At 40.2% G+C, this 144,179-nt stretch overlaps 3 protein-coding genes across 4 annotated transcripts; 2 read left to right on the plus strand and 1 right to left on the minus strand.

Moving 5' to 3' along the window:
* The first annotated feature begins 22,106 nt into the window (after nucleotides 1-22,106).
* PPP2R5A (protein phosphatase 2 regulatory subunit B'alpha) lies at nucleotides 22,107-64,208 on the plus strand. Its single transcript, XM_039697692.1, has 13 exons — nucleotides 22,107-22,340; nucleotides 39,402-39,598; nucleotides 44,858-44,959; nucleotides 49,799-49,891; nucleotides 51,788-51,918; nucleotides 52,126-52,185; nucleotides 53,359-53,467; nucleotides 55,835-55,888; nucleotides 58,956-59,006; nucleotides 59,699-59,818; nucleotides 59,906-60,033; nucleotides 62,184-62,285; nucleotides 62,994-64,208. The coding sequence occupies exons 1-13, from the start codon at nucleotides 22,190-22,192 to the stop codon at nucleotides 63,124-63,126; spliced, it is 1,431 nt and encodes a 476-aa protein (XP_039553626.1). The 5' UTR covers nucleotides 22,107-22,189; the 3' UTR covers nucleotides 63,127-64,208.
* A 1,969-nt stretch (nucleotides 64,209-66,177) lies between these two features.
* PACC1 (proton activated chloride channel 1) lies at nucleotides 66,178-84,630 on the minus strand. 2 transcript variants are annotated; one of them, XM_039697695.1, is made up of 7 exons: nucleotides 84,607-84,630; nucleotides 82,025-82,121; nucleotides 78,002-78,156; nucleotides 77,028-77,170; nucleotides 71,511-71,655; nucleotides 67,523-67,627; nucleotides 66,178-66,876 (listed from the first exon to the last, which is right to left on the minus strand). In XM_039697695.1, the coding sequence occupies exons 1-7, from the start codon at nucleotides 84,613-84,615 to the stop codon at nucleotides 66,715-66,717; spliced, it is 816 nt and encodes a 271-aa protein (XP_039553629.1). In that variant the 5' UTR covers nucleotides 84,616-84,630; the 3' UTR covers nucleotides 66,178-66,714. The 2 variants fall into 2 exon arrangements, with proteins under 2 accessions (XP_039553629.1, XP_039553627.1); XM_039697693.1 differs by lacking the exon at nucleotides 84,607-84,630 and adding an exon at nucleotides 80,199-80,408 and having other exon boundaries at nucleotides 82,025-82,195.
* Nucleotides 84,631-87,875: 3,245 nt separating this feature from the next.
* NENF (neudesin neurotrophic factor) lies at nucleotides 87,876-92,721 on the plus strand. Its single transcript, XM_039698000.1, has 4 exons — nucleotides 87,876-88,158; nucleotides 89,360-89,420; nucleotides 90,362-90,465; nucleotides 91,032-92,721. The coding sequence occupies exons 1-4, from the start codon at nucleotides 87,982-87,984 to the stop codon at nucleotides 91,206-91,208; spliced, it is 519 nt and encodes a 172-aa protein (XP_039553934.1). The 5' UTR covers nucleotides 87,876-87,981; the 3' UTR covers nucleotides 91,209-92,721.
* The last annotated feature ends 51,458 nt before the right edge of the window (nucleotides 92,722-144,179 follow it).

Consider the following 144,179-nt stretch of genomic DNA (forward strand, 5'->3'; position numbering starts at 1 on the left):
TTTTTTCCCCACTTTTATTTAGGAAGAAATAAATCACAGAAATCAATGTATCACAGTGGGGCCATCTAACCCTTGGGAGACAGGAGGGCAGTTTTGGGGCACTTTTGTGGACATCTTCTGGCACCTCTGAGCCCCACAAACATAGCAGGTGGCAAGGCTCGGGGTCCACCCAGGCACAGGAGCACTGGAAAGCCTTGGGCTATGGCTTTGTAATTGGAGATCCCTGTATTACTGTCTGCATCTCTTCTAAATCTCCTTACAGACTAATTACTTGGGAGATCCCTCTAAACACTGCAGGAAAGTACCTCATCCTAGGCATTAATATGGCTGCCAGCCCTGTACATGCAGCTGTTTTGTAACCAAAGGAGTGAAGACTGCAATTAGTTGCTCATCTTTCAAGCCTTTATTTTGAAGAAGGTAACACTCCCAGTTACAACCAAAATGATTAAGACACCAGAAACTGCAGAGCTGATGAGTAAATAATAACCATATGACTCATTTCCTAACTCCTGCCTGGAAACTGAAATTAGCAAGTCACAGAGCAAAAGGCCTCATCTCTGAGGGGTTTTATCTTGTTTTTTTATTGTACATAAAAAACAAAAGTCTGCAGTGCCTGGGCCTTGTGACAGTGTCTTGCCAAGACAGTTTATAGAGGAACCTGCACTTTGTTATATTAAAGGCCATGCCTTACAGTGCTTAAAACACACCTTAGAGCACAGCAGATGGCCAGGGGTCTGCAATGCGCCTTCCTGAGCTGTTGGCACCTTGGGTCTCTCTGCTCTTGGGCTCTTCTTACTGTCACCTGTCTTCTTGCAGGTCACCTGCAGTTTGGTTTGGGCTGTAATTTGTGGAAACAGCCAGATGGATCAGGATGGACCTTAAACCCAAATTTCATTGCTGCAAGAAAGCTGAGCTTTAAAGGATAATTAGAATCTGAATTAGAAGAAACCACCAAGTCAAAGAACCCTGCTCATGTTCATCAGTGAAGGTAGCTGGTTTCTGCCAGTGATGACACCAGCCTGCTTTTCTTTGCAAACATGTCAGTTCACAAATGGGCCTTAAGGATTTAGGAACTAAATCAAATTCACTTTGCAAATCTTGTATATCCCTTAAGATGCAAAAACCCCCAATTTTGAGGGTGAGAAGTATGTAAGTGCTATATACAGTTCACGTTCATCTCTGAGCAGGAAAAAATGTGTTAGAATATTTAACCTAATCTGGCATTCTAGAGGGAAGCCTTACCTTGCCTGTACCCACAGAAATTTGTTACAAGAGTAAATACATTGTACAGAAATTATTCACCTCACCTTGAAAACTTGCAGTCTGCATTTGGGAGGTTTAGAGATAAAATGTTGAAGCAGGTAAGAAAACTACTTCATCTGAATGCAATTTGAATGTCCAACAGAATGTCATTGTAGTCCCAAGTCACCCAAATAAATGACTGCTCAGAGATGAGACTCAGAGAACATTATACAGAGTTTCAAATTAGGGAATATAAAAAATGGAGAGGGCCTACATTATTCATAAAGGCTTGCCCAGTGAAAGACCCAAAGGACCTGAGCTTTCAGAAACTTCAGCCAGTGATGATCCTCTTGCAAAGCCACTGGACCCCATAAATCACTCAGCTGCAGTGGACTTCAACACACCCAGCAGAGAAGCCCAGATAAAAAGAGTAAATATTTAAGAATACAAAAAAAATCAATAACAGACCTGAGCAGCAGAAGATTACTTCCAAATCTATGAATCAGTTCCTTTATTCTTATGTTCACATAGTGCTCACTTGTTCTCAAAAGTTTATGAAAAAATAACATCCTTTTAAATTTGAGGACAACAAACTGTACCAGAACCATAACCAAAATATATGGTTTACCTACAATTTCACAAATTATCAAGTGTTTTATTTTGAGTTAATACAATTATTAACAAGGGTTTTTCAAACATTTTAGATACTCTGGCAATTCAAAACAGGCACAATATGTACTCGTCTCCATTTGCAGCAGAAACTAAGACATGTCAGGGTCCTGTTGGCCTCTCTGATTGTGCTCTGGAGCTGCTCACCTGCTCCTCCAGCCTCACAAATGGGCTAAGGTTTCCCCAGGAGTCCCAGCACAAGCAGAAATGGGAGGCCTCCCATCCTTATGCCCTCACCCCAGCTTCTGAACTGAGACCTGCTTTTCATCTTTCAACATTTTCCCAAACTGGCCATCCCCCAGTGGTCCTTCCACAGACAGTATTCCAAATCCATTACTTAGCTGGCCTTCAACCATTTTCCAATTATCACCTCTCAAATGTAGGAAGGAGGTTAGCAGTAAGAAAACCATGATTTTTATCTCAAATATGACATTGGCCAAACAACCCAGACCACATCTCTCCCTGACATATTGTCTTTTTCTTTGCTTTCATCTGACCATGACTCTAGCAGGCCTGTCATACAGTTGTGTGCCCATTTGTCCTACTTGTATTGCTTCTTTCCTAGAAATCTGGTGAAATTCCTGGTTTGCACTAGCATGACTGTGCATACATAGCCTGCACAGTGCAAGCAAATTAGTCTTTCATCCAAGGTGACACACTTACCCTCCTCTCTCTCTTCTTACTGCATCTTTCAGAGGTGGAAACTTCAGCTCAGTTTCACTCCAAAAGGTAGTTCAGTGTCTTAAACATCAATGCCTCATCATCCTCATACTGAGAGTTTTCAAGAATGCAACAGCAGGACATCTGTCCACTGCATCTCCAGTGACTGTAGAGGGACCATAGATCCCAAATTCAGGCACCTTTTGTGCCCAAGATTAGTTTATATGAATCCATCTGGAATATGTAAGTTATTCACAGCAAGACATCTGTCCACTGCATCTCCAGCGACTGTAGAGGGAGTATAGATCCCAAATTGTGCCCAAGATTAGTTTATATGAATCCATCTGGAATATGTAAGTTATTTAATAGTTACTGTATTTCTGTGGGCTTATCCAGCACCTAGGGGAATGGGTCTGCAGCTGTTCTGGAATACAGATAAAAATAACAGTGTGCAGAAGTTGCATGGCTCCTGAAGAAGTGCAGAGTCTCAAGGCCTTGTAGGAAAACTGCCCTGGGCAAGGGGTTCTTGGCAGACTCAGGAGGGCTCTGGATCTCAGAGCCTCACCATCAGATGCAGGTTTCATGGAAAACAAACATACCAGGTCTTTAAAAGGGGTGGCTTTGGATGCTAAATTTTCCTACCTGAGCAAACAAGTGAACGCTTGATAAGAGCACTTGTTCTCTATACCCCATTACCAATAGTGAGAGGATGTCAATATTCAACATGATGGAGTCTTTTCACCACTATGGATAGGGGCACTACCTTTGTCTATATTTCTGGGCCCTGGAGTCACATCTGCTTTATTTTCTGAACAGTTATTGTATAGTAACACAGCCAGCACAGCCCAAGGATTTTGTTTTGTTTGTTTAAAACCTGCTTGCAGCCATGAGGTGTTGAAATTCACACTTCTTTTCAGCTGCTGAAGCAACACTCTCAGATGACATATCACAGAAGTGAGGCCAGCTCATTATCAGAGAGAGATATATCATTAAACAAAACAAATGACAAAGAAAAATGGGCCACTGTAAGAGCAAATAAAAACAGTGCAAGGCGGTAGCACAAGCAAACAAAAAAACCAAGAAAAAATGTACAAGAGCTCACACCATTCTTTCAAGCCACAAAAATACTCAAATAAGTGCAGCAGTATTCAGTGGAAACTACACAACAGAACTATAGTCCAGCTACTTTATTCTTCTCTTACAAAAATGGATCTAATATTAAACATTGCAGCTCCTTGTTAGAACATGAGGAACTAATGCTGGCTGCACACCATGAATCACAGTGAGTATCTATCTGCAATTAAATTTACTGGACTTTGAACAAACTGACCTAATAGCTAAAAATACAGTCTAGTTCCTATTTCTAAAATCCCATTTCTGCCTATCCTAACAGTTCACAGACAGTGATGATTTGTTGTGAAGGTACCAGTCCCTTCTCTTTCCAAAAGAGATGTGATGCAAGCTCTGACTCATTGGCACAGACAGATACTCAAGCAGACAGCTCTCTGAGCTATCAGTTCTTGACTTCTGCATTGCCTGGACATGATGACAGGAATCTAGAAGTTAATTACCTTGCAATTTTCCTTCCTTAAAAGTATTTTGTAAGACTGGCTTCTGTCTCCTGCTGTAAGACTGGGGGAACGCTACCACTGCCTGTGTTTGGTCCTGAATGGCAGTGGCAGTAGCAAGCACTGAAAGATGTTATCTTCTTGCTGCCCACAGAGATAAAGCAAGAGAAAATAAAAAGGTGGATTTTAACATCAGAATTACCACATATATCATGGCTTCTCTAAAAGACACAAAGGTTCCCACACTGGAAGTCTGATTTAACAGAAATATCATCCAAAGATAAACTGATAAGTGGCTGTATCTAGTTTTGTATATTAGGCAGCTGTCTAATACCATGCAGCCAAGCTTGTTAGATTGAGGGATTTCCTGCAACACCTGTAGATGAACCCCTTACAATATGAAATTGAGGGTTTTGTCATGCATAAAACCAAATTCAAGCATCCACATCCACAAGTCAAGCATCGAAAATTGTAATGATTCTCACATAGTCATGTCACTGTATCATTTAGAAACTTCACCAAATACTGCTAATCTTGCAACACATTTGGCAATTCAGATAGTGGCAATAAAGCAATACTTTACTCCATAAAGTAGGGATACCCCCACTATCCAGCATATGTATCTTCCTAAATCAGTTGCATTTCTTTAAAATAACCAGCAGGTCTGACTTAAGAGCACACACTCCTTGAAAGTGAAACAAGTTTTCTCAGAGGAGTGCTGTCTCATAACTTGTGCAGAAGCTATAATTCCATTTAGCTGGCAACTTCATCTTAGCAAGGAATAAGTACAATTACATTTTCAAAATTTTTTGTCCATGAAAACAAAAAATCCTTATGAGCTCATTAAAAACAAATCATGCTAGACAAGACTTCTGTAAAACTCATGGTGGTGGTAGAATTATGTTCATTATAAGTGGAACACTTTACCTGATAAAGTGTCATAGGAATTTGTAACAAGTGAAAGAGTTGTAGAGGCAAATTTGAAAAACCAATTTGTTCACTGACAGACTAAATTAACTATTACAGAAAAGTAAGATTTGTAAGCTTATTTCCCAAACAATACTACATTTCCCCCCCTACATCATGCATTGTTTTTGTCTCATTTTCCCTGTTCTCAGACCAGGAGCAGCACTATAGCAAAACAAATTGTGACCACCATTGGTAAAGTCCTTTCATTTTGATAATCATGTGCCTCTCCTGTCTTGGAGTAGGGGGTCATTGTGCTCCACAGAGGGGGTGACCCAAACTGGGACTAATCTGAGAGTCAGGATATTATCAGTGCTGGTGGTCACGATCTCTTGGGAACACAACTAGGATTAACCACAGACTAATGACCACTCCCGGCCCCCAGGGAGGAGTTTGGGGACTAGACAAGGAGGTTTTCAGGAGCAGCAAAGCTAGATCTGCCTCATATGTGACCCTGGAGCTGCCATGGGGACAGACACAGTGCAAGCTGAGGGACAGCCCCAGTGGTGCTCCCTGGCACAAGGCCAGCCATGGTGGCCTGCTCCTGCCAGGGGCTGAAAGGGGCGGTGGTGCCCAGCCGTGGCCCAGGATGCCACTGCCCAAGGTCTCCCTGGCTGCCACCTGCAGTCCCACCTGGACTGACATGCTAATGTGCAAAATGCAGGCCATGCTATTGCAAACAGCAAAACCTGCTGGCAGCTCCATCTTTTCCAGAAGTGGGACTTACACAATCACACTGCCTGTTGTCCTGTCTGTCAGATGAACCCCCACAACAAATCCTGAGTCTGTTGGCCAGGTTTAACCACACAAGGGCAGGACTTTATCTTTCAGGGGTCTGAAAGATAAAAGCAACTTCTGAATGCCACGCAAATCTGCCCGTGGGCTGTGGTGGGGACACCACAGCAGCTGCTCCGGCACGAGAGGATCTCTGTGAGAGCTCTCCAGCCCTGGGGTTTGTGTCTGGTCAAAGTGCAGCAGACCCCAGAGCCAGCCCTGGCACCGCCTGTGTCCTGCCCTCAGGAGCCCTGGGGCACCAGGGAGGTCACAGGGAGTCACCTCGCTCCCCACAGTAATCTGTGCTCACTGAGGTGCTGCAGGACCTCAGGCACCTACCACAGGAAAGCAGGCCCCTGCTGCACAGCTTGTTGGTCCCTTCTTTGTATTAATCTACAGAAGAAAAATCGCAGCTAAAAGCGTTGTCAAGAAGCCAATATTTTAATGTCTGCTAGTTCCAAGTGCATCACACTGAAATAGCATGGAAACATAACACTATTCTAATATAACTTCGGATGCTCACATAATCTGGACATTACCATTCTGAGACACATTTTAAAAATAGAATTCCACTGCTTTATTATTATTTGGAATTTTACATTGAACTAGACCTTTAGGGCTGTAACTCACGTGAAGCAATAGTGAAAACTAAAGAACTTCAACAGTTTTCCAGTGTTTCCTCTTGTGCAGGTGAACATGCATCTTTGGAAACCAATAATACCTAACACTAAAGGGAAGGCAGTAAGGGAAATCTGATAAGCACACTAGCACCAGTTTGCAGTCACTTGACAACAACATTTTCTAACTTTGAAAGCATCATAAAAAATGTGTATTTCCTTACCTTCTCTATGCCCACCAGTATTTTCTGGAGGGAGCTACCCTAATCTCCTGGAAAGCATCACACCTTATGGTACCAGCCACAGCAGGATGTGCTCTGTGCCCTTGGGAAAGCCCAGGACCACCAACTGGACTGGCTGAGGAGGAAGGGAAACAGGAAACTTCTCATTTTGGACAGCAACCATGAGAATAACATGCTGCTTTTTCTAACCATTTCCTACCTAGAATTGGTAATTTATGATTTACTTTTCATAGAAGAAGAAATTGGACCAGTACTACTTTGTTCAATTCTGTTTACTTATAAGGGAGGGAAAACATCCTTTGTCCTTGAAAGCAGAAGGAATCAAGCAGCAGAAGAGACAGGCTTTGCTTACAAATCAAATCCACTTTTTAGCTAGCAATCTGGCCAAAGGTTATCTTTTAAAACATTTTTAACACTGCCAGATTATTGATGCTTCTGTGGCTGCAGTGATCCCTTTCTCACTGTCCTGTCTCAGTTTCTGCTTTTTCTGCCCCCCCCCCCCTGCCCCGAACAATAAATATTTGTCTTGGTTTGAAAAGACAGGTGTCTGCTAAGGAAGGCAGGAGCCTCCCCTGAAATGGAAAAATGTAAACCTCGTCCCTCCGAATTGCTATAATTTTGAAATTAAGGGGATTCTCAGGCAAAGGTATGGGAGCAAGAATAACAGTTCTTTATTAGGGAAGGAAATAAAAATAAAATAAACAATGCAGTAATACAAAACAACACTGACAGAGTCAGAATCCAACTTGACACTCTGTTGGTCAGGGTGTTGGGAGCATTCCAACTGAAATGGTGGCTGCAGTCCTCCTGCAGTAGCAGGTGTGGTTCTGCTGGAGCAGGGATCTTGTAGAAGAGAGTAGTCTTCCTCTGAAGATCCAGTGGAGAAGACAGCTGCTCCTCTGGGAATCCAGTGGAAAAAGGCTGACTGTGGTCTTCCAGATCTCTGATTATGTCCAGTTAGGAATGCTTGGTTCCTCCCTCTGGGTGGAGCATCTCACAATGGGATGCTGGAATTTCACCAGCCATGCAGTGACACTCAATGGCCCATTAACAGAAGATATCTCCCCGGAGGGAGGATGGGTTGTGGAAGAGATAAAGAAAACTGCTCAATTAACAGAAGATAACTGCCCCATCAGATAGGAATAGAATACACACCCCATTTCCAGCCTAAGACAAACTTTAAATTGAACTCGGGAAAACTTTTTTACCTGCATATGCTTGCATATTGGAAAGTAGCTCCTACTGTTTTGGTTACCTGGTCCATAAAAGACCCCTTTTCTTACCAGTTTATTAACATTTACCTAAATATATTAAAGTTATTTACTCCTCAAAATGCCTAATTAATGTTCAGATGTAGCCAAATGGTAGCAGCATGCAATTTTGATTAAAGACACCCAGAATGACTTGGCCTATGAAAGTACTACAGAGAATTTCAACTCTGGAGTGCAGAGCTAAAAGCAATAGTAAATCACACAGCACCACAGTTCCTACAGTAACAGAGTGTTTGCAGTTAAATGAGTTCAGTCATCAGTGAAAGCAGCAAATGTAAAAAAACTAAATATAGCTTGGAGGCAGAAAAAAAAATAAACTTCTTAAGAAAAGACTGAAGAAATTGCCAGATCCTCAACTAAAGTCAATCAGTATATCTTTGGTGAAGGTGATGAACTTCCTTAATGTAATAGAGCTAAAACAGATGTCCAAAGCAAGTACTAGAAATTAGGATGGTCACAAAAGTACCAGACAGGGGGGAAAACATCAATTAATGAAAACCATTTTCACTTTGCATTATCTAACAAAAAAAAAAAAAGCTTTAAATAATGTACTTATTATTAATCAGATTAATAGAACATTCCAATATTCTGCTTATTAAGGAAATTACCCCACTCTCACAAGACTGCTGACAGTCTCTTCTCGTGATCTGCGCAGACTTCCAAGCTTCTTCAGACCTGTAATAATAATCCTGAAAAGCATAAAGTGGCTGGGCTGTGGCAACCACTTCTAAAGTGTGAGAAACAAAGAGGGAAGCATCCCTTCCCAAAGGGAGAGCAGCTGGACAAAGAGAAGCAAAGCACATACAGGTTTTGTGGCGGGATAAGGATTTTTTATTAATCCCTTGGTATAGCTCCAGCTTCGTAGGTGTTTTTTCCATGGTATTGTTTAGCAATAGGTCAGATTTCCTGCAGAGTATCCACAAGCTTCCTACATCTCACCTTGTCTCCTCAAAATCAGAGTTCCTTTCCTTGTCATTGTAGTGTCTCATGGTTAAATGTCCTTTTCTCCTGCTTCAAAAAATTGTCTTTCTTTCCAATTCAAAACCTTTGAAGGACTCATAAGTCTTCCCCTATTTTCCCCTCTGTGAGACCCTCTGGAACTGGTATTGTTTTAATTCCTGTTCCTTCTTCCTATTTAAGGACTTTCCATTTTATCTGGTACAGACATTAAAGTTAATGGCTCTCCATCACTCTGACAAATATGTGGTGCAGCCCCAGCAGCAAACAGCCTGTTCCATATTAAAAACACCACACTTAGAACAACATTGTCCAAAATTCTTCAGATGTGTAGAACATGCAGGCCACCCCATATGTCTGGGATCAAATAGAGTTTAAATGTCATTTAAAAGAGATATTTTATGGTTTTTTTCCTAAGACAGGGAGCAGGACTGAGCCTACTTTCACCTCACAAACAGCAGCTGACCAGCCAAGACAATTAACACAGATATTTAAGTAAGACTTGGGTAACAATGATTTAACACTGGACCACAGGAAAGACATTTCTATCTCAAAAGGCAAAGAACTCATATATACCCTGAAATCACTGTGGTAAAAATTGTGGAAGACAAAAAATAGTTTTCTATCTAGGACATATATTCAGGGATATGAACCACAGAAATCAAATATATACAGTTAGTGTACCAATTTGTCTGCAGTACTTTGGATATGTGGTGGATATCAATAAAAGTTATCAATAAGAGATCCCATCTTCTATCTGTTAGAGTGATGGAGAGAAAAGACAGTTGACTGTGCCTGTACTGAATAAAACTGGAAGGCCTTTTTAACTATAGACATTATAGAAATCAGTTTAGAACTGATCCTCTTAAAACAGCACTGAGCTTTGCTTACACATCAGCTCATACTTTTGCTGCCTACCATGGCTTTACTTTCCAGCAACCCACTTCAGTAAAATTTTTAAAGGAAAACTTAATGGGTTTAAAAAAAAATAAGAAAAATGGAAATTTAAGTTTTTAGTTATAAAATCTGACCTTTGGGCTCATTTGAGGAGTTTTCCCTTAATGATGTGAACCAGTACATTTTATGTCAATGTAAGTTTGATGACTTTGGTGGTTCTGTGGTCTCCAAAAACTAGAGTAGAGAATAATCAGGCCACCAGTTTTTAAAGGAAAGGAAAAATGCAAGGGAAATCTCAGATATCCCTGTAGGAGAACATGCATATAATTTAATAATCTAGAAAGGAACTAGCAGGTGCTCAGTTATACTATAACTATTCTGCTTCACTACAGAGAATCCTGAGGTCTATTAAGACAGAAAATAGTTTGAATTTTTTCTTTTCATATAAGTTGCCAAAGAGGCAGATCAAGTAGCATATGCAGTCATTGTGATCTCTTCTGACCAGTGCTGGCTAATTAAGGCTGTAGCTAATTTATTTTTAAAAGATGGCTTGAGTTAGAATGTGAAAACTCTTGTTAGGTAATACAAACAAGAGCTGAGAATGAAACAGCACTTGTACTTCTCATCTTAGTGGAGGCTGTAGGTGTCACTGACTGCAGTCCATTTCACAGTAACAATTTTTACTCAAGGAAAACAACATCTATTTAAAGTGTGAAATAACCTGCTGGTAAACTCCAGTGTTTGAAAAGGGCCACTAAAAAGTAGAAGGCTGGAACAATAAGTGGTGGGCTTAAATGGAAAACTTTAAAGAAAGGCTTTTTTGTCTGTAAATAATTTTTTCCAATACAGCAATTTTGTTTCATTTGAAGAAATATCAAATAGCTATGTTGAATATTCTCCCCAACACCTTGAACTAAATGTGTCTCCTAAGACATCAACAGGGCAAGAAGATTTGCCATTCCTTCTTTGCATTTTCCCAAAGGATAAGGCGGGACTGGTAGAACTTGTATATGTAAATTTATATATAAATATACAAATGTGTGCATATGTATGGGGCAGCTGGTGCAGCATGGCTGCTCCCTGGTGTGATGTGGCTCAAGCCAAAATAATACTAAAGATCTGTTCATTGTTTACACCATCAGAACTCTGAATTATGTATTGCCCTGTACGCTCCTTCCCCAGGAAAGGTGAAATTTTGAAGAAATCCAATCAGATGTGATGGTAGTAAGACCAGCCTGAAGGAATCCCATCCCTGTCCACCTGCTCCACCTCTCCAGGGGAAAAGTGGGTTGTAACTTCTGAAGCCAGCTTTGTACTGAAGCCAGGGTGCCTTCAAATGACATGGTGTTCTGGTTTGAAAGCAAAACCAATGAGAGACTCCAAGTCAGAAATACAATTTGTTAGGAAAAGAGGGAAAAAAAAAAGTCAGCAAAATGCATGCAATAATAAAAAAGAAAAACCGCTGACAGAGTCAGAATACAAGCTGACACCCTGCTAGTTAGGGTGGTGGTAGCAGTCCAGGTAAAATGGTCTTGTTGAAGTGGTGATCCCATAGAAAAGATCTGGTAACTCTCATCCTCTGGAAACCAGTGGGTAAAGGCAGCTTGCTCTGTCCCAAAGCCCAGATTATATCCAGGTGGGGGTGCTTAGCTCCTCCCCCCTGAGTGGAGCATCTCACAATGGGCTGATATCATTCTGGGGGGTCCTTGATTGCCCAATAAACAGAAATGGCTCCCGAGGGAGTTATCTCTGAGCCATTTGGCAAGGCATTGACAGGCCCATTAACAGGAGATAAGGAAAAAAAAAACAACGTCCCTCCTGGTTTCGACAGCTCTTGAGGATGGGAACAGAATATATTTTAATATTGTAACCTAGGACACATGGTAAACACCACAGACTTTAGAGCATATATTAAACGGCATTCAGTACAAAAATTCTATCTTTTCATAGTTTACACAACTGGGAAAAGATAAGTACGTATACAGCAAAATTTCAAGTTGAAGCATATTACACTACAGTGATCAACTCATTGTATACTATTAAGAAAACATATATATATAAAAGATATGGTCGGCTCAACTTCTAAGAAAGCTCAAATCTATTTAATATTCCAGATATTTAGCTACCTGTTTGCATTCTCAAAGCTCCTTCTTCAAAGCGAAAATATAGCACTATAGCACCCCTGCAATGTTCAACTTTCTCTTTCTTAAATAGCAAAGGGATACTGCTATTTAGATTGCAGGAACAAATGTTCAAGAAGAACATTTGCCTGTTTAAATCTTCCCTTTCTGAAAACATCGCTTGTTTATTTATTTACTTATAATTTGTGAAAACACACTTGATAATTGGTTTAGTAAAAACAACAATAAAAGGAACAAATTAGAGTTATGAACTGAAATTACTGCCACAGTACAAAAAGGCTTATATTCAGAGGCTTAAAACATACTATGTTGTTAACTGGTAAACCAGGATGGAATTCAGCTCTTCCAAAAATGGCAAGGTCATATACTGTCTGATCACATTCATACTACATGCAGTTTTATTTCACTCAAAATCTTTGTCTTTTTAGTTAGTGTTGATCTAAGACGTTAGAAATGATTGCAGTCTAGAGAAACAAGGGAGGGAGGGGAATCAGTTGTTTAACATGTCTGACTTCTGGAGATAATTCAAATGGAAAAAAAATCCAGGTCATTGGCCTTTTTAAATAGACCCCCGGCAATATTTACTCCTCCATAAATAGCACAGTCACATGAAATAAAACTGTGCTCAGTAAAGCCTGCAAAACAAAAGAACAATTTACAGACTGAAAGGCAAACTGTGGCTCATGTGCTCGCTGTGGAGGATTAAGTGAGCTTGCTGCACGGTGTGTGCTTAGTGATTGTGGTGTCAGTTCCGCTGCACGGAGAGCAAGTCAGGTCACCAAAGGTGCTCCATCCTTCAGCAGAAGCCGGGAAAAGCTGGAATCCTGCTCCAGACGGTGACTTGTGAGGGAAAGCTTCTGCTGTAACGTCACGTTTCAGTGGGGCAGAAAGGAGCTCCACTGCCTTTACCCTCGTGACTCAGAGCACATCTACATAAGGAAAGATCACGGGCATTACTGCGCTGCTTTAACTCAGCCGCCGCGGCTCTGGTGCTGCAGGAAGGGCAGCGTATTTCCACAAGGTAGACAAGTCCTAACATGGAGGCACAGCCTTCTGAAATACCAGTAAGACCATTTAGTGCATCTGCTTGCAAAAATAGATATTTTTGGATGTTACAGACAAAAGGACAAATGAGTAAATTACTATAAACATTATTTATATTTCTCTAAAGCTCATGTCAATCTCTTCTGTGTGCATAGCCACACTTATGATTCTATTTCAAGTCTTATTTTAAATTTTTTTTCCCAAAGATCTAGCTCTGGAAATAATGTTATTACATAAAAGCCACAGCTGTTTCTTTTAAGTCTCTTGCAGCTCTGAAAACACTGGAAAACGTGAAACAACTGCACACAAAAACTTTGTAACCCATACAACAAATCAGTAGTATCCACAAGGGCATGTGACTTCATTTCATTCATTAACAAGGGAGTGGAAGGATTGATTTTAATTAAATCAATATTTAGGACTCTTCCTGACTAGTATCACTCATTCTGGTTTTGCAAAATGAGGTTAAACAATGCTGCTGAAAAGGTATTTTTGCAACCTGAGCCTGGTTTGAGGGCCGATTTGCGGGTGATGGGTGCCAGCCCAGTCTCCAGTGGGCTGTGGAGAGCTGGCTGCTCGACAGACTTGGCTCTGTTTCCAGTTACCAAATCACAGCAGAGACACATGAAAATATAAAAATACTTTTCTGTTATTATTCTCCTCAGAGAATAGAACTACAAGGGAATAGAATTACAATTCTAGACGCAGAGTACTTTAGAACACTTTCTGTAAAGAATACTTTACAGAAAGTCTTTTACACCATCAAAGTGCTTGGAAACCCTGGTACAGCAAAGCCTTTCTACCTTGGATTTAGGGAGAGATTTTCCCTATCCTCTTCATTTCTCTCCACTACAGTCTACATATATATCTGGTTTGCAACTCTTGGCCATGTTTTGTACTTTTCTGGCTGCCACATTCATTAAGTTTCCAAGCAGCTGATTCTTAGCATGCAGTAATTCTTGTTAGCCTGCTAAGAAGCTGACAGAATAAACCCTGCTGTTTGTTTAATTCCCTTCACTGAGCAGTAGGAATTACTTCTGAAAGAACTCAGGCTTCCAGGTGTTCTTTTTTGCATGCAAGTATTTCATACCAGGAGTAGTTCCCTCTTATTTCCTAAATGCTGCGTTGAACAATCTTTAAAGCTGAAGATTGTACTCATGGGCATTTATGAGGTGTCACTATAGGACACGAGACAACACGATGCAGACGCTGCTGCTCTCAAGGCAGGAAAAAAAGGGAAGTTTATTTTCTGACTCCAACATTTATAGATTTCCAATGGTGACAGTGGATTGTAGGGTAAATGTGCCACCTCTCCAAATGACACTGGACAAACTAACAGTTTATCAAGTTTCTCCTCCTCCACAAAAGTATGCAAAACAATAAGTTGTTTACAGAAAGTGTATGAGAAAGTTTGCTACAAGAATGCAAACATCAGAGAACTTAGAAAATCATAAAAAATCAAAAGAACAAGGAGGGTCTGATTTGCCACAGACAAAAGCATGTAGGAAGTGGCAGTGGAAAGGCTACAGTGTTTTTTTGAGGCTGGCAGTGGCAGCTGGTTGGTGGGGCTTGGTGTCACTTTTGCATTCCAATAAATACAGGTACCATTTGTTACATTTAAAATACTATGAAACCACTCCTCTTGCTGAAGATCTTTCCCATTTTATATATATAAAATGCAAATAAATCTTCAGCACAGAGAACAGATTAATTAATACACATATGCTCATGTTCTGTAGATTCTTGCAAAGGAAATATCATTATGGCAAAGATGCTAACTGACTTTGAATGCTTAGTTGTAAACCTATATCCCTAAGGGATGCTTTGCATCTTACTGAGCCAGAAAGATTGCTGGTGAATTCTCAGACAGCACTGCTTACACTCAAAATGACAGTTCAAGACACAGGCAGAATTAAGGAGTTAAACCGGAATACATTTTCATTGGACTATCAGTTACAATAAGCAGTGTATTTTTGCTTGTGCATACAAAATTCTTAAAATACATTTTTTATTTGCATCACAATCACACTGGATTGTCTGACAGAACACTCAATTCACAGGGTTTTAAAATCACAACAGGAATGAGAGCTAGTTTTAACAATCCATTGCCTGCATATACCCATACACATAGTTTTGCCTTTTTGTGTCTTAGGTTACAAGATGTAGCTGGGGGTATGTGTTCTGTTCCCATCTGTTAGAGGTGGGGCAGTTATCTCCTGTTAATTAGGCAGTTTTCTTTATCTCTTCCACAACCCATTCTCCTTCTGGGGAGATATCTTCTCTTAATGGGCCATTGAGTCTCACTGATAAATTACATCATCCCATTGTGAGAAGCTCCGCCCAGAGGGAGGAGCCAAGCATTCCTACTGGGATATAATCTGAGACTTGGAGCACCTCAGTCAGACTTTTTCCACTGGATTCCCAGAGGAGCAGCCTTTTTTCTACAGGATTCCCAGAGGAAGACCAGATCCATCTGCACTACCCCTGGACCTTCAGAGGAAACCTACACCCTTCTACAGGATCCCTGCTTCAACAGAACCATACCTGTCACTCCAGGAGGACTGCAGCCACCAGTTAATAGGACTGCTACCAACACCCTGACCAACAGCGTGCCAGGTTGGATTCTGACTCTGGAAGGAACAGAAGATGGAGACCAGAGAGGGCAAATCCCCGCGGCAGAACCTCGTGGAAGAGGACGTTTTGAGAGGCTCCACAGCACAAGAATCTAACAGAGAGAAAAAGGCCCAGAGATCCCACACAAGGAATGGCTGCAGATCATGGGGATCTGAGGAGGAACAACCCATTCCAGGCTGCAGAGGTGGCCAGACATGTGTCCAGGACTTGGAGCTGGGGGTCCATGAGCAGCTTCACAATGAGAAGTCCCACAACTGCTCGAAATGTGGGAAGAGCTTCAGCAAGAGATCTTCCCTGATCTGCCACTGGAGAATCCACACTGGGGAACGGCCCTACACATGTGAGGAGTGCAGGATGAGCTTCAGCCAGATCTCCCACCTAACTGTCCACCTGAGGAGTCACGCCGGGGAACGGCCCTACACGTGTGAGGAGTGTCAGAAGAGATTTGGAAGGCTTGCCCACCTGACTGTCCACCTGAGGAGCCACACCGGGGAGAGGCCTTACGAGTGTGATGAATGCAGGAAGAGGTTTCAGAGTAGGGCCAATCTCCTCCTGCACCAGCGGATTCACAGAGAGGAGAGGCCCTTCCGCTGCCCTGACTGCGGGAAGGGCTTCAAGCAGAACTCCCACCTCATCACCCACCAGCGCATCCACACTGCGGAGAGGCCCTACGAGTGTCCCGAGTGTGGGAGAAAGTTCAGACACACCTCAACCTTGACCAGACACCAACGGAGGCAGCACTAAGGGAAGCCCTGCGAGTGCCCTGAGTGCGGGAAGGTCTTAGTGCGCTGCTCCAGTGTGCTGGCTTTGCATTGGACCACATTCACAGAAGTGACTTTCTAAGAGAAGCTGCTACTAGTTTCCTCCATGTCTGACAAAAAACTAATCAGTAATTAGCTTTGAGAATTGACAATTGTTAAATCACTGAGGAAAGCTGGACATACCTCTATGAATAGCTGCCAAGGGGCTGTCCTGGCACTGCAGGGGACTCTGGGCCCCCCTAAATTCTAACACAGCCCCCAGCATGGCCTGAAATCCGTCACTGAGAGTGCATTGCTGCCCGGCAGGGATTGCATAATCATCTGCAAGCCCCGGGTGAGATAACTCTTTCAGTGCACAGATGAGACCCACAGACATCAATCCTCTCTCGAGTGAGAGACAAGTGAGTACATGTAGAGGAGTGAGGACATGTAGAGGAACAGCATGAAGACACCAAGGTCAGTCAAGAAAGAGTCAAGTCCTAGATGGGACGGAAGAGGAGATGCCTTGATCTTGGGGCTGAAATACTCTCATAAAACTATGGAGAAGAATGTAACTGATATATCAGACTCTTTTTCCCTGTAACACATTGAAAAGTATGGGGGATGAGGGCAAATGCATTTATGCTCAAGTAAGCAGATGTTGAAGAAGCTGTGATCGCATGAGAAGTTTGAACAGAGAGAGAAGAGTGATAAGACCCTTTGCCCCCAGAGAAAGAAGACCTCTGTTCCCAGAGATGAAGATCTCAGAGATAAATAAAGAGAACCTTTGCTCTCAAACAGGTCATCCTTAAAAGAGTACCCTGTAAGTTGACATGGCCCATAAACACAGCTGTGGGAAAAGCTGTGAAAAAAGGGAGAGACTTCATAACTGAAGATTTTGGGGCAGCTGCAGTTTGTGGAAATTAAAAGCCATGAGAGAACTGTTTTCTTGTGGAGAAGTCTCTATAAATTGACAAGAGGGACTCCTCTTCCTAAGTGAAGAAAGACTGTTCTAGAAGTGATAAACTGACTGAACTGTTTCTGTGCATTGTTAGTGGGAAACAAAATGTTGTACGGGAAGGAGAAGTGTTCTAAAAGGTTTTATGATTATTATTATTCTTTCTTTTAGTTACTGTTAATAAAGTTTTCTTTATACCCTTTTAAAGTTCTAAGCCTGCTTTACTTTCCTCCTAATGCTATCTCACAGCAGGGAATGAGGGTACATAGGCATTTGACCAACACTAAAAACACCACAGACTGTAACGATGTACTCATAGGTATACTTATACTTAAGGAAGTTAAACTCAGGACCCTTACAAAAAGATCTTGCCAACTAACCTTTGAATTCCAATCCCTGAATTTCAAATTCTGCTCTGGGAGGAAGGTGACAGATGACCCTGAGATAACTAATGCTGGGATTCAAGGATTTATTAAGCAGTAGACTTGGGAACACTTATGCTAGACTTCTACTACCTAACACAGACTACAGAACATGTAAACATACAATTTATCTTGAACTAGGTGAATATCTCACTGGGTTTTACTGGGGCATTAGTTCAGGAAGTATTTAAATCTAGGACTAAGCCCCTCTCATTTACAGACAGGCTGAGCTGGAGTTGTTGAGCTTGGAAAAAAGAAGATTCCAGGGAGATATTAGAGCACTTCCTATATCTAAAGGGGGTCTACAAGAGAGCTGGAGAGGGACTTACTAGAAGGGACGGGACAAGGGGGACTTAATAGTGACAGGACTAGGGACAATGGCTTTAAACTGAAAAAGCATAGATTTAGATCACATATTAGGAAGAATTTCACCACTGTGAGGGTGGTGAGGCACTGGAACAGGTTGCCCAGAGAAGCTATAGATGCCTCATCAAGGCAGGGTTGGATGGGGCTTTGGGCAAACTGGTCTAGTGAAAGGTGTCCCTTCCCATGGCAACGGGTTTGGAAAAGATGATCTTTAAGGTCCCTTCCAACCCAGGACATTCTATGATTCTTTGAAATACCCTGAAAAACTGCTGGGGTTGTGCAGTAGCAAACATAAGCACAGCTGCAGTCAACAGGGCTTTTCATTTTGAGAGGAGAAATAACATTTTCTCCACAAACTTTCTTGGCTGAGAGTTCACCCACTTAGGGCATCCTCTTTACTAAAATATTCCTCCCACAGTCTCTGAGAAGAGCTAGATTTCTGGCAGCTTGGCCTCCAAGCATTCGTATAGATGAATGGGAAAGCAGAGCTGTAGTAAACTCCTCATCTGCTGGCAGCCAGGCAACTCCCTGCAGCAAAAATCTGGTAGCAACCTGGTACTTGAAGCACCAGGTTTGCAAGCAAACCTGGCCAGGATTCTGCAAGTTAATGATGCGTCATGTTCTTGTTCACCTTTCCAAAGGTTTCTCTTCTGGGTAAAAAGATGACAGGAAAGTGCAGGAAATAATCCTCTGTGGCTAAATGAAAAGAACTGTAAATGCAACTTTCAGTAAAATCTGCTCCAGAATGTTGCTTCTCCATTCTGAATAATGATCATGAATGACAATGAGCCTTCTTCCAAGCTAGAGATAGGCAAGAGGTTTTGCAGAATCAAGGCCTCAGTGTATATGGAGGGCCCTGTTTAGGAGTGAGAATAACTTGGCATAAAATTACTATTCACAACATTCTCTGTGGACACTGTGGACTTTGATGAATTGAATCTGGAGCCAGCAGCTTGTAACCTGGCATGGTCCTGTGTGTCTTTGAATACACTCAGAAAACCAGGGGCTCCAGAAGCTGACTCAGAGCAGGTCCAACAGCTGTGTAGGAAGCAGAAAGCAGGGAAGGGCAATCTCCAGCCCTCTCAAACAGAGTTATTTCAGACTGCCACTCACAGCTCTTGCTTTCATTTTTTATCTCCAAATACCCCAGTCCAGCAGGCCTGTATGTTCCAACAATTTCATACATTGATGTAATTCCACTGACTTTAAGTGTAACTTAAAGCAAACATTACCATTTCAGTTTGGGAAACCATAACTGGTCACCAGAGATGCTGCTCATTCTTTTTTTAAACAGAAGAATTATAGTAAAAAGGCAAATGAAAACTCAGTGGCTAAAAGCACACCTCATTTATTTGAAAGAATAAATGTTTTGTTTTGTGTAGCTTACTCCAATTTCACCATTTTTTCTTTTACAAATGATACATTAAGATGCAGTCTGAAAATATCTTTCAGTTTATTCAATATGAAAATCCCATCATTGCAAGGAGGTCTTGGTGTCATGAATTTCAACTGCCAACAGATTTTTTACAGCACATTTTCAAAAGCACTTCTAAGCCTAAGAAACCTTGGGGAAAACATCTTAAACCTCAGAAAAAAAAATTACATTAACTAGAACTTGCATAAAGCTTCCTTAACAAACTCTGAAATACTGATGAACTTCTAAGGTTTTACCCTGGGAACTGGCAGCAAGGCTTGAGTTGCCAATAAACAGTACCCAGGACATGCTGGGCAGTGTCAGTTTCTAAAAATGGGTGCAGAAGAAAATGACAGCTGTTGGAGGGCAGGCAGGAACAGAGGAACACACCGACACAGGGGCTGGGCCCCAGTGATCTCTCAATAAGAGCTGTGAGCCTTGAAGTGAAGTGAGAATCAGGTGAGGAATTCAAAGATTTCCTTTACTGCAATCAATACAGGAACTGGCAGTTTAAAGGACAAGTGCCTAAAGACTGCTATGTTGTCTGTAAAATGGATTTTGTAATGTAAAGAATTTAAATGAAAAGTCTACAACACCTACAAGAATGATAAAAGTATATTACACTAGTACCCTATAATTTCTAGATATGTTCTACTGAGAATTGAATCTAAAGTGTACAGAAAAGGATTCTCTGAGCTCAGCTCAGCAGGTAGGGTTGATAGAATATTCTGAGCCAGAAAAGACCCACAAGGATCATTGAGTCCAACTCTTAGGTGAATGGTCCATACTCCCTCTCTCTACCAAAAGCAAAAAAGATGAGAAGTGCACAAGCCAGAGACTGTGTTGACAGAGGAAAGGAAGATGAAGAGACAGAAGGCAACAGAGAGAGCAGTTTCTACCGAACAGGCTTCCACACTCTTAGTCTTTTATATTCACATAAAGCTATACTCATTTGTCTTTTGATTTATGATTTATTCACACAAAGATTAAATTCCAACTCATGTCACAAAGGCATTTTACAAACATTTATGGCGATCTTACTGTATTTATGCCCTAGCACAGCTACTGAAACTTGAGTGTGTGCTTAAAATACTACAAACACTTACTTGCTGAATTGAAAAGTAAAAAGAAATGTGCTGACGTGCTTGGAAGTTAGTTCGCATCCCACGTGTTCTCAGTTCCGAACGGGGAGGGGGGAACTGGATATGGGAATGGGACAGCGCTCCAGCGCAGCCCCGCAGCGCACACACACCCGTGGCTTTCGCGGCTGTCACCATCTCCCCCTTCGGGCCCGGCTGCAGCCCGAGCCCCGCGCCGAGCGGCGGGAGCGGCTGCTCCGTGCGCATCCCGGGAAGGCAGCACGTGCTCGCCCCAGGGAGCGCCGCGCCTCCAGCCCGGCACGGAAAACACCGCGGCCGCGCCGAGCGCCACACAGCCGAGTCCGGCGGAGCCGAAAAGCAGACACAAAAAGCTGAGGCGTGGGGAGGGTGGGAGGAAAAACAAAAAAGTCGGGAGCAGTGGGGAGACGGCACGGAGATGCGCTTGGGAGCGCACCGCGCGCTGCCGCGGCTCCCGGTCAAACACGCTCTCGGCGGTGTGCCTGTGAGCGGCACCCCCAGGCGCACTCCGGAGGGCGCGGAACCCGCCGTGCCCGCCGCGCCGCTTCCCTCCCCGCCCCTTCCCCTTCCCTTTCCCCTTCCCCGCGCCGGGAAACCCCGCCCGCCCCGCCTCCGGTTGGAGGAGCCGGCTGTCAATCATCCGGTCCCCGGCGCGCGGCCCAACTCCCGCGTTCTCCCCAGGCCGCCGCGGGCGGAGCGGGGGGCGTCCCGCTCTCCTCTCCGTCCATTGGTCGCTCGGGGCCGTCAATCACCTGTCGCCGCCAACGGCGGCCGCTGCCACCGCCCCCGCCCCTCCCCCCTCGCTGCGCTCAACTCCGCTCGCTCCGCCAAGTTGCGCGGCCGCTGCCCGGCGGCTCCGGGGTTCTGGCGGCGCCACGCGCGGCGGCCCCCGGCGGAGCGCGACCCGGCGGGATGACGGCAGAGGCGCGGGGAGCGCCCGGCGGCAGCTGAAGGCGGACAAGGCGCGCGTGGAAGCGAGCGGCTGAAGCCTAGGGGCGACTCCGGCCGATGACAGCGGGCTCGACTGAAGGGGACGCGGAGCGAACGAAGCGGGAGCGGGGCAGCGGCGCCGCCGAGCCCGTCCCGCGGCGGGTCGCGCCGCGCCTGCCCTGAGGACAGCGGGACGCCGGGAGGGAAAGTTTGGCGCTCGCCCGCCCCCGCCCCGCCGGGCAAAGTTGTCTTTGCGTTTGTTTGTTTGTTTTCCCTGTCCTCCTCCTCCTCCCCCCTTCCGCTGCCCCGCCGGCTCCGCGCGGGGAGGAAACGGCGAGGGAAGCAGGAACTGAGGAGCGACCCGGGAGCCTCCCCAGCGCCCGGCAGAGCCCGCTCCGCTCCTCTCCCCGTCGGTGCGCTGTGTGAGGGCAGCCAGGACTTCGTTTTTGGTGGTGTTTTTCGTTGTTTTTTTTTTTTTTTAAGCCCCTTTGTTTTTTGCCCGCCCGCTTCTCCCTCCGGTGCAATATATGCTCGTGGAGAGCCGCCCCGCCGCCCAGCCATGTCGGCGGCCATCTCTGCCGCGGAGAAGGTGGATGGCTTCACACGGAAATCGGTGCGCAAGGCGCAGAGGCAGAAGCGCTCGCAGGGCTCCTCGCAGTTCCGCAGCCAGGGCAGCCCGGTGGAGCTCTCGCCGCTGCCCCAGCTCAAAGGTACGAGCCTGCCCTCCCGCCCTCCCCTCCGGCTGCAGGTGCCGCTGCCCACACCGCCTGCCCTGGCTCGGCCCCTGCCCCGCGCCCTCTGCCCTTTAGCCGTGTCCTCCCCTGCCCTCGGTGCTTTCCAGGTAGGGACCCGCGGCAGGAATTCCTCCTCTGCTCGCACAAACCAGCGCCGCTGTCCCGGGCGCTGACTCCACTAACTCGCCGCCCCCCTTTTCTGGCTGGCTCGCATGTGTTTTAAGGTCCTACTGAGGAGAATGTGGACGCTGAGTTGGGTTCAGGAGCGCGGGCAGCTGAGCGCTGGAAGCTGGGGGCGGGCGGTGGCTCCTCCCACGGGGGTTTGCGGAGAGGAGCTGTGCCCGTGGCGTGGCGTCCCGAGTTACCGGAGGGAGCTCGGCCTCGGCCGCTCCGCGCTCTCGCTCCGCTCCCGGACGGTGCTGGAACGGCGCTTTGCTGCTCTCCAGGAGCTGCCTCGGAGACTTCCTCCCGCACAGTGCTGTGTGGAGACACTCTCAAGTGAATGGAAACTCTGGATGCTGGCATTGCTGAAACAGAAAACAGGCAGGGAAGGTTTTATCCCCCAAATTTAGCTGCAGCTAAATTTGAGAAGGCTCAGTTCATCAGGTCACAGAAATGAAGTTCATTGCAGCCTTCTGCATCGTTGAACATCAGAATACATTTCTGTATATTTTTAAAACTATGAATAGGATATGTTGGGGAGGGAATACAAAACTTTTTATTAAAGCATTTGTCAGGGACTTGAAAAATAAGGGAGAGCGATTACCTTAACGTGACCTAGCATGTTAATTTTGCTTCCACTGGCTTTATCGTCTTAAGGCTTTTGTAGCTGCATCATATGATGGTGGAAAAAAAAATCTGATTTGCAGCAAATATCCAAAATCTGAATAAGATATAGCAAACTTAAAAATATTCCTAGGTACTAAGTTGTTTTTGGTTTTTGTTTTCAGTTTGATTTTTATGGCATTTACAATCATGTCTCTAGTGTTTCAAGGCTGTCACGTTTTCCTGCTCTTTGAGTGACACATGTACGTGAATCATAAATCTGGCTCTTAGCAGAAATGTTACTGACTAGAAATAAGCTTAGGCAGGGGAGTAACAAGGGCAGGGTTGTTTGTTTGTTTTTGACATGTTTGTTGCAGTAGTTTTTGGTGTTAGTTTTAACAACAGCAGGGGTTTGGGCTTTCCTTCCTCTATGAAAGTTGGCTCCTGTCTTGGTCCACTACTTTGATATGAGGGATTGATAACCTGGATAATTTGTTTGAAATCAAGATTCAGTTTCGGCTGTTTCCACGCTCTTCAGTCAATACATTTTCATCAGAGCTGAGTTTGAGAAACCACACTTGAGAGTTTGTAAAGGCCCTTGGTAAATACTGCACATAGGTGGCAGACTTCAGAAAGTTTGAGTCCTGGTCCAGCAAACAGTTAAACATACGTGTGTTATGCAGGGAGCAATTCCAGCTTAAATCAGCAAAATGTCCAAGTTTACATTCTTTGCTGAGCTGGGACTTTAATATTAAATTTTTAACTCTGCATTATTAAGTCTCGTAGTTTTGTGAGTGGTTTTACAGCTTTTTACTTGTAACACAGAGAAATTTTGTATGGCATCAGCAGCTCAGATGTTTGGAAATTTGAAGCCATAAACCAGCAGAGGAATTTCTACAGTTATGCAGGGTTTTATAGTAGTTTGAATTGTCTTATTGCCTTAAGTTCTTAAAGGAAAATCCCTTCAGTCTTTATGCTTATGATTCAGATGTGAAGTCTTGCCTTGGAGACCTACTTCAGAACAGAAATTGTGGACAAAATATACTTTTATGAGCTGTAGTGTCCCAAATAGCCAGTTTGCAGAAAGTCAAGCAGCACTCCTTTTGCTTGTTTTTGTGCCTTATGTTTGCGATGTTAGATTTGTCCTGAACGTACCTGTGGGCATGGGATGGTTTCTTTTCATAGTGCTCCCTCTTTCCCTTTTCCTCTTAAATCTTCCTTGCCCCTGAAACCAAAAAAGGCTCTAGAAAGAGTTTGCTCTCTCTACGAATGGATTGTTTAATACAACTATTTGTTCTAATCACATGTGTCTTGGGAAGATACATATTTGCTTTATTCTTGAAAGTTGATATGGAATTCAGCAATAGTTTTGATGCTGCCAGTGTAGTGTCATCTGCAGAATCATGAGCCAGAATTCCCATGGATGGGCTGGAAAAGGAAAATACAGTAATTTTAGTGATGCCTATGGGTGCTCAACATACGCTTAGTAATTAGAACAAGTTTTTACTTTTACAGACCTCTTCAAATAAATGTTAAACTTGAGGTATATTAAACTGTATTGGGAGAAAATTGAACATTTTTAGATGAAAAAGCAGTTTGGTACTATGCTGCTGTGAAATACTTCATCTTGTTTATAGGTATTGTGTTGTTTCATCACTTCTAAGCGATAATATTCTAAAATAAGTATAAACAGTATTTTAAAACTCCCCAGTAGGTTTGCCAGACTGGCCTAAAACACTTGCATCTATTTTACTGGAGGGAGACATGTTCTAGAAGAAAAATAGAAATTACCCATCACTTTAGAAAGTACCTTCTTCAGTAGAGTGTTGTGGGATTTTTCCTTTTATGTAGGGACTGCTTTGTTTGCCACTGGAATGGCCAACTCAGATGGTGAGACACACTTTCAGAGTTGTACTGTTTCAAAGCCTTTACACAGATAATCTTAAAAATATATATTTCTGTAGTTAGTTGTACTGCTGCTCTGAATTACCAAAATTCTGTGCTTTGGCTGTTTATTTCTTCTCTCAGTGATGCATCGCATCTCTTACTAGCAAGTAACAGTCCCCAGTAGCAGGAACTCTTCCTCTTCCCTTCAGAGGTGTTTTTGGGGGAGTGAGGTGGAGAGGAGGGATGGTAAGGTTGTGTGTTGTGGTTAACATTCAGCTCATCCTTGGGTGTGATGATTATCTGTCTTGTGTAAGTGAAAGCTCAGCAAAACCTGACTGATGGCAGGATACTCAAAATAATTTAGTAATTTGTTCTTCAGTTAATTTAGGAGATTTCCTAAAGCATTGTTATTCAGGACAGTGTCCATCTTACTGTATAATTTAACAACTGAATAAGAAATACTGAGGACACACTGATTATATTTAAAAGAAAAAAAGATTGTTTAATCACCCCCCAATCTTACTTTCATTTTGTTACCTAAAGTTTGCACAATAAAAGGATTTTGAAGAATCTTCAGTCAAAGTAATGTGCTGGATTACAGCAGGACTTTGTAATTTCATGGACAATTCTGAGAGTGTTGCTTTGAAAGAAATCTAGCAAAGGGAGTGTTATTTTTGTTGTCTTAAGAAGTGCTAATTTTGTCCCAACAGGAGATTGTTTTAAGAGACTGCAATAGAACATGGCAGTTACTTTCATTTTTGGAAAAGAGATGCAACTTGACCTTGGAACCTGATCTGACTCTCTCCAGGAGTTGTATGCATGCTTGTCTCTGTCACTTTTGGTTGAAGCAGCATGTAGAAATACAGGTGGAAGGTGGTAAATAGGAAACACAACTTGTTGCTTTTATTTAGTACAGTTAATACGGCCCGTCAGGTTGTAAAGCAGATAGATTTTTTTTTTTTCTTCTACGTACCAAACATGTCAACTGCAGCTGGTAAGAATAAACATTTCCTGATGCCTCTTACCCTCACAAGAGAAGAATTGGAAAGTGTTCCAGAAACCTTTCAGCCATGGATTAGCAATAGTTCGAGCGATCTCTGTGGGGCTGAGAGTTACAGAGGTGGAGTGTTCTGGAATGAGAAGACATTAAGATCATCTCCCAGTGTGTAGTGTCAGCATTCAAATGCAAGGTGTAAAATAGATGTTAACTCTGGTTATTTTCTTTACTTAAACCCTCGAGAGAGAGCTTGGCTGTTGCTGTCTTCAAACTAAGCTTTTGTGGGAATGTTGCAGAGAGGCCTGGTAACCTTGCTGATAGGTAAAATTTTAATGTTGTTAAATCTGAGGATCAGTTCAAGCCTCACACTTTGAATGCTTTTGAGTCACATAGCGTGTGCTTCAGAGTGACATAAAAAAGTGGAATTAAAAACAGCTGAGAGGAATTTTCTTGTCATATTAAGTTGTCTTTGCTCCCCAAGGGAAAATGTGCTTCAAAAGTTTTAGAATGCTTTACTTTTACTACAGCCTTAATAAATATTTATAAGTGAAAGGACAGTTTTCTCTCTCAGATTTTCACTTGTGTTTTTGTGTCCCTCATGATTCATTGTTATTTCCTCTTCTATAGTCCCCCATCCTCCACCTTTTGTATTCAACATCCCTTGCAACTGTAATCATCTTAGATGAGTTTTCCTTAAAAGTGAGAATCTTTAATTCAGATGAAGAATGAGGATGTCTGTGAGGAATTTATGTTTACTTCTTACTATAATCTCAGCAGGACATACTGTGAAGTAGTCAAAACTTCCTTTTTAGTGAAGTTAGTCTTGAGAAATAAACAAGTTATAACAGATGAAAAGCTGTAGTAGTTCCATGAAAAACGAGCTGTTTGAATTTTTTTCTATATTAAGGAACTGTTCCTAGTTTATGGAGTGGAACATTTTGGTTTTTATTCTTAACAAATTGACCTTTTTATCCATAGACTTGAATTTTTGGTCTTAGAATATACTTCCATCAAAAGCAACTCCTAAATATAGAGCCTATTGACTGTCTTCACATGAACTTTTCTATTTCAATCTTTCACATCTTCCGTGTGCCAACTTAGTATCAGATTTCTTTTTCCATATTCATTGCTTTCTGGTTTAGTCAGATAGTAGTTTTGCAGGTGCTGAATTTAATGTTAGTTGCTGTAGGAAATACAGATGGAATTAGTTATTGCTGCAGGCTATCTGATCAAAAGGTTACTTCAGTCTATAGATTTGAAGGTTTTTTAACATCTGTCTGTCTTAAAATCATTCAGTGCTTTTGAAAAGGTGTCATACCAACAGTTCTGGAGAGATTAATATTCTTTTAAAGCACAGAGGGGATATGTGTTGTGTTCTGAGGAAAAAAAGACACTTCCATTGTGAAGGCTGTAAAATTTAGCTTTTGTACCCTTGCTGTCCTGACTCTTGTTTTAATCTAGCAGGTTAAGATTATGGCTTTTAGCAGCCCGTGGATTTATAGGGTTGGAGCAGCAGCCCAATGGGATTAATAGGTAGTAAATAACACCTGTTTTAGAAGACTCCCTTGACAAAATGCTCTGCTAGAAACTGGATGGTGACAGCTTCTTTTTAAAGTCTGCATCATTGATTCCATCAGATAACTGCTGAAGTAGTTTCTCTCAAGTTTTGCTGAATTTGTGGCCAGTGAATAATGTTTCCTACAAGATGCCTATTTCATAGTTTGTTTCTGAGTTGAAAGCAGAGTTCATCATAGTTAAGGTTGCCTTCAGTTTTCTTCCACAAGACCTTATTCTCAGCTGCTCACAACGTTGCTGAACTGTTTGGACTGAAGTTTTCCACGCCAAGTATGTGCCAAGTATGGACAGTTTTATTTGCAACTCTTCCTCAGGCTAATTTTCTTAGTTTCAGCAAGACCAATTCAAACTACTTTGAACACTAGAGGAAAGATAAATTGTATGGTGTCAATATTAAAAAGAAAACAAACCATGAATTGTGTTGAGGTTTAATGTTTGCTATACTTCAGAGCTTAGCATGTGGTTCTTCATGCAGATGAATCTTATGTGGTCCAAATTCTCTTTTGGTCCAATTGTAGCTGTTGTAGCTCAGTAGCAGGACTGATGAGTTGGTATTTACCAAGTTGGTACATAGAGCTCCTTCAGGATCTGCTGTGCTGCTCCCACCTGCCATGCTCTGAGAGGCTGCTCTGTGTGGCTTTCTTTGGGCTTCTTGTCTGCAGTACTGCTAGGACAGCAGTAGGCAAAATTAGACAGCAAAACCTGTCATTTTCTACAAGCAAGAGCCCAGGAGTACATTACAGGTGGAGACATGGTGTGGAACTGCTGAGGTGATGGAAAAGCATAAGTAGGAAGAGAGGGCAGACACCATCTCCTCTCCAGTGGCTGCAGGGAGCTCAGTGTTTGGAATCTCATCACTCCTGTTGGCTGTGAAGCTTTCTGGAACTATTTCTTAATATGTTCTCTTTTAATTTCTTTGTAAATTTTCATTGCAGCCATGGATTTTGAACTTCTTGTGATCTTCCTGAAACTTCACAGGCTTGGGGTTTTTGTTCTGCGCATCAGAAATTGATTGCAGATTAGCTGGCTCATCAAATGAGAGGTTTTTATCTTGAGAATTTAAAATTCAGGAGTGCATAACTGTACCTTTGGAGGTAGGACGTGAAGCTGGGAAAAGCTGGTGAAATATAAGTGCAGGATACTAGGCCCTCAGTACTTTAAGGGCATGGAGGCTATGGGAACAAACAGTCTGATCAGAACTCAGCAGACCTATACCCTACTAAAGAATAGCATGTACTGCTGCAATGGATATGGTGGAAAAAAAGGGCTATAGATTAAAAAATAAAAATGGTGCTGTTGCACTGCCTTTACTATTGGGAAAAGATTAGTCTCATTCTCATATGAAGTTTCTTATCTTTTCCATTGTTTACCTTGATCTTGGCAAGCAAAGCTTTGGTGAAATTGGTGGGTTTTGTCAGCTTTGTTGATATGATAGGATTCAGAAGAGAAATACAAATTTTGCTGAGGAGTTGGAATGTCGAGGTGAGAGTAACAGCAAAAATTATATTTGTGCGTTGTCTATTCAAGAACAATGCTGCAAAAGGGAGATGTTTTATTTCTAGTAAATAATTTCTTTTAAACACTAAGAATTTAAAAGATTATAAAGTTACTCCCTACAATAGGAGAAAAGCTTTCCACATGCTATACAAGTTTCAAATGACTGATTAGGAGTTTTTATCTGAGACCATCACACGCTTGGAGAGTTGACAAGCTGTGGGTGACAGACAATGAAAGTGGCACTGTGGATTTTCTCAGAAATTAAAGAGGAGGTGGGTTGAGCAAGTTCAGAGGAGGACAGTATAGCATGGGGCAGTAAGGCCGATCTGAAAATGATCATGAATAAAAAGTCACAGCAATGTCTCTAAATATGAAGGGGGAAACAGCTTCATTTCTACTATAGCTGTATTAAAGGATTAGCAGAGTGCACCACTGCATAAACAAGTGAGCTTTTAGAAGTGATTTAATAGGTTTATTTCTGTAGATGCTTGGTCCTTCAAAATACAGAGACACAGTTATTATATTTTATTAATTTCATCCCAAGTGAAATTGTATGGGAGAGTATGTGGCAGAAACCTTTTTTAAAAAGCTTCCAATTTAGTGTAATTGTGTAAAACTTTTGACAAATTCTGTGCTTGAAATATGACATACATATAAGATTGAAGTCTTGTTAAGCAGCAGAATTTTGGTTCCCTGTCTATGTAAAAGCAACAAATAGAGCTGAGCTTAGGTCTTGAATTATGTATGGGAAACAAACGTGTGCATTTCACATAGTTGGATTCTTTAGGAAAGCAGTTCTTGTTTTGAGAAGAAGAATGAAGATGTATCACCACCCTCTTGAGAGGCATGGGCTTGGTCCCACAGTAAAGTCAGGAAGGACAGGGTTTGGTAATACATATTTGTTCATTTTCCCTTAAGAGGAGGAAGCAGGATCAAAATAAACCAAATACATCAAAATTATGTAAATTTGGTTTAAAAATAGCCAAGAGATTTTGCCAAATGGGAGAAGACTTGAAGTGCAGGTTCCCTCATTACTGAACATTTCATATTTAGAGTTCTTGGTAGAAAGAGTGTAACTGTTTGAGTATGCTTGAAATTGATGAAAAAATTATCTCAACCTTTTCTTTATGAGGCTAAATGCCTACTTCACTTAAGTTTAGCAAAGAGATCCCATGAATGTTTGCTGTTTGTCTGCTCAGGATGATCTGTTCTTGTTCAGGTTGATGGGAATTGGGTCACTGAATACAGCACTACCAGGATTTCACCTGTGTTCCCTGTCCAACTTCATCATAGTTCTTGCTACTGCAACAGAATTATAAAGTGTCTCCTCATTGATCCGAGAAGACTTTGAAAAGTAAGAAGCACTTGTTTAGCCAATTTGTGAACTATGTATTTATCCGAGGAGTTAATCCAGTACTTGTAACTTCCACACAGATTTATACAGGAATTCAAAGGAAGAGGTGAGTTTTCCTTGTGTTTTGGAAAGTTAGATTGGCTGTTTCCTCTGACATGCATTTAATATTAAATTACTCCTCTGTGCATCTCCTTCACATTTAAAAGCTAAGTGCTAAATTAATTACAAAATAAGTTTCTGTACTTCTGTTAAATTGTTTTATAGCTACCCTTTGTTTCAATAAAGGGTATTTTTATATTTCACTTAGCACTAATATTGCCTTATGAAAATTAGTGTTTCTTCAGTTTCTGGAAAATAAGCAAACTTGATTTGTGTTGACTTGCATGTTCTTGTGTGGTATCAAACTGGAGCAACTTCATCTTACTCAAAAATAATTTTATACTTAGATATGGTGAGGAAATGATGGGGAAGTTAATAGGTTTTTAATCTGTTAATAGTATGGAACACAGATCCACTTATGGCATACTTCGTAATTACCACTCATTAATTATAAACTACCGTAATGTCAGTCAGACAGGAATTTTGCAGTTGACCTAAAGTAAAGGGACCTTAACTTGTAAATAGAGTTGCTGTCCCTTCAGACTTACAAGGTACAAATAAATTCGTTTTGTTCAGGGAAAGTGTTTGTGTCCCTGTGAATTGAAAATGTTATTAATGCAGTCCTAGATAATGGGTATTAAGCTGAAATTTTTACTGAGCCTGTGTGGCACCTGCCTTTGTCACCTGCTTCTCGGCTCTCTGTGTGCCCTGGTAAAATTTGTGCAGAGCACTACAGCTGTTGGGGGGCAAAACAGGGAGCAGAGCTGCTCAGATTATTCTTTTAATTCTTAGCAGGGTAGATATGACACTCTCACACCCTCATCCTTGTCACACCCTCAAGGGCTTTATTGCATATTCAAAACTACATGTGAAAATCCAGTATTTTTTGAACCATTACACTTTGATAGAAGCACTTGCCATTACAGAAACACTATTTATTTGTGGAAAAGTGTAAATAAGGTCATATTTTGGGAACGTGGAGGATCATACCAGTTGTCCCTTCTGATGTTTTTGATTTGACACTCTCAGAAGCTTGGTCTGTAGTGTCCTTCCATTTCTGTAGTCCTTTGGGTTTTGTTGGTGGTTAATTTTCGTGGCACAAGAGTGAATTACCTGGAGTAACAAGTTCTTGTGCAGCATCTCTGGGTACTTTCACCTTGTGGCTCATTCAGTGTAACCTAACTTAGACTTTAAAGAAATTACCTGTTTACATACACAGGGCTTTACCTTGGTATTTATTTGCCCTCTTGTTAGGAAGACTTGAAAGCATCTCTATTTTACTATTACAAAATCCTTTGTTGCATTTCAATATTTAAAAAGCTATTTAGGAGCTGTCTTTTCTGTTTGGGAAAGCAGTTTGAATTCTTGGGCCTGTGTATCAATTTTTGTGTAATTTTAAGTTAAAGGTGCCATCTATCCCATATGCACATCTTCTGAGAAACAATTTCCCATTCAAAAAACTAATTATTCTCTTTTCCTGACTGAATGACCTGGCTATGTATATGGATTCCACAGTAAGATTTATCACCCTTAAATTTAGAAGTCTCTTCCTTAAAGCGGCAGGTTCCTGTTTTAAATTATTTTTTAGAGGCTCTGGGTATATTCAAAAAAGGCTTACCCTGCCATATGATCAGTCACTAAAACTGCTTTATGGGTTTCAAATGATGACAGCAAATACATTAGCAGTATGTGCCAAAACCATAAATGAATGCTTTGAAGAGCATTATAGTTGACTTATAGGTGGGAGCGAGCTTGTTTCAAGTACAAGAGCAGTGGGGGGTTAATTGTTTTTTGAAAATATAACACTGCACCTGTGTAAGAAGTGAAACTTCTTTGCCTTTGCTAATAAATAGTTTTAGTCTGAACTTCTTGTGGTTAGCCATGTGCAAATTCCTCAACAACTCAGTACTTTCAAAAGCAACACTGATTCAACTGTGTCAGTCCACTGGACAATTTTTTCCCTTGCTTTTCCATGTTGTTGTTCCATGGAACTTAATTTCAGCTAGACTCTGAACTGCTGGCATATCTCTTGAGGTAACCTTTCTATTGTTAAACTTGTACATTTTGTTAAGGGTGACTTCAGGGCGTTTTTTGTTCCTGTTCCAGTGATTGGTATGCTTGGTGAGTTTTTATTTGTTTAAAGAATCAACAGGGCTTTAATTCTTCTTTTTTTAGAAAGTGTGGTAAAAATAAAGTGAATTGTGGCAGGCCCAGTTACTAGACTCTAACTTTAAGGACCAAGAGGAATTTGTATTACTTGTTGCATCTTAACTGCTTGCTGTCTTCTGTAATTAAACAGTAAGAAATAGGGCTATTAATACAAAAGCATTTCAGTGGTGTGTTTTAGTACTTTCTTACTCTCTGAAGTCTCTTGGTTGACTCAAATCTTAATTAAAATCAAGGGATTTAATATGGTAGTAGCTGGAGACTCTTAACTGTATGAGGCTATAAGAAAGCCTGGAAGATAGAAGGTAGAATCAATCTAGATAAGACACTTGCAGTTCATTATCATTGCAAGAAGCCGTGTCACAGAATTGGTGACAGATGTTGTTAGATCAGCATGGGCTTTTCAGATTTTCTGGACTGATTTGTTGAGGTCAACTGCTGGCCACGTGGAGCAGCAGATGAGACTGAACAAACAATATCTTACTGGGTGGGAGACAGCTTTCCAGGAGTACTTTTTACTAAATGACTTAAAAATTATCTGTAGCCTACTCTTGTAACTAACTCTCTAAATCACAGTGCCATAGGTGAATAAAAGGAATTGTTGATTGTTATTCTCATCTAGTTTTACTTCTAATATATGATTGTCTTTTTTTTTTGTCTTCCCTGGCATGTATCACAGAATTAATTTTAAATTCAGACTATTCCAATAAGCAAAATTTCTGGTTTTCTTACTATTTCAAAAGAGACTGGAGATTTATCTTGTGGAGGGTGCCACTGTGTGCAAATCTTGCCTGATGACCATCTGCAGAGTAGTTAACTTAAAAATGGAAATACAGGAGAAGCTCAGCTTGTGATCTTGATTGCCCCTTTGCGGTCCTGATTTCTGAAATGGAAAGGTTAAATGGTAGTGTGAGCACCTGGATCCTAGACAGGATTGACCAACTTCGTAATTCTGTGCCAAGTCCTTTCTGCGTTTGTTTTGTGTGGATTTTTTGGTTTGGTTTGGTTTTTGTTTATCTCCTATAGGTAGTATAAATTTCCCTTTAATAATTATTGAAAATGCATTTTTATTTCATTGTCTTCCAAATCTTTCTCTAGTGAACAAACTTACTATTGAACAAGGAGCTGGTGAACTTTTAGGATACATTGTTTTTCTGAGTCCCTTATCTGTCCTGGCAAGTCAGAGTTCTGTTTACTGACAACATGGAGAAAAATTCACTCAGCCCCTTCTGGAGTCCTAGCAACAGCTGTAGATTTTGGGGTAACAGGTAATTTGAAAACACTTCTTTGAAATCTTGATTGGAGGGGGCAAAGGGAAAACCTACAACTACTAGTCTACTAAAAAATAGTGCTTATTCTTTAGGGTGACCAAGATTTTTTAATGTGGAAAACCTGAAAATACTGCTGAAAAGTTCCTTGGACGCCTATGGTGCTGCACAGAGCTCGTCTGAGTAGCACCACCAGTTTCGGTGGGGCTGTTGAGCTGCCAAAAGCTGGAATTGTGGGAACTTCTCTTATGGGTGTAGGGAGTTACTGGGGAATGCTATACACTACCAGCCAAGTATACTTGGCTTGGGCAGCCAAGTATACAGGGGCTGCATTTTTTCTTTAAAAAGGAGGTTAAAGTGATTTAAAACAAAACAAAATCCCCAAAATAACTAAATCTCACAACAAACGCAAAATCCAAAATGTATTAGTCTCAAAAGTCTCTAACTTAACTGAAAAATCTTACCTCTGCATTATCTCATGCCTCAGTACTTGGGGTGATATGGTTCCAGAGATGGTAAACTAACTTAGCAGCTCGCTGCAGAGAGCTGCTGCTCCCGTGTCTAATCCTGTGCCAGAGCTGATGCACATCAGGCTCCTCCAGAAGCCATTTAACCTCACTAATATGACCACGTTATTGAGTTAAAGCAGCTGAGGAAGAGCCTGACAAGTTCCAGAGCCAGTGCTGATGGATGGATGTGACTGGAACAGAGAAGAAGAGAGGAGTAAATGGGAAAGGGGATAGCAGGGGGAGAGACCTCTCTCAATCTCTATCAGCCAATGACTTTGCTGCCTGTCAGGTTGCAGATGGAGGTTTCTGAGAATCTGGAAACACTCTGTGCCCTGTTGTAACATCAACTGCACCAAAACTGCAGTTGATGCAAAACCAAATCTCGTAACATTGTTTTGCCATGCCTGTAACGTCAGCACTGACACTCAGATGCTAGGAGAGGTCACAACAATCATATACACATGAGCTCTCTGGGCCAAAACCAAATATTAAATTTATGTCCAATGGAACTCCCCATGCTTGGTTTATGTAAGTGGGGCAGAGTTTATCACTCTACCTCCTTTTCAGACTGACGATGTCCCTGAAAGGAGCAGGCTGTACGAAAACATTGATTCCTTTACATTAAAAGCCCCAAAACCAAGCCTAGAGATTCGGTGTCTCATAGTCCACATGCTCCTCTCTCCATGTCAGTGTTAAGGCTTCACCCTGCTCCAGCAGATCCCTCCACCACTGAGCTGAATACAGTACAGTAAGTGTAACCAGGCAGCAGAGACTAAATCCTAAACTTTGCACTGTGGAATGCAGCATAATTGCGACATGATCCTCTTCATGCATTCAGTTTGTCAAGGAATTATGTAGAATTGTCACCAAGTTCTAAGAAGATAGGTGTTACTTTATTCTGTAATATCATTATCCTCTAAGTGCCTGAAAGGGCTATGTAGTGAACTGCTTTAAGAGGCTGTCAGACAGAGGCTTCTTGGTTGTTTCTCTGGCTTCTGCATCTTCCTGGGGTAGCTGTTTCTGGAAAAAGTGGAAATATTTAGTTAAGTGAGACTTAATATTTAGTGAGACTTAAAAAAAAAAAAAGGAAAATGTTTTAGGGGGTTTATTTTGTATTGACAGGAAAACTATGAATTTTGAACTTGCCGTTTGTGTTGTTGAGAGAGTTTTTGTGGATTTAGAGTCTGGTTTCTGCTGATGAATCAAGGATTATGTTAGGTTCTCTGGGTTTGTACTCAAGGTCTTGGATAAACAATTGTGTTGAGAAAGGAAAATTATCTATCTTTTTCTTCCAGGAGGAATGCTTGTAAACGTAAGAGATAAGTATATTGTAGGAAGACATTGTTGTAGTGTGTTTTTGTCTCCATTTATGTACCATTGAGGTAGCTCTTGTGAATTCTTTTTCTTTCCATATTTTGCTTGGGCCTGTCCTAGAAAGATTAGGCTCTTAATTCAATATTCCATGCTTAGATTTGCATTGATGACCTTATGAGTCTGAAAGCATTCGATTTAGAGATGAATCTGTACAGTCACGCCATTTCAGCATTTTAAAACTTCTGCTCAGGAAGAACTTCCAAGTCAAATTGCTTGTTACTTTTTGTCCTTTATTATCGTGCCTGCTGTCTGTTATGAGTGGGGGTTTGTAAGCAGTACAAATAGTCTGTGGAGAATTTAAGTATTATGAAGTGCAACAATCAAATTAAGTATTTTAATCAGGTACAAGCTGTCTACTATCTATCATGGAAATGACCAGAGGCAAGTCATGATTAAAGTGGATCATAATTTGCAATAATTCTTTTGGTGCTGGGTATTAAATTTTTGTCTTCAGGATTTCCTGTCATTATGCTTGATTCAGGGTTGTTTCATTGAGGCATCCACTGTCTATTTGGAACTTAATTGATCTTCTGTGGTCTTTATGGTATTTAGGGTGTTTGAAGAATAACAATTATCTTGAACTCCACATGTATGATGTAAATCTTCATAGAATATTAGATTGAAGCTGGTTTAAAAATCATGCTGTGGATTGTTCAACTACTAAAGCTAAAAGCTCCAGTATTTTTGCAGTTATGGTGGCACAGTTTGTTTTATGCCTACAACTAGAATAAACTGTTGTGTTATGATTTTGTTGTGTATAAAGTTGTCTAGCTTTCACTGTGCTGGCATAAAGGCAAGGCTTTAAAAAGTTAAGAGCCCTATATGACAAACAAATTTTCCTCTATCACTTGGTAGTTCCCATGGTACCTTTCATAACATTCCTGAGACAAATGTGCAATGTGTCAAGCAGGGATTGAGCATGTGAAGACAGATTGTGCAGATAGAATAGAACTGGCTTTCTTGTCACTTTTTTTTTGCCGTGGTTGCACATAATTTTCCTCTCTTGCAGATGACTAGAGATGATAACTTGATAAAGTAATTGTTTCCCCTTGCAAGTCCAAAAAAAGGATGTATGCTTAGAAGAAGATATTTCCTTTGGTTTTACTTTAAATGTTTTAATAGTAACAAAATAGATTAATGGGCAGGTTTTTCATTTGAGGAAACATGTTCAGTTGGGAGAGATCAGGTTGCTAATGAAATGGACTGCTGATGCATGGCAGGGGAAAGATTCTCTTTTACTCTGATGTCTAACCAGAAGTGGCTAATGCAGGACTTTGTTTGGTATCCTAGGGAAGGTAATAAATGATTTAATTATTTTGTATGAATTCCCATTTCTGGCTTTTAACCTGAGGTCCTTAGTCTGTTTGAGCCATGGTTAGAAGTATTCCCGTGCCATCTGCTGGTTTTTGAAACTTCTAAGTAAATTTTGCTTAGTGATACTTCATTTTTAATTAAAAAAAAATTATCATCAGCTAACTGTATTGTATTATCTGTGCCTCACTTGTGGACCTTGTAACTCAAACTATAGTTGAGTTTGTAGTGAGGGAAAATAAGAGTAGGCTTGGTTCCTCTGTTAGTCTGGCTGTCAGCTTGGGGCTAGCAACAAAAAAAGCTGCCCTCCCTGTGTCGGTTCCTTAAATTCAGCTTTTTTGGATTTTATCCTCAGCATGTCACTGTTATTGCTTTGTTGCTATGATACAATACTTACTCATGCCATCCGGTGTAGAATATTAGAAGATCTGAGCTGAAATGTTACGTAACTTATAAATGTTTTTACAGCTGATGTTCATTATTTTGCAGAGTGTAACAATTGGTGTCTTTGTAGTTATCTGAGTGAAATAAGCATCTTGCAAGGTTTTTTCTTCAAAAGAAAAACGGTTCAAAAGGCAGAATTGACATGCAGAAGCGTGAATCGTTCTTCACGAGGGAGTAGCAATTGCTGGCTCGCTCAAAAGCTCCCTGAAGCTGTTGTGCTCAGCTAATGGATGGTACCTGTCAGGCGGGGAAAGGCAGCACAGGGCAGTGTCCTGGTGCCCGAGTTTGCAGGGCACCATGGGTTACACCGGAGGTGTGTCAGTCCATTTCAGCAATTACTTTTTGCTCATGGAAATGAAGCAAGTCTATCAGTAAACTGCTGAATATTCAACCTGCTGTTGGCTGTTGTTGTTCCAGCCACTAAATGAAAGGTGCTTTGGTAGAAACTTGAGAAACAGGCATTATCAGAGTGAACTGATAATTATATTTATACTTTATTTATACTGTTAAAGGTATAAACTTAATGAAGTTTGTTGAATTAGAATAATTATAAATCATTAAAGAGAAGCATGAGATTTTTCCTGATTTGTTCAGGTTTGAAAGTGTGACTTAAGATTTTCAGTACCCAGTTGCATTTTCTTGTCTTGATAATTTTTTTTGGTGATGGAACAGCAGTGTTCATAGCAATACTGCAGTGAATGAATGGTGATAAGGGATGTAGTCAGGCTGTAACCAGTCTTGAAAATTCTTCAGGGGAGAGCATTCTTTATGTGGAGATAAAATTGGGAGTGCTATTTTTTTACCAGAGTGAGTGAAATACCAACTGGCTGATAGATGAGGTGATGCTGTATAGGTCCAGTGGCTTTGAACCCCTATAAACAGTTGAAAACAAGAACAAAAGACACATTAAACCAAATTTTCAGTTAAAACCATGACTTTTAATGATTGTTCCAAAGCTGCATGATCATAACAGTTATGACATACTAAGGTTGTATTAAATTTTTGAAGAGTGTAGTTAGTGCTTGATAATCCGTCTCTTTTACAGTAAATGTGAAATGCTAATGGAGGAATTCTGCTTATCAGATTACAGAGGTACTGAATGCTAAAATGAAAATGCTAAGTCACAGCCAAACACGTTGTCTTAATATGCCAGAAAATCTGGAAAACCCTTATATGACTAAGATTGTCATAAATTATTTAGACCAAGGCATTAAAATTCAGGATTAATCCTTTTGAAATATTGGAATTCTTTCTTCAGAGAAACGTTGATCACATGATGCCAAAAGTATGTGAAGCATTTTGCACTGGGGTAAAAAGACAAGGTTCCTTCAAAGCAGATTTTACAGCTTTTAAGCAGGTTACATAATAAAGGATTAGGGAACAGAATGAGACAAATCGGATGAATGAAAGGTTAGTTTGATGCACTGCTTCTGGATATGACTTTTGGTGATGGAGAGCTGAGACTTGTTAATATTTATGTATTCAAAATAAAGTTAATTCAGTAGCCTGTTGCTGGTAAATAAATTTACTGCCATGTCTTGGTCTGTTATTTCTTTCATGTACCAAAAGTTGGGGATGGTGGATGTTTCATTCTGACATACAGATACTTTTGTTTTGGCAAAATTGCTTAATAATTTGTTATTAGCTTGCTGACTATGAAGCACAACTCTTCCCCACTGAAAAAAAAAACCAAGTCATAGCTTGCAAATTCTTGTCAACAAAATAGATTTAGAAATCCTGTATTTGCTTCTACAGACTTAAGTGTTTGGGTTTTTTTGTTTTCTTTTATAGATGCCACCTTCAATGAACAGCAGGATCTTTTTTGTCAGAAGTTGCAACAGTGTTGTGTGCTCTTTGACTTCATGGACTCTGTTTCAGACCTGAAAAGCAAAGAAATCAAGAGAGCAACACTGAATGAACTGGTTGAATATGTTTCAACAAATCGTGGAGTTATTGTTGAATCAGCTTATGCTGACATAGTGAAAATGGTAAGTAGAATGCTCTTGTTGTAGTTTGTATTTTAATAAAGTATCTTAATCAGTTTATGACTCTAATGCCATTTAATTCAGAATTGTGGTTGGTTATACTGCTTATCCAATATAATATAATTTGTTAATGATAACTTGGCTCAGACAGGCTTGTAAAAACAAACAACTTGCAAGTTTTAATTATTAGCTGAAGCATGATGCATTCAGATTAATTAAAGTGAAAGAACTAGTATACTGCAGCTACTTGCACTCTGGGTAAGCTTTAAAGTTGTTCTCTTTCAGAAAATGGCAAAATTTCAGTGCTACTTGTCTTTATTTACCAGTGGCAATGGAGAGTTTGGCTAAAGTTTTCTGGTAGTGATTGCTGCAGGTGCTGGTGACGGCAGAAAGGTTTATCAGTATATGAAAGCAACTCTACTTTGTAAATACTTTTTATGGCTGTTTGTTATTATTTTGGCCTTGGAGAGCTGTACTAGAGCAGCCTAAGTGGTTTGCTGGAGTTATAAACCATAGGATGACTTGTCCCATGAAATTGCTGCTAATGGCTTGTTGAATAATGAACAAAATATTTGTGGTTACCTGCTGACTTTCCCAGGTGTTTATGTGCCTTTTCAAATGCTACTTAAGTAATGTTTTTGATCTGCCTATACTACATGTACAGGGAATGCAACTGAAAGACACTTGAGAATAATCTAATTTTTTTTTCCCTAGAAATGCAAAATGTAAAAACAATGGCTTTAGTGCCCATGTATTTACATTAATGGTTCTCTAAACTTTGGTGAAGTTTACATAGATAAAATGCTGACTTTAAAAGAGCTCTCAGGAGCATAAGCAGAACAGTTCAAATATACAGCCAGCAACTTGTGTAGTTCTCTATACAGTGCAAGCTACTTTTTTCTTAAAGTTCATTTTGTTGTTGGCCTGGGGTTTTTTTTTCTGGGCAGCTGATAGGGAAGATCAGATCTTTAATGTAAATAAGTGTGGAAATGTTGCCATTATACTGAAGGGCTAAGGTTATGGGAACCCTTTTAATAATTTGAGCTGTTTCAGCAGATGCTTATTAAGTTTTACAGAAAAATCTAGGACACTGGGGGGTTTTGTATAGTCTCATTTTTTAAAGGACCTGGTTTTCTGTCCTAAATGTTTTCTTCATAAGAAAATAAAAGATAAAGTATGTTCACATCTTCTTAGGCTTCTTTTTTTTTCTTGCTGCTGGTGGCAGCAAGCCTGAATCCTTGCAGTATTTTCTCATTCTGTGTGCCCTCTGTAGCCCCTTGTTAGAAGAAAGAATATACTAACTAGCCCATAGTACTTGTTGAAGGGAGGTTTTCTTTTATATTTGGGTTGTTTTCTTTTCTTGGAGATAAGGTGGTATTGAGCTGTTCTTTTGAGGTTTTTTTGTTGTGCAAATGATTGGATTCTGTGGATGCTTGTTTTTTCCTTCCATAACAAATTTCCATCTCCTTTTTTCCCCTAAAATGACAGAAAGAGAAGAAGCTCAGTGAGAGCTTTAAATGCTCAGTGAGAGCTTTTTGAGAGCTTGAGACAAAAGATCCCTCCAAGCTTGAATAGTATTTCTAATCTCCTTGGCAACTGGCAGCAGAAAAGGCCTTTGCTGTGAATTAGGACGAAGTACCAGCTTTCAGAAAAAAAATCTGCATGGGTCTGTCTCTCCCTCCACATAACACCTGTGTCAGGCTTGAGGCCTTTCTTGGTAGCAAAACTTGTATGAGATTGAACAGTTACTGTTTCACTTCTGTTTTATTGGGGTTTTAAGTTTTAGGCTGTTCGGTGTTCTTACGTTAGAAGAAAAAAAGTTTTACTGCAGAGTTTGAAGTGTGTTTTGGGGATGAAAAAGTAGAAATGGCCTTAATGAAATCCAGCTATAATCTGGCTGGTAGTAAAGGACAGACTAAAAGGCAGACTAAAAAATTGCCTGAAAAAAAGCCAGAGTGGCAGCAGAGGCAGACCAAAACAATTTCTTTCGGAATCTCCTTGTCTTTCCCAAGGCCTGGGACAACTTCTCTGCAGCTCACAGGGGAATCAGCCTCAGGTTTCAAACAGGTTTCCTTTCAGTCGCCTGAGCTGTGGGGAGGCAAAGTCAACAACGCCTTAAAGAAAGAAGGAAGGGAAATAAAATGTTCTTTCTGACCAGTGCATGGGCAAGTTCTGTGCAGGTGAGGAGGTGTCTGGCATTCTTTCCTTCACTGGTCTGTTGGCAGGATAGCTCCTGAGCCAAGTATCACACAGGCTCCTGTGGTTGTCTCTGCTCTGCTTGGACCCTGAAACAACCAGTGTCATTTCAAGCCATTGAGGATAAAACAACATCATAAAAAAAGTCTTTGTTTAAATTGTTGTACAGGACACACTCACACTGTAGGTTATCTTTTTGGTGCCCTGGGCAACCTGATTTTCCTTCAGCTGAGGAGGAGTTTTGCTTACAAATAGTTTTGAAGTTGTAGCACAGCAGTGCACCTCTGTTCTGGGTGCTGAAACAACCAGTGTCATTTCAAGCCACTGAGGATAAAACAACATCGTAAAAACAAGTCTTTGTTTAAATTGTTGTGCAGGACACACTCACACTGTAGGTTATCTTTTTGGTGCCCTGGGCAACCTGATTTTCCTTCAGCTGAGGAGGAGTTTTGCTTACAAATAGTTTTGAAGTTGTAGCACAGCAGTGCACCTCTGTTCTGGGTCACCCTAAACTAGTGTCTTCTCTGTTTGGAAATTCTCAGTTAAAAGTACTCTGAGGCTAAAAGGAAATTGGGGTTTGCATTGTGAATATTTTAATTTTTAAAACTTCCTGGGAAATTAGAAAGTTCTACCTTGTATCAGTTTTGGGAACATGACAGAAACGTCTCTTCAGTATATACATAACTCTTCATCTCCTTGTGCCCATCAACCTTGCCTTGTTCCCCAGCAGCATATAAAATCTAATATAATGAGATTGTCCTAACAGGCTATATGAGTTGTGAATTCAGAATTTAAAAGAAATCAGCTATCCTCAATCTGCACTGAAAAAAAACCACTCAGAAATTGGAATTGAACCTAGTATCTTTCAAATGTTTAGATCAAATGTACAGACAATAAGCTACTTTTTTATTTTTTTGTTTTAATAAAATATATATAAAATATAACTGGCACATTTTCTGATGTCATTTTTGTGAAATTATGAGATTTAATTTAGAAAGCTGATGCTGGATTTCTCTGGAAATCTATCCAGCTTTAAAAACCTTTTATGATTTGTGTTTCTGAAATCACGGTTTTGGGATAAGACACTTTTTCTTAGGAAATAAAAATGTTTTAAATAATAAGAGAGGATATAGAGAAGAATTTGCTAAAGTATTGCAAGCATAATAAAGTAAATTAACTGTTTTATGGGGGGGAAGACATGCTAGTATCTAAAAAAGGTGCAAGGTTTATTTGAAGTTTCATGTATTCTTGAGAGCTAAATAATGCTAGTGGAAGTACGGAGTACTCTGAAAATCATACAATTGGTTTTCCAAAGCCCTGGCTGAGAGGGTTGCTAATGTATCTGCTAACACAAGTGTATTTAGTAGCTCTGTTTTGGACATGAAAATTACTCACTACTCTGAGGTTCTGTATAAAGGCTGACTGGCTCAGTTCAGCAAGATCCATCTAGAAAGAAAAAGAAGTGTTTTTAGGAGAAGTTACAAGAGCACTTGCAAGCAGTGGTAGAACATTCTCTGTAGGAGACTGATTTATGTGCTGGAGGGCTTTACTGAATACCTGGTAAGATTAAACAAAGCAAATAAGAGAGCCAGGACTGTAATGCTGGTTTTTGAGCTTGATTAAAATTAATGTTCTATTTCCCCTATGTGACTCCTATTTCCCCTTCCTCTCCTCCCCCAGTCTTTTGTTCTTGAGCTTTGGAATCCCAAGTCCCTTGTATTTACAGCATTAAAGGACAACTGTTTTTGTGGGGATGTTTGTTTGTTTGGGTGATTTTATTTGGTTTGGGTTTTTGTTTTGGTTTTTTTGTTGTTTTTCCTGTGCATTAAGCTCAGAGACAGCTGAGCCCATCCCCACAGAGCTTCGTTGCCCTTCCAGTCCAGGACAGCAGCGCTGTGTCCCAACAGGAGACAGTGACACGACACAGAGCAAAGGGCATAGGAGGAAATGGAAAGTCAGTTTATGCAATAGCTGTGTATCTTGTTTAATGAGGCAGCTGATCATTATGTGCAGAGCCAGCTGGGTGACTTCAGGATCTTTCTAAAGTCCTTTTGCTAGATTCTCCAAACACCTTGGAGGCTCCTTGGAATATGTGCAGGAGGACTTTCTGCAAACTGACAGTTTCTTTTGTGCTTAGTAGGCTTGGGTGATAAGCAGCTACTTGAAACAGATTTGATCAAAAAGTCTAAAAGAGTTAACAAAGGTGACTGGAAAAGTCAGGTTAAACTTGTTCCTGAAAGAACAGTAGAAAATGCAGAAATTATGTGAGCTGCATGTTCTCTTTTGTTTGTGTTAGAGATTTAAAGTATGTGCTATCTGGTGCAAGATGACATTTTTCCTTTGACATCCGAATGGTTTTCTGTCCATACTTCGGTATACTTCAGAAATCCTTGAAGAAACCTTTTTAAACTTGTCCCTTTGAAATTTATTTGATGTGACTATATCATATTAAATGTAACCTAGAGTAACTTTAAGAAAAAGTAGTTACTATGTGAAATGGAAAAGCTAGAATGGTTATGTGTATCTAACTTTCCAAACTCTTGAAACATTTTGAAATATTCAAAGGTGAAAAATGTAAACAGAAATATCTTGGAATCAAGTAAAGAACTGTAGAAATAAGGTACATTTTTGGGATTGTCTGCCTTACATGACAGACATGCTCTCTTATGTGGAGAGAGTGCTCTTTAAATCATAATTGATTAGTTTTGTTTTATTTGTGGTCTTATATAAAAACAGCTCTTGGTGTCATGTAGTTAAAAACTATTTTTGATCGGGAAGCTGATTTTTTTTTTTTAACTTCCGTAGTTTCAGGGAGGATTCTGGAATAGGACCGTGTCTAGCTCCAAGCTTGTAAAGCAGTTGAGACAAAAGTTACTTTCTTATTTTTATGGACATCTTACAGACTTCTGTCTGTTTGTATTTTGCAGTTTTGAAAAAATGAGGTTTCTTATGTTACTTTTTTTGCATGGTTTTGTTTCATTTGATTTCAGGATAAATGCAGTACCTTAATGAGTGTGATCTGTGAAAGCATAGACAGTGATACAAGTAATTTGTTTTTGCTTGCAGATTAGTTCTAATATTTTCAGAACACTTCCACCTAGTGATAACCCAGATTTTGATCCAGAAGAAGATGAGCCAACTCTTGAAGCCTCATGGCCCCACATACAGGTATGTGATTCCTTGACTTCTAAGCCTTCTTGTAAGGCAAGAAATGTGGATATTTCAGTCATTTTGTGCCTTTGTTAAGAACAAGAAAATTGCTTTTATAATACAATTGAGTTTTTATACTTGAGAGGGGGAAAAAAAGTGGTGCTTTTTTAAGCATGTATAAATATGGCTGAATGTAACTCTTCTAAGTGGCTTAAATACTATTTTTTAAACAGAGGGATTGCACTGTTAAATTGTGGTGGATGTAGGTCTTAAAACTGTGGATATTTTAGGTAATTATGTTCTTCACCTATGAGATTTGTTTTCTGCAGTTGAGCAACTTTTTAGTGTTGCTTCAATAAAATATAAGTTAATATTAACAGTTCTGTTTTCTCGTGGCAATAACAAAAAATGGAGTAATAGCCTTTATTTGTCCTTTGAGCAAATAGAAATCCCCTCCTCCTTCCCCACCCTCTTCCCTCCCTCCATGCCAAAACTTGACAATATCAGTGTTGTTTGGTAACAGTTGCATGGTTATTCCATTGTTGCACTTCTGTGGCCATCTTGTGATTTTTGTAGTGCTGCTGTATCCATCGCGTGATTGACTTGAAATGCTGCTGAATTTTATTTTATTTTCAGTTAACTCTTAGAAGCTGTAAATGTCCAAGCACATATCTTGGGTAGTTCATTGCTGAATTTATGTAAGAAATGTCTGTTGAAGAAAGTGGAGTAGCAACTCCTAGCAGTGGGTAGATGAAGCTGCTGCACATCTGCATACCATTTGCTCTCTCCTCTCAAGAGCTAAAATGCTGCTCTGCCCCTATAATATTACAGTTCTAATGTATCCACAAATGCTCTTATTTAAAAACTCTTATTTAAAAACTGCACTTCTAATACTGACTCTAAAAGGTACCTATTCAGCATAGTATTTCAGACTTAAGCAAACAAGAATTAAGTTATCACAAAAAAACCTCTGCAGATTAAAGGCTGTGATAATTATTTTCTTATATATGGCCAGTTCTAATTAATGGGAGAAATGGCTATAACTGAACTAGAGAAGAGGCTTGTCTTTGTTGAGTGGGAGGGTGCAAGAGCTAAGCAAATGCCTCTTGTAGTCAGCAGCAGCACCATCTGACTTCTAAATACCTGTGTCTCAAAAGTAAAATTTGTAAATGTTACCTCAGTTCACTTTAGGTCATAATTAAACTCTAGTCCTGTTCATAGAAAAAGGCCTGTGGATTTTGTGATCAGTTCACTTGTGCCTTAGGCTTGCCTGAGAGGAAGTGAAAGAGGTTTGTAGTCTGTGGTATTATTTGAAATTGTATTTTCAGGTTTCTTCCTTGCTGTTTCCTAAGGGAGTTTTTGCCAGGCTGTCTGGTCACTGGTTGTGGATTTCCCTCTCCCATGTCTGTTGTTCATCCTGTCCTTGGAATAGATGACTCCTTGCAGCACAGTGGAAACAGTTTGTGTTTCCCACTCTGTCCGTTTACAGCTGATGTGCTACTGGACCATAGAAGACTAAGTTGGATAATTTGCTCATTGCCCTTCAGGAGCACAAAGCTGCTGGAAATGTCAGATTTTGTGTGTGGAACAAAATCTGTACGCAGCCATTCTCCTCCCCAGCAAAATACACTGTTATTTCTGGCATAGTCTAAAGGACTGCTTAAGGAGGGAAGGTGTGGATGTTTTGGTGGCTGTGATTTGTGACAGATCAGTTCCAAATTCTATCCTGATCTGGCAGTCAGGTAGGCAGTTTTCTGGGAGAGGAAAGAAATGAAATCTGTTCCTCTACTCTTCTCTGCTTGAATGCTTAGTAAGTTACTGGTGTATGTAGCCACAACAAAAGACTCCAGACCTTCAGTAAAACAAATGGCACTAGAAAGATGTTGCTTTAAAGCAGTGCTCAAGATGATTTTTAACAGCCACAGTAGGTTGAACAGGTTGGCATTTAAAGCCATTGTACATTTTGAAGCTTAGGGAGTTGCAGACTTGGTGGAATTGCAAGACTCCTGCAAGACTGAATCACTAAAGCATTAGGAGTTGTATTTCATTGCTTTTTGACCCAAGCAGACCAGTTTTGAGAACAAAAAATAATAAATGCAACATCTTTCCCTGATTTAGTATTTCCAAAAGTGATGTTTCTGTTAGACTCAAAAAAGCTGAGCATGCCTGTCTCTTTAGGTAGGATCTGTTCTGGTGCCCCTGGTTTGGTTGTTGTTGTTCTGCTTTTAAGTTTGCAAACACTAGCATACAGGAGAAATGGGAGTTTGGATTATCCAGAAATGGCCACTGCAACTTGATTCCTGAAATGCCCTGGATAAAGAGGTTTTCACGTGTCTCCCAAGGCTCACAAGGATTTCCAAAGTTATTTGATACCATACCCAGTCGATATCCTGAATTTAATCTTGGACAGCTTGTTACAAGATGTTGCAGCATTGTGCTTTTCACTTAGTTCATCTGTTTGATGTCTATTGCAGTCACTATATCTATTTATGGAAAAAAGCTAATTTAGTGTTCACTCTTAGAAAGTGTCCTGTCCTGTGACAATTCTGGTGGCTTTCTCTGTATCCTTTCAGGTTTTAATAAATTTCCTCAAGCACATGTAGGTCTGTGCATCTCTGTCCGTGCTGTCAGTATCTTCCTGGAATATCCTAGGATTTCATCTGTCACTTCCATAGCTTCATTGTGAGGATGGATCTGAATCATCCTGTGGTTAACCCTTTCTCAGTTAAGGGCTTGCAAAGGCTTTGCAAAGCTTTTTCTTGAAACTCCAACTGTGACTTCGCAATCTTTGAGTTTAATCCTGTGTTTATTCTTCCAGAGCTTCAGAGTCAACTTACCCTTTCTTGTGGGTAACATGACATATTTTATTTTCTATTTTCCCAGCTGATGGTAGCTTCTAATATTGTGGCAGTTACCACACATGGCTGTTCTTTGTTGTTGTCACTGACAGAAATATTTAGTATAGGAATTTATTACAGAAATCTTGAATTAAGTTCCAAATTAATCCCTATGAAGCTGTGCTATATAACCTCCCTCTGGCCGTATGTTGCCCATTTCTATTCAGATTTACCTAGTTGCTAATTTGAAAAAGATCAGGAGAATCTGAATGTTCTGGGTTGGGGTTGGAAGAGACCTTTGAAAATCACCTTAGTCCAAGGCTCCTGCCATGAGGAGAGACACCTTACTCAAGGTGAGGTTGCTCAAGGCACATGCTCAGGTTGGTGTCACCTGCAAACATGCTGAGGGTACTCTCAGTTCCACTGGCTGTGTCACTGGTGGAGGTATTGAACAGCCATGGTTGTGCACTTTGTAAGGCAGAGGCTGGAGTATGGTAGCATTTAAAATTCTGCTCTTGGGTTGTCTGTTATGGTGCCAAGAGGATAGTGCCAGTGACAGGACAAGGAGAAGTGGCCATATGCTGAAACACATGAGGAACTTGACCCTGAGGGTGGCAGAGCACTGGTTCAGGCTGCCCAGGAAAGTCATGGAGTCTGTTTCTCTGGAGACATTCAAACCCTACCTGTTCCTCTGTCACATGCTCTAGGTGACCCTGCCTTGGCAGGGGGTTGGACTAGGTGATTTCCAGAGATCCCTCCCAACCCTAAAAATCCTGTTATTCTACCTAAACTGCTGATGTGAAAAGCTGTTCTTACAGTCTGTCACAGGGCGACAAAGTGAAGGGTATCATGAGTTTTTGAGCCTCTGCTTTGCAGATACAGAACACCCTCCTTGAGGCTATTCATAAGTAACTGTCAGCTCAAATGTTCTACATAAAAGTACTTACTGTCATGCATTTTTCTGAAGTGAGGTTCCTAATTATAATTACGAATTACTCAGGTGTTGGCTCTCAGTTTAGTTAAGTGCTCAGAGTGGTAATAGTTGAAATTCATGCCTTTGAGTATGAGCACAGCTCTGCATGGGTTTTATTTAGAAGCCCAGTCAGTGATGGCATTATGTACCTAAATTGCATTGTAGTGTTATTACTAATCAGCTGTTTAATTATGTGGAGTTATGAAATAGGCATTGAGAACATGAACAGCTCTGAATGTAATCTAAACATAAGACATCCTTCCTCTCAGTTCTGTTCTAGTGAAGTGGTGCCTTCTGTGTTCTTTATTAATCTGCCATTGTTTCACAAGTGCAATGTTTTGTCTTGGACTTCTGATGAACCCCAAAATATGGGACTTGTGCTCTGGCCTCTTCATGCCACTCTCTGCTGGCCCAGGCCTTTGGTAGCTCTACCTTTTGTCAGGATTTTTATCTCTGGGCTTTGTGGGATTGTAGCAAATAGGAGCTTGAACTAGGAAGAAATAATATGCTACAAGCCATAATGGATATTATAACTGAGTTTCCATTGTATTTAAGCCTAATTTTAATCTGAACTCTTTCAGTTTCCGTGAATTCATTCAGCTGTTTTAATACAACTTTTCATTTTCGAGTTTGTGGTCAAAACTTAATTTCAGCTACACTTAGTAGATGTTTCTTCAGCTCTTTAAGGAATTAGATAATGTTAAAGCACTTAATTTAACTCTCAGTGCTGCTCAATGTTTGGTAACCTATTTCTGCGTAATATGTTCTTAACATGGCAGGAATGTAACATTTAGGACTTGTTTTTTGTCCACTAGTGGTATTTTCAGGAGATTATTTATTAAGTTTTGACTGTTCTGGGTACTTGCTGTAATTATTTCAGTGAATTCCAGCTGGAACTGTGGTAAAGCAGTGATGTGTTAGGCTTTGATTCCTTTTGTACTTTCTGAGCATGTAAATAGTCCCACTGCCTTTGATGGTGGTGACAAGGCTGAGATCTGTGTTATGGTGTACTTACTAACTTCAGAATTTTCATTTCCTTGTTTGTAGTTGGTGTATGAGTTTTTCCTGAGGTTTTTGGAGAGCCCAGATTTTCAGCCCAGCATTGCGAAGCGATACATTGACCAGAGATTTGTGCAGCAGGTAAGAGGGGAGTGTTAAAGTTGCAAGTGGGATTTAAAGATCACCTCTCAAGCTTAATTTATCAGATGGACTCTTAAAGCTTTCCTGCTGACACAGGGTAAATTTCAGTTGTTGCAGCAGTGGTTTGGTGCCAAACACTAAATAAACAGCGCATCGTACCACAGGGGCTATATGTATTTAGTAACTTCAGGAACACTTTGTTTTCACATATCAACCTCAGTGCTTTGCAATGCAGGATATTTGGAATTTGTAAAGTTCAGTTTTTCATGATTTGTAACTTAATTCCAGCCAAATCAACAAAGTGGTAATTATATTTTTTTAGTCCTATGTTTGTTTTTTAATTTTTTTTTACAATGGAAAAACTTACAGCAAACTTTTTTCTCGTAAAAAGTTTATGTACTTATTGTACATTAAATGTGTTACAACACCTCCTTACTTGTGCCTAGATAGTGTAATTCTCTTTACTATTGTGTATTACCCACGGAAGGAAAATCGAGTAAGAAATTATTTGGGAAAGTCATGCTTTACCATGCAAAGCAACTATGAACAAGAAAATGAAGTGAGATTTCATATTAGATATAACTTCTCAGGGAATTACAGTGTAGAAGTGCAATAACAATTTTTGGTTTAAGGTGAATTCAGTGGGGATTTTTTCACTGTGTTGAAATGTTTGTTTGCCAAATTTTGTTTGTCAAAATACTTGTTTGCTCAGTATCTGAAGAGTGAGTGCTGGCAGGCCATCACAATACAGCAAAGAAAAGTAAAACCACAAGGTGGATGCTTTCTCTCCCTACTGTCATTTAATTTCCACTTAATTGGTTCTGCTGTTCTTGTATGTGTTTCCTTCTCAGTTTTATTCAACTTGCACATAAAATTTAAGCCTGAGGCTGCTGGTGAGCTATTGGCTATGGGTGTCCACTTTACAAATTGACCTGTGGTCCTTGAGAGCAGCATTGCAGAGTTTGTTCCTGACATTTCACTTGATCTTTGTCTAGAGTACAAGATAGAGACAATGCAACCAGCAGCTAGCTATATATGGGAAAAAACGTGGAGTAGTGACCCTGAGAAATTCCTGCTAAATATAAAATTGAAATGAGCCTGAACCAAGTTCCTGAACAGCTGTTTCCAGTCCCTTGTGCTGCTTGGTACAGACATACCTAAGCTCAGACCTGAGCAGGAGACTGGTGACTGCTTGAGCTGTTAATGACTTGCTCAAGGCAGCTAACATTTCTGAATATGCTGTTGCTCGGCCATGCAGAGTTAAAAAAACAACAAAAACTATGGTCTGTAATGTGATTGGAGTATTAATTTTTGTGTCTCTGAGTGAGCATGGTCTTTTCTGTATCCTTGGAAGTCTTTCTACTTAGTCTGCATTAATAGGGAATTGGTTAGTAATTACATATCTTTTGCTTATTCTGTGACCCCCTCCTTAACTGTAAAATTTCTTGTGTAGGAATGCTTTTGCTTGGCCATCAAGACACAAGTTTTGAGATAAGCAGTAAAGGATTTTATTGCAAAATTGTAAATACAGGATATGGATTTGATTCATTCTGATTTCTTAAGTAACAATTGTAAACCACTTGGCTACAGTTTGATAATCTCATGTTTGCAACTGCATTTTTATTTTGATGGTATAATAGTTCCTGGAATGACTTCAGTGTCTGTTGTACACAGGAAAAGAATGAAGCTCTTGACTTCATTAGAAAAAAATCAACATTATTAAAAATGTAATTTTTAACGTCTACTATTGACATCTAAACAAAATGTACAGTTAAACTGATTCTATTTTTTTTCCTAATGTAAACTTCCAAATTAAAGGTAAAATTCAAATCGGGTAGTAACAAAACAAAACCTTAAGTCTTTCAAAAGTAATACATTTCAATTTAATTTTTAAAGTTGTTGGAGCTCTTTGACAGTGAAGACCCACGAGAACGTGATTTCCTAAAGACAGTTCTTCATAGAATTTATGGAAAATTCCTTGGTTTAAGAGCATTCATCAGGAAACAGATAAACAACATTTTCCTCAGGTATGCTCTCCGTGTGTGTGTGACTAGGTTGAGGAATATTTTATTTTGCCTTCACAGTCTGGGTCTGCAGTGGTTTGTTCTTGAAGTAAAAGACCTGTGTTTGGTCTGTGATCTTGCTTTCAAATATTTGAAGCTTAGTAAAAGTTATTTCTTTGGAATCTGTGAGCCTCTGTGGCAAATTTTGATGGTTGTCTTTTTTGGTAACAGGTTTATATATGAAACAGAACACTTCAATGGTGTTGCTGAACTTCTTGAGATATTAGGAAGGTAAGTTTGATCTGACACAGAAAAAATGTAAAACTATACTGTGAATGTTTGCTTCAGCTTTTCTGCTTTGGGAATGGAGGGGGAAGAGAATTATTACAGTAATGAGTGATGAAGTGCAGTCACTGATAATCTAATACTGTCTGGGTTACCACATGAATATCAAATTAGGACACAGAATAAATTATTCTTTTTTCAGTGCAAGTTTTAAAGATGACAGGCAAAAAATGTTTCTCAAGGGTTCTTGTTTGTCAGACCTATCTACTCCTGCTTATCTTGTACCTGATAGATGACTTGTTCTTTGATTCAGAAAATGAATGTTAACTTTTGCCCTTGTGCTGAATTGTTTCAATCTTCAGCAGGCTGGTTTTCCTTCAGTTCTATTCAGGAAAGCCTTGTAAGTGCTAGGGGTTTTTAGTTACTTTTTTTTTGGTTGTTATTTCACTATGAAGTTTTTCTCTGGTATTTTTTTAAAGCCTTTCCAAAACTGTCACGCATTTCACAGTAGGAAATTGTATTATTGGTCTGACTGAAAATACAAATATGGTGAAGCTGTTGTGGAACAAATTTTCATGAAAAATCAAGTAATAGGGATCCCATTATTTTCTCAGATTTGCCTAAAATGTAAGGGGCAAAAGAAACTAACCTTTTCTTGAAGGATTTCTGTCTTGTCTATAGCTCATCAGCTCTTAAATATAAGAGGACTGAATCAATGACACAACTTTTCAACTTCGTTTTTGAAGGGAAAGGTTGTTCAGCAATCTCAAAACAAGTGTTTGAAGTGCACTGTTAAAATTGTATAAACTTTTTTTCTCTGTAAGTTGCTAGTGATGGTGGGCAAAATGGATCAGCTTCCTGATACATCTAAGCTTTACAATTAGACAACAGGACTTACTGTAGATGATTTTATTTAATGGAGGTCATGATAAAAATACTTCAGCTCATCTAAAGGGTATTATTTAGCTTCTAGGGTGGTTCTCTGGTATTCCTTACTAGTCTAAACTCTCATTTTAAAGGTTGTGCACATGTAGAGCTTCAAAATAATGTATGGCTTCAAAATAATCGGGTTTAAAAACTGAATCAGAAATGGAGTTTCAGTTGAACTTACAGAAATTCTTGACTTGCTAGGAAAAATTTTTTTTAATAAAAATAAATCCTGCTTATTCATGTTTGCAGTATTATCAATGGTTTTGCACTGCCACTGAAAGCAGAACACAAACAGTTCCTTATGAAAGTTCTGATTCCCATGCATACTGCAAAGGGATTAGCTTTGTTTCATGCACAGGTAAGCTTTTGCCTATTTTTAAGAGTGGTGGGGTTTTTGTATTTACATTTGAAACTAATGAAATTTAAAGCACTATGTTATAATATCAATATTCCAAAATGTTTGCAAATTCAGTCACTTTTAGAAAAACTCTTCCAGATCTTATAGCTAAATGTCAATTTTGAGATAATATTTGGCATATATTACAAGTGAAAGAATGTACCAGTGAATCAAAGACATATCAACTGAAGTTGGAAGCTTTTTTGCTTGTAGTCTGGTCACACTTTAAACTTCATTTAATCCCAAGGCCTTGTGCTGTTGTCATTTCCTTTATGTGATTTAAATGCTGTGTGTAAAGGAACCTCGGGTATGGCCTGGTATTTATTTCAGAAGTGGTTGCTTTTCTTCCTAAAGCTGCACCAGTGATGGGGTGGGAGGGAGAATGTTGTTGCCATTTATAAATAGCAGAAATGCACAGTAGCTCTCTGGATCAGCCAGGAATTGTGTAGATCCATGACATGCTGTCAGAATGCTGCAGTTCTTCAGCTGATTTTGATTCTTATACTTGCCACAGACATTCAGCATTTTGTTTGAGGAATAATCTGTGTCCTTTCCAGACATATGGCACTACAAGTATTGAATATGGTTGATGAAAAATTGGAAGTAATTCTGCTCTGGCTAATTAAAACTTGCTTTGTAACTTAGCTCACTAATGCAGCTCCATACAGACTGCAGATACAAGAAAATGGGTTTCTAATGAAAGTGAAATTGTTGTGACTGTATAGTCTACAAACAGGATCAAGTGAAGGGCTCACTTAATTCCTAATTCTCAAATGAAGTTTTAAATTAAGCAAATCACTTGTTGTGGTTTATTGCCTTGCTGCTCCATGAAATGAGTCAGTGAAATGAAAGGGCCCAGTCGCCTCCCAAAGGTGTTCTCACTGGCAGGTCAGTACAACAAGCTGCCCTTTTATTCTGGGATACATTTAATCCAGTTCATGGCTACTGAAAGGACCCTATTAATTCAGCTGTACCTGAAAGTCACATTTTTCTTTCTGACCAAGCCACTCTTCTGTCCCTTCATAAAACACTGGTGCCAGGTGCACACACAGCACTGTGTGCTTCATTTTATCCCAAAGGCCTAAGCCAGTGCTAAATCTGCTTTGCAATCCCAAGTGGCCTGGCTGCTTTGTTGCTGAGTAAAATACAATCTACCCTTCAAAGTTAAAGCCTTAAAGATGAACTAAGCTTGATTCTTTGTGTCTTTGAACAGTAAAGCATTACTGTACTGAATATACACATATGATGGGATTTGTGAGATTAATGTGTGACATTTATTTTTTTTTGAATCAATATAAATGCATCAGTAGCCTAAGAGCAAAAGAAATAATTAGACTTGTTGCAATTACAGCATTGTAATTATCTGCTTAGGCATAAAAGATTAAAAAAAAAGAAAGGTGATGCTTAAATTCAAGCATCCTGAGTATTGAAATGTAATACATATTACATAATTTTTGTCTTTGCTTTATATTGTGAAATTCTGTGACTTATTTTAAAATGAGTCTTAATGGAATCTAAGAGATTTAACTAGTTCAGTAATAGTATTACTGTATGGTTTCTGCATGGGATGGTTGTTTACTTACTCAATGATGTGCTCAGTAACTAAACTCTCAGTAATTATATAACATTAAATATCCTTGGCCTGAGCAGGCCCTACACAAAAACCAGGAGAGGCTGGGAGAGCAGTGCTGGTGACCTAGTTCCATTCTGCTTCCCTACTCCTTCCACCTTTCCACAGGCACTTGTTGGCCGTGGCTGCACTGGGACAGGATACTCAGCTGGGCAGCAGCTGCCTCATCTCTTGTGGCCTTGGAAAACGTTCAAATTCTTTCACTTGTAATCTTGCCACTGAATGTTGTGTGCTGTAGATGTCACCTGAGCAGTGTGCAATGTGTGCTCAGTCAAACCTGTGTTACAACCTGGTTTTTACTGGAAGTATGGCCTTTTTTACCCCAGTATACATGTTTGAAAGTGATCGCTTTGTATTGTTAATACTGGAGTTGATGTTCAGAAAAATCTGTCTGGATATGGGATCTGAGTTAGGGAGATATCTGCCAAGCTTAAAAATAATTTTCTAGGTTGAGAAGAAAAGGTGATTTTTTGTATGCAGGAAGGTTTTTTTAAGATAGAGCAGGCCTATATACCTTGCTGCTTTAATTGCTGTTTTGTTTAGTTTGGACTAATACGGAATGGCTGTGTAGGGGTGTCTTGGGTTGGGTTCCCCCCCATGACCTGAAGTGCTTCCATTAGAAGTTGTGATATTTAGTAGTGCTGCAATGTCCAAACACTGTCTGCATAAACTAAATAACCATATGACTTACATTCCAGCTTGCCTATTGTGTTGTACAGTTCCTGGAAAAAGATACAACTTTAACAGAGCCTGTAAGTGTTTTTCAGTTGGATGTCTTTCTATTTTTAATTTCAATTAAATACTGCAGTGTAACCTGTTGAATTGTGCAGCAGTGCTGTGTTACCCTGATTAAAGATGGAGAGGTAGGATTTTTTCGGGGGGTAGAAATGAAATTAGAATAGTTAAGAAAATTGAGTTTGAAAGGACACTTATCTCTTAACTTGTGGCCAAGATAGAGCACAAATTTAACTATAAGTTTGAACTTCTGGTTTCAACCAAACTACCTCAAATGAGAATGCATGTCATGACTGTATTCTCTCCTCATAAAAACTAAAATTTCAATGGTTTTAGTACAGATTGCTTGTGCTTAGCCATTGCATGAAGTTGAAATATTTTAGGGAATAAACAATCCTGAAATAAAAGTTGAAAAGAATAACAACACTTCATTTAGACAGGAACAACTCTGAAATTCCAAATGTGGTGTTTGTCTGTCCTTTTCAGTTCCTGGGCTGCCTCTTGGCAGTCCAAACGCAGGTGCTTCAGGCATGTGTGGCTTTTGCCAGACTGGGTCTCCCATGATACATATTGACAGCTCAGCTAAAAGGGTTTGTGCACAGGCTTTGGCAGGGCCCATGAAGAACAGAGGCTCAGGGCAGTGCAGCAGCTCGTCAGGACACAGAGTGATGTCAGGCCAGCTATAAAAGACTCTGGGTTTAGTTGGACAATCAGGAATATCTCCATTAGGGCTATGTTGGTGTTTAAATACTTTACCCCTTTTGTGACTGAAAAATGAAGAGCTTATGCAAGACCTACATTTTCTTCTATTAAAAAAAAAAATATGAACAGCTTTGGGAAAATAACATTGATCTTCACTGAGTGCCCTTGGAGGTCGCTTGTTTTCTGCACAGCCATTTCAGCTGACCAGTTATTTTGTAGCTGGTGGAGTGTGTCTATGGATTTGTCCTGTGTGCTTGAAGCATCTTTCCCCCTGTGCTGCAGTGTTCTGGCCACACTGGTCAAACAGCTTATTTTGTGAGATAGGGTAAGGAAAAAGGAATTGTGTAACCCATATTCCTTAAGCCAAGTGAGGAAACAGCCCAGGCATTTTGACAGTTAAAGCTGAGATGTGAGCAGAACATGTGTAGTGTTGCATAAAAACCTGCAAGATTGAATGAAGTGACAGCGTGACAAGGTCAGAACTTCCTGACACGAATTTACAGGAGTGTGGTGCAGGATCCAAGCCCAAACTGCTGAGAACAAGGCAGGGCTTTAGAGCAGTGCCACAGTGCAGTTCTGAGGCTCATCTGGACTGTGGTCTGTACAGTTGGGTTGCTTCTTAATCAGTTAAAGTGAGTTCAGGCTGGAGAAGACACAAGAACTCACTGCAGAGTCACTACCTGTGTTTGCTTTGGTTGTTTCTGTAGTGTGTAGTAAAAGTTGTTTTATAAAGGAAATAAAGTTTAATAAGACAAGTAGTGAAGCTTTAAGAAACTTTCTGAAATGCTTGAAAAGTAAATGTTAAAATTTGGGTCAACTGATGAGATAGCATTGGAAATTTTTCTTGGCTTTAGGTCAAGTAATATTTTAAGAACTCCATCAGAAGGCTGTCTTCACACATACCTTACTGTTATTTTTCTGGCAGGGATTGTCACTCAGGGTCAATTTGGAGGACATTCAGCCCGAGCTCTTGTAGCTATGGTAGTCTGCCTCAGGTCAGTCCTGATGTTTGCAGAGCTGACAAGAGGAGTTTGTTACCTAACCCTGCTGAGTGCAATGGCCTTTACATGGAAGAAATCAGGCTAAATGTGCAGTCCTTGTACATGAGTTGTTTTCCAGCAGGTGCCTACAGTTGTAGCCCACTTCATGAGAATCCTGTAGCTCAGGGAAGAATATTAATTTGTGTAGTAAAAGCAGCAATCCATGAACATAAATGTGCAGGTGTCAGCTTTTTAATATAAAGGCACAGTCATGCTGGAAACTGATACTCCATCAAGGAGGAGCAGGGAATAGGTATCTTGTTGAGGTGTGCACTGTTATACTCAGAACATGTTATTTCTTTATCAAGTTGAGAATATGGGTCTCTTCTCTAGCAATGTATATTTAAAAATTCTTGCAGTAATTTGTGCTAGGAAGTGCACTTCAGTCTGACTTTTTTCTCTGGAAAGACACTTTTGATAGTACATGTAGTTGTTAATAAAGCAGCCAGCTGGAAAGCTGAAGGAAAAAAATCAACATGACAAAAAGCAAATGTGGAAGGTGTTAAAATAATTGAGTAAGTTTTCCCTTTGGATATGATCAGTTAGGTGCTGTTGTATCATAAAAAGTAGAGGTCCTTCAGAATGAAAGTTTATAACACTCTGAGAATGTTTCTGCTTCTGGAGCATAGTTGCAGGGGTTTTTTTGTCGTTTTTTTAAAGCCAGAATTCATTTTGTAATTTAGATGCCATGTGAGATGTTTATTTCTAGGAAAAATGCCTCCAGCCTTTGTTTGCTGTATTCCTTCCATTCCTCTTGGGGGCTGTACTTTCCAATTAATTTTCCCAAAGGTTTTGTTTTTCCAGTCTTGTGTAAGCTAGTTTCAAATGCAGATCTTAGAACACATTTTCTCTGTAAGTTCACATCTTTCTTACTTGAGTTTCCAGTCTAACATGTCAAATTGTAGCAGAGAAAAGGAAGAGTTGGAGGCCATGGCTCCTGTGCAGGGCCCCGTCAGCATTTATTGTTTCCTCTCAGGCTTCAAACCTTTGATGCCAAGGCAGGTGCTCCCTAAAGTATGGATGAGTAGAAGACAAAAAATATTCTGTGAAATTTAGCTACAGGGGGGTTAACTTCACTTTGTGATGCTTTGATGTGATCAGCATCCTGTCAATTCATGTGAGTACTGGAATGGGGGCAGAGTGTGAAGGGATAATCACAGGCACACAAAGCAATAGGGGTCTGAGTTATTCTGATAACTTAAACAAGACAAACATTTAAATATGACTGTTTATTCAGTTTTCATTGAACCTCTGCATAAGGAAAAGCAAACCAGTACTTTTTTTATATCAAGTATTTAGTAGAAACTTGTCCTGCTTTAACTTGTTTGTATTTTTCATACAGGTAATCAGAGGACTGCTCAAATTTTGGCCAAAAACATGCAGTCAGAAAGAGGTTGGTTTTGTGTCTCATTTCTGGTGTCTGCTGTGATGTAAAATCTCGTGGGGCAGATTCACAAACCTTCTCTCTGCTGTGCTCTTCAAGAGATCTTGCAGAAAACTTGCAGTTCTTGAAGCTTCTTGAGGCACTCACCTTTGTCATGTGATGCAGTCTGGTTTCTTCTGTGTAGTTAAAAATGAGTTTGAAAACCAGGAGTTTGATTTATCCCACCAGATTCCATCCCAAATAACTCTTTAAAAGTGGGCCCCTTAACACTGTGGTCTCTTTTTCTGCAAGTGGTGATAAATTTTTCTGTGCCAGCTACACAGAGTTCTGCTGGTTGCAATTTTATATGGGAATTAATTACTTACCACTTCAAAAGCTACTCTGATAATCTCTGCAACCATTCTTGAAATAAGATGCCCTATTTTTTTTTAACTGCAAAACCCCATTTTCTGGAGAAGCAGTTTGATGAAGTATTCAGTATTTACACAAAAGTCCAAGAGGAGAGCTGTAACCTGTTAGCTGAGGGTGATGATTGACTTCTTTTAGGCTGCAAAAGCCCTGTGTATGTCTAAATGCCTTGTAATGACAAACAGTGTTCTTTGCAGGATTCATGACTAATGTAGTAGCTGTATTTTGTTTACTTCTGTTTACAGAGGTGATATGAAGCACTCTCATCCTTTTTTTCCTTTCTAAACAAACAGGTAATGTTTTTAGGTGAAATTGAAGAAATCTTAGATGTTATAGAACCAACACAATTCAAAAAAATAGAAGAGCCTTTATTTAAGCAAATATCCAAGAGTGTGTCAAGTTCACATTTTCAGGTAAATAAAATAAGTATAAAAAAAACCCAAGCAAACCTTGTGGTAACTTATTTTATGGATGTTATAAACCTTAACTTTGTGTTTCAGGTTGCAGAAAGAGCTTTGTACTTCTGGAATAATGAATACATTCTTAGCCTGATTGAGGAGAACATTGATAAAATTCTGCCAATTATGTTTGGCAGTTTGTACAAGATCTCCAAAGAACACTGGAATCCGTATGTAATGCTTCACTTTATCTGTAGTACCATAAATAAACTGTCCACTGTTTCAGGCTTGGATTGGGAGCTTATAAATGTAACTTCATTTTTGCTTAAATCAGATGAAATCCATGACATTCTGGGTGTTAAATCAAGTGTCGCTTTCAGCTGTGTTGTCCTTTCACTGTTCTGCACTGTTGTGATGGAGACCTGAAATCTGTTGAAAAAGTGTGAGGAAATTGGATGATGATCTTTGTATTGTAATCACATCTGATGCTTTGTGTTAGTTCAAAATGCAAATTAGTGCTACTTAGGCCAAAACCATTTCTAAGGGTTGCTTCTGTTTATGCTTTGCTGTCCTTTAATACTTCAGATGAATACAGCTGTCTGTGCCTTCATAAGTGTTTATTGCTGATCAGTGAGATAAGAAGAGGAAAAGATCCTATCAGAGAACAGAAACCCTTATAAAGGATGGTAGGACTGAGAAATGAGTGACTACTTCACTTTCTATTTAGTGCCACAAGTGAAATACTGGTATTCCTGTGTTTGAAAAAAGCAGTAATGGTATTTAAATACTGAAAAGCAAAGCTTGCTGGTGCCGGCACCCTGAATTAAATTGCAAGTTAGTATGCAGAATATAAAGCTTGTACAGGCAAAAGCCAGGGTGAGCAGGAGCCTCCCACAGCCCTGCAGTAAAACAGATGTCCTGTTTTCAGCCTTTGGAGGCTTTGCAATTATTTTGGCTTTATCTAGATGATGTGTCTGAATATGAACTTCGGGGAATAGTCCTTGGACCAGCAATGTATTTGGGACCTCAACAAATTTGGAGGATGTCCCTCTTTCCTCTGTGCAGGCAGAAGTTGCTCTTTATGAAGGAAGTAAAAGACACAGGATAATTGCCTACTTGAGGACAAGGAAGTTTGGGGAAGAAAGTCTAATCCTTTGATTCTAATCTGTTTTGGAGGGCAGCAAAACATGCTTTTATCCATCTGGTTGTCTGATATGGACTCAACTTCTTGCTCAAAATCCAACTTTTCCTCTCTGAAAACTGAAACCTTAAATAAGCTTTTGACCTCAAACCACATGAAAGCCAGTGTATGAAAAAAAATCAAATTAAAAAATAAAGGATGCTGTGCATTTTGAATGGAATGAGCACAAGGTTCTCATGAACAACTGGGAGATTTCTTAGTGTAAAAAAAATCAAATTAAAAAATAAATGTATAAGCAGGCAAAGGATGCTGTGCATTTTGAATGGAATGAGCACAAGGTTCTCATGAACAACTGGGAGATTTCTTAGTGCCATGATGGACACAGTGCACTGAAAAGGCAAACCTGGTTCTTTGGTTATTTCCTTAGGGGTTTTTTTGACTCCTTTTTCAAGGTCACAGCCTTGCAGTCAGTGGGGAACTGCTAGTGAGGGAGAAGACAGTCTACCTGCTTTTTGCTTAGTGATTAAGCTTAATGATAGGCATTTTATTGGGTTTTTATTTCTTTGTATAAAGATGAGTAGGTTTAAAGGAGAGAACACAATGTTTAAGATGGTTTGTTGGAATATGAATACTTTCACATAAAGAAGGGTAGTGCAGGAATACAGGCAACCACGTAACACACAGCCAGCATTGCTCAAACTGGTGAGTTTCTTAAGGAAACTGAGGTACCCAAATCCATTATCTGATGTTCTTGATTCTAGTTCCTTAGCAAGACTCCTGCTGCCCAGAAACACTGCTAGGAGAGCTTTGCTGTGCTAAACCACACTAAGCCTGTGGTTTGTCTGCTGCCTTCTTGAAGCTATAAGCCAGAGTTTTATTTTTCTAGACTCTCATGTTTCATTGCTCAAATATTACAGAGTTGTTGTTAAAACTTGGTTTATTAAAGGTTCACATAATTGAATGGCTTTAAAGTAGAGCCACAGCATGAATAATTATATCCTCTGCAATTACAGAAGTCAGGAATTTAATCTTAAATAGCCATTTCAAAAAATGTTTAACTATACTATTATTTCCTCTGTAAATTAATAAAATGGAGAGGATTTTGTTTCAGAAACTCCCTGACCTTACAGTAGTATCTTGAATAAGAAGCTTGGAATCCAAAAAAGAAATAAAATGCTTGTTTTCTGAAGTTAATTTTGTCACGTAGTAAATCTTACGGCTGTGCTCCTTCTGTTTCAGAACCATTGTGGCACTGGTGTACAATGTGCTGAAAACCCTGATGGAGATGAATGGCAAGCTCTTTGATGAACTCACAAGCTCATACAAAGCAGAAAGGCAAAGGTACTGAGCCTTTTCCCAAGTTCCCACTGAGGAATATGTCCAAGCTGTGATTTTGGCTGGTGCTTTGCTGTTGTGGGGCTCTGTAGTGGAGCTCTTGGGGCTGGGTGTCCCGTGAGTGAGGCAGTGCCATGAGAGAGCTGAGCCCAGAGAGGGACAGGAGGGCCTCAGCTCCCCTCCTGCCTGGGCAGGGGATGTGCTCCCTCCTGGGTGGTGACATGGGTCTCAGCTGCTGCTGCTGTGCTGCCTCAGGTGTCTGAAGAGAATGGAGCTGGAGAACTCTTCACAGCTCAGCAGAACCAGTGCTTACCCTACTAAGCAGCACTGCTGGAGTCAGGGCACAGGGGACCCTTGGCCAGCTGAGACCGCTGCCAAGCCTCCTTGTGGCAGCTGTGTTCTTCCCTCTCAAAGATTCTCAGTCCCTTAATTTGTGTACATGTGATAAAAGCTTCCTTAAAACAGCAGCCAGCTGTGCAAAGCCACCCTACAGCAACTGTCTGCATTTGCTGGAGCAAAGGTACAGTTTCACCACTCACCATTACTTGTTTGTTATGCTCTCTTTTTAATTGAGGAAACTGTAATTGTCTCTAAAAATAGCTTTGGAGAAAAACTTTGAAGTGGAATTAGCAGATGCAAGTCACAGTTAAGTTACTGTGTCTCCAAACAGTGCTTAAAACACATCTGAAATTGATCTTTCACTCTTTTCTTTAGAGAGAAAAAGAAAGAATTGGAACGTGAAGAGTTGTGGAGAAGGTTGGAGGAGTTAAAGCTTAAGAAGGCGATGGCAGAAAAGCAGAACACCACTCACAACGTGCTCAATGCACACAATACAAGTGCCAAATAAAAGAAATGACCACCTCTTCTCGGCAGACATTCTTTTTTTGTACCCTTTTGAAATATATAAGGATTTGCAAAAGAAACCTCATCAGTATAATAGAAACAGCCAAATTTTTTCTCTGGCAAGTGTAAAGATTTGAATTTAAATACAGCAGTTAAGTGATGTCATTACCACAACATATTGTAAATTTGTCTAATTATTGATATACTGTCACTTCCAATGTTTCATAGAACTGAGTTATCATCCTTAATGAGTGAAATAATTACGGGAGTGGTGAGAATTATGACTTGAATTTTTGATTGTGTTGCACATAGGTGGTATAGTTTGCTACGTACACATTTTTCCTTGTTTTATATGTGCTTTTCACATTGCTGCATACTTTGGTTAAGATGATAGAAAAGGCTTCTAGTTGTGCTGTATTTTCTCAAATAAAACCAAGGTACGTTACCAGGAACTTGAGATATTCAGTATATGCCCCTGACAGCATTGAAAGGAGCTCGGATACAGAGCTGTCCTAGAATTCCCGATTGGATTCAGATTTAGATTTATACAATGCTCACATTAGGAAGGAGGCAGGGTAGGGAGAGAATCAGAGGCCAGGGCCTCTACCCCATTCCTGCTGCCTCTTGGGTCCTGGGCTAGTTAGGGATTTCCTCCTGCTACAGCTGAGGATGGAGCTTCCTCAGGAGAGCCCATCAATGATGCTCCTCATCAGCCCAAGGACCCTCCAGAGTGGTGCAGTGTCCAAGAGACCCATCTTGGATGTTTCTGCACTAGTTTTAGCATCTCATGGACTGAAGAATGAGACCAAAATTGGTATTGCTATTATTTTTTTCAGTAAGGTGGGAAGAATGTCAAGAAATTATTCCTTGTTTTCTTTAAAGAAAATGCAGTCTGTTTTCTAAAGGTGGAAAGTTGACAATAGAAGTCTTGTCTGTTTACTTGATCAAGTATTTTTTTCACATCTTTTATCAGAGTACCATTCCAATCTCCTAAATTGCAGTTGTGTGGAAAAATTTTGTAATGAAAGATCTTTGGGGAATTGAGCAGCATTCAATAAAGTCTTTATGTTTGTATTTAGTGCTGTACCTCACATCTTTGTGTTTCTGAAGATCAGTGGAATTAGAAGGGCTGTTGCAAACAACTTTTTAGCTGTCCAGTGTGGCTTTCCACTGAGTGGCAAAAGTGGGGAAGTCCCTGCCACGCTGTTTGAGTCAACTGTATTACACTTAATTTGTTGCTTTATTTTTGTGTCTAAGTAGTTGTTTCACAGAGGGTATGGGACCTAGCACTGCCTGAAGGGAAAGGACAGTCACACAAGCACAGCTCACCTTGGTATAGTGCTTTAGTGCCTTGTTGCCCTTAAAAAATAAAGTTCCCAGTGTGCGACAAACTTTGTTCATCTGTCCTAGAGCCTAAATGAAAATAACTTACACAAATGGGGAATCAAGCACCTTGCAGGAGTTCAAGGAGTAAATCACTGCCATTTGTAATTGTTTACGAGTTTCTCCCAAAGTTACAAATAGGGACATCAGCCTTCCAAATTGTGCAACACTTGCTGTCAGGATCGCTCCTATAAATAGGTATGCAAAAGAAAGGTTTCTTGGCTGGGATCACTGGTCTGCTCTTGTAACATTTCCTTATAAAACAAAACATCTTGACAGCTGAGATGTAGTGACTGAAGTGGACTGCTGTGGGAGTTTATTGAGGGGAAAAAATAGTACATACTGCAAAAAGGAGTTTTATCCTTTATTTAACTATGCTTTCTACTCCTCCCACAGTTGCAGCTACTTTGTCTTCCAGCTTACCTTCTCTGACCTTATTAGCAAATAAAAAGAAAAAATGCAGTAGGAGCAATCAGAATCTGTTACAATTGTTTTTGGGTTTTTTTGTGGGTTTTTTTTTGGGTGTTTTTTTTTTGTGTTTGTTTGTTTTTTTGTTTGTTTGGTTTTGTTTTGTTTTTTTTGTTTTTTTTTTTTTTTTGTAAAATCCAAGAAATAGCTGCTGTAATATCATTTGTTGAAGAAACAATTGGGTGTTCCTTTGGCAGTGGGGCATCAAGAAAGCTCAGTTGTCATAGCATAGGCTGTTAGGTAGCAAAGTCATTGGGAGTTTTCTTGATGTGGAAGGGTTCAGTGTGGGGGATTTTATCCATCCCCCACCTGGTTTCTGTCCTGTTCCCCACCACCCAAAGATGGAGTAGCCTTCTTTGCTTCAACCATGCAGTGTTTGCCCTTTGCTGGTTTTGTTCAGCTTAATCTGAATCCCTTGCTGTGCACTAGGCTGAGCAGCTCAGGAGCCATCCTTGTGAGATACTGGAGACAAGGTGGGGACTGGACACCACCTTTCTCCCATACAAACATCTTTGGCCCCTGAGTAAACATTTTCCCCCAAACAGCCAGTGCTGCTATTTTATTTTATCTTAATGCAATGACTTGTTGCTCCCCCATTTGAGGCTGTATGGTCAATGCAGTACCTTAACTTGCTCTGGAAGCCAGCTGAAAGCCTTTTGTCCCAAAAGGCTTCCTCAGATGCCAAAAACAAGGAAGGACAGTGAGGAGGTATTTTTGATACCCTTACTCCTCTGAGTACTCTGCTGGAAGAGGAAGGAAGAAGCAAACTCTGGGCTGGCATCCTTGCAGCAAAGCCTTCAGAGCAAACACACAGTGGTGCCCTGCTCCCTGTAGACTCCACACGTCCAAGTCAGGCCTCTCAACTAACAAGGGACTTATAAGGAAGAAAAAGACACCAGCACCCCAGCACAGTTGGTGAGCAGGCATTCCCCATAGAACAGAATCACAGTTCCATGCCCTGCTGATGAAAGACTATTTTTCACTTCCTTAGGAAAGACTGCCAGAAAGAGGGATAAACAACAGCCTGAGACAGACTTTGAGATCAGCCACCAGCTCAGCCCCCACGCTGTCCTGTTGCTTGAGTTTCCTTTGAGCTGGACTGAGCTGTGATTTACACCTTATCCTCATGCCACAGCACTCCTGCCTCCTGTAAAGCTCCTTCCCAAACTCAGAGCAACTAGTTTCAATGAAGGCACACCATAGATTACTTGAAGTATTTTTTTTAATATTAAAGTCATTGTACTTTGATTTAAAGATGACATGTAATAGAATTCCAGTGTATTTTTTTAAAAATATACTTTGGAGAAGAGAGGCCAGGGTGTTTTCAGAGCACTTTACCTTCCACTAAGCACCATCAAGGCAGTGACTGTGCTATGGGAGCAGCTCACAGCTGATGCAGAAACTAAAGAATCTGTTGGAGAAACATTCAAATACTGTCCATTTTTTCACAATTTACTACAGTTAGGACTTTCTGAACATTAGTGAGTTCCCACTTTTCCCTGTGGTTCCCCCATACACAGAGTAAACTTGTTAAACTTGGACTAGAAAAGCACGAGTTTGTTAGACCTGTCCTAGAGTTAGCTCCTTCTGCACTTCCAAGGCCAGTTCACTAGGCTGTTCCTCCAGCCAGCATCTCTCTGGAAGAAAACATACCTGGTTTTCAGCTTTAATTGCTGATTGCAGTTTATTCCAGTTATTTTCTATCCCTCCTGCTATGAACAGTTAAAAGGCAGTCTTAGTCTCAGCTTATGTGGTTTGTTACTTGACGAGTCCTCTTCAGATGCCTTCTTCGGATTTTGATCATCCACTTAACACTTAACTTAGCAAAGTCTGCTGCCTTAAACAGGGCCAGAAAGATACCACAAAGAAGAGCAATCATGTTCCAGGGATTTGCTGTGATAATCTGAAAGAGATGACAAATATTAGTCCCATCATCTGATTCCACATAGGTAGAGAGGAGTGAGAGCTGTGGGAATAGGACTGGGCTCTAAAGGCCAAGGAGATGCCTGGGCTGGGACAGCAGGAGTGCAAAGGACCAACTCCTGTCCCACACTGTCTGCATTCACACTCTGGTTTTGGGCAAGAAAACACCAACACTCTAGATTTTGCTGCTGATTTTATTCTAATGAATTTATTATAATAATGGATAAAAACATACACTAGGCTATTTTTATTATTCTTATTTCAGCCTAGGTTTCTTGTCAATTTAAAAAAAGAAGTCATTAAATCAAATTATCCAGCAGACTTATTAAAGCAAAAATTTTAGCCCTGCCCTGAAGCTACCCTTTGCTAGAACAGAGGGACAGGTGCTTTTCTTAGCTTCATGGTACCTCCAGCTGCAAGCAGAATGCTGAGTGTCACCAGCCCAAGGAACCTCCACACAGAATGCACTACTGGACATAAGGAAGAGCCTACACTGAAATTCCAGAGGTATCCTCTCTTCTCTGCATTTCTTCTTGCAGTGAGGTGACAGGCAAGTGTACACACACACCCAGCACGAGCACGCACAGTCAGACAGTGATTCAAGAGGGGACAGGCGGGTTACTCACGTCCTGAACAGTCTGTATGAAAGGATCTTTCCATTCAAACACCACAAAGAACAGCTGGTCACTCCTTGGTTTAGTTCTCTGGTCAATGTAGTTAACCACACTGGTCTGGGGAAAGGGAGAGAAAAGTGCAGGTTACTTTCTTCAGTGGTACAATGAGTCTTTTGTGCAACAGAAGAGGCCTGTAAGAAGGTGAAAACACCAGACTATTTAGGGACTTCCACTGCAGCCTTTCTCTACCTAGAGCAATGGGCTGCCAAAGCACAGCAAGGGCAGTTTCCTCCCTCTGTCTCACGTTCATATTATTTCCCTATTTCTCACTCAGAATCACACTACAATACCATTTATATATTGCCTCTCAAGAGGGGACAATTTATTTCCAAAATTCATTTATTTACAGCAATACAACATTTGGAAAGTTCTCATGAATGAATGTTAAATTTATTTGCCAGAGAACAACATAATGGTGGCAGGAAGATTCCTTCTTTTTGAAAAATGGATTGTAGAATAAACTAGAACAATCCAGCAAGTGCAGAATGAACATGGAAGGAAGGAAGCCCAGGAATTAACAACCAAACCCATACTTCCCAGTACTGCCCATTAACTAGGTCACCACTTGAAACTAATGCTGCCCAGCAGAGAGCTGTAACACAATTCCAACAGGGAACTGGGCTAGGATACCAGACTGTGTTACAGCCACAGGAAGCCAGAGTCTCAAGAACCACAACCAGGGAAATATGAAGACATCACACCCAGGAAAACACTTGTATTGTACCACCTGCCCCCTTAGGATACCAGACTGTGTTACAGCCACATGAAGCCAGTCTCAAGAACCACAACCAGGGAAATATGAAGACATCACACCCAGGAAAACACTTGTATTGTACCACCTGCCCCCAGCCTAGGGGGGAACTACACAGGGTTTGTACACAGGCAGTAACCAACACAGCTGGAACTGCCCCTGCTCCTAGGACACAACACAAACTGCCCAAGAGCCACACAGGGACCTCAGGGAAGCACAGTGGTGGAAGGACATCTCCCTTCTCCAATCCTCAAAGGAGTGTTTACATCCTGGTGTGTGCAGAGGGGAGTAGTGCTGCTCGTCCTGTTTAATTCTGTACTGGGAGCAATGAATCCAGCAGCACTGTGACTTTGCATCAGGGGTGTGACACAAAGATGGGAGAGATGATGGAAGAGCATGCCTTTTCTATGTTTTGTGAGCCCAGTTTTCCAGGCACAGTTGGAAGTCTCTAAGCAGACCACTCTCTTCATCTCCTTACAGCCCTCCCCATGGCATGAGGGATGACCTGCCACAAAAGCCTGCAATCTGCCATGGTGCCACAAAAGCCTTCAATCTGCCATGGTGCAGTCTCTTTACAAGTATCTCAGGGTTTCTTTCAGTCTTCTGCACAGCCCCAGCCCTGAAGAGATTTTAAGCTACAGGCAAGACAAAGCAGGAGACAGAACACTGGTCATGGCTACTCAGAGCACATGGAGCTTCCCCAGCTTGTGGTTTCTGGTCAAACACCTTTGCTGCAGACTTGCCTGTGAGGAGTTTTGAATGGATCAGATAGGACCTGTGAGCTGCTTTAGATGATACAATTTATTTTCCTTATCTTCTACACTGCTGCAGACTTGCCTGTGAGGATTTGTGAGGAGTTTTGAATGGATCAGAGATAGGACCTGTGAGCTGCTTTAGATGATGCAATTTATTTTCCTTATCTTCTACACAGGCAGGAAGGGTGAGTTCACCTCACATCTTTACCCCATTGTTCAGAAGGTCACAAGACCTCTTGTTACAAGACCTTTATTAACCAATAAAACACTGCCAACAAGGATTGTTTTCCGCCCAATCCCTAAATATTTTGTCTTATGGACTCATACTACAGTGTAAGCTTTCCTAGCCAATCATGTTATGACATACAAACCTACAGTACTGTACCCTAAAACTCTAAACATTCCTCTACTTAGCTTAACATGTCTCTGCTCTAAACTATAAATCCACATTCTTGCTTCTAGCATTTGAGTTTGGAAGCCTTTTCCAAGGTCTCTGATCAAATCCAGTGTTTAATTCTAAGCTTTGGCTTACAGGCCCAAAGTTTTGAGAATTCCCTGTATTTTGGATTCCAACACTTGCCCCACACTTGCACAGCTAATTTCCATATTGCAGAGTACCAGTGCCCCAACCACACTCATCCAAGAAAACTGCACACCAGGAAACAAACAATACACAAGGGCAAAACAAAGGCAATGGGAAAGGAAGAAAATACAAATGAATGACTGCTGGGCTGGTTAGCAGAGTGAGTGACTGTTCTGTTTGACCTAGTATTTGTATCCATCTTTCCAGTATGCCAACTCCCAGGTTTGGATTTGAAAGGCTAATGGACTTCCTGGTGCAATTTGAGCAGATGTTGTACTGTCAAACAAAGCAAGTACAAATTATGTCTGAGCTGTTTCAATTTCTGCTGTATTATTAATAGGGATCTGATTCCTGGTTCCTAGGTTTTATTAAAAGCAAACAAACAAACCCACAAAACAAACAGAAAACCCAAACCAGTAACAGTGCTCAGATGATCAGTCCATAACTGCTGAACTAAATAGATGTTTATGGTCACAAAAAGCTCTTTTTTTCCTGAATTTGAGCCAGCCTTTTGTTTCCACTTTGAGACACATTAGACTTGGGCACACAAAGGAAGACTTTCAAAACTCCTATACTTGGTAAGCACCAAATGGCAAATGATACAGAGCTGTAGGTGATGAAGGACAGACAGACAGCTCCTGTCAGTGCTTACATGGCAGCAGCAGACTGATGCATTCTTTCCTCTCCTCCAGACCAAGGTATTAACGTGGGACTTGCATGACTCTGGAATTTGCCTCCTGTCCTTCTCTAGTGGAGTAGGAGTGTAATCCCCTCACAGTCACAGCTCTAGGCTTCCCTTAAGGCTGTGCCATGTAACACCTAAGAGTTAGAACTAAGGACAGAACTGAAGATTCTGCCTCATTTTGCTCTCCCCAGAACACTCTTTCCAAGAGTACCAAGGACCAAGAGAAAGTATAATCTCTGAAAGAGACACCCTCTGGAAAGGACAGCTCTTAAAATTTTCGTTTTCCATTTTGCTCTCCCCAGAACACTATTTCCAAGAGTACCAAGAGGACCAAGAGAAAGTATAATCTCTGAAAGAGACACCCTCTGGAAAGGACAGCTCTTAAAATTTTCGTTTCTCACCACTGGTGAGATGCTTCCTTTCCAACCAACACTGGAAGCAAAACAAAACATAATTATTTTCCCATGCATTAATGTGAACAGAACAGGAATGCAAGTCAGGCTCATTTCCTCTCTAGATAAGCTTGCATCTTCCACCTGCATATTTTCTGGTTTTAAGTGATGCAATAAGTTACTCCATGTTTCTAAGGACATTCAACACGAAAAATTCCAAACCCAAACAAAAAGACAGACATAAGAATGCTACAAAGGATACAAGGCTTACATTTACCTCTTCATCTCAACACCTAAAATTCCAAACCCAAACAAAAAGACATAAGAATGCTACAAAGGATACAAGGCTTACATTTACCTCTTCATCCTAACATCAGTGGCAACCTAAACAATACCTCTTTCCAACAGTAGCTGTTATTTAGACAATTCCTTCGGCAACTGCTCTCCACCTTGAACTGTAGGTAGCTGTGCTAATATTTCTATGTCAGTCTCTTGGGACCCTTACCTCAGACTACAGCTGCCATAACCCAAGTGAGGCCTGCATTTCTGGCCTCCCTCTTAGGAGATGTTTACCTGAGCTCTGTCGTGAGGCCACAACAGCTGAGCACATCAAGACATTTACACTTTTACAGAATCCTGCCTTCTTGAGAAGTGAGAGCAACTAGAGCCAAAACTGCTCACTGCAAAGTGGCATCATGGATGCAATGAAACAAAAACCAAACTCCCAAAACATTATGAGTACTACTTTTTTTTTTTACTTTTTTTTTTCTTTACCTCTTGTTTGAATTCAACAGTCTCACTACCATCTTCTTCTTTTGTTTTGACCAAGGACATCTTGACCCAAGTTCGGAAGCCTCCAGAAAACTTCCAGCTGGAGTATGAGCTTTCACAGTCCTTCATGAATTTTGCTTTTTCTGGACTAAAGGAAAAAAAAAAGCATTACTTTATTGACCAAACCAAGCACTGTAGTCAGGAGAAGGTCAGAACTAGGCTCTTCAAGCTATGTTCACAATTCCTTTTATTCTCCATCTGCTGAACTCAACTGAAAACATTGTGTGTAGTGATGCTTTCATTAATGGCAGCACTTCACTGGTGCATCCTTGACTGCAGAGGACTCACCTGGTGCCCTACAACCCTGGAGCTCTGCCTGCCAGTAGGGATTGCTCTGCCCCACAGGGAGTTTAGCTCTGCTCACCAGCCACCTCTGGGACAGAAAGGAGCAGAGCCAGGACCTCAGGAAACAACTCATCACCATGTTAGGAAGCAAGAGACAGCAGGAAGGGCCAAGAGGAAGGACAGGACACTTCACCTCATCTCTGGTTGCCAAATAAACCAGTTACAATGCATACATGCTTAAAATGCCTCGAAATTGACATTCAGTATAATCCTATTCTTTTGGAAGCACTGTAGCTTTGGTGTGAGGCTCCCACCTGCAATAACTGTTATCCCAATGTGCAATCACAGCTATCTGTGATTGCACAGCCCCCAGAACAGCAGGACTGCTTTGTGTGTTTTGCTTGGGGTTTTGCTTTTTAATACTGCAACTGTAAATCTTTAAGGCTTGCAACACTCCTCATGCTGCAAGTAGTAAAGGGGTAGCTTTAAGGCATTTCTGGTCTCCCTTTCTTCCCTACCAGCTGCACAGGACATAGTGAATTAACCATGCTATTTACTTGGAGCTTTTCAGTACTGTGATTTTAGCCATTTTCATGTCATCCCTGTGGAATAAGCCCAGCCCTGCAGCTGCTTCTCCAGTAAGGTTTCATTTGAGAAGAAGGGGTAAACCACTCTGAGAAGTCAGGAATCATTACTTTTACTAAGACAGATTTCAGGTTGTAGAGCTATGCCAGGGTACGCTGGTCCTTAAAAAAAGGGAGAGGGCTTTGATCCAGACTAAATCCATCTGCACAGGAGAAAGGAAAGAGTGTTCTTTGCTTGTGTGGCAGAGGGTGTGCATAACCAGGTCTTTTAGGAGATGAAGGTGCTTTCCTTCATATTTTCCTTCATCTTTCCTTTTGTCTTCCAGGAGAAAAATGCGAAGAAGCAAAGGAGAAAAGCAGAGGTGAAGAAGCAAGCTCTTGTTCCAGAACAGGCCAGTCAGGAAGATTTGTCCAGCACTGACCAGATTTGCACTTTTCCTGTCTTTTTTTCTTAGTTTTCAAACTCAGGGCCTCTTTTCTTTCTACAAACCAAGGTGCCTTGTCTACCAGGACCAAAGGGACTGCACTGATTAAATATCAAATTGATGGCTACTCTGTACCACAGCACCTGCTCAGTCTTAATAGATGAATCACACGTGTCCATGGGAGGGCAAAACCCAGCAAAGCCATTCTCTCAAGTCAGGGCTTCAGGCAATGGACTCAGAATTCCACTGTGCACATGCATAGAAAAGTGAAGGGGTTTCTGGAAAAAAAAACTAACACGCTTTGCTAGCTATCAAAGCAGATGCTGTTCTCAGGATGTCCTAGGAAGTTAGGAATATCTTTATTTTGACACAAGGTGCTTGTTTAGTGACCCCAACAGGCTGGCACCTCTCTGCCTCCCACAGGAAAGACGTGGGCAGAGCCCAAGGACAAAGCCCATGGCCTGCCAGCCCCTCACCAGAGCAAACCAGCGACACGGGAACACCTAATCCAGCAACTGCTTCCCCTCCTGGGATGTGGGCAGAGCAGCAGCTGAGGGGACAGCACAGGGGAGCCCTGGAGTGCTTTGCCACTCAAGAGGAACATACATAAGTAGCATCTGCCAGCCAGTCATATGCCTAATGGCTGGCTAAATACAGCGACCTAGAAAAGCTTTCCAAGCCAACATGGAAAAATGAGGCAGGAAGTTATGAGACAGAGCTGAGCGTTACAGCCACAACTTCCATGGTAGGCAGACAGCAGCAGTTTGCTTTGCCTTCGACAGTAATTGCAGGCTGGAAAAAGAAGGATTAATAATATCTTAGGAGAAACTGTGGAGAAGTGATCTGAGAGGCATCTCCATAATCCAGACCACTGCCCCCACAGAGTGAGGGGAAAAAAAGGGGGTGGACAGGAGCAGCACAGCAGAGAGGCACAAGCTTTGTACAAATTATAGCAGAGGGCAAATAACACAGCTTTAAAACCACACAAAACCAAGTGAACACAAGACAGGAAAGGGATTTTAAGCTGAAAAACAGTTCTCCAGGGAGTTTCTTTTAATTCCCTCTTCCCACTGAAGACAGACAACCCACACAGGCTACACCTCTTTTTTTTGTTGCTGTTTGGGGTTTTTTTTCTCTTTTATCTCTGGGAGTCACTAACCTATTTCTGGATTGGGCTGTAGCGCTGCAGTGGATCCCTTACCACCAGTGTCTATGGACCACCCCACGAGAGCCAGAGAACTTCAGGACATCCCACCAGCAGATTCCAATGCAACAGCAAGAGCCAAACCCACTGATGGCTCAAGACCAATCTGTGTTTATTGCTTTTGTGTTTCCCCAGAGCAGGAAACTCAAACAGCCAAGGCTGGTGCTGGTACCAAAAGCCTCAATCCTTCTATGCTGTATTTCTCTGCATGCAGCAATCCAGAGCAGAGACATGAACATGGGGCTCTGTTTAGACCCTGAAATAATCTCTGATCTGTTCATACTGGTATCCATCATTTCACAGCACCCTAAGTTATTTCTCCCCAGAGCAGGAAACTCTCAAACAGCCAAGGCTGGTGTTGGTACCAAAAGCCTCAATCCTTCTATGCTGTATTTCTCTGCATGCAGCAATCCAGAGCAGAGACATGAACATGGGCTCTGTTTAGACCCTGAAATAATCTCTGATCTGTTCATACTGGTATCCATCATTTCACAGCACCCTAAGTTATTTGACATGTTACACTAACAATAGTTTTGTCAGGAATACATTCAGGATTTTCTTCTAAACCTCATGTATTATTGTAATGAGAGTTCAGGAGAGGAACTTGCATTTTTAGCCACACATTTTGGGTAATTTGCAAGGGTTTCATTATTTCACTCCCTCCAATTAATATGGTACAGACAGCAGCTGCCACTACCTTAGAAAAAAGAAAAAGAAAAACAAGCCAGCAGCATCTCCCTCCAGCTCAGAGGCCAACAACAGCACACAGTGCAGCAGTGTTCTGTGGAGACCAGAACAAAACCAGTGAGCAGTGCCAGTTTCATGGAGTCTGATCCAATTTTAACAGAAGGGCTGCAGAGAATAAAGCCCTTGACAGAAACAACTGGAACTTGCTCGGGTCCTCAGCACTTACTACACCACAAAAAATCTCTTAAAGCTACAAGTCTTTAGATGCCATTTTTTTCTTGCTTGTGCACCTCTGATAACGCTGTACATGAACTGCTGGGCACAGTGTTATTCTGGGCTCTCATAACCAGTGAGACACTTTGTCAGGAAAAGCAGTTAACAGAGGCCAGTAATGGAAGTTTTCAGAGGCTGTATGGAAGGACACAGTTTCTACAGATATCTTAAGCCAGACTTCCCTTCAGCTAAATTTAGCATCTGCTGATGAACAAGAAATCATTTCTATTTTCTCTTCTGCTGGAAGCTGGACAGAATGAGTGCTCTCCACATACACAGTGCAGGTTCACATGCACTTTTCATAGTCAGGAGAAATGTAAACTCCCAACCTGCCCTGAGCCCAGCCAGTTCATGCCAGGACAGCAAACACAGCACTGAGCAAGACAAGCCACACCATTTGTGTCAAGTTTGGGAGGATGCTGCAGAAAAGACACCACTGGCCTCTTGCCCACAGCTGCTTCTTTTCCTGTATTCCATCTAGACATGCAGATCATTTACCACTAAGGCCATCTTTCCCTTGCCAATGCTACCATGCACCTGGGTTAGTTCAAAACCAGTTTTAACTCCTATTCCTACTAGCTGCCCCAAGCAAGCACAAAGGATGCATCCCCAAACAAACATCCCCATTTCCCATGTGGCTTCCAAGGCCTGAGGATGCACAGACTGAGCTGCTCATCCTGCCCCCAGCCAGCTGCACCAGGGCAGTGCAGTGGTCTCAGGCAGTGCTGGTGCCTGGCAGTACAGAAAGAGCTGTGCACTTTGCTGCAAGGGGTCCCACTGTAAGCTGTTCTAACATTTGTAACTTGTAAGCATTTCTAGCATTTCTAACCAGAGCACAAGCCAGGAAAAAAACAACATAAGGAACAAGCAGCACCTTCTACACCACTACTCTTAACTGGTGTTCTCTCACCCCAAAATATCAATGCCTAAAACACCCAGAACATTAGCATTTTATGAGGTGTTTCAGTACTGTTACAGAAAACAGTGAAAGACTTAGGATGTCTTCACTGAAGCAGAAATGCCTTACAAAAGGAAAATCCAACTAACTGGTCTTTGGCCACCCAGAGATATCATGCCTGAACACTTCTAGTCTTTGATCCATCTGAAAAGCATCAGTATGACCACGTCAAAGCCTCTGAGAAGGCCTTGCTACAATAAAATCTGTTTTCTTCCCTCCCTCACCTAATTTTGTTCTGCATAGGTCCTCTATCCCCTGTCCCTTTTTCACCGAGCATCCATTATCAAATTAAGGATTTCTATCAGGTGTCACTATCACTAATATTTCTTGATTAACTTTTAATCTGGATCTCAGAGAGAAGAACGGAACTTGAATTCAAATTAAAGAAAAATTAAACCGCTAAACATTAAATTTATTCGCAAAAGGTGGAAAAAAGAGCAGGTCTTTCAAGAAAGTTCAAGACAGGATTAATTCCATTCTTGTTTAAAATTAGAAGGTTGATTAGCTACTCCAATGATACCAATGCCAAACCAATACAAAAATACTATTTTGAAAACCCCATATATGAATTTACGTAATTCTGTAGAATCTTAAATAAAGCCAGCAATACAAAGAAACAGAGTTAATCTTTCAGTGAAATCACAACAAAGCAATCTAGGGATCTGACCTTTACAGCAATTGCTTTTAAAACTCCCAAAAGGTACAGAAATATTTGTGCTCTTGGTGCACTTCCTGACACACTACCCAGGACAGCACACTTCCTGATCACCCACAGCAGGAGTCAGCAGGAAGCCAGCACAAACTCCAAGCTTTTAGGAAGTGCAGCAACAAACGGTTTAAGAACAGTTTTTGTCACTGAAAAAGCCCTCAATACATTCTTTAAAGGTCAGATTAGTAAACAATGACATGGAAGAGCATCAACAGACATGAAAGAGCATCAACACACTCCAAACATTTGCCTGATTTTTACTGAAAAAGCCTTGCTTCCACAAGTATTGTGACAGCAATTCAATGCAGCCACAGGCTCATCCTCCCTTTACATACCTGCTGACGAACTCTTGGAAAGAAGAAAACAGCAGGTAGTCAATGGCACTAAAATCTTGGTCTGTTTCATTTAAATGGAACTGCAAAAACACCAGCTCCCTTTTCTTCACATCACGAGGGCCTTGAACAACCAAAGCATACTTCTGTAAGCAAACAGAGATGGTGAGAGGAGCAAAGGAATCCTCATTTCCTGTTCATTAATTTGCCATCTGGCACTAATACTCTAGAAATCTAACACACACACAGAGTTTCTTGGCTGCTACTAAATACACATCTATTAAAATAGCTAACAAGAATGCCACTTCAGTCCTTCCTTTTAGTTTAAAAAGGAGGTCTTTACATCAGTGTTTAAATATTAATATTTAAGTATTAAATATGGTAATTTGTGGGTTTTTGACATTTGTTTATCAAGAGCCAAGATTCCCTGCACTTCTAAGGGCAATTTGAGACAGACTATTACTCCTCAGTGTACCTATCTTGCTGGCTCAAAGCATTTGTAATGAAGCACTTGGTGCCCATTTAAGATTCTTCCAAGTGTGACAAACATGGTATATAATTCCCAGCAGGAATTCATGTATGAATTCCCAGCAAACATAAAAAAAGAGATTAGCTATTCTCCTGTAATGGATACTGATGCTGCCTTCAATCAAAGCTAGGTTTACCACATCAAGGAAAATGCTTCCCAGTTCATTTAGGAGAAGAATGAAGTGAGAGCTTCACTGTGAAAAATGACTTATTTTATCCCATTAAGGGTTTTGTGCTGCACACACCCACAGGAGAGCTGATCTTCCATAACACATATATACACTGACTGGGGTCTTTTACATTTCTGAAAACAAAATGACAGATGGCTTACAAAAAATCCAAAAGCAAGGAATTTTTAAACAGCATGTAGTACACAAATTTACTTTCCAACAAGATTATGACCAGAAACCCCACACTGAACAAGCTTTGTTGTATGATATTGTTATTACCATAGTTTGATTAGTAAAAGGATCTGTGTAGTTGATCCTCTGAGTGGTGCATTCAATGTCTCCTGGCTGACCTGGATTTATCAGAGGTGGAATGTGATCGTAGTAATGATGTTTGCAGCTAAGCAGCCGAGCCTTGCCTGGGTAAAAGGCAATACCTGTTTGGGGAGAAAAAACATTGGAGAGCGCTCATTTCCTTCCTGAGGACATAGATTTTCATTCTGGAATTTAATCCCACAGAATACTGAGCTATCTTTAAGATGCCACAAAACAATCAAATTAAACCATGCACTTCCACATTTTTCTGGAGCAGGACAAAAACACCAACTGCACCAGGACCAAACCCCCACAATGCACTGAAAAAAAATCAGGGCTCATATTCTGTTACAACAGTTCAAGGTTCATAAAAGCTACTGAGTTTCCCAGAAGCCAGCAGCTAATCCATCAATCTCAGATGAACCTGTAAAATATGTCAGGGAGCATAAAATGGGACATGTAGTGCTTTAGTTTTCAGATATTAGCATTTAACACATCAAGTGTTAATTGGAAATAATGCACATACCATACATGACAGATCAAAGATCACTGGCTGAGCAAATAGAAGTGAAAAGATGCTCTTCAGAATACAGCATCTTCTGTCAACTGAATGTGACATCATCATAAAAATCAAAGCCATCAAACATGCACTAACTGCTACCATCCCTTATTATTTACAGCACTGAGTAGGGCAGACAACTACTTCACCTGGATGGAAAGCCACATATGCCATAAACCTCCTGTTTCAGCCCAACAGCACGTTCAAGCAACCTCAGCTATCTCAGCTTTGGAAAGCTAGCAAAATACAAGAGCCAAACCTCAAAATCCTTTTACATCACCTATGCCATATTTATTACTGGAAACAAGTTTGCTGGAAGATAACCTAGTCCAACTTGAAAAAAAAAGTATGATTTATTAGGTATCATTAACTCACAACAGAGATAACCTGGCCACCAAAATGTGAGATGTCAAAGCACTCAGCATGTATGAAATGCTTTATTCCTTTCTTCAGAGCTCCATGCTTGCAACTTGCCATCTCATAATTTTAATAGAGCAACAAAATAAAGGACTACATTGATTTAGGTTCTCTGATCTGCAGGGATTTCCAATAATACTTTTGGATTTATATGTATGCTGCTCTGCCTATTTCAAATCTGCTTTTTTTCTTTCTGCTGGATGAAAAGCTCACATGGGAAAAAAAAAAAAAGGAAAAATAAAAAAGGGGGGAAAAGCTTGAGTTTGCTTACTCTCAAAGTCAGATTCATATGGTCCAAACATAAGGCACTACTTCCAGAGCTGGGCTAAGTGGCCATAGAGAAAAACAACTACAGTAATATGGCAACAACTCAAAACACCTTTCAGCCACAACTGCTGAAGTGGGTATTTGGAAAATGTGGTGACACTTCTAATAGAAGTATTATTGTTAAACTGGAAACTCTCTGATGACTGACTGAGCTGCATTTGCTACCATGGCTCGACTTATGAATGGTTACTGGACAATTAAAAAAATAATAACAACAGAACTCACTATTCAAAAATGCCCCTGTGGAGCAACTCCTCCTGCAAACTGCAAAGAGCTTCTGCTGCCATGCTGCATTTTTGTGCCAACATTGTTCCCTGCAGCCACATCATATTTTCATTGCCTACTGACGTAATGCCATGCTGTAAACAAGGCAGGGTGGAAGTAGAAAGTGGCATTGTGGTTATTTTGTGGTTGGTTTGAGAAATTCACCCTCTTTACTGTGAATGGCATCTCATTGCCCAGCGCAGCACTGAGCTCCTGATACACATCCTATGTGTTACTCTGTTTGAATGATACAGTTTGGGGAATGTTTCCAAAAGGAATTAACTTTCTCCTCTAAAAGAGGATTTATTTTAGAGTCTGAAAACTCTTCTTATCTATGAAATGTTGCATAATTCTCCACAGCTTCTGCCATTCATTTTATTGGCATGAAGGCTCCCAAAAATCTCCCATACAATGTTAACATTTCTGTGCAAAGCCAATACAACTTTTTAATCTAAAGTGAGGAAATTAAAGACTGGGGTTAAGTATTATATGCACTCTGTTCACTCTGGGCTCTGAACAATGAACACCAAAAATTTAAAACAATCCAAGAAAAACATGAACAAGAATTTAACCCAGTTTACTTGTTACCACTCTTACCAGGTGCATCATACAAGGACACTTCCTTATAAGTGACAGACATCACTGGGTGCTTGAGCTTCTCCCTGAAGTCACTGATGGTTTGGTAGACAAGGAATACAGCTACAGCCATGAGCAGCAGATAAATAAACAGGAGTATTACTGAAAAAACATTCTTTAGGCAGGTCTTGCTGAAACGCAAAGAAGGGGTAGTGGCACCCAGCTCACCATCTGGAACCAAACAGAACATGGATTGGGACTTAAACATACAGATATTTTTGCTGAATTTTCATTTAAAGACCAATCATGTGAGAGGAAAGTAAGCCTCAAACTCAGCTTGATTTTAAAAACCACAGCTAATTCTAGTTTTGATGATCAGCCAGGCAGATATTCCTTCTCAAGTACAAGGTGCAATCAACCTAAGATTGTGCCTCCTTTTCGCATGCCAGAATTTGGCTGTGAACTTCTGCTTAAGGCCACTGCAGGCAGGAAACAAGGCTTGTATTCAAGGACAACTGAGAAACAAAGTTTGAAGTTCACAAGAAAGTCTGTTGACAGTTAATCTTTACTTCTGGGGAAAAAAACCCAACTCATTTCTGCCCTTTTCCAGTCTGAAGTGATTCTTACACATGCAGCATAGACCTCAGTGGAGTGATTTAATATTCTAATGCTCATGGCCAACTGTATGCACTGCATCTCTACCATGGCAGAAGTCACTTGATATTTGTTACCCTCTAGTTCACAATTCCTTGTGCATGTTAAAAACTTTCATAGAAGGGTTCTTTCAATTACAGCTAGAAAGAGACTGACACAACTCTCCCAGAATCTCCTTTCCTTCAAATCTTGTTCTCTTTAGATCTTCACAGTAGTCTCACCCACACACAGACACTGCTTTACCCACACCCCTTGCATTTGCCTTTTCTTCTGGCAATACTTCGAAGGAAAAGGTTCCTGTACTCTTGAGTTACACATCACGTTTTGTCATGAGTGATGTGTAACAGACATACAGCTGTGTGTGACAGATATACAGCTGAACACACAAAATTTTATGTTAAAACTCAACATAAGAAAGGAGATAAGCAGCCATGCTTCCTGCTGACTGTTCTGTGTGGTGTCATTTAGTGAGTCAGGCCCTCTCAGGCCATGCCACACACTGCTCTCCAACTCTACAGTTTGGTGTTTGTGCCTTCCCACAGCAAACAGGAGCCTTTTAGTGAACCCTACTGCACACGTAACCACCCACAAATGTCCATGGGCAAGTTACATACCAGGAGATGGTAGCCAAGGCAATTAGGACATTAATATGCATAAAATTGCACGGCTGAAACAAATATGTCTTGAAAGGCCATGCTCCTTTCAGGCTGGCTAACCTCCATGCCCACCCCTGAGCTGCAATAAACCCATTCAACACTGCTCCATGCCCTCCAAAAGCAGCCTGAACAAGGATCCAGTCTAACTAAGAATCTCTTTCAAAGCATCTATGCAATATTGCATCTTGCTCATGTAAATCTAGCACAGTCTGCCTGCAACCCACTGCCACTCAGGTGAGACACAACATCAAGGAAGATGACATCCTAAGCTATCCCAGAGTCAGAAGTGCTGAACCTGTTTTGATGGAGCACAGCTCCTGACAAAGAAGACATTCTCCTATTTGTCCTTGGAAAACCCACTTGGCTTTCCATCAGTACTGATTCACAAAAAATAAATTAATTAAATTAGTAGAGAAATTAGTGTTTTGTTTACTTTCAGAAGTGCAATAAAATAGCAAAACCAAAACAACCAAAGCCACGCACTGCAGTAGCTAACAGGCCCTAAAAATCAGTACATTTGGGGTCAATAGTTCTCACCTGGTAAAATAACAGAGCTGGAATCTTCATGAACTTCCATATCTTCTTCTCTCTCCTCTGCTGGATTTTCAGATACTCGCTCCACATCTTCACTCAGCTGTGTAGTTAAAACAGTGGTTCAATTTCCAAACATGTTCTCAGCTTGCAATTGTTGGAATTTCTATGGTACAAATAAAAGAGGCTCCAACTAACCTAATACACAAAAACACACCCCCAGTCCAAGAGCACCCAACATCTGTTCCATTTGTTCACAAGACAAAAGCCACAGCTCTGTAGACTTAAAACCACATATTAAGTGACTTGCATGCATATTTAACCTACTTCTACCCTGCTGCTTCAATAATAATATCACCTTTCCACTCAAGTTCAAAGTAATTATTTCCCCAGCAGCTCCAACACACTTTAACCCCGCAATTAGGACAGCACTCTCTGACAAGCAGGAACTTCATTCTGTCACTGAAGAATATATTTTTAGGCATAAAGAAACCACAGCACATAGCAGCAAACAGAGCATGAGCACTTCTTAATAAAGAGGTACAAAAAGCATGAGATGCATTTTGACAGGTGTTAATGCAAGGCACTGAAATACAGTCTCAGCCAGAGGTGGCTGGGTCATTATGAGACAACAGTCAAGCATCTCTACATTTCTGGTCCTTATTTGATCTCACTGTGCAGATTATTATATATTAGTCGTTATGCAATTAATTAGTCTTCCAGTGTTTCTGAAACACCAACAGAGACCAGATGTTTTCTTGTTTTGCTATTCAGAGCTCTAGGTTTAAACTGCCAGGCCACTTCTGTCAGAGTCAGAAGCTTGTCACAGCAGATACGCATCACACGACATTGTGAAGCACTACAGATTCAATACATTATAAATAGCAAGTATCTCTTGTATGTTTTCCAAGCTTTCTTTCACGGTGGGAACTGACACAGAGATTGCAACAACACAATCCAAGGCATGAGCTTGCAGCACAACACATTAGCCTTGTTCCTGTTTGAAGGAAAACAGGGGCACAGCTAATGCTGCAGCTGCACTGAATGCTGTTAGACACTACACCCCTAACTTACACAACAGAAATGTGAATGTATCCATAAGGGAGTGCTTTTATTTCACCAATTCAGTACTGAAATCATTATTATGCTATTACCAGATCATCATTAGCACCTATTAGGAAAGAGTCCACTCACTTTATGTGTTCAAAGTCTGACGTAAAGTCTCCTTCACCTCCTGCTGTATTTCTGTATTCATCATGCAAAGCAAGATGAAAGCAGTTACCCAGCTGTTTTTAAATGCTTAGTACATAAATAAAGCATGATTTCCCATAGCATGAGGCAGGAAGTGAAGAGGTAACTCGTAGCTTAAAAACTCAGCTCACATGCAAGACTCTTACTGGGGTCCAACTGAAGATACTTTTTTCAATTATCACCACAAAAGAAGAGAAAATTAAAACTCTGCTCCTTTTTGTAGAAACATGCTGGTTCTGTGTATCTGACCCAAAAGACACTACTCTGAAGCAAGAAAAGTACTCACTGAACCTCTAGTACTAGTTACACTAAATCAGCTAAGAAACCAGTTCAAATCACACTCGTGCAAATTGCTGATACCAGAGCTGGTCCAATAAATGTAATGTAAGTTACAAAGTCACTGCAGTTCCTCAGCTGACTCCTACACCTCTCTGATTCCCCAGCTACAGGCACCTCATTGACTGAGGTTATTGGGAGGGTAAGTGAATTCTATACACTACTCTGAACCAAGAAAAGTACTCACTGAACCTCTTGTACTAGTTACACTTAAATCATCTAAGAACCCAGTTCAAATCACACTCGTGCAAATGGCTGATACCAGAGCTGGTCCAACAAATGCAATGTAAGTTACAAAGTCACTGCAGTTCCTCAGCTGACTCCTACACCTCTCTGATTCCCCAGCTACAGGCACCTCATTGACTGAGGTTATTGGGAGGGTAAGTGAATTCTATTCCTGATGACAAGGAGATCTCAACATAAGTTTAAAAAAGAACAAAATAAGCATTATTTCCTACCCTCTCAAGAGGACCTACAGCAATTTTTTTCAACAAGTGGAAGAAAAATCATCTTAGAGGTAATTCACAATCTAAATTATTCTGTAGTAAGCTCAAAAAACAAAACCTTTCAGCACTCCTCAGAAACAAACCAAAAAATCCCAAACAATATGCAACTATGTTTTCTTATCTCTGTTCACAATGTTTCACAAGCTTTTCACAGATAAAGCCAGAGAAGGACAGCCAGGCAAGAGTGGGACTACTGACATTGCTTCAGATGCAGTAAGCAGGTTGATGTGTAAGACCCACTCCCTAAAAACAGCTATATTTTACTGCAGATCCTGAGCACCTGAACTGAGGCCACCAAGATCCCAGCGCTGTGCATGGCTCAGCCACTGTGTTCTGAGCAGCACACAGACCTACAAACCCAACACCTCACACACACACACCCCCTCCTACAGCCTCCCAGGGACTGGGAAGCCAGCACAGCATTACTGCAGGACAGCTGATTCCACTTCACACTTGCCACCCGCCCTGGATTCAGGGATTCTGCCAACAGCAAACCTGGAGCATGCCAGCCAGGTTCACCCTCACAGGCCAGCCCTTCCCATGTGGTGTTTTTGATGAAGGGATGAAGTGTGGTGCCAATCAGAAGGAACACGGATTGCAGGGTGGCTGAATTTGCAGCAGGATGCAGAGACAGCACAGGATGTCAAGGGCAGGAAGGGCATGAAGCAGAACTTCACTCAGCATTCCTCTGGGCTCAGCACATACAACTGAGGGAGAAACAACCGCAGGAACCTGCCCATGTCCCAGCAGCTCTTTCTCAGTCCTGTACACAGAAAAGCACTAGACAAAAAGAAGCTCAGAAAAGGCAATTACAGACATTTGAGCATTCCTGCCAGGGGCAGAAGCAACAAAGACTGCTGCAGGTGCTGGAGAAGGAACGCACACACGTGTGCTGCACTTACACACACACGCTATCTTGACTCCTGCCACAGTCTGGGATGAACCCAAAGATATGGGGAGCAGTGTCAGTGGTGGCCGACACTTAAGGTGAAAACATGACATGCATCACCCATGTCCATACTTCAGGCATCAATGCAGATTCATTAACTCTCACAAGTACCTTCCCTAGGTACAAGCACACAAGTCAACTCCATATTGATAGTCACAGGCTAAAACCTTCCTACTGGATAAAACTCCCTTAAATAAAAGGAGAACTTGTTCATACAGGCCTTTTGCTGATCCGCTGATTCATCACCTTCCAATGCCTTCTAGCCTGGCAAGAAAACCAGAAGCTAACACTAAACAGACTGTACCACACTAAATTAGAATGTATTAAGACTGAACCTCAAACTACCCGTCACATGTAGAGGAAGGAAGATATCTGCATTCATTCTGCCTGCAAGATACAAACAAAAGCGCTCTGCTGTGACTCTCTACCGCTGCTGAACTTGGCACAAATCGCTTGTGTGTCTACCAGGAGAGATAGGAACGAGCAAGGAAGCCGGGCTGCTGAGCCTGTACATTGATATGCAAACCAGGCGCTGCCGCGGGCTTTTGGCAGCGTGATAAAGCGTCCTTCACTTTCGGACGCGGCAGCTCTGCTACCCAAGTCGCTTCTCACACCCGACAGACCATCCCCTTGTCACCGAACCCCTGCTACAGCGTCCAGCCGTACCCACCTCACACCCCTGAAACCGCGGCTGCCCGCGGTTTTACCCCGTTCAAAGGTAAAACGCGGAGCCGTGCGCGCCCGGCGCTGTCTGCAGGCTGCGGCTGCGGCCGCACGCCCCGGCCGAGCTCCCCGCGACACGCCGCCGTCCCGCGGCCCGGCCCTTCCCGTCCCCGGGCGGTGCCCGCCCCTTGCCGGGGCTGCCGGGAGGCGTAGTCCGGGCACGGCGCCGCTCGGCACACGGCTCAGGGCTCGGGCAGGGCTGCGGGAACATCGCTCCTCCTGAGACTGCCGACGGGAACATGAGACTCTTCTGCTTCGCAGCTCAAACTCCGCTAACACAAGCAGGAGCCAGACTTGGAAAACCGGCTCCCCCCAAGCTGCACAAAATACTACCTTTTATTATTATTTTTTAATTTTCATTTTCTTTTGCTCAAGGCTGTTGTCAGAACACCAGAACACCAGGCGAGCTTGACCAGCAGACAGAATTCCTGCAGGACTCCTGGGGTGACCCACCCACACTGTGCCCGCAGCAATGGGGCGCTGCAGGAAAATAAAATCAAAACCACGTGGCCACAAATACCTACACAGCTATTTTTTTTTTATTCCCCAGCGTGGAAGTAATTGTTAATGTTGCATCATCAAGAAAAAGCATGTGCAACTTTTTTTGTATTGAGATGTGTGAAAAATGTGTATTATACGATTGGCTCTTTGCAAATATTAAAATGAATACTATATGTGTTATGTTGGAAAGTTAAGCTGTATTAATCTCTTTTAAGTGGTGTGGTAAATATAGTTTTTAGGCTATAGCATAATATTAAAATAGACACTGTGTGATGTAAGATATTTTTTGTAACTAGCTCAAGGAATGGATAAGATAATCAAGAAATTCTTCACATAGAGATAACAGCAACAAGACACCAACATCCCAAGAGAATTATTGCCTCCTTATCGGGAAGAACCAGACTTCTTCCAGACTCCTGGGAGCCAAAGGAATTGATTTATAAAATGAGGGGGGGAAGCACAAGTTAAGCAGAAGACACCCTTTGTTTGAAAAGAATGTTTGAATCATGTATGAGATATGTGAATATGCAACAGGCTATTGCTTTTAAGGGTTAATGCTTTGTTAGTGAGCCATGCTTTTTGGGGCTTAGTGCCCAAGGTCCGTAATTCTTTGTTTTTTACTGTCCTTTATTGTCCTAACTCTGATTGTCCAAATTCTTATTGCTCTAACTTTTATTACTAATTTTATAACTATTTTGTTACTATTAAACTTTTAACATTTTAAAATAAGTGATTGGCATTTTTCACAAGATGCAACACTGTTAGGGAGTCCCTGCTGAGATGATCGATCATTTCTCTCTGCCTAAGGCCCATGCCTAGTAAGTTAACAACCAAGATCTGAAGTCCTTTGACAATAACAATCCTATTATACATTTGAACTACAGCACTGTATTCAGGAAGAGTGGATGCTGCAGGATCAAACATTCAGGCTTTAAATCCTTCAGATCCTCACCTGTCAGCGCTGCAGCGATGGATGTGATATATGTATCTGAACTGCAAAAAATTTCTAATTTTCTTAATTCTACATAGAATTGTAAACACCAAGCTTATTCTTCTGCCAGTCCTGAATGTTCCTCCGTGCAGTATTTATAGCATAGGGAAAAGCAATCTGAAAATTTCCTATTTACTCAGTCTGCTCCTAGTCTAAAAATGTCTGGGTTTTTAAGTCACAAAGATGAAGCCTGCACTGTGTGCACTGGTTTTGTGAACAAACATTGAAAGCAGCTAGCAGAGAAACTTCAAGAGGGGAAGAAGGAGGAAAACTCAGAAATCTTTTTTTATTAGGTGTCTGTTCTAGTGCTGCCAAGTCCATCTGTAAACCACGTCCTTAGATGCCACATCCATGTTTCTTTTAAATACCTCCAGCCATAGCTGCCCGGGGCAGCCTGTTGCAGTGCCTGACAACCCTTTCTGTGGAGAAGTTTTCCCTAACATCCAATCTAAACCTGAGGCTGTTTCCCTTTGTCCTACCGACTGTTACCCCCGAGCAGCGGCAGATCCGCACTCGGCTGCAGCCTCCCTTCAGGCGGTCGTGCAGCGCCACAAGCTCCCCCCAAGCTTCCTTTTCCCCAGCCGAAGCCCTCCCGTGCCCCTCAGGGCAGGGCTGTTGTGCGGCTCTCCCCACGGCGCTCCTGTAACTCGGTCCCACCCCGCTCGCTGCCCGGGCCGCAGGCCGGGGGCGGTGCGCGCTGCGCGGCATGGCGGGCGCTGCGGCCCGCGGCCCGCTGCCGCTGCCCTGCCTGTTCCTGCCCTGCCTGCTGCTCCTGCTGCTGCCGGCCGCCGGCGCCGAGCCCGAGCTGCGCTTCAGGCCGCCGGCCGAGGCCCCCGTGCGGCTCTTCACCGAGCCCGAGCTGGCCAGATACGACGGGCGCCAGGTAGGGCCGGGCCGCCGCTCTGCGCCGAGGCTGGGCCGGGCCCGCACAGCCCCGGCGCTGCCGCCTTCCCTGGCGCTCCGAGCCCCGAGCCAAGCTCGGGTTTCTCGTGCTCTGCTGCTGTGCCGCCCCGCCATCCCCCCGCCCTGGCTCTGGGCATCTCGTGCTTCTCGGGCAGCAGTTCGCGAGGGGTTTGCGGGCAGCCGTGTGCTGCAGGCTCTGCCGCGGTCCGGCTGGCGGCTGCCGGGCCCATGCCGCACACACCGTTAGATAAGTGGGTGCTGTGTGCCCGTTTTACTCTCCCTGCTCGGCAAGGTGCTCCTGCAGAGAATTTCAGATTACCCCGAGATGGAGCCAAAGTTAATTTTCTCCCGGTAATTCATTAAACCACGTACTTAGACTTTAAAAAAAATTAAAAAAAACACCAACAAAACAACCAACCAACCAACCAACCAACCAAACAACAACAACAAAAAAAACAAAACAAAAAAACCCAACAACAACCACAAAATCCCACCAAGATTATCAAAATAACAAGACAGTTTTAACTTAGGAGTGTTTAGCTTGCTGTGATTCAGAAGCCTCAGCAGAACGCCAGACTCAAAATGATATGGTCCTGTGTTGATACACATCTGCTTCTCTTTGGAAACACTTGCTGTCTGACCTTCTCAGGGTCTTCTCCAAATACTTTGAAGAGACTAACCAATGTCTGACTAAAATCACATCTTAGGTATAAAACACAAAGCAGAAGCACTGGCTTATTAAGTAAAACAGATGTCAGCAGATCAGATTTACGTGTGTTTATGTATTTATCTTTGTTTCTTAATCAAATAATGCTGTTTGCCACACACCCTTTTATTTTGGGCAATATCCATCTGCATTAGGAATAGAAAGATGCAGTTGATAATCTTCAAGCAGACTAGTGTGCAGACAAGAGGTGACTTGCAAAAGGGACATGTCTTCTGTGGTTGTGCTGTTTAGATTAAAAAGATTCTCATTGCTTATGGCTGAACCCTCAAAGAATATTAGGGGCAATTTAAAGCACAAGCAAGAAATGTCAAGAGAAGGAAAGTGTATGGTGGTATAACAAGGTAAACATGCAACAAAGAATTTGTGTCCTAAGAGCTTGTGGATTTCACAGTAAAACGAACTGCTTTTTGCCTGTGCTTAAGTGCTGAAGATGTATTGATGGCTTTCCCTCCAGGAAGGACAGCCCATCTACTTGGCGGTGAAGGGAGTAGTGTTTGATGTCACCTCTGGAAAAGGTTAGTGTGCTTCTCCTCTGCCGTCTACTTTGCTTTCATGATATTATTCAGACATTGGTTTTAAATATTCCCAGTGTATTGGAAGCTTGCAGTTCAATTGCAACATAAAGATACACTTTTTCCTCTTCTAAAAATCTTGATTTTCCTCCTGTGACAGCTCCCCCTACTAAGGTTTTGTCTAGAACTTAGACTGGTCTGAGATCACAACATGTAGACAGACAAGCCAGCACTGTCCAGCTAGCTTGGGCACTGCTAATGAAAACTGGAAGAACTTCCCAGATCCCTGAGTCCGTGCCAGATGTGGGGTCAAGCCACATGGCAGCTACAGCATTTTACTGCCCTGGGTATATGAGCTGAGCAGATCAAACCTGATGTGGACATACCCACTGTATCAGCGCTGCTGCAGCTGCATCTTTTCCTTCTGTGCTGCTGTTCACACCCCGTGCTGGCTTTGCCTTCCCTGAGAACTACAAGTGTTTTAATTGGAGCTCCTGCTGCTTAATCCAGATTTGCTGTAAAAAGTTTGAAGGGACCATGAGGTTTTTAGACACTTGCCTTGATGTCATCATAAGTAAATGAATGGCTTGTTTTACTGTGTCTGTACTAACCTGTCTGGGCATACACATCGGGTTGGCCGATCTTCAAATCCTAAATTACACAAAGCTTGCAAATTCTGGGGTCTACAAACATCTCATGAGAATGTAAAGCACAACTCCTGAAATAATAGGTAAATTTTAAGAATGCAGTATAGGAAGGTCAGCAGCTGTATAACCCCAAAAAGTAGGAAATCCAAAGTCAGTTCTGGAAAGAAGAATCTTAGGCTTGAGTTGTTGCTTTCAGTTCACTGACATTCAGTTCACAGTCTGGTGAAGGGCAGAGGCTGAACATACCCTGTACATTGTCAGATCATCACTGGATTTTTTTTTTCTTAAATCTGACAGAATTTTATGGAAAAGGAGCCCCATACAATGCTTTGGTTGGAAAAGACTCAACAAGAGGAGTTGCAAAGATGTCTCTAGATCCAGCAGATCTTACACATGACACAGTAAGAAAATGGGCTGTCAGTTTAATTGCACTTTGTAAATTTTTATTATTATGCAAGATGATAAATTATTATTTTAAATTGTTTGTATTTATATAAGTTGACTCACATATTTAAAATCAAAATGCATTAGTTCTCTTTAGATACATAAAATATATTTACTGGTCATGAAAGGTGCTAACAACCTTCAAGAGGAAAGATTTTCATTTGTGGAATCAATACAACTTCTGTAAACATGTGAAAGGGAAATTGCCTGCTGTTTAAAAAGATGCTCACAAAGACAGTAAATCCCTTTCTTTTGGTTTGGTGTATCCTGATGTGGCAGTGAATGCTAGCTCTGGTGGTAGGTTGTTACTTGTTTGACCTGAATATCTTAAAGTTTTGTCAAGGCTGAATTTGAATGGAAAGGATACAATTACAAGCTGTACTATCAATTTTGTTCATCATGCTCTGCAGTGTAAGCCCAAAAGCTGACCCTAAGGTTTACAGTAATCATTAAAAAAACCTCATGTAAGTATCTCTATTTTTATTTCTTTGAGACGGGACTTTCATTTCCATGTTTCCTTTAGACAGGACTCACAGAGGAGGAACTGAAGTCCCTGGATGACATCTTCAATAATGTTTATAAAGCCAAATATCCAATTGTTGGCTATACTTCTCGCCGAATTCTGAATGAGGATGGCAGCCCCAATCTGGACTTTAAACCTGAAGATCAGCCACATTTCAGCATTAAAGATGAGTTTTGAGGAACATTTTTGTACCTAGAGAATGGCTGGGCAGAGGCACAGCAGAATATTAAATTAATTCCCTGTTTTGTGGATTTCATTACTACAATTAGCTACCATGAGTCAGTTCTCTGCTCAGAAAAAGTGTGTGTGTGTATACACATAGCACAGAGGAAACAAACAGATCTGTTTGTTTCATACACCTGGGCTGTTTGCTGAGAATTACAGGAAGTATTTAACCTGCAAGTTCTTTCTGCCAGGATTTTTTTGTTAAGAAGTGTATAATGTAAAATTACATTCCTTAGAAGAAAGTTTTTAATAATTGAAATAATGACTGGTCTTTTTGTAAATCCCAAGTTGTTTCCCACTCCTTGGAGAAGTGTAAAAGAATTATTTGGACAAACTAACATCAATTCTCTGTGCTTCATCTGAATGTAGGTATCACAAGTACAGACAGGTGCAATGCATTATATACAGGCTTACATTTTCAAAAGCATTATGGAATTTAGTATTTGATGGGTTTGAGAATACTGGATATAAAGCCACTCAGTCCCCTCAAATGCAGTTTATGTGGAGTATTTCTGCAAAGCCTACAGCTGTAAACCGAGAAAAATAAATCTTTTTCCCCCATGAGGACTACTGTGACATGTTAAATAAGACTGTTATGTGGGATAAATGACATTTTACTTTTTAAAAATAATTATCAAAGATGTCATCTATATTAGATTATGATGGTTTCCTTCTATCTTTCTCTGACAAAAAGAGGAAATTATAGCCCACTGTTTGCCACTTACTCTTACAGCACAGGTTTATTATAGCAGCTTAGTGTCCTGTGAACGTTGTTAGTATTTTTTATATTAACAATTTCAGCTCGCATTTTTTATGTCTGTTAGTTTTCCTTTGTTCTTATCCTGGCTTCATCACTGCTGTTCTAATGAAGTGTGCAGTGCCATGTTCCTCTTCCTCTTAACCTGATACAAAACTGCAGATCCTGCAGTGTGAAAGCAAACTGCCTTGATGGCATTTCCCTGGCAGCCTTCCAGCAACCACAGAGGACTGTAAAAGCCTGAGCTGTATAAATTGCTGCTAACCCCTGACTTTCACTCACTTAAGTAGAATGTGAATTGTCCCATATGTGGATTTATCTGTCACTGTCACCATTTTGATTGATATGGGGAAAACTAAACAGCTGCTCCCAAATCTGTATTAATAATACAGATATAATAAAAATATGATTCTGTATTGTTCTTCTATTTCTTAAGCATTTTGGTAACTTTCTATGAAGGGAAGTTTTTATTAGATGATTCTCCATCTTCTAGTTTGCAAGGGACAGCTGCCTGTCAGTTGAATAACTAGAAAAGCTGTTTCTATGTATTTGCCCATTCTTTCACAATGGTACAGATTTTATTTGTAGATTTGTTTTGTTTTGTTTCTCACCATTAGACCACTTCATTTGCAGGAGGGTCTCCATGGGCCCTCCCACTCTTGGATGGTGCTCTGAGTAGAAAAAAATAAATCAGCATCTAAGAAATTACTATTGCTTCAGATTATTAATAATTATTTTGTGTCACTATTTATTATTATTATTATTACTGCTGCCCTTTTGATTAGAGACCAACAGCAGCTGGGAATTTGCTCCTTGATGATACCTGTTGCCTTTGTGGGAATGCACGTGGGTTGGTGGTTATGGTGGCTGGTTGTTTGCCAACATTTCACAAATAATTTTTCAGTGCCTACTAGATTTTTTGCACTTCTCCTCCTTACCTTGCATGCTTCCTGATGGGGCAGCTTCAGTAGTTGTGCTGCTGTGATTACTGTGGAAGTCCTTGCTTCATCTGGCATCATGATATCCAGCTGCATTTCAAAAAAAACTCTTGTAGCTCAATTTCACTCATCACCACCGAGTGGCTCAGTGTTCCTGTTCTCTCCCTACTTTTCCTGTTCTCTCTATGAAATCACCTTTGCTGCTGTCAAAGCAGGTAACTCAGGTTCTGCTGGTACTAAATTTCAGGTTCTTTTCAATGAGGAAGTGCTCCTGTTGCAACAGGAAATGGTGATATAAAACCCCCTCTTGTATTGTAAGATCCTCACAAATTCAACCTGCTCTCACCCTTGTCTGTGAGGGAGATGCTTTAGTCCTTCCTTTCTGTTATTAAAGACAAGGTTATCACAGCTGAGTGCATTTTAGGTTTTATTGGTTTTAGTTACTTATTATTAAAACTTATTTATTTATTTATTAGAACTTTTTGGTTTTATTTCCACTTGGAAACGGAAGGTTTCACATTTAGTCACTTCTTAGGCTATTTCACTTGGGGTTTCCACTCAATAGAAGTGTTACAACAATAGGCTTTAAGTGGACACATCCTTAACACGTTTTCACTGACTGCTTTTAAAAAATGCATTCAGAACACCACAGCATTTCTTTTAGTGTTAATTCAACAACACAATTTTATGTCTAAGGTTGTTTTACTTGCCAACGGCCTGAAATTGATTTTGCTTAAAAGCAAACTGTCAGCTATGGCTGCTTTGTTCAGGCAGCTGCATTTCCCTGACCTCTGTATTATTCCAGTAAAACAGGTGCCCTCATGATCTATAAATTGCACTCACAACAAGCAAGCTGTGCAGAGCCCTGTTGTACCACTCCTACTCCACACCTCCTTTGGAGAGTCTAGAATTTCTTTTCAATTTGCTTGCTGCTTCCAGATAGCATTGCAAATGTCATTATTTTTGCTGTGTGCTTCCAACATCCATCTTGCTAATTGAAGTCTAAGGTTTTACTGAATTGCTGCACCAAGAATTGCCTTTCTTTAGTATTTAATTATAGTTTACTCTTCAGAATGTAAAGAATTATTGGATGGGCTCACTTACCTAGATGATGCATAATCTGAGTTGGTGTTTCCCAGGTGTGTCACTCTTTTCAATAGTCCCTCACTTTGACCCTAACACATTTGTGACAGGATAAATTCTATCATCCCTGCTTCAAGAAGGACTTCTCTTATTAACAACTGAAGCGTTAGGACTGCAAGTGTAAGCCACAAAAACTCAGTAAAGGGTTTATGAAATGCAAATCAAAGTATCCTCCTTATTTTTTGTAGTTGTAGAGAGTGCAGTGAAGAGAAATCCTCCTAAGAACATGTTAATAGTTATTGCATCCTAATCCAACCAAGACCACCTGCTGGAAAGAGGGGCTCTGAATTCTGCAGACAGAGCAGCTGAGATTTTTCCAAGAATTTAGGATAAGACCTTAGGATAAAATCTTTTCTATCCATAATATGGATAGGGACACCAGTTTTGGGGTTTTTTTTAGTCCATTGCCAAAATATGAGTATTTCATTGACTTAAATCAGGTTTTGTATTAGTTTTCTTCTGCAGAAAAAATTTAGGATAAGACCTTAGGATAAAGTCCTTTTCTTATCCATAATATATATGGACACCAGTTTTGGGTGGTTTTTTTTAGCCCTTTGCCAAACTATGAGTCTTTCATTGACTTAAATCAGGTTTTGTATTAGTTTTCTTCTGCAGAAAAGGTCTTGTGATCCTTTGAAAACTGCAGCTTAGACTACTGACCTTGTGGTCTGCTGGTACCACTGGCTGTGAATTCATGACATCAGTGTAGGAATCACAGTGGGATCACAGTTCAGATTGCACTTGTCAGACCTGCCAGATTTCCATGTTTCAGTAAAAATTAAAAGAGTATGTTTATCTGTTTAAGAATGGTGCTTTGGAATGGAAGAAGCCTCAAAACAGTTTGTAAATCACCTCCTTTTACTGTCGTTTCAAAACCACTATCAGGCAATACATTCAACAAATGATAGTTTGGAAAGGTATTAAATTGCTGTAGTCTTCCCTTGTAAGAATCCCAAGAACCTGTAGAACAAGACAAAATGATTTAGATGACTTTCACATATGTATTCTGTCCCTTACAGATGAATATATTTATCTGAAATGGGCTCAATGTAATTTGCATTTGCTCAAGAGAAAATGGAAGAGATGTGGAAAGATCCACTTAGGAAGCCCAATGCTAATTTTTCAGCAAATCTGGTTGAACTGAGAAAAAAAAAGTGAAAAAAAACCATCTACAGTGAAAAAAAGCCTACTACAGTGAGTGAAAAAGCTGCCATTCAGAAGGATTCAGCTGCACATCAGGAAGATGTGCTGAGCAGCTCTGATTAGTGTTTGCATATTTTCAGATGAACACTGGGTAACTTGAAATCCCAGACCTGATGTAAGCAATGATAATCACACACTCTGTTACCCATCATCCATTTATTCCTAATGTTTTCCTCTCCATACAGGAAAAAATATACAAACCGTGCAATTTATATGACAAATCTGTGTCCCATAAGTAATATTCATATAAGTGCACATGAATCTATAACCTGAAAGCTATTTACATGGTATACAGAATGGCAGTTTTCAAACAAACTAGTACTTGTCTGTGAATGCTTTGAAACAAACAAAAAATCACTAAACAAATAAAAAATCACTAATCTAAAATCACTTTTAGATTTGTAGCACTTCACTCAGAGCCCTGTATGTGAGTGCCAGTTCAGACAATTATAATGTACAGTATAGTTGTCTGCTTTGGTAGAAAACTCAGTGCTATATCAAAAGGTGATTTTTACCCCTCTGTAGTCAGTCAGGGTGTCAAAGACCTGGGTGTATGATAGGTGGGCATTACTGCTAGAAGTACTCTAACAGGCATGATTTTGACCTTGGCATGTCCGAAATAACCCTAACGCAGAAAAGAAAATAGGTGGGAAATGAGAATTTATCTTAGTGTTCTACTGGGACAATTTATACTGGTAGATCTGGCAGAGTAGGTCTGATAGCAGTGCTTCCTATTTTTGCTTCTGTCAAATATGGCCAATGAAAACAATGTAAACTCGCACCCTTATCCATCTCTTGGGCTTTACGTAACACCTTCTGGTTTAGCATTTTTCTTTCTGTTCAGTAAAAAGTATGAGTCCTGATTTACTTGTTTACAAAACTTACACTTAAATCTTGGCTTGGGTAATCTGTTGATGAGAAATCCAAACTAAAAGAAACAGAGATGAATGTTCTGTGAAAAACGGAGCTTGTGCACCTGGATGAACTGCAGAGCCACAGGAAGTACTGTTGAATAAACAATTTCTTTGAATATTTCCTGTAAGTTATTTGTAGCTGTTGCCATCAGAAATTTTGTACTGTTGATGAATGTTCAGCTTACCATGTTCCACAGTACTTCTTGACAAGAGTCTTTATCATTCTGACATGAGACACTATCCTTCTGAGAAGTGAAAAGTTCAGAAGAAACTGGGTGCAGGCCATCTTGGAGACAAGCCAGCCAAGAGAAATCAAAATATGACCTAATTTTCCCTCTACTTAAAGAAACCTTTCTGAAAAAGGAAAAGAAATCACTATCCCAGGGTCTATATTTTACCTTCCAGATTTTGCTGAAAGTTTTCCCATACTGTGCAAAGGCAACAGATAAAGCCTTGTAAAAGACTTGAATCTAAACCCTTGCATTGTAAAAAATTTAATCCACTTCTCCTGGGGCTTTACAGATTACAACAACTCAGATAGTGGTGTACAAAGTGTCAAACACATGAACTGAATCAAGCCAGGCCTAAGCTATTAGGACTATCTGAAGGCAGAGCTGAAACGTAGAGCTTTCACCCTTCTTTTGTAGACAACAAGAGCTTTGAATGGAAAAAAAAATCCTTAAAGGTAACACTTGTTTCAGCCAGTTTGGGCAGGCAGAATTAGATGGTGTCTGAAAACTTCCTCGTGCTGCCGTGTTCTGTGCTGCAGTGCAGGGATTCTAAAATCATTTGTGTTGGATACACAGAACTAGTTACCAAGCAATTCACTGCCTGGAGGGTAACTTTATAGATTAAACTGATAACTAGTTCAAAATAGCCATGCCAGATCAAGAGTATCCCAGGAAGGTTATTTGCCTCACTGCGGGCTGTGGATCCATAGCCTTTATTTTACACTGCAGATAAAATTCCAGGTAAACTCAAAATTATTAATTACATTTATCAATTTATTAATTTTTAAGTTTGAGCAAAACTCCTAAAAACTTTACTAATAAGAATAAATATTGTTCCACAAAAAAGCAAAGTGTTCATTCTGAACTGTGCAGCACACCAAAGTACATTAAGGCAAAAGTGGTAATCAAGGGAATTATATGTTTAAATTGAGATTATATTCTTAGGTAACATCTTGGAAATGTCTCAGGCATTTCAAGGATTTTCCCTTATTTATTGTTTCACCATGTTCTGTATTTTAAAATAGATGCAAGACTTTTTAAGAATAGGGCAGTAGGACTTTCAAGGCATTTCTGAAGTATTTTCATGTTACACAAAGACAAACATACATGTGCACCTGAGGTACACAACAGACAGACCCAGCAATGTAGACAAAGGTGGCAGCAGTCTTACAGTCTTTTAAAACATGTTGTATTCCGTGTATTTCTAAAACTGACCAGGTCACAAATAACACCCTGACACAACAAAAATGATAGGCAGAAATGAGCTTGTAGGGATAGCTGAAAAACTCTCAGTATTAATGTGTGTAAAGACCAATCTACCAATTTTAGTGAACTTGAAAGCATTTTAGGAACACGAGCTTAGCAGGGATGTTTGGTGTGTGCTGAGACTCTGTGATTCTACACATTAAATATTATTGTTGTCCCTAAATTCCTTCCCATTCCTCTGAGTGGTCTCCTTTAGCTTACTTAGCTTAGCAGCTGGAAGAAAACAGGCTGCTGAAAGGTTCATATGTGAAGCAGCAGCGTACCAGTGCAATATAGTGATGTGAGGCAGAGCAAAGGAAGGGGAGTGAAACTCTACTTACAAGAAGCAGCAGGAGACTATAAATAAATCACAGGAGAGTGCTCTTTCAGAAGAGGTGAAACTTGCTGATGCTCTCAGAGATAAGGCTGAACTTGAGAACAGAAAAGTGTGACATCCTCTTGGACACAGTTTTGGGGAAATGAGCATGGATTAAACAGCTCATACTGCTGGTGCCTTGCTTGACAACCTCAGTCTCATTTTTCAAAACATGATGCCTTTGGCTTTGATACCTTGCAGGTGCCTGGATTCATGGAAAATCACACTGCTCCTGTTCAGTCCATAACTTATCAATTTTCCCCATTTTGTCTTTAAATGATGCTCAGTTTAAGAAAGAAGGCTGGAAGTGAAAGAAGGATTTAGCTGGTGAAGAGGTGACCTGGGACACAGAAATGAGGGTACAGTTCTCAGCTTCACTACAGCTTTGCCATCCTTAATGGCTCCCTAGCTGTTAAATAAGCTGCTGTTTTCCTTGAATTCCTTATGACTTTTATCCCTGCTGTAACTTCCAGCCTCTTGAGAAAGGTAATGTTGGCTGGAGGTTTGGGCTGGTGGGACCCCAAGATCTCCATCTTTCAGCTGGAGTGAGTGAGGTTTACCCCATGTTGATCCAAGTAATATGTATTTATGGGAAGCTTTAATACAAAGGAAAATAGTTACAAACCATTATTTTACAATACTGTAACTCATTTTATTGCAAGGCTTGTCAGAAGCAGTGTGTGTAAATTCCTCATGGTACTGTGAGAACACGAATATAAGCTAGTCTAAGTCTTTGAAATGTATCTGGTTTATGTTACCATTTAAAAAACCCTGCACTAGGCTGTTTGATTTAAGAAAAACAGAAATAAATCAGGGTTTTTCCTGGTACTAGCTGAAAAATCATCTTGCTGGATGTGTTTTCTTCACAGCTGGGAATCTGCTGGCTACTTGTATTTTTCATTGTGCACACTGCTGGTAGTCACATAATAATAATCACTGGAATACCTGCATTAATTATTTACAAAAATACTTTTAAAAATCTACTTTAAATATATATGTAAGAATTCTGTTTTCAATGGAATTGAACTAAAAGTAGACAGCTAGACCTGAAAGGTCTCCCTGAGCTACTGAAAAGCACTTTTTGATTTATAGACAGAGTTTGGAAAGCCAAATGAATTCTGTAGAATGTTTATATAAAAGCATTACTCTCCATAACTTCCTCTAACTGGACTGTCCTTTCATTTTTATCTTTTTCCATCAACTCATTTAGACTGACTCATTGCACCTAAAAATAGTTTATACTCAGAGTAACACCACAAAATGGATCATGCCTACATGCAGTTATCTGAGGAAACCTACTCTGTTATTTCAGCTCGTTCCTTTTGGAGTATGGAAATCACTGAACCACATATTAAGTTGGTATAAATTTCAATAACCATGAAAGTCAAGGAAGGTATGTGCAAGGATCTGATCCCCACTTAAAAATGTAACAAAGATTACTGTCTAGGCCCTGGAGAATGTCTCACCTTTAGATATCCTTTTAGAAACAGCATGACTGCAGTGCTTTTAATGGAATCATTCCAGATCTCTGTTGGTGTTACTTCAAATAAATCCAGGGTTCTTGTATTTTAATTATTTTGCAATTTTTTCCATGTAGCTGGAGGTACAGGTAGCTTTACACCACAGGAGCCAAAGGAGGAGCTCTGTGAATAGCAAGTTCTTACCCTGTCTGGGACAAATCACAAAACAGAAACAAAATCAAATGTAGTTCATTATTTTGTGCCCTGCAATGTGGTTTTTTTTTTTTTTTTTAATCACAAAACAGAAACAATCAAATGTAGTTCATTATTCTGTGCCCTGCAATATGGTTTTTTTTGTTGTTTGTTTGGGTTTTTTTGGTGTTTTTATTTAGAGAAAAAACCCAATCCAAAACAAAAAACCAAATCAACAACAAAAAAAGGGATTAGAGGAATTTCAGAGGGAAAAGTGGGACTATACTTGCACACCAGAGAGCTGGTATGAACTTTAACAGTAAGGTACACATTTGTTTACACATTTTCAGACAGCACAAAACTCAAAAAATATTACAAAGCACTTAATCCAAAGGAGAACAGCATAGATATAATTTACCTGTTATTTATCTACCTCAGAAAACAGATTTTTGCCTGAAGCTGTAAATCATTAAGGCCTCTAATTTTCAACCAGTGCAACACAAATTGGCTTTCTGGTTTATAAAATCATCCTAATACTCCTCAGCACTGTTCTTTTTTAAGAGAAAAAACCCAATCCAAAATAAAAAACCAAATCAACAAAAAAAAAGGGATTAGAGGAATTTCAGAGGGAAAAGTGGGACTATACTTGCACACCAGAGAGCTGGTATGAACTTTAACAGTAAGGCTGGTACACATTTGTTTACACTCAAAAAATATTACAAAGCACTTAATCCAAAGGAGAACAGCATAGATATAATTTACCTGTTATTTATCTACCTCAGAAAACAGATTTTTGCCTGAAGCTGTAAATCATTAAGGCCTCTAGTTTTCAACCAGTGCAACACAAATTGGCTTTCTGGTTTATAAAATCATCCTAATACTCCTCAGCACTGTTCTCTTTCAGGAGAGCCTACAGGGAGCCAGCTGTCTGAGCTGTTTGTGTTGCTATGTAAGATCTGTGCATAAGTGTCTCTCTGGGAGTTTTGTTTTGGTTCTGTCATTTAATATTCATGACAATCACCATTAACCTGCCAGCTGAGCTGCCTTAGCATCCTGCCTCCAGACAAAGCCAAAAGTTTACTCTTAGCCCACACGGCTCCTGGCAGCCTACATTTCCACATTACTGGATATTTTGGCTTTCATTTCTTATATTTAAACTAGCAGGATAAATAAAAAAAAACAAACCATAAGAACTACTAGGGAAAAGACAAAGCAAGAGCATCTTCAGTACTCCCAGTTAGTGGGAGACATGGTTAAGCAATTATTCTGATCATTCCAGCCAATACACCATGGTTTTGAGAAAGCTGACAATTCAATCCATTAATATCCATTAATAATAAAATGTGATGGGGTAAAGGGGAGGGGAGAAATCCTTGCTTTTAAGCAGCATGGAATAAACTGCACCACCTTAAAATTACTCACAGCCCACTGCATATCTGTCAAAACAATATATAAATATTGGGAATAGTAAATCATTTCAGTGTCACGAAGAAGAAATATATTCATGCTAAAAGCAAACTCTGTAATTACATTATTGTTTTAATGTACATATTTTTGCATCAAGAATGTCAGAATAATCCAATGATGATTAACACTCTAGACAATTCAATTACACACAGCAACTTGGAGAAGTCCAAGGGTTGCTAAGTTTCAGCTTCCCCAATCAGGCAGAACAAAATATACAGTAGGACTCCATCCTGCCAGTGTGGGGCAAACTGAAAAGCTCTTGGAGAATCAAGAAAACAGAGTGACACAAGGAGAAGGAAGAAATCAGTGATAAAAGAGAGTAAGAGAGAAGGACCCACATAATGAAGGGAGAGAGAGGTAACATAAATTTTGATGTTGACAGCCACAGCAGAGTAAGAGAAGTCCAGAGCCACCCTCACTGTGTGGCTGGCTCCTGCCAGAGCAAGCAGGAATTATTTCAGACTAGTGAAGTGGGGAAAGAAGAAACACATGCTATAGAGTGAGCTGTTGGGAATTAAGTATTATTTTATATTGTACATAGTGATTAGAAGAAATAGATTTTGGATTATATTTCTCCCCTTAAGCTCCTGTGATGTTTTTTGTTCAGCTGCAGCTGGATGGATGGAAGGAAGGAGGGAGAGACTTACTTGTTTCCTGGAGGAGGAAAAATTTTTTTCCTTATTTTACTGTACACGCTGCAAGAGAGAATCAGGGATGGATTTGCTAAAAAACAGTGGTTGAGGGAATGAAGAGCTCACTCTTCAATCAAGACCACATCATCATCTTTGCTAGGGAAGCATACATTTATTTTCTAGATGGAGCCAGTCTCCCAGGGGTGCTAATAGCAACAATGTGCTTCCACAGTTAGCTTTCAGAAATAAAGGTTTGTATAAAAGGTCCTATGTAAAACTTCTGATAACAGACTTCTGAAACTTGCCACAGCTTTATGAATGATTCTTCCCCACCAACAAAGAATTTAGGAAAGGTGAGGAATGTGAAATACAAATATCTAACATGATGAACAGCTGTCTACACATAAAATGAAATTACCAGAACATGGAATGGTAAAGGAGAATACATCAAGGCCCTCTTCATTTGCATCTAATGGGCATCCCAAGTGTGGATGCAATATTGTGAACTAAATCACAATTCACCAGCCCTTCCTGGCTGGAACCAGCTCAGCCCTCACAGGATCAGCCCCAGCAGTTTTCACCAGTCTCTTCCCATGCAATAACCAGCACTGCTCAGCCTCCTGCTGCCTTCTGTGAAACCAACTCTGCTGCCTTCAGCTGCTTTAAGGCTCTGCCAGCAGCAAGCCCATCAGGACTCAAAGCCTGATGAAAGCCCAACAGGAAGAGCCAATTTCTAGCATGTCTTGTCATAGTGCACGTCCTTTCCCAAGCACGATTCTGTGAGCTGTGTAAGGATGATGAGGTTTTCCTGCACCTTTAAGGAGAGGAAAGAGCTCTTATCCAAGTAAGAATGACCATTATGAGGCATATACATATTATCCTGTCCATGCAGAAAACAATGATTTTATATTTTTAGTAAAAGTTATCAGTTAAGTGCCTCAACATCAGGAGGTGCAAAAATAAAGGAGAAGCATCTCCCACCATATACCAAATAGCAAATCAATACATGAAAAAAAAATTTCTCAAACTTCTTTCTGGAAGCCACTTTTTGAAAGACTTTCTCTTCTTCAAATCCAGCCCTAACTACGGCTTTATGACAATGTGGCATAGCCATTTCATTTTCAAAAAGCCAGTGTGTTCCCATTAGACTGCTTCTGATCTGCCTACAGCCACAAGCTACACTTAACATTGTTTATTTTCTGTAATTTGTGAGATTGTGTTTCACCCTCAAGTACATTTCATATACGTACTGCTCTACCCACTGTTGATTCAAAACAGCTAAAGGAAATAGGAACAGGACAGCACAGTAATAGGCAACAGGCCTGGAGAGAAAGTTTAGAGAAGACTGCAGTTCAGAGAGGAGCTCTTTCTGTATAAGTAGAAATCACCTACAGGCAATTTTCCTTGTTTCTAGGATCCTATTAACTTTGATATTTATGAAACTCTTAAGCTGCTCCTTTGGAAACAATCATAGCAAACGCTCCTCCAGATGGTTATGAAGCATTTCTTTTTTTCCTTTTGAAGTAATGAAAACAAAAAATTAAGAAATTTATTCTTGTAAATATACCATCAAGGCAGCTAAAGGAGCATTGACATTTTGCTTCACATTTCAGTCCACATTTTTCAGGAACTCCCTACTAGGAAACTTTATTAAATGCAATAGTAAATTTAATTTAGAAAGAGTGCTGTTTTCACTGTATTTTTCTCCCCCAATTGTTTTCCTAGATGGATGCTTTCATAGCAGTACTTTTTTGTTTGTTTGCTTTGTTTCTATGCAACTTGAAATCATAAACCAATTTTCAACTAGTGTACATCAATAGAAACACAGAGCTCCAACTGAGCTATGCTGAATTTCACTGTTTTAGAATACAGTCCCCCCTCTTTTCCCTAGACCACAGTAACCTCCTATATTATCAACTTTCATGTTTTCTATGCTGCTCAAAAAACTACATATTTTACATTACTTAAAGCACCAAAAAAGTACCTCTCTGATTATGAACACAATTACACATCCACTTTTCTCCCCTAATTCTACTCTTAAATGGACACTTGTTTTTGGTTAAAAAACTCCCAAACTTTGGAACTTCAGAGCTCTGTACTTCTCTATGTACATTATTATCCCTTTCCTTCATTTCTCCTTTCAAAGAATATTAAGACTTTCACATTACTGGGAGTTTTGACAAATAATGTTGCAAGATGCAGATGAGATAACTGCTTATGAAACTGAAGCAGTTGCTAAATCTAGCTAAAAGCTATAGAAACAAACCATATGTTTTGCTAGTGCTTATTCTTGGTTTTGCAGGGGAAAAAAACCAAACATCCCCTCCAAAATTCAAAGTGAACATAATTTCCTAATTTCATGCTAATTTACATAATTAAATAGCTCTCCAGGAGTTTCACTGCCAGTCTAAGATAACAACAATGCAATTTGGCTCTTGCACAGAATAACCACTTCTGATTATTGTTTTTATGCGTAGTCAGGATTAGGCAAACATCTTTCTCAAGACAACCCTGGAAAAGCTAAAATCCAGAAGGACTAAGGGCTTTTAAATATTCAGTACAGCAAAATGCAGATTTGTCTGCCCCAGACTTTAAGAACATGGTAATGAGCACCTCCCCCATTTAATGCTTGGTTTTGACTGTTAAACAACACTTCTGATATTCCTTAAATTTCACTGTCTGAGATAACAGAGACCAAAATGTCTTTTCCTGCCTGTTTTCCTGAATGGCCTCACAGAAAGCCAGCAGAAAATGGAGTGGAATGACACCAGTTTGTAGCTCTAGAGAAGAAAACAGGTTTTAAATATAACTGAAGATGCAGACAAATAGGTATTTGCCTCCCAAGCACCAGCCACAAGACAAGCAAATAAAAAAAACCACCTGAGCCATGTGGATGCAAACACATAAGTGTGTGTATGTAATTTTAGCAAAATTGTGTGGCCCAGTCAGGAACATTACAAGTGTAGGTAAGAAAACACCCCAAACCAGTGAAGCACTTTGTAAAATGATCCTGAATTACCACAAAGAGAGAAAAAAAGGGAGCAAGGATTTTCTGAGCGCAGCCCTGATTGAAGAGAGAGGCTTGGGCTACTGCCAGAAGAGCTGTTTCCTATTGTCTTTTTTCCTGCTACATTCAGGAAAACAGGACCTCGGTTTAATCCTACTTTGATTACAAAGAATGTACACAAAGATACATCACTTTGTATAAACATTTCTGACATAAATAAACTAGAGGAGATCAAATATTGGCTGACCACTAAAGTCAAAAGTTATGTAACTCCTTTCATATATACTGAGAAAAAATACACAAAAAAAATCCAGCAAAATCCTGAAATATATCAGACTTTTAGCATTCAGAATTTGTAATCTAAGTTGGTTTTTAACTTAAAGAATTGAAGATATAATATGAATATAAGGAAACATACTATTTCACAATATACAGATGAAACTTTCTGAAAAATAGTGTGGAGACTTGAGGAATGCAAAAAATTATCTAGTCAACCCAATACCTTGAAACTCTGAGCTCTCTATTACATTCCAGCCTAACCCCAAAGTCCCATATTAGCCTGATCACTGAAACACAAATTCCCTGCACTGACCTTCATGGGTCCTTCTGAAAACGCTGCCTGAAGCACCACCCTGCTCTCCCTGTGTTCCCCACCCCTGAGAGCTCTGTGCTGGGCAGCAGGGCAGAACTCTTTGATTCTACACAAGCCAGACTCCTTGAGGCTCTCAGCCTCCACAGAGCTTCTGAAAAGTTTTGCTGCATTCCTGTATTTTTGATGCCTCAAACAAACAAGGGCTGCCAATGTGCCTGCAGAAAGATTTCCATTGCCTTTCCAACGCAGCAGCTGAGCACGGCAAAGAGCCTGGTCCTGTACCTTTGACTCACACAGGTAACCAAAATTCTCTCCTAATGCCTACTTTTTCAGAGCAGGGTTTCACTGGAAGTTCTGCAGGTATGTCTCTCTCAATTCTGTTTCAGAACAGAGAAAGCAGAGTGCAGACTCTTCCAGAAAGGGGAAATCTAGTTCTTGTTTATATGAAGGTGCTCCCAGCTTAACTGATCTGGGCCAGAAACCCATTCTACACAAGCCAGAGGCTCTCAGCCTCCACAGAGCTTCTGAAAAGTTTTGCTGCATTCCTGTATTTTTGATGCCTCAAACAAACAAGGGCTGCCAATGTGCCTGCAGAAAGATTTCCATTGCCTTTCCAACGCAGCAGCTGAGCAAGGCAAAGAGCCTGGTCCTGTACCCTTGACTCACACAGGTAACCAAAATTCTCTCCTAATGCCTACTTTTTCAGAGCAGGGTTTCGTTGGAAGTTCTGCAGGTATGTCTCTCTCAATTCTGTTTCAGAACAGAGAAAGCAGAGTGCAGACTCTTCCAGAAAGGGGAAATCTAGTTCTTGTTTATATGAAGGTGCTCCCAGCTTAACTGATCTGGGCCAGAAACCCCTGGCATGCAAAAAGAACATTTACCTGGTGCATTTCTTCTATCCAGCCTAACAGAGTACTTGCTTACATATGGTAACTATTGAGAAAAGCATTATAAATTTTAACTTGTTTTTTCAAATAATCTTCAGTCATTGGCAGCAGGTTTAGTACAGTGCCAAAAAGCACAACTGAGAAGAACAGGGCAGGAAAAAAGTGCTCTTGTAAGGGAAGAAAAACGCATTTCTCATCTGTCAGTCGTGCTGATACCTCACCATCTCTCGTGTTGAGAGTCGTGTCACATCATCGCAGTCAGCTGGGCAGCAGCAGCAGCTGGCCTCCCACACTGACCCATCTGTCCCGTCCCTCTGCAAGGCTGGTCCTTGTCCGGGAAAGCGGAGCAGGAGAGACATCCAGCGGCTGCAGCATCTCCGTGCACTTCTAAACACAACTGGAGACAAACTCCGCTGCCTTCTTGGATAGTCCGTGACCCTGCGTGCAGGAGAAAACATTCATGAGCCAACTATCAGACATACAGAAACAGAAAAAAATATTGCAGTGGCTGAAGCGCTACTTTAAGCTCTGCTGGGCATTTTTCATGCAACCTACAAACTTCCTCACTGCGTTCCCCAAGTCCCATCCCTGGTTTTCCCTTTTTCTCCGAGGCTTAACTTCATTATTTTGTTTCTGAACTCTACATGTGAATTGGGATAGGTCTATTAGTTTCCATGAAGCTACAACGTTCTGTGCCAACCCAGGATCTCATTTCAGTGCTTTGCCATTCAGACATGTATTTTTCACATCTACTATCTTCTATTCAAATATTTTCTTTAACCTTAACTCTATTTATACTACTTATTTTTATCTGCATAGTAAATAGAGCTCCCAGTTAATACTGATAAAAATTCCAGAGAATCAGTTGTAAATCCTAGTATTAAGTGGTTTGATCTTCATGTAAGAGCAAGGAGAAACAAATTATTAATTTTACTAGTAGAAATTAGTAGTATCTACAGTATTTGTCATTAAAAATTCCATGTCTTTCCTGCCATATCTAAACTATTTCTTGTCCATAAAAGTATAGCTTATTTGCAAATATAAGTCACTACAAAAGGGCTTATAAACTCAAAAATCTGAAGACAAGATAAAAAGAAAAAGAAGGGAAACATAGGGTTAATTTTTTTTAGTAAATATTAGCAATATTAATTTAGAAGTAATTTATTTGGAAAACTCAACTTTGTCACTGCTACATGTTAAGTAATTGCTTTTTAAAAGGCTTGACCTTTACAAACTTGAAAGATCTATATGAAAAGAGTAGGAAATGGGTTAAGTCTTCCACATTTAGATAAGAATTAAAGGCAGGCACTTCCTGACTTTACTGACAACAATGCAGGATGTGTTAGGAATACAGTTAAGGGATGTGTTTAAAGAGCTTTTAAAGAGAAAAGTGCATCAGTCAATGGGGTAAAACCACATAATATGATGGAATGAGCCAAAATTACAATGATATGGTGCTTATGAATAAACTGACATACTCAATAATTATTAGTAATTAATAGCAGAGAGGAATCAATGCTGAAACCAGGACTGGTGATCTCTTTCTGTCTCCTTTTCTCTCTTTAATTTAATCTCTTCCTGCCTGTCTTCCCTTTCACCCCAGCCCTTTATCCCAAGCCCACACATGTGCTTACACAGTAGATCAGGGACCAACACACCAATTTCCATGCCAAGGGTGCAATTCACTATTAAAACTTTCTGGTTGTTTGCAGACCCTCTGACTTTTGTCATTCCTTTTGCCCACGAGCATGTATGAATCTTGGGTGCTTCCTTACTCTCAAGGGTGGGATATCCCAACCACACAGTCTACTAAAGTCCAAGCAACTCTTTGGTGACTCAGACCCCTGGATGTCAGGGGGCTGTCCCACCCCAGGGCAGCCAGCCCTGCCAGCAGCTGTTTGCCAGGGCACAGGCACAGAAGGATGTGCTTTGAGCAGCCGCAGCCACTGCCTTCCTGCCTTTTCCTCCACAGCAAATCCATCACGGATGCATTTATAGCAACGCTTTGCAACACCCTGAGCTCCAGCCCATTTAGCATAAATCTGCCACCCCTTGACTGGCTTTGATCAGTGCCAAATTTGCTGCCCAGTCGTTACACCCAAATGACCTAAGGTCGTCCATCTGCTGAGTCCTGAACGGGTTTATAGCAACACTTTGCAACACCCTGAGCTCCAGCATAAATCTGCCACCCCTTGATTGGCTTTGATCAGTGCCAAATTTTACTGCCCAGTCCTTGCACCCAAATGACCTAAGGTCGTCCATCTGCTGAGTCCTGAACGGCCTCTGAAGAGAGACAAAACCAGAGACACCTCTTCATCTGTCTTTACTCATGAAAATCATTAAGTCTTCCCTAATTGCTGTACTCTGGAGATATAAAGTCCCACAGATTACTGCTCTGTTGCAGAAAAAAAATACACTGGCTGGAAACAATACTTATGGACTTCTTTATTTCTATACTTACTCCTTTGGAGGAGTGCAAAAAAAAGCATATGAATTTTCTTCTATTAGAAGAGTTATTAATTATCAGAAGGGTACTTGGTAGAATTTTCACCTGTACATCACTACAGGTGGATGGATACAAGACAGTAATGAAATTATTATTACTTTCTAGTTATTGCAAAAGATTTTTTTAATTTAAAGGTTAAATCAACAGCTGATTAACAATCAATTATTTAACCACTTAGGTCTAAACAAACTGAAAAACATATTTTTATATGCCTACATGAAAAGTAAATATTTTCCTTAGTTTTCTTCTGCTTTCCAGTAAGAGTTTACCAAAAAACTTTAAAATGGTGATCTATATTTGGCATGAGGTCACCCTGATTTTGTACAAGCATTTAAAAAATACAAATCCTGAGACAGGATTCTCTGAAAGAATTTGGGTCCTATTCTGTTGGGAAATGTCCTACTTGTTTTTACACCACATAATCTTTGCACTGAGGACCTTCTTTCAATCAACCCCCAAACACCATGATAAAGTAGCTGTTATTGTCTTTCCATTCTCCATACAGAAAATGGCAGGAAGAAAGCTACACCCAAAGTTTCATCAACACTTTACAGTTGAAACAGAGCAATAACTCAGATCCCTTGACCTAATGTTTTATCTTTTTCCAACAAATTTTCCTCCATTTGACTTCAAAGAACAACAAAATGATTTCTGAGACAGCCAACTAAACCCGAAACGGAATTATTTTAGCAAAGTCCCAGTTCAAATCAGCTTTGTTACAAAGTTCCTCTGTTAAGAACTTAACATAGAATCATAAAATGGTTTGGGATGGGACCTTTGAGATCATCTAGTGCCAAATGCTGTGTCACAGGCAGGGATGCCACCCACGATCCCAGGCTGCTCGGAGCCCCATCCAACCTGGTTTGAACACTTCCAGGGATGGAGCCTTCTCTGGGCAATCTGTGCCAATGTCTCACTAAAGAATTGTGTCCTAATATCCAAGTCCCTTCTCTGTCAGTATAAAATTGTTCATCCCTGCCCTATCACTAGCTGCCCGAGTAAAACGTTGCTCTCCCTGTTTTGTACCGGCTCCCTCCAAGCTCCGGAGGGCACAGTGAGATTTCCCTGGAGCCTTCTCTTCTCCAGGCTGAGCAGCCGCATCTCTCCCAGCCCGTCTGCACGGGAAAGGCGCTCCAGCCCTCTGAGCATCTTTGCGGTTCTCCTCCAGACTTTCTTCCTAAATGTTTTGTGTTACTTTTTCCGGTTTCCAGAGCCGGAACAGCAGCAAGTGTGTGGTCTCAGGTATGCAATGCAAGGCTCTCCGGGGACGGCGCTCGAGGGCAGCGCCCCGCGGAGCGAAGGCTGCAAGCAGAACGGTGACCGCGAGAAGGCGGCAGAACACAACCTCGGGAATGCCGCCCTGCCCGCCGGCGCCCGCCGGGACACCCCGGCACACCCGGCTTGGGCATCTGGCAAGCTCCAGATGAAGGGTTTCCTGAAGCCAAGAGGGGAGCAGAGAGCACGGCACACTGCTGATTTACGGGGACGTGGACGGCGCATCCACGGGAAGCACAGCCTGTGAGGGTGAGCGCCAGGCAGAGCTGCTGGGGTGGACTGGGTGCTTGGTCAGCCTGGGGCTTACAGAGGAGTCCTGGAGGCTCCTGCCCCTGCTGCTGGCACAGACTCTGAAGTGCTCTCTCCTGGTCCTTTCTCAGGCCAAACTGTATCAACTTAGATGGGAAAATGGCCTACCTGAGAACTAAATAAAATCTGGAGAAAGGCTTCTAACAATTGACCAGTTAACAGATCATACACAGAACTAAAGGGATCAATGAGTTTTTAAAATAAAATTACAATAGTAGGGCATAATTATTGTTCTTTATTCTTTAATATCGTTAGCTTCTCATTGTGTCACACGACACAATCCTGATCCCACTTAGGTTTCTGAATCACATCACTGAACAGGCAGGTTCTTCTTGGTTTCTGGCTCTCAGATGAGCCTGTTTCCTGAGATCCCAGGTGAAGGAAGCTTCACAGCATCACAGGGCTTGAGCAGGTATCAATCTACATTGCACAGGGACAGCACTGTGTGCTCGGGCAGCAGCAGCACAGGAAGAACTTGGGACTGGAAAAATAGAAGCGATATGGGCGAGTGTGGTCTCAGGTATGCAATGCAAGATGCCTGCAGGCATACAGCAGGATTTGGTTGGATTCACATACCACACAAACATGATAAACACAAAAGTAAGCAAATCAAGCTGCCAAAAGTAATGGTTAAATTGCAGATTACTTGAGCAGTGGCCTGAAGCTGGACAGCTATTTAACTGTTGCACACCCTGATGGAGAGCAGGCTGTGATTGTATTCCACTGCTACTGTCACCTAGATCTACTTTTCTGTGTAAGAAATGAGGAGGTGCACACTTAGTTGCAAGAACCCTAAGTAGAAAGCACTGGATAAAGAGCAAAATCTTACTATACTACACCTGGAAAAAGGAACCTCTGTACCAGAGGGAACTAAAATTCAGGGAAAGTTGTGAGATACCCGGGCAAGGAGTGCACAGGCTGTGCAGTGAGGAAGACAGTCCAGCAGGGCTACTTTACAGCACAAAAAAAGGTACTACTATAATTCTTAATATATAATAATATAATTATTACTACTACTACTTACTATACTACACCTGGAAAAAGTAACCTCTCTAACAGAGGGAACTAAAGTTCAGGGAAGGTTGTGAGATACCCAGGCAAGGAGTGCACAGGCTGTGCAGTGAGGAAGACAGTCCAGCAGGGCTACTTTACAGCACAAAAAAAGGCAGATTTGAGGCCAGTGCCTGGAAAGGACACACGTCTGTACAGCACCACAGGCCACTGGCACCCTCTCCTGTGGCAGCAGTGCCCAGGGAACAGGGGAGGAAAGGACATGAGATGACTGCACTGAAGATCAACAGTACCATATAGAAAAATTCAGGTTGGTTAAGGTTTTTTTTCTTCTCTACCAGTGAAAAAAGTCACATCCATTCCATTCCAGCACAGCCTGCTCTTCCAGAATGTAGAAGCAAGGTGATTTCTGTTCAGTCTGCTACAGAAAAGAGATCTGAATAGGGATCCATAGGCACTCTGAACTAAGTCTCTGTTCTGAGCAAAATAACCACATGTAACCCAGAAATTCCCAGAAGAGTTGGTTACATCCTCTTTCCTGCTGCTCTGCACGAAAACAAGGTATTTTCACAAACTTCTCAGTAACAGTGCTGACTTCAATAACTTGGTCCCTCCAATTCACTCTCACCTTACATCACAACCTTACCTGTGCCAGGACAGCTGCTGGTACAGGCACATGTTGAACTATATTGAGGAAAATTAACCTCTCTCCTCCCCCAAAAAACCACTCTCCTCCACCCAAAAAAAGGTTTTTAGAAAGATTTAATTAGCTTCCCCATCTAACTCACTGTGCAGTCCCACCAGCTGTTACACTGGCACAAGTGAATATGTAGGTGATGGTGGCAACAGGCAGGAATGAGTGACACGCAGAGGACATTACAGTGAGAAAGAAGGGCTTGTGAAACCACATTCTCGTGGAGGCTGAGCCTGATCATTAATCACTGAGGAAATACATTTAACTTTGGCACCAGTCAAACTACTCAGCTGTTAGCATTTTAACCTGAGTGCCTTGCCAAAACTCAGGTGGTTTTTCCAGTTAAAAGATACCGGTACAGAATTGAACTCCAAAATAGTGCTGCTTTAATTATGTTCCCAAATAATAATTAATTTTAACTGTTACTTTTAATAACTGGTATTAATTTTTAATTTCAAAAGCATTCTACTTCCACCTTGCTCACTGGGCTTTTCAGCCCATCACTCACAGCACAGCTGCAAAGGTTCCTGGATCAGCCTTTGCCACAGCAGAGGAATGGGAAGGAGTGGGACTCTTCTGTAGCAGCTCTGCTGCTGAAAGCACAGGGACTTTGCTCAGTGCCAGACTGTTCTCAGGAGGTGTCTGACACTGTTTCCAGGCTGTGCTCCACACCACAGTTTGAGCCTCTCAGCTGTGCCAGCTCCAGGTACTGAGCCTCCTTGAGCACTTGCACTCCAGCTGAAGGGTGAGAAACCTCCCACACAGAAAAGGCAGAAACAACAACTGATTTTACTCTTTGCTTTTACTCTTTGATTTTACTCTTTCCTCCCTCCCAATTTATTTATCAGCTCTACTTTCAAAATAAAACTAACAAGCCCTTTCACAGGGTCAGATCTTTTCCAGCTGTGCAAGAATCAAACAAATCAGACAGCTGAACATGCCCCCAGCGGGTAAAACAGGATGCTGCTCTGAGAGCTCTTGCTCAGCTTTTCTTTACTCTTACCCAAGACAAGCTTCCTACTCACTCTGTGGTTTTTCTGATTAAGTTCCCAAACCCAGCTCCTTCTGCATACGTGCTTCCCTGGCAAGATGACTTAATATTGCCCATTAGTACAATTGTTCAAATATTCAAGTAGCCTCTGCTAATTTTTCCCAGAACTGATGACATGCTCAAGTATCTTTTAAAACACAGTACCATTTCTTTAACATACATTACAAGAAATAAAGGGCATCAGTAAAACCTCCTGATTTCAGGAAAGCATCTCACTAGGTGCTAGTTAATAATGGAATATTTAATCACATGCAAACACATCTCTTTAGCCCAGCTGCTTCTTCCCCTTGCATACACATGAAACAGCTTAAAATGGTCATAGGAAAGGAGATTTTATACAAATAATTGTAAAAAAAAAAGGCAAAAACAACACCAAAAAAACTTAGGGAGACTCAGCAGTTCTAGTTTCCCCCCTTGCATGTTGTACATTTTGATCTCAAAATGATATAAGCTCCATGACTATCAAGAGGGGATAAAACATTTATGATCCTATATTGCATAATACCTGCACATTTGAAGGTAAATAGTTACAGATATTTTACAGAGACATTCTCTCTCTTCACAGTTTTGTCAGTTCATATTTCAAATCAGGCTTTACAGCCTTCATTTAGCTGCAGAAAACACAGTGGCTGCTAGAATGAAGCAATACTCAATACATGTTGTAAGGTAATTCCAAAGATGTGCATTGTAAAATTTGCCAAGTACCACAAAAATAACTCCTATATCACCTGAAAAGACTGAAAAAACCATTTATTTAGACTTATTTCTGTTAAAAAAAGAAGTCAATCTTCAGGATGGCATTAGACAAGTGAAGTTCTACTGAACCCTCATGTGCCACAGTGCTTCTGCTTGCTCTGCTCAGTGTTTATTTTCATTTCTGAGGCCATCAGACTGGCATTCCACTTGTAGGTGTAGTAAGAGAAAACCAAACTCGAAGTCCCTTTGTACAATGTACAACTTGCAAGCCTGGATGCCTACATAAAGCCAGCTAAAGGTCAGAGCAGAGGAGCTGTATAATTAAACTTGTCATTTAGAAGAAACTCAGGCCTCACTCCAGAAATGTATCAATGAAATTCCTTAGCTTTCAATTGCTTGAGTCCTATACAGAAGGTCAGCAGTACTTTCCTAGATAGGATCCTGACTTTTCATTGGGATTCCAAGTAGTTTACAGCAGATTCACCTGCATTTCTAGCAGGACTGTTTCTCCCTTTACTTCACTCCATGCAGCAGTACTCAGCCATGGATTGCTTAATGCCCATGCAGCCCCCTGCCCATATCTCAGCTGCACCTGCAGTCGTATTAGGCAGTTTTAAAGCTTTGTACTACATGATTTGTGAGAATTATAGTTGTTGCCTCAAGTGAAAGGTAGCACCTCTAGCAGACGGGCCGTCACATTTCCATCAGTATCGACAAGATGGACTCTTGTCTGCTCTGGCTCAAGTGATAGGGAATTCTCCAGTTTTAAAGTTTTGCCAGTCTTGGCAAGAAGGTGTAGTAACAAAGGCCAAACACCTGAGCTGGCCTGATGTACTTTTTCAGCCCTAAAGGTTGTTTTTCCACGTGGCAATGAGGCTGCTGTCCGTCAGGATGAGGGAAGCGCGCAGTGTCGCGGCACGCACGGATCGGTGTGCGGTGTGACCACGTGTGCGGTGCCTGCTCAGGGACAGTGTCACTTCCCAGAACTGCCAGCACAGCACCTTCCCACAAGCATGAAACTGTCTCTGTTGGAGGGGGAAAAAGAAAAGAAAGAGGAGAAAAGACACCCTGATTATCATATTATGTTCCTCATCCTGTCAAGTGACCCACCAGGCTGTGGCAAAGCACGGGAGGCAGCCTCCATCTCACCATGTTATATAATTTGGTGGTAACAGAAGTAGGCACATTTGGTAAATGACTGAGCAGATGTGGCATTTAAAAATGTGTCAACTTTGCCCCTGGACAATCTTAGAGAAAAAGCAAACAAAACGAACCCAGACCCTTCCATCATTCTGATTACAATCTTTGGTGATTATTTTTCTCTGAATTTTTGTGATTTTTCCTTCTCTCTCTTTGTCCAACCTCAGCTGTGGGAATTTCCCCATCTCCAGTGCCAGTGATGGGAAAGCAAGAGCAGAACTGCTGTTCTGGGTCACATGATCTGTCATAGAGACCCTGACCCCAACCCCAGCTCGGGTTTTTAGTGTGAGTCTGGGGAGGCAACACATGTTTAAGCTACAGCCCTTGCATATGATTACAAAAGTCTGAAGCGAGCACATTCTCCACCTCATGAGCAAAGCACTGGGCATGACTGTGCATCCTACTTCTGCCTGCTCATGTCACTTTTATCTCAAATATTCATGGGAGGATGCAGCCTAAATTTGCACTCAGCGTGTGATTTAAATGAACTATGCAATTTCCTGTCCAAGTCCATCAAGATATATTGCAATACCATTTCCGTTTAAGTGATTTGCAGCCCTCTTCATCTCTAGTAATTTAGGTTTCCACAGAACAGATGGCAAACTAATAGAGGAATGCACAGTCACAAATATATGGAGCATTCACTGCCTGTACACAGTGACTCAGTAAATGATTCACCCACTTTCCTCAAACAGTTGTGACCTTTCATCTGACTACTTCCTCAAACAAAATACAGAGGAATATTAATAACATATGGAAACCAGGAACCAACAAATTGGGGGGAATAATAATAGCTCATCTCATTATTTTTTTTTGCTATTGTGCTAATCCTTACTCCATGCTCTGCATTTCTTAAACGTTTCTGTCATCTCCTGCTACCCTTTGACTACTTAACCAGATCCACTAAAGCAGAGGTTGCTCTTTGTTATGAAAGAAGTGGAGGCAGAGAATACCTAAAGGCCTCGCAAAGGGGTAAGTTTTTGGAAAAATATTATAAAAGTAACAATATCATATGAATAGTATACCAATGTGCAGATCATCTTGTTATATATTTTAAAAGTAACAACACATATATGCACAACTTTCCTTTCTGCCCCTTACAGTGTAAAGCTGGTAAAAAGCAACCCTGAGCACCAAGATTGAACTTTATCAACAAACACAACTTATACTGAGAATTAGAGGAGGCAAAGCTAATGTGCTACAGTATTGCACCACAGATGTTTTTGCCACCACATATAAAAAATCTCAGGCATAAAATTAAACACGAGCAAAATCCTTTCAGGAAACTACTGCCAATATCTCATTCTGTTAGGCATTTTGAAATAATTCATTCATATGAGAGAAAAAGCCCTTATCTGGTCTCTAGACACATGAGGTGATACACACCAAGAGGAAAACGTATTTTAAATGTTATGTAAAGCTTTGGCAAAAAGATTACAGTGGCACCATCCTCCAAACCCCAAACCGGCAGATTTGAGATAGAGCAGAAATATCAGAGCCCCGCTGGATTCTGCCTGGACATCACAGATGTCAAAGAAATATGTGGTAAATCTGAGAAGCAAAGGCTAAATGTATTTTCAAGGGATACCATCCTGCAAATCACCTGCAAACAGTGGAAAAAAATTTTCTCACAGTATGTAGAGACCTGGTACTTTGTTACCTGGTGCTTCATTGATTTTTAAAAAATTTTTTTCCTCCTAAATCAGATCCATTATTTCTTAGTAGCTTCCTCTGGTCAGGGATGACAGTGTTCTAGGAATCACATAATTGATACCCCAAGCTCCAGAAGAGGTGGTTCCTTGCTGCTTGCTACCAGGTTGTGCTATGAGTTCTTCTCTGGGAGAGACAGTGGAGCCCATGGAGTGTTAGGAAACCTCCAGAGAGTGGCAGACATGTGGAAAAGGCTGACTACATCAGGTGAAGTCACCACAGGAATGGTTTGCAGTGGTTAATGATCCAAATTTCCAAGGAAGTAGCTAGAACCCTGTCTTGCAGGCCTCTGAGGGGTCACACTTCAGAGCCACAGTGCAGCATCTCTTTTCCCATGGGAATGTGGTGGCAGTTTGCACCACCCACTGCCACTACACAGCAGGTCAAAATAAGTCATCCAGGGAACCAAGAGTGGATATTGGATTTGTATTTTTAAAAGTCTTCTGAACCCCATAAGGAATTTTGTCTCTTTCTTCTTGGCACTGTAACATAAGTAACAAAGAGCTTCCATCCCAAACAACACACCACATCCACTGCTGACAAGATGCCACAGGAGGATGAAACACAGGAACAAAATGGGCATGGATAAGCACAAAAATAGCTTGCAGAAAAGCAGAAGTCTAGAAGTTCCCCATTTCTTAATGGTTGGTTTATATCCTCTGGCAGTGTGGCACAAATGCAGGTGACTGAAAGAGAATGTGCTCACCCCTAATGAGAAATCTGCCTTTGCCTCACTTGGGACTCTGTTTCCCCATTGCTTTATCAACACAAGATCAGCACAGTTCTAGCAGCTCAGATGTTCAAACCTGATGCAAATTCTGAAAGACAAGGAAAGTTTGGCAGTTTTTGGAATGCCGCAACAGGCAGGTAGAAGATGCAATGTGGTGAAATACTCAGGCCTGCAGTGAAGTTTAACCCACTATCAAACACAGCTGTACCAGTCACATGCTGGGGATTTCCCAGCTGCAGACTCCCAAAGCACACCAGTTTCAAACAATTCAGTCACTATGTAATCAGCAACCATGTGACAATTTCATTTTCTCTTCCAAAACATCCAAACAAGTCTGGATTCAGAAAGACTCTGTGGCTCAGCCACTGTGACTCTTAGGACTTTTTCTGCATTTATCATGTCAAACTTAATACTGCTACTACAGTAGGACTGTACTGGTTTATCGCAGAAACCCCTTCTGTGATCTTTATTCAGAAGGAAGTAAGTGTCCTTATGTACTGACAAGACCTTAAAGATTTCCTTAGCACCGTGATCTGGACAAATGACATCAAGGTCACAGGTTAAACATGTGACATTCAGGCATCATTAATTTTTTGTCTCTATCACTGGAGAATACAAGATTAAATATGTGTAAGATGATGACTTTAACAGAGTATAAAATAGGCAAGATTTAGAAAAATAAAAGCCTGCATTTAAAAGCCTTTGTATATCCTAATTCTGCTTGGTTTTTGTTCCTCTCCTCCCTTAGTTAGAAACCAGATGGAAAGCCCATGAAAGAAGAGGTACAGTTCAACTTTGCCAACTGTCTTTTGCTCTGCTCATTATCTGTGGGTATTCTGGATAGGAAAACATACTGAAAGAAGTCATTATTTACTTCTAGTTTCCTCCCAGTCTGTGCTAATTGGCAAGTTCAATCAGGAATATTCCTAAAATAATTATTACTAAGATGATGTTTAGGAGGTTTAATTGCAATGTATGTGCATTAAGGAAACAGTTTTTCCTGGGAGTACAGGAGACCCTACAGTGATTATTCTATTTCAGGAAGGAAAGAGGTAGTCAGAGGGGAGAACTCTGCTAAGGGCCCTGCACTGGGAAAGTATTTGATTTAAAATACTAAAGTAAGCAGGCATGCCCAAGCCACATTTTTGCTTTATCACCTCTGAACGGCTATTGTTTCAGAATGCTGACTAAATTTGAATTCTCACTGTAAAACATGCAGTGTGCTCTACTCCTGGGAGCAGCCTTTAGCATCACTTACAAACCAGCTGGATGCTATAGCTCCCTCAACACCCTTTATATCATCCCTTTTAATTTCCAACGCACTATTCTAAAAGAAGAAAAATATACACTGGTTTAGAACAAAATGCTGACACATCCTCCAGATATGTGGGACTCTGTGCCACAGAAGCAAAATGCACTAAACTAAAATGAGGGTCTGCTGTACAAGACCATAAGAAAAAGAAAAAAAAAAGAACTAGTTTTGCCTTCTGCTGGTAGAATCAGAGATTCTACATTCATGGTATACTACTATGGGAAACATGCTGGTGAAAATTTTGCATAGAGCACATAAGGTTGTGATGAAATATATCTGAAATCTCACTCTTGCAGCATCACTTCTGGAACAGATGACATTATCCTCAGAGTAAATATGATCATATGGATAACAGACAAACAAGTGCATGACTTGGGAAGACCTCTTTAACAGGGCTTTCATGAAAATACATTCCCTGTGGTAACCTTACCTCTCAGCAGAACTCCAAAAGTGGACAGTGCAAGTGTTTACCTCTGCTTGATTGGAGATAAGTTGGAGTAGGCAGGAGGATGTTACAGCAGCAACACCTGAGGAAGCTGGCAAGAAAGCAAACCCAGCACGTGCTCAGTCTCTGACAAAGTTTAACTAGCATGGCAGAGTGTTAAAATAGGACTTTTTCAGTCCTTTACATACTGAGATTGGAAGAGGTAATAAACCAGAGATCATGAAATTACTACCAATGCAAGAGAATGATGCCATTATTATCAATAAACACTGCACAATGATGTAATATGTGATTTAAATGCTAAAATGTGATTTAAGTGCTAAAAAACCCCAACAAACCACACTAACAATGTATAATGAGTAGGTGAGATGAGAGAGACACTGTTGCATAAAGAGATGAGTGTGACATATGTGCTGCAGTTGTCAGTAACCTGCAAGTTCAGAATCCTATTACAGTAATTAAAATTATGGTTGAAATTGAATTGAAAGTCAGAAGTAAGAAGTTTTTTTAAGAACTCTTAGATGGCCATCAATTTGTAATTCCACGGTCAAGGGAAGGATAATTTTGCCTAAAAATGTTGTTTTCTTTCACAATTCAAGTGCAAACAGAAGTTAATAATAAAAAGTGCTATACAATAATGAAGATAGTAATAATCCCTACGAGTTAGAAGTTATGAAGGGAGAAATATCAATAAGTTAGAAACATCAGCAGAAAGTCCAGAGCTGACACCATAATAAAAGGTGCTATATAATAATGAAGATAAACAGTAATAATCCCTACGAGGTAGAAGTTACAAAGGGAAAAATATCAATAAGTTAGAAACATCAGCAGAAAGTCCAGAGCTGACACCACCAATGTAACATGAAGAATTAAAAAACCCTCAAACTTAAGACTACAATACCCTAGCATCTATAGAAGCCCTTTGCCAGATGGAAATGATAAAACTTTTAAGAGTAGTGAAAAAGAGACATGCATATTTAGAAATATTTTTATTCCATATTTGGACAGCTGTCCTTATGTCACATGATGAAGTTGAACTATTTTCCAGTCCCCTGGTAACCAAGCAGGATGTTATACAACATGCATTAGAAATCAACATTTTAAAGTCAGCCAATTCATCTACCTCACACCTAAGAATTAAGACAGAGAAGACTTGAGAGTTAATCATGTTTATTTTACTAAATTAAGGCATTCCGGGGAAATCCCATTTGACTGAAAAAGTACTAATGTTGTGCCAATAATAACAGAGGCCAGTAGGATGACTCAGAGCTAATGGACAGTGAGTCTGACCTTCCTTCCAGGTAATAAAGCTGTTACAAATTTAATGAAGAATGGAAGTGATGGGATATAATTAATAACATCCCAGTGAACCCAGTTTTGTGGCAAACAGATCTTGTAAAACAAGTCTTTGCATTGTTTGATGAGACAAGTATTTGGATGATGAAAGTAATTGTATATTTGCAATGTATCTGTGGAGAGCATTTGACTTAATAGTGTATGACATTCTCATTATGAACACTGGCACAATACTATCAGTAAAATGTATTAAATGAACTGAAAACTGAAAGATCTAACAAAGTAATAATGAATGAAGACTTGCAAACTTTCATGAGAAGAAAATAAATATATGCATCCATGATAACAAGGTTTGTGAGATCAATAAGACTGGATGAAAAGATGAAGATATTATTGGAGAGCAATTTGAAGCACTTCATAAACGAAGCCAGTTCTAATTAAAAATGTCTTAATACAGCAAACTGCAAAGGGAGTAGAAATAAGAGCTCCACCACTAGCTAAATCTTTTCCTTGGAAAACACATGGTCTGAAAAGTACCAAGAATTACAGGTGACAAAGAGATGACACTGTAGCTAAAAAATCCAAACTAAAAACCAGTCTTAATACATTCCTGGTATGTATAGACAAAAAGCAATACCAGCTGTTTCACTGATGAAGTGTGCTGTGAATCACCACACCAAGTTAGACAGTTTAGAAAGAATGCTTTCAAAATAGAATTTAAACATAAAAAAACCAGACAAAATTATTTGTATCTCTTACAGTGACATATTTGAAGAAAAGACTAATGTATTAACATTATTAACTAGCTTGACTTAATAGAACAGAAAATGCTGGTTCCTAATGGTTACTTAGTGTAAACACAAAGTTCATGTAGAAACATGGCCTATTAAACAACAAGTTATTTATAGCTGAAATTACCATGGGAAATCTCAATGGCATTTTCAGTTCACGGCTGGATACGTTTTCGAGTGTTGTAGGTCAGCGTGTATTTTCCTGCTTAGCACCACAGTTGAACATAAAATAATCTATACAGAGGTAACTGGGTAACAATGACCTGTGACACAGAGAGCAAACTAACTGACCTAGTAGTTTCTTCTAGCTTTTTTTCCCCATGCAGATACTGTAAATATATTTTTATCTCTTTGTTTGAATTGAGAATTGAGCTTACACTAACACACCACTGATTTTGGAATATTCTATGTTGAGCTCTGCCACAAATCACTAAATATTATCAGATCCTCAGGCTCCTTTCAGAACAGGTATTCCCTGGAAAGGTAAAGGTTTTGTTAAAAGGGAACAGGTAGAGGGAAGTGGAAATCCTAAGCCTGATCCTGTTGATATGTGATTTGCCATTGATTTGCTGCGGCAAGATCTGGAGCAGAGTATCCACAACCCTATGGAAATGGTTCTAATTTTGGGGTTCTTAATTCCACACACAATTTCTTCAGGAGCAACTGCTTTGCTCTGTGCATGGTATAATAATAATAACAGTCAGACCTTCTGCTTTTCCAGAAATAACCATGTCATAGGCTGCTGCTTCCTTGTTTTATGTATTTACAGATATCAAGAAGCCTATATAAAGTCTCTCCACAATTTGTTCACATACAGTAGCCTTCCTTTTGGTATATTTTTAGATCAATTGCACTTAAACAACACTTCCTCAACCTACTGAACTTTGCCCTGAGATGACGATCAAGGGAAATGCAAACATTGTGCTGTTTAAAGGATGACAACCAACATTTTCCGCAGCACTCGTTGAAAGCGCAGGGTACTACGAAGGACAAAGAGTTTAGCATGACTCCAAAGTGCTGCAGCATCCAATTCATGCTCACAAACTCTGAACCTTTCTTTGGGCAGCCTTCAGAGCAAGACAGGTGTGAATTTATCAATGTGCAAGAAGCAGCAGCTTACATGATCTCGCACACAAGACAATACATGATCTTTCAGTTTTCTAATAAACAGTGCCACTTTGAAGAAAACAAGAGCTTGAAGCTTCTTTGCAAATAAGTTTATCAAAGGGAGAATTGTAATAAATAAGATGACTCATCAAGGAAAAGCTGTGTCTGTGTGCTCCTTTCCTTCTGTGCTACAAGGTTTGATAAAGCTGGAAAACACCTGGAGAGGCAATTTTCCTATGGCTAGGTTGTTGTGTGCTTTCAAGCGTATCACCTTAGAATTTCAGGAATGGCAAAACTACCCTTTTCTGAATTTTCCAGTGCAGAGGATATAAAAAGACCCAACTTCTGGTTACTCTAGCACAGAAACCTTTCTATCAGATTCTGCCATTTCCCCCAGAGTAAGAGATGTGGGTAAGTACAGCCCTACCTGTGAGATTTTTCATGGTTTGTAAAGCTTAACTGCTAAAACAGCAGACTGGACAAGAGCAAAAGAAAAAAAAAATTGTGCAGATATCAGGACTTTTTTGTTGGTTAAAGTACAAACTAAATCAGTCCAAATTACAGTACTAAGCACTGTTGCATGAAGATTTCCCTTCACAAGGTGTAAAGTACACCAAGAAAAATTCATTGCAGTTTTGAAAAACAATTTTCAGCTCCCTTGTGTCCTGTGAAAACTCTCCTGTTCTGATTCTGTTCTGATCCCATGCAGCCAATGCATGTCTTTTACTGTGTAGAGCACTGGTGTAGGGGGAGGACCTTTTGGCATGTCCTAATCAATAATTCTTTATGAGCAAATATTGGTTTTAAATACAGATTAGTCACACAACAAACAATCAGAATATTGATAAGAAAAGCACTTGGGGCAACTGCAGCTTGCAATGACTATACCTGACATGAAAATCCACTGTGCAATAGAATTTACACATGCACTTGTTGCTACATATCAGTAGGAAAAAAATGCTACAATTTCATCAGACCCCACTAAATAAAATATTTACAATTTTGAAAAAACATTACAGTGTTAATTTGTGTGCTTTCTAAGCGGAAATTGTTGAGATATTGCTATGGATGGAGTGAGAGCTTTAGACAACCCCTGCCTTAGGTTCAGATTTTTGGCAGCAGCTTTACAGATCCAGAATGCCCGTGTAGACAACAGAGCAAGCCAAATCCCACACATCAGTTCAAGACATAATCAAGTTATCTCTGCTTTGTAGGAACAAGACATCCTTGTAGAACTGATTGTTTTGCAACTCTTGTCCTGGTGGCAGAAGTAGAGATACATGCAGGTGGAACATTCTGCAGCTGGAAGTCCAAAGACACTGAGAATGGAGACAAGCAAATGGGCTTTGAGACAGCGAGTGGTGCGCAACGTGAAATGAGACAGAAAACGATGACACAGAGACAGCAGGACAGGGACCTCAACAGTACAACAGAAGGCATGGGAGCTTGAAAAGGGTAGAAGCACATGACTACATCATGTGTAACCAAAGTCAGGAAGAGCTGACTCAAACTGGCAAAAAGTGAAAGATATACATAGAGGTAAAAGCATGGTGATGCACAGGTTGTGTGTTGGTGCAGATTTGACAAGAATCTGAAGCTAAGAATGTTGAGGCTTAGTCTGAATTTGGAAGGTGAAATGCTGGTACAGACAACCTTTTTCAGCTGTTAAACCTGTGTTAGGTGAAATTCACTCCCTTAGAATTGAAATAAATTCCTACTGTGAATGCCTGACACCACCACAAAACGTCTTTCAGGATCCTGCAGAGCCCTGCCAGTGTGGTCTGGATCTTAAAAGAAATAATTTGTTATGTCCCATGAAAGTCCAGCAATTAACAGAAAAAAAAAACCACTCTGGGAGTTTCTGCAGGAAAAATGGCTATTTCCCAACCATTCTCTATTGTGACTTCCCTTCAGAACCTTTGCAAATGGATAGGGCAGTTTTCCTAGTTACTCACAAAGAATAGGTCCCATCCATGTCAGCCTGCTGGACACCAATAACATGGCTAGCATGAGTTAGGATCATGGAATCAAGCCTACACAGACCAACTGTGCTGTTCCTATCCACAAACCTAAAACCTTTTGCTGACCTCCAGACTAGTATTTTATGTTCCTTCCTGACTCAGGCTGCCTTTCAGCCCTGGATCCTACTGAATCTCAATCCACCCCTCTGTGCTGCGGGTCACTGCTGAGCCTTCCCTCTCTCATCACAGCACTATGCTTTAAGAAAAATGAAGAATTCAGCCTTTGTGGCAGCACTGAGTGAACACCACTTGTAAGGAAAATATCCCAAATCTCATTAAAAAGAGATAAAGCCATCTGGATCCTAAGACAGTCAGTTTAAAAAAACTCCAACAAAACTATTCTGAAACCAATTTAAGAAGAGAAAGAGATAGGAAAACAACTTTGCTGCCAACAAATGTTGTAGCCCTTGTCATCTATTACCACATGAACAAAGCACTCAATGACTGCCTCCAGTATCATTGCCAATTATTATGACAACATACAGTATAACCATATTATGTTTACAATATAATACATGTGAGTATTCGATAGAGCCTGGCAGGACTTCAGTCACTGCCTCTTTTATGCTTTAAAAATCAATTTTTTAAACTGAGTTTGCTGTATAACATGTTCCCTAATTACATAGTTTACTGTATAGAGAACAAAAAAGGATATTGAAAGTGATTTCAGGCAAACCTCTGAACATTTAGTGAGATAAACCCTTTTTATTCATACACATTGTACCACTAACAGCCAATATAATGCCTTTATTCTATAAACATGCCTCATCTCATTCCCATTGACATCAGAGACAAATTTTCCAAAAGTTTCAGCTTCAACTGAAACTCAAGAACAAAATATTCAGGGCCTAGTTTTAAAGGGGTTCTTTCCTCACCTTTTATACTACAATTAAGGTAAACAGGATCATTTAAACATCTGTTTCATTTGTGAATGACATCAGAAAAACAGTGTGCCAAATGATTTGATTTATATTTCCCAAATCACATGCCAAATAGAAGCAGGAGGTTGGCTTGGAAAATATGAACTAAAGTTGTGCTCAGACTCAAACATCCAGGCACTAAAAGGCCCCACTGTCAGTCCAGACAGTAACTTGGTCAAATGTCTGGGTGGGCTATCTATTTTACATATAAATCAGGACACAGGGGCACAGATACTTAAAATAACAATGTGCATACTAGCTGAAGTACATCAGGCCCAAGCAACTACACACCAATACGATTATAATGATTCTCAGGCAAGCCTGAGCTCAGAATGAACATGATTTACCAGCCAAGCTTTGGAGCAAGTTGTCCAAAGAGGCTGGATATGCCTCATCCTTGGCAGCACTGCAGACCTGACTAGATAAAGCTCAGACTGGATATGGACACCACAACCTGAAGTTCAGTTAGTAACACTGGCTTGTTCAGCTACTGAAAGGTGCTTAGAAACACACACCAGCCCTGGCAGCTCCAAATCACAGCCCTGGTTACACAGGGGGCAGGCTGGAAGCAAGTAACAATTGCAGAGATGCTTTCTTAAATGTGATGCGTGGCTTGGACATCTTTGGGCTGGCACAGTGGACTGAGTGGAGCTGTTTTGCAAATACCTGAAGACCACCTAGAATGTCTCAGAGACTACTCTGATTACTGTAGGGCAATCAATTTTTATGTTTCAGTATGATTTATAAAATCTAAGACCCAGCAGACACCTAACAGGAAAATTTGAAATATATGCACTTATATTTCTACATTGTGGTTAAAGAGAAAGCCATTCCAACAATTCCAGTATCAGGCTAGAGAGAAACTCTAAGGGTAATTCCTCAAGTAGCTGCCTTGAGACATATTTAATATTTTCCCTTGTGATCTTGGCAGAGAAACTAGCTTTGTGATAAGCTCTTAGTACAAAGAAATACTGTATTCCACACCAAGGGGGAGCAGAGAACTCTGCAATAACAGAAACAGAGAGAAATTAGATGAAGTGCATGGTCATCCATATAGGAGTAAGAATTCCTGTGACAAGCTGGAAATTACAAATGAGGAGAAAGAAGAGGGCGTATTTAGTGCATCAGAGGATGACTGTGAGCAATCACTGTGATGTGGCACAAAGAACAGTGGGATATTCTGGGTGAGATGTTGCCAGGAAAGGCAGTGTCAGGATACAAAGTGCTAATCAGAATGAAACAATGCAAGATCTTGCCACTCATATTCAAGAAAAAAGAAGTCAAAATAGTGCAATTACAGAGAAGTTTGACACAGTAAAAATAAGATAAACACTAAAGATATAGATAAATCGACTCTTAAGAAAGAAAAATCTGATCTATTAACAAGCTGACAAAATTCAATACTTTGAATGTTTCTTTTACATTATCCTTTATGTGGAAATGATTACAATTCAAAATGAACAGCATTATATAATATTTTGTTTCTCTAGACATCAGTTTTGGCATATTTTTCTTGTGGAAATTGGTTTTTTTTCCATCTTCTGTTCCAGAACTAGGGATAGCAACAAGTTTGAAATTCATTTTAACGTGAATACTCACAAAGACAGACAGACTTATATTTTTCTCTAAGACTGATCTGACAGGAAATTTTAGAAAAAATACCAGTTACCAAGGAGAATCAGAAATGACAGGTTTTTTCGCTGAAGTATATGCAATTATGAACTTGTATGGCTGGAATCAAGAATCCTATTGTCATTCTATATGCAAGATCACTCAAAAAAACCCAAACCTAACAATTTCACCCACTAACATCACAGACGTTAGAAGTGGCACTAAATGTACACTGATTGTTAAAGTCAGACAATGTTAAGCATTACACAGCACTTTGTCTGCTCAATTAATCCTCACAGCTCTCCTGGCAGGTATTTTAAAGACCTGCCTAAGGCCACAAAAGAAAATCAGCTGGGATAAAAACACAGCAATGTCCATCTCAGGTTGTTCACCATTAGACTGTGCTCCTCTTGTAAGAGGGGATCCTGGCAAATTCCAGGGTTTATGGGAAAGAGGCTCTATTTAAACATTTAAAACTTTAAAGCACTTACTGGAATAAAGGAAATGGGAATAGAAAATATGAGGAATCCAAGTTAATCCAAGAAACGCAATGGCAATTGATCACAGTGCAGTCTGGAAAGAAAATGTAATCAATACAGAGGGGAAGAAATCAAATCAAACAGCTCCAGTGACTGAGGCACAGATGCTGAGATTGCAGCTAGGGGTGACTAATTTGAGCTCACCCCTGCTGTATGATGAAAACTAGAACTAGAAACATTAAGAAATGCCCATCTAATACCAATATATATCTTTCTTACAACTGTGTAAGAGTGGCAAAATTCAAGTCTGAAATTGCTATTAGAATTGCTCCTCAGGTCTTAGGAAGTGCCTTACTCACCAAACACTGCTTAGTCACTGCAAGGGAGTGTTTCGGTGCATCTGTGCTCCTGGGAAATGATGCTAGCATGAAAATTCTATTTACATTTAATATACTTTCTAGTACTGTTATTTTGGTGACAAATTGGTATTTTTGGTGACAATTTCAATTTGTTCCAGGTATTAGGAATGTAGCATTGTTAATTATAATAATGCTAACACATACAAAGCTCATGATGTTACCAGTCTAGGATGAAAGTACCACACAGGCAAGTATCCTAAGTACTAAGCAAATACTATTTTCATCTAGGAAATAAATTACCATGATTTTTTAGAATATTGTTTTGTACCAAAGAAGTAACTGAAGCCAGGTCAGTATGGTTCTGTTCATACCTAAAGGACAGCAATTCTACTTTGCTATGAAAATCAGAATATTTCATTAAAGAATTTGAGCTTGAGTTCAGGGTTTTTTTGGAGTTTGGTTTGTATTTTTTTTAAAGACAGGCATGGAGTTCCCATTCTGCAACTTGGAAAGCTGAAGTATCATAATCAAGAGCTCAAAGTCAAGCCCCCTTGTTCATACTTTACAGTATCTTACTGCTAGCACTTTCACAGCACATTATTATTTAGACAAAAGCAAGAATGCAAAGTCTCCTTCAAATGGCTTAGAAAAAGGTTCAGAGGTCTTAGAAAGTCTTCAGAGGGCTTAGAAAAAGGTTCAGGAAAAAATCTTGAAAATCTTTTTGAAAAACTTTTTGAGCTTCCTCATTCTGCCTTCTAATTCTAAGATTGTTCAGCCTCTCACAGTCTTTGAGGGAATTACTTGAATACAGACCCTCCTCTGCATCCTAAACTTGCCTTCTGGAATTAATATAGCTGGTATGATCTTTAAAAAAGATCATTCAATAGGTTATATCTGTATTTATGTAGAAGTAGAATGATATTCCAATTTCTTTCCTTTTCTCCTCAGATGGGTCAATGTGACACAGAGGGGACTTGACCCCTGCCTTTCACAGGCAAGTGAGTCACTCCAAGGGTTAAGAACACACACAGAAATGTACATCTGATCTTTAAACACCAAGGTCAAATCAAACTCTTTTCTCTTTCAGATACTATTAACTTTGAGAATATGAGACATTTTTCTTTCTAACTTAGATTTCATTGAGTTTTAATTCTAATTTATTTTTAATATAAAGGATTCCCTTCTTGAGTTCCATTTTTTAATATAAGTTTTCTTAACATTTTCCCCCAGAATTTAAACTCTCCTTTCTTCCCAAGGTTTAGATGACATTATAAAAGGAATGCTGTTTCTTTAAAGCTGACACAGTGAGAAGGAGCAGGCTATCTTAGATTGCAGGCCATTTCATTTCTCATAAGCATGCTATCATTAGCTACCTTTAGGAGAATGAACTGTATTGATTGGCTCAAATCAAACCTGTGACCTGGTGGCAGTATTAGATGTTTGCTACAGAGCATCATCTCATCATTAATCTTTCATTAGGCAGCAGGATCCGAGAAGCAGCAGCAGTCACACCACACTTACTCTCTCGAGTGATGCCACCACAGAGCTCTCCCTTATTGGATCACAGCAATTACTGGCCTTACAACACAGATCCTGAAAGCCTTATCAAATTTCCTCCCAGGGATGGCAAGCTTACAAATAATCATGTGCTGTTTCTTGGGTGAGGACATCACAAAATTACACCAGAATGCAGTAAACCCAAGTCACTTGCAATTAAACATGTGACCCTCGTTTCTGAGATGATACATCTTCATTTACAGCATATGAAGCCTTTTACAGAAATTCCAAATGCATCAAATTAAGGTGTCCTAAAAAGTTCCAGTCAAAGAATAGGTAGGTAAGTGCCAAATTACATTTCTGCCTGGGAGAAATGAAGCAGAACCTCTGGTATCTGGATTGCTGGCATCTCAGTGCTGTGATTTAACAACTGCAGGCAAAAAGCAGGAGAAAGATGTGTCTGTTCCCAAGGACCTAAGCACTGCTGGAACTGAGCCCAAGAGGGAATATCAATTCTTATTTTCAGCTCAACAGCACATCATAAAAAGGCTGGGAGGGGAAAAAGTTGGAAACTGTGTACCTCTAACAATACATGCAAATATTGAAAAGATTAACATTTTAGTGCCTCTGAGTGAAGATCTTTCTTTAACTGCAACTGACCTATAGATCCCCAGATCCTGTACTTCCTCACATTCACAAGTGTAAGGGTTGTGTGTCTAAGCTATTTTCTGCAGCCATATAAAAGCAGCATTAAAGTCTGAACACAAGACCCATTAATCTCAGAAACCATTAAAATACAAAGGCCTAGCAAAGGGCAAAATAACTCCCTATTTGAAGAGAACTTAAAGACCCATACTGCAGAAAGGTTCTCACTCATGCAGTTTAAAAATGATTCTGGCTAAATCACATTGATTTGATCAGGGATATGGAAAAATGGCATGCACAGACATCAGGACATAATGCAACCACCTCACTATTGCCTCAGGCAAGGTGGTGAACCCCTTCTTGTCCCACAGATGTTACACCTCCTACAAACACCATACATGGCCACTCCCCTGGCAAGCCCAAGAGCTCTCCACCGTCAGTATGGCTGTGAAAGGACTGGCAGCCTACACAGAGTATCAAAATTAAGATTAACATCTTTTCCCACATGAAAAGACACACCCAAGATAGGTAGATTCAGGTAAAATACAGGACAGGTGGGTGTGGCCAAATGCTCTAAGTTGTGGGTTCATCTCATCATGGGCAGTACAAAATGTCAGCATCTCACTTACTACACAAATTCCAGTGGTTCAGAGTTTGGAATTTGCTCTTGAAAGGTAATTTGAACTTTAGGAAACTGAAGTGCATCCTTTTATATTATGCTGTTGATTTTGGGCACTTAGTTTTTATCTCCTCTTGTGTTCAGCAGGGAACATCTATCATTGCTCTCTCAAGTCCCTCCAGCCAAGCACACAATTTGCAGAACCAAAATAATACTACCCTAATTCATATTACATACTCCATAAGATTTTGCATGATAAAAATCAGTCCCTAGTCTCACACACCTGGGTTGTGATAACAGCAAAAACTGGCAAAGTGAGCTGACAGAGATTTTTGTAAGAGGCAGATTCACTGTACAAATCTGGACTTGGTATTTATCATCAAAAAATCAGCCTTCACTAACCTCAAAATATTTCATCATGTTGAGGTTCTTCAGTGAGGAACATGAACCTTGGAAAGATTTGAACTGCAATGGGCTGTTTTAGTTCATGCACTCCTGCTCTCTGGAGCTACCAGACAAATTTTGATAAGATACAAGTACAATGAATAAAAAAAACAAAAAAAGAAAGCACTGCTGAAAAACTTCTCAAAGGTGACCATGCCATTCCTATGGAAAAAACTGAGACTCCTACGAGAGGAGGAAAATACATGAGCACTTCCAAGAGAAAATGAAAAAAGACAAGATATGTTTATGTATCTTTAGCCGCATATAACATGTACTGATTTTTTTAAATACTGAAATTTGGTTTTTTTCTAATAGAAAACCATGCATCTTTCACAGCCTTCCTCTGCATTTACATTACAGAATAGAACATTTTAGCAACAATAGTTGATTACAACAAATTTTCCAAATTCTAGCAATACAATTGTCAGGCTAACATGCCTTAGGCAAAACTGCAAGCCAACAGATAAGACTTCCTGGGTGACAGCCCTATGTCTTGACAAAATGCAGTAATCATAACGTTAATAAGCCTAAAAGCCTAAATAATATTGAAACACACGAGTATGAAGAATTTTAAGCAGTGCAGCTATCTTAGAAGTTAGCCAGAGGTTACTTCAGCCCTAACTGAAAGGTGAGTATGCATGGGGCAAATGGTAACAGTTGTGTCACACAAGTGTTTTTGTCAGGGAAGATATTCCAACTGAAACTGCAGAATCCTTTAGGCAGCTATGTAAACACAATTTAAGGATACAGAGGTTAACAACCTTGAAAACAGTCTTTGCTCACCACAAATGGCTTCTTTCCAAGACACCTCTGTATCACAGCTTTCCACTGCACCTTCCCCAAATACTGAATTTCTAACACCAATTCCTAAAACACAGTCAGTGGATGCTTCTAAGCCAAGTTTTTATTGAATGTTGTTTAGTGAATGATGATCTTTAAACCCAGAAGCTTCCTCCACAAGGAGGCCTTGAAAATAAAGACATAGTAGCTGCACTTTTGTAAATGAACTCACTGTGTACCTCCATACTGCCCTCAGGCTCTTGCTTGTTTGGCTGGAAAATAAAAATAAATGAAGCAGCTCATCTGCTTCACAGCAAGATGACACAAATTCTTTTAATTCTAAGAAAACATTTTACATTTGCAATATGATATTTTCTGACATCCAAAAAATCCTATCAGAATCTTCAATTCACCAATCCTAATTTCATCAATTTCACCAACTGTTACTTCTCTTGTCTTTCATTGTTCTTTATCCCAAATCACAAGTCCCTGTCTTTCTGTTTTATGTGGTGGCTTATAACTTTCTTTTCTTGACCACCCTGAAATGCTCCAAGGAGCTAAAATTAAATAAACTTAACAGAAATAAAATATAAAATAAACATAAAATATAAATAAACTTAACAGAAACTAGATCTGTCATACATAAAGACAGTTGAAAAATTCAAAATTATACTGAGGATATTGCTTGAAGTTTTGGAATAAACTGTGTGGCTTCATTAAAATATTAAGGCACTGCAGTCACAAATGCTCCTGCCTTGAATGTTGGACCTTACTTTGCTCAGAGAGTATTACTGATATCATTCTGTTGAATTAATAAATATAGCTGAATACATTTACTGAATTTTGTCAGAAGCCTGGCAGCAAGTTCATTGCAAAAAGGAAATCCTTTGGAAAGCCTGTGTAATGATACCCTCCTCAATATACAATCAGGGCAGGAAACAGAAGTGTGACAGAAAACACACTGGATTTCAGCTCAGAGAAGGACATGATCTATGCTTATATATGGATGACAGATTCTTATAGAAAAGAGATTGTAATTTACTGCTTGTTTGATGGAGTGAATTTAATCTCATAACTCTAACACAAAACCTTAAAAAGTAGTCCAATAAAATTTTTGTATTTGATTCTGTTCAGAACTATTATTTACAGACTTTGGTCCTGCCTTCTTCATGTTTATTGGAGAATAACCCATTTCCATTTCTTTTCAGAAAATTCCAAACTCTCAAAGGCTCTAACCAGAAATGTAATGAGGAGGGAAAATTAACTTCTCTGAGAGAACTTCCATTAACTCACAGTTTTCATCAGATCAATACAGAAATTGGGTTCCTAGACTTATCCAGCCTGGCCACTGGCTTTTTAAATCTTATGTGGGTGATGCAATACCTAAGTGTTGTAAAGGATTAAATTGTTAAGCACTGACAGAGCAGAGCATTTAAGCAAGTAAGCCTGATGAAGTAAGCAACTAAATATGAGATGTGACTTCCATGAAGAAAGTCACTCTGGGGGAAGTTTAGCAGAGGTTTCTACAGCCAACTTTCAGACATACAGGATTAGAGGAGGAGGAATAATCCAGAGAAGGCAAAAATATATTTAATGTGTTATTCAATTAGGTAAAGCAGGGTACAAAAACCTAAAAACCTATTTAGTACATTCATCCATGAGAAACTGAAAAAGAGCAGTAGCAACTTCATAGGCTATGAATAGAGCAAGGCCTGATTTAAAATTCCCACCATTGCATCTTAAATGGTGAAGTACTGTGCTGCAGCCAGAGTTACTGGGGGTAACAGGACCTGATCAATTCATAGACAGAACATTTTTCCACAAGCAGCCCAGAGCTGAAGCGAGGAAATAATTCACCACTACTAAAGGATGATAAAGCAGATGTTAGACTGTAGACATCAGCATTCATTTGGAATCTGGACTGTTTAGTTTAGAACACATGGTATAAGGATGACTGGAAGTGAGAGGAAATACTGTGAACAAGGTTACATGTATCTCATGCCAAAAGCAGACTTTCTGCTTCGTGTAATTTCAAGTTTAATGCCAAAACCCACCAAAATAATTCACAACCCTGCATCTGAATAATCACATTTATGCTAGTCTTGCCACAAAATCATGCCATTTCATTAACTGTACTATTTCAACATCGGAAATACATAGTCTGCTTGTTTGTGTATGTTAGTTAGCACACATTTCCCAGACATCCTCATCAGCAATTACACTGACGTCTTCTTAAAAGATTTGCAAGCATGGATGAGCATTGCTCACATAAAGAGTACATAACAAAACATGAAACTAAATGTATTTTGTGGGGGTTTTGGATTTTACCAAGAGCTTCTGGCACAACATAACTCCATTCTATGCTGTCATTCCAGATCACAGATTTGAGAAAAACAAAACATGCTCTCATTTACATTTCAGTCTGTGGTATACCGTACCTAGGATGGAATTTCTCCGTAAGCAACGTTCACTCAGGCAGAGCATTATTTACTAATCAAGAGTTTGGGAATGCATTAAGCAATTCCTATACGATCAACAGTGTACTTTCCAAGGACTGTAGAATGTATATTCTTCAGAGTTTGAGTCACACAAAATCCCAATACTTGATCTCTTTCCAAACAGCCTTACTAGGACACAAGACCGAAAACTAAACTGTAAATGACTGTTGTTTTTGTAACATGCTTTGCCCTTCTATAAATCAATCATTTATAAAAAATGTTTCATTTGCACATGACAATGTGGGGCAACACCCACTACAAGGAAATAAATCCATTATCTGTGCCAGGTAGTTTTTAATAACTTCCCTGTATTCTTTTTCTTCATTATAGAACTTTTGATTAGAAAGTCATATAGAAAATATTAAACTGGAAAATAAATCTAATTTGCAACCAATAGGAAATATCAAATCCATTGGAATAGCAGTAAGTTATAGACAAAGTTAAATTATTTTTTTATATGTATTCATACATATGTATAAAATACATGTTACTAAACTGTACTTACTTAAAGCACCAGCATGGTAAAGAATGGATATCAATATAGTGGTTTTTAAAAAACCTAAATAACTTGTCAAGAAAAACACAGTGATTTTGACATTATTTTGTGAAAAACCTGGCAGAAGAGATAAGGTTTTAGATTAGCATAGGCACACAAGGTGGTTGGTAACAGGATGGTTACCCTGAGCAGTTCTGTATATATTTTGAGATATATTTGACTCAATAGCTAGACTTTATAATTATGAATAAGGTATAACGCATTGTGTTAGGAAAAATATTTAAATCCTGAACTGATATCATCAGGAACTGCCTGATTTTGTGTGAAAAATTAACATTGTCAGCTAAAAGAGATGGCCATTTGAACAGTAAATAAAAGGAAAGGTGCAGAACTCTAGAAGGAAGATTTATCTGGGCAGGATTAATATTTGAAGAAAATGTCTGTTCAGCATTCAGAGGAATAAAAGAAGTGGCACTGTACATCCAGCACAGGGAACAAAAAGAATCCATAAATCCTATTTTCCCGGGGCATAGTTAGTTTCCTGGTCCACTCATGCCAACAGGACCTCACAGTGCATGGAGCCAAGAGGTAAAATAAGGTTCTTGAGGATGGCCATGGATATAGATACTCAGCAATGAAGAGAGGAGAGAGACCACTTTCACACGGGAAACTCTGCACCCCATTAGCTCCCAGAGGAGCATTCTCATGAAGCCAAACTGCTGTGTGCATTTGACTTTTTTTGAACCATTGATAGGTATATTTAGATTAAATTATATCTACACTAGAAAACTTCAGGCCACTTTGTATTCTAACAAGCATCTTCTAGCTACTATAAATAGTGATGTCCAAATTCTTACCTGTTGAGAATGAGTGAATTTAAGAGTGTAACTAAATCCCTTAAGAATTTAATTCAAACACTAAAGATTAATTCAATATGGTCCATTCTGTTTTACATCCTATACTGCTTGGTATGTCACTTCCCTATCAAAAAACATCTACAGAGCTATCTATGGTTGAGCCACACATGACTAAATCTGGGTATGTGCAAAAATAATTTTGTAATTAGAATGTCCAGAATTGCACAAGATGTATGCATCATAAGATCCTTTTTAGAGTTACTTTACAACCTCTTGTGTACAACATTGTTTAGAATTTTAGAAGCGTGGATTGCAACTGACTTACTTTCTGGTCTCATGCAAGATGTGTTCATACTGGCATACCATTTTTTTTCATAAGAAAATGCTTTTATACTCCTTCAGCCTGAGTGGCTTTTATCTTACACCAACAGAAACAACAAAATCAAAGAGAAGCAGAAGTTTCTCCAAGAGCTGTCCTCATAAAGGAAAGAATTATGTTAACTCACAGTAATTATAAATGCAGTCATAACACTGGCTGCAATATAATCTAGACATGCCTGTTCTAGCTTTGGAATAATTTCCTGGGATACTTGCAGAGATCTAGGTGGGGCAGCACAGACCTCAGAGACAACTGGCAAAATGGTCTATTTTGGGCAGTCGGAAGCTCAATGGAATTGAAAGCTTTACAACAACAGTACTTTACAACAAAAATACAATTTTAATCCTTACACAAGATGAACAAATCAAATGTACAACTACACTTCCTCTTAGTCTTCAACATGCTTGGATGATCAGTGCCCTCATTGCCCTAAGTTTTGCCTTTATGTTTACTGGCATTAATACTTTCATTCTTCAAAAGGCCTATACATGGATGAGACTGGAATTTCCAATCAACCATTACTACTTGATCCAAGATACACAATCTCATTCAGGCTCCTTTGAAATTCAGTATTAGATTTCATTTTGTTGTAATCTTAGCTCAAGTTGCAAGTTAAATATTGACATTAATTTAAGTCCTACCTATGCATTAAAAAAAACCCAACAGCATAGCTTGATATGGCATTGGAAAATTAAAAGACAGGTAAAGATCAATTTACACAACTCGTCAGTGCTCACACCACAAATTCCTGCTTACAACACTCATATGCTATTAGAGTTTCGCAGATATTCATAATTACTTCCACCTCTCCAGAATAAACAATCCACTAAGAATAATTCTAAGAATCCACTAATAATAACGAAGACAGCAGCCAAATCCACTGTAATAAAAAGAACCAGGAAATGTGCACCTGAGTCCACCCTACCACACAAAAATGAGTGAATTTCTTGTCCAGACACATTATCTCAGCACCACTTTGTGTTGTGGTGACTCTGTGGGCTAACAGGAGGACATGAGTTACACAGCAGAAAAAATCCCCAGTACCGTGCTCTGGAGTCACATTAGTTTTCCTTACTGTGTGATTTCTCTCAACACCTACAGGCTGCCCACATCAACTCAGATCCACTGCTCTTCCATGCCAGCAGTGGTAGAACAATGTAAGGGAAGTGGCCTGTGCCTCCCTCAGTGAGGGTCAGGGTCATGTACAACCATCAGCACAACTCAGGGCAGCCCTCCAAATTCCCCAATGTTGCTCCTGATGCAGCCCTTATAAATTATTCCAGGAGGGCTGGCCATAAAGCCATTCCAGGCTGTCTGCACATAAAAGCATTCTGACTGCTCAGATGATTCCTGTGCTCAGGCCATGTACAGGGGTGAGGAATGCAGAGATGCTGTAGTGGCTATGAAAAAAGGAGGAACAGTGCACAGAGAGGAAGACAAAACCTTTTTGCTCTCTTGCCTCATGTGCAGATATCAGGGGACAAAGCAGACAAAAAAAACACTCCTAAACATAGAATTGATACAGGATTATGCTTCATGTTAATAAAAACAAACAAACAAACCAAAACATTTTCCCCTCTATTATGGTTATTAGCTACTTCTTTTTTCCTCAGGTAGAAAATGAGACTTTAAGCAAGAAAAAGACTGATACTTTAGGTAAAAGAAGATCCATTAGAAAATTTTCCTTCTAGAAACTTACTCTGTGAGTAGAGACATCAATACAATATTCTAAGACATGCTTTGTTATCTAATTGCCTCTTATAAAGAATTAAAGTGACATTACTGCACAGAACAAAAATGCACTCTACAATCTACTTTAATACTTTTCCTAGGCTTAAAGACAACAGCAACATTAATCAAAGAGATAGTAAGTAATTCTGCTACAGAAAAAGTAGCTCATCTTCCCTAAGAGATATAATGATTCCTTATACTGACTTTTATCTGTACACTATTCTGACCTGTCTTCTATTCTGTCATGTGAAATTACTGAGGGATTCACATAGTGAAATGCAAGAAAAGGCAGAAGACACCTCACAGAGAGAGAAACTCTAAAAAGGAAAAAAATGGTACTCTGATCATGTTCATAATTCTTCTTCATATGACTTTCAAAACATGCTTTATCTATCCTGAGAATCACAGACTATTTAGGAGGCACAAATATTACCAAACCTGCACCAACCCTCAAAGTGACAGTGCTTTGCAATGATACAAGTGGGTGACCAAGTAATTAGTTGCAGAATTACAAAAAAGGGTGACTTCCTGACTATATTGTGCATGTTATTCATAAATTTTAAGGTAAGTTAGGTAATGTATTACTAAGGTAGCCTAAAAACACATGACAAGCTGACACTTTATCTTCTCAGTAAGACAATACTGTTCAGCAAGTATTTGTTAGACGTTTTCAACTTTGTCCAATGTTTTATGACATTTATACACAAGAAGTGACAGACATTTTGTTCCTAAAAGAAGGAGTAACACTGTAGCACGGGTACTTCCCCTAAATTTCACAAGTAAGAACACTACAGGTTACTGATTTGCTTTGCTACAGTTCACTATTTCTAGTAGGTTTTGAAGGTGTTCTTTGAACAGGCAGTGCTCTCTTACAGCATGCTGTAGGGCACTTCCCGATAAGCAGGAGGAAGCAGGAGGAGCGGAATGAGCGCTGTTTTCTGCAAAAACGCAGTCACAGCTACAACCCTTTACGCAATAGGGGCCCCGCCCTTTGCGCCCTCCCGCTCACAGGCCGCAGCAACCTTCAGCAGGCTGCAAGTCGAAAGTCGTGTTGAGAAACCAAACAATGAAATCAGCAACTTTTGTAACAGGTCACATGAACCTGTGACCATGACTTTGAGAAAGTTCTAAGTTTAGCAAACGTTGCATCTACTATTCTAATAATGTGACAAGGAGGTCTTGTTTACAGGGTTTATTTATAACACTGTGTAGGACTGGGAGGTTCAGCCTGCAAATAAAAATGAGGTATTATTGGGAACTGACTAACAGTGACAATGGCCACCAATGGTTCTCCATTATTATGTGTGGGCTCACAGCAGGAACAGCAGGGAATTAATCAACACAGGCTTGTTATGTCATACAGTGACCAACTAATCCAAGTCAATGGAGAGATTTGTGCTGCTTTCAATAGCACTTGGATCAAACAAGCCACAATGCAAAAACAACCCAACCCCAAAACAATTGATATCAAACCCTTGGGTGCGTGCTAAATGGGTATAACTGAAGTTCCCAAACTGACACAGATACCCAGGCTTGTGAGCACTCACAAACAGAGTTAATTGCCAGTAAATCTGGCAGCTGTTTCAGCTTTATGTAGGTCAGAGTTTATAGAGCCAGGCTTTGCAAACAGTGCTAGAAACCCTTGTCACAGTTAGAGACCTGTTAGCGCATCTGCTAACACCTATGGTCTATTCACCCAACAAACTGATGATGTTTAACACACTCTTGCCTTTCTACAAAGGGTTAACACCACCAAATAGAGGCAAAAAATGTATGAACAAACCTAAACAAGAAGCAGCCTGAACCCTTTGCTAAATGAACACACCCTCTGAGCAGCTGAACTGCACTGACAAAGCTATACAAGCACCTAAATGCAAACTACATTTTGAACTACTGTATCTCTAGTTCAGTGTACAGAATCAAGTTGTAATTACATTTTCATGGTCAATTTATATTCTTACCCAATTTAGCTAAATGGAATAGGGTGAGACTATTGTACATGTTTAGAAAATGATGGAGGCAAAGAACCAGCACTTGCCAGTTGCAAAAATGTTTACATTTATACAATACAACATGAGCTTTTACATTGTCTGTATATTCCAACTGTGCCCCAAAGGCCCAAACCAGACACACTGTCATGGCACATGGCTACCATTAACTTCTTTATAACTTTGGGATTTCTCTATGTGCACAATGAGATGGAATAGGCATCCACAGAGTACTTCAGAAAAGGACTGATTGGATTTCCAGTGTCAGATGTAATAACGGTTCTTCATAGACCACAAAGCTTTTGAGAAAAACTATGTAAAGATACCCAAAAAGGTGGCTTTCAACATGTTTTCTGTATATTGTTTCATACAATGAAAATAAAAGAAGACCTGAAGAAGGGGTAGAAAGTATTTCTTCCTCCGTGTGACTTGTCTCCTTTCATTTACTGCAATTCTGAGAGAAATGCTCTTTGACGAATCAAAGTATTTAGTAAATCAGGCAAAGACCATGCGAGTCATCTTCCCAATCCCATAAACACCAAAACTCCTGTGACTGAATGATTCAAGAGTTAATGATACAACACATTAAAGGGACAGTTTACAGGAGTGAACTGTCCAAAATGTAGGTCTTATTAATATAATCACAATAAAATATTAGTTACAAAACACTAGAGAACACAATTAACCAGAAAATGCCAAGCTCATCTTTGAGAAACATTGACTCTGTGTGTGTGTGTGTGTCTGTGCCTGTGTGTATGTGTATGAAATAAAAAAGTAAAAACAACTCCAAATAACATTCCTTGCTGCTGTTATTAGAAATTACATAAATCTACACTTATGGCTTTTAACACATTCCAATACCATTATGTCCCACCTCTGCCCTGGCCTTGTGTAGCATGTTCACAAGGTGAGAAGAGACTAAGACTGGGGACACAGGTTCTCTCCACTTGGAGGGTTTGAAGGAAGAAATTAATGGGACAGTGAACATTTTATAACATGAAGGTACTCCTGAATCAATGTAACTAAGTGTGGAACACCACCACAACACTAATTCTAGGACTAGATTCTAGGACTGTTTTTCAGTCCTAGAATCACAGCTGGTTACACATCACCAGCTACTTGCTGACAGCATCTTGTGTGCTCAGTGAGAATGGATATGGAAATCAAGATTTAACCAAGCCTTTAAAACGATTGCTGAAAGTAATTTTAAAAGAGTCCTTATTTGTGTTAAGATCTAAATAAAACATGGTTTATTTTCTTTGTATATACATAGGGTCATTCTATTCTGTATCTAGATTTTCATTGCAGCACTTAATGCTGTATAAGATTGCAGATTCTTGTCCACTTAGAAATAGCAAAATAACACTTAGAACACACATTTCCTAATGCACAATCAGGAACACTGATTAAAAAAATGTGTCACCTCGTTTTATGGTTCAAATGTACTATAAAAATGTTCCCAAGAAACAGCTGGTTTGTATTCACACCAGTTTGGTTTAAATACATATGTCAACAGATAATCCTCATAGTCCAAGTCAAGTGAAAACAGATTTTTTTAGCAAATTCAGCCTCACCCGAATTCATTCTGAAATAAGTGATAAGTTCTACTTTATTTGGTGCAGAAAATCATCCCCTAGTGCTATAACTCTCAATGAACTTCCAAATCTTACCTTGAATAACCAATTCTTACATCCTGCTATCACTGATCTGAGCGACACAGGAATATATTCTAAGAGATCATTAAGTAAACAAGCCTGTGCCTTTTTAGATTTGAAATTATATTTTTCAGAGAACTGACAACAAGCATAAAAATTAATCATAATAACCCTTATTACAAATACACTCTTACTTTCAACAGCTGAAAACTGTTTCTTCCCAGTGCAAAATAAGTTAGCATCTGAACAGAACAGCAATCATGAAACAACAAAACTCTGCAGCAGTTCTCAAGAAGCAAAAGAATAAAATCTGGCTTTCTTATTCTGCATTTTCAAGCCCTTACAAAGATTGCAGCAAAGACAGCATAACTATCCAGGAGGTAGGAAGAGTACTACACTGTAACCACAGCTATTAAAAATAATCTGAATCAGAGAAGTTAAAGAAAAATAGGAAGAGTACTATACTGTAACCACTGTAACCACAGCTATTAAAAATAATCTGAATCAGAGAAGTTAAAGAAAAAACAGTGTTAGTTTTAAGTATTCTGTTTAGTGTACTAGAAAGTTTTAAAAAATCAGGGTTTTTTCCAGATTACAAAGGGCTTTTAGGACATAAGCTACCACAACAAATTATTGCAATTAATCTTTCTAAAATGCTAAAAAAATGATAGATTATATGAAAATTAAATCAAAGGAAGTTCTATGTAGCATTTTGAGCAACATTCAAGCAGTATGCAACTCAATCCTTAAAAATAACTTCATTTTTGTAACACAAATCAAATTTAAAAGTCTAAAAAAATAAACTTATAATTAGGCATGTGGCAGCATCAAAATGCTTTTTCAAAAGTAATTTAGTGATGTTACTGGGATGAGGGAGGAACCAAGCTTTCACAGGAAATCTCTTGGTTCCAGAAAGTATGCCAAATTAGACAGCAGCTAATTAGAAAGCCTTAGAACACCCTGTTTTTACAACAAAACAGACATAACAATCAATCTGTGTGAAGAAAGGAAACCAAGAAGGAGCAAACTCTGCCACCCAAAAACCTCCACACCCAGTCGTGCATCACTTCAGTTAGCAAGAAATGTCACTGAGCTCCACAGGGACAGGGTCATGCCCCACTTGCAAAACAACTTTACCTTACCTTCATTGCTTCTAAAAGTAGGGTAGAAAGAAGATACCATCTCAGAACCATTCAATTAAAAATATTTGAAGATCGAAACATGCAGAAAAGTCAACAAAATTAAAGATTAAATTCTCCTAGGGCAAATTCTGATAACATTTAAGTTTATTGCCATGACATGTGTTCATGCATTGGTTTTGCCTCTGCTGTGCTTTCAACTGAATGAGCAACAGATTTAGGATTTCTGCTAAGCATTGTGTTCACTAGAGAAATGTTCCACAGTGCACAGTGCCCCGTTGTTTATGGAAGTTTCAAAATGGTAGTCATGATCTACTGAGTTCATTTTCAACATCTCACATTTAATTAGGCATTCCATGGCAAAAGACAAATTCCAAAGAATTTACTAACCTAAACAGTTACAAAAACAGGAGCCTTTGGGGAAAACAATGAGGTCTTTGCTTGTTTTAAACTTTACACAACTGTGCCTGCTTTGCAAAATGTATTTCTGATTGTGATTTACAGTATACCACAGATGTTTCTTTGTGAACTCAATAAAGTTATACACATTTTTAAATAACAGTTGAACACCAGAGCTCCAGTACACTGACAGTCCTAGATAAAGGCAAGTAACATTCCAGAGGAAAGAAAAAAAAAAAAAAAAAGACCCAGTGGATACAGAGGAAGCAACAAGAAGTTTTGGAAGAAACAAACAGAAGAGAACAAAAGTTTCAAAGAGCCTGAGCTGTATCAAGGAGATTTACGTGAAACATTTTGACTTTACCCTCTTGGAAACTTTGATCTAAGGGTGGAGAGTGAGGTGAGTGAGGACAGGAAGGATTAGAAGGGAGAACAGAGAAAGGGGCTTAATCTATTTCTGAATTTTGAAAGCCATATTTAATGTAGGTTTTCAAGTTGCACTGTTGATACACAGCAGTGGCAACAACAAAAAGTTCATAAATTCTGTAATTCATCCTGTCATGACAAACATTACCAGGTAACAATCCTTCACTGACCTTGAGCATGGGCTAGGTCAAGTGACAAAATGTCAACTAGAAATTAATAGACTTTTAAAATAGTTTCATATTACATAAAAAGCTACAATGGCCTTATTATATGACTTAAACTTTGATTAACTCACAGTAAACCACCAGAAAATTTTATACAGCTGAATGCCTTGAACTCTTACCAAGATTTAAGAAAGAAATAAAAAGGCACCATTTTTGCTAAGTTATCCAAATTCTCAATCATGTAACAAATGCCACAAACAGAAGAAATACATTTGTGAGACTATTAGGCCACAGTAGAATCTGTGAGAAGCTACCTTGTTTCAGTTTATAAAGATGCTGCAGTGGCTGTTCTGCAGAAAGTAGTCAATGGTCGAAAGAAACAATAACACCTTTAATGTGCAATTTCTAATTCTCTCAGGTACTTACATGATTAACAGCCTTAACATTATGCTCACCACGTTGCCCTGGTGGGCATGATACACCTCCTTGTCTTTGTCAGAAAGCCTTGGACAACTTACCCAAAACACCCCATGGCAGACTGCACATATCCTAAATGTCTTGCTCACATCTTTACTCTTCTTTTCTACCTGAAAAGAGGAGTCATCATCATCACTGACAATTCTGCTTTCCTCAGAGAAAG

Source organism: Passer montanus, unplaced genomic scaffold (assembly GCF_014805655.1).
Source record: "Passer montanus isolate IOZ18808 unplaced genomic scaffold, ASM1480565v1 scaffold12, whole genome shotgun sequence".
Taxonomy (NCBI): domain Eukaryota; kingdom Metazoa; phylum Chordata; class Aves; order Passeriformes; family Passeridae; genus Passer; species Passer montanus.

Excerpts from the sequence above, each read along its gene's own strand:
- PPP2R5A (XM_039697692.1), top strand. The coding sequence starts at position 22,190 with ATGTCGGCGGCCATCTCTGCCGCGGAGAAGGTGGATGGCTTCACACGG. Across the intron at positions 55,889-58,955 it reads ATACAACTTTAACAGAGCCT|GTAATCAGAGGACTGCTCAA; the intron begins GTAAGTGTTTTT and ends TTTTTCATACAG. Across the intron at positions 60,034-62,183 it reads TCCAAAGAACACTGGAATCC|AACCATTGTGGCACTGGTGT; the intron begins GTATGTAATGCT and ends CTTCTGTTTCAG.
- PACC1 (XM_039697693.1), bottom strand. The coding sequence starts at position 82,064 with ATGGAAGTTCATGAAGATTCCAGCTCTGTTATTTTACCAG. Across the intron at positions 78,157-80,198 it reads GTCCTTGTATGATGCACCTG|GTATTGCCTTTTACCCAGGC; the intron begins GTAAGAGTGGTA and ends CTCCCCAAACAG. Across the intron at positions 67,628-71,510 it reads CTGTTGAATTCAAACAAGAG|ACCAGTGTGGTTAACTACAT; the intron begins GTAAAGAAAAAA and ends CCCTTTCCCCAG.
- NENF (XM_039698000.1), top strand. The coding sequence starts at position 87,982 with ATGGCGGGCGCTGCGGCCCGCGGCCCGCTGCCGCTGCCCTGCCTGTTC. Across the intron at positions 88,159-89,359 it reads CCAGATACGACGGGCGCCAG|GAAGGACAGCCCATCTACTT; the intron begins GTAGGGCCGGGC and ends CTTTCCCTCCAG. Across the intron at positions 90,466-91,031 it reads CAGATCTTACACATGACACA|ACAGGACTCACAGAGGAGGA; the intron begins GTAAGAAAATGG and ends TGTTTCCTTTAG.